General features: G+C 46.1%; 1 protein-coding gene across 2 annotated transcripts; it reads left to right on the top strand.

Moving 5' to 3' along the window:
• Positions 1-58,501: 58,501 nt before the first annotated feature.
• LOC144819635 (relaxin-3-like) lies at positions 58,502-105,072 on the top strand. 2 transcript variants are annotated; one of them, XM_078677450.1, is made up of 2 exons: positions 58,502-59,203; positions 104,492-105,072. In XM_078677450.1, the coding sequence occupies exons 1-2, from the start codon at positions 58,942-58,944 to the stop codon at positions 104,863-104,865; spliced, it is 636 nt and encodes a 211-aa protein (XP_078533576.1). In that variant the 5' UTR covers positions 58,502-58,941; the 3' UTR covers positions 104,866-105,072. The 2 variants fall into 2 exon arrangements, with proteins under 2 accessions (XP_078533576.1, XP_078533575.1); XM_078677449.1 differs by lacking the exon at positions 104,492-105,072 and adding an exon at positions 75,656-76,243.
• Positions 105,073-144,179: the final 39,107 nt, after the last annotated feature.

The raw sequence follows: 144,179 nt of genomic DNA, 5'->3' as shown, positions 1-144,179 counted from the left end.
GACATCATATCGAATGGACATAATATAGTGATTAATATTATCGAAATGCAGGTAAGTAATATCGACTGTCAAAATATCGAAGTACATAATATAGGCATTAAAATATATAGCATTTTTAATAATATCGATTTTTTTAAAGTGTTTTGTATGTTAGTATATGTGTTACAAGTGTATATTATTTTTGTAATGTATGTTTAATTTTTTTTAAGTAATGAATTTTATGTTATTTAATTTTGCGTAATTTAATTCCCTTAGCGGGTTGTGGGTTTATAGGGGAATAGGGTGGGAAGTAATTTAATTATAGTAAATTAAATATTAATTTTTAGGAATTATTAATTATTTTTAATTTAATTTTGCGTTTTAGTTCTGTAGTGCTTTGTGGGTTTATAGGGGAATAGGGTGGGAAGTAATTTAATTGTAATTAAGTAAATATTTATTTTTATTTATTGGTATTGATAATTAATTTATCGGTAATTAGTTATTAATTGGTCATTAATTTGTATTAATTGGTAATTACTTTTTATTAATTGATTAATTGATAATTATGTTAATTGTATTAATTTATTATTCATATCGGGTTGTGGGTTTATAGGGGAAAAGGGTGGGAAGTAATTTGATTGTAATTAATTATTGAAATTATTTTTGTGTGTTGATAATTTACTGTTCATTAATTATTAATTGGTAATTTTATTTTAACATTTATTAATTTTTGGTATTGAAAATTAATTGGTTGTTAATTAATTAACAGGTAATTAATTTTTTATAAATAATATGTATTTGTATGTATATTTAATTAATTAATTAATATGTTGTAATTGTTAATTAATTGTAATAAATTTTTCTTGGTTTCGATTACTTTTATTAAAATATTAAATCGTTACTTCCGTACTGTTGTGCTCACTGGAGTGGGAATGGTAATTTTTACCCTATGCTATCCAACGCTTTCCCTACTGTTGCACTCACTGGAGTGGGAATAGTAATTTTTACCCTCCCGCTATCCAACGTTTTCCCTACTGTTGCACTCTCTGGAGTGGGAAAAGTAAGTTTTACCCCTACGCTATCCAACGCTTTCCCTACTGTTGCACTCACTGGAGTGGGAATAGTAATTTTTACCCCTACGCTATCCAATGCTTTCCCTACTTTTGCACTCTCTGGAGTGGGAATAGTAATTTTTACTCCTATGCTATCCAATGCTTTCCCTACTGTTGCACTCTGTGGAGTGGGAATAGTAATTTTTACCCCTACGCTATCCAACGCTTTCCCTACTGTTGCACTCTCTAGAGTGGGAATAGTAATTTTTACACTCCCACTATCCAACGCTTTCCCTACTGTTGCACTCACTGGAGTGGTAATAGTACATTTTACCTTCCCGCCATCCTACGCTAAAAATATTGAATACTTTTTATTAATATTACATGAATATATATATGTATTAAAAAATAAAAATGTATGTTTATTTTTTTTACTTATAAAAATTATTTATTAATGTTAAGGTTATTTAAGTATTTTTAAGTATGTTTTAGTTAATTATATTTATTATTTCATTAATTTTACATTACTTTTAAGACATTTAAAAAAATTCGATATTTTGATTAACTATATTTTTTACAATGATATTTTGGATTAGATTTTTTTGTACTTACCTGTTTGGAGATAGTAATTCGATATTTTGGCATTCTATATTTTTGACTCGATATTTTGGCAGGTCGATATTTTGCTCCTTGATATTCTGTCAGTGAACCCTTTTTACAATGTGTTTTCACCTTATTTTATTTATTTATTTATTACTGCATTTGTAGAGCACCTGGTTACACCAACTGGTGTCTCCCTGCGCTATTAAGACATTATGCACCCTTCAGGAATTAGTGTCTTCCAGTTCAAGTACTACTTCTTATTCTTGTATGTACAGCCACGTGTTTAGTTTTTTCCTGAAAAGTTTCTCAGATGGTTCCCCCCTAAGGGTCAGGGGAAGGGACTTCCAACTTTTTGCTGCTAAGTAACAGAAGGAGCGTGCTCCCCTTTGTGCCTTCCTAATCATTGGGACTTTCACCAAATGTGTCACCGTGTATCTCAGTTGTCTTCCTGTCTCATAAGGAATCATAAGGTCATTGAGGTACAGTGGACACCTGCCCTGCAAGATTCGATGCCCAGTGCACAGTGCCTTAAATGTGATTAGTTTCTGGATAGGTAACCAATGTAATGACTTTAGTGCATTCTTTGAGGATGCTTTCCTTGGCAGATTTAAAACAAGACGGGCTGCTGCGTTCTGTACAGATTGCAGCTTTTGGAGTCCCTTTTTGTTGGCACCCAGGTACAGCAGTTTTCCATAATCTAACCTGGAAGTGACAAGTGCATGGGTCAGGTACTTTCTTGCCGTCAGAGGTAGGATGTCTAGAGTCTTCCTTAATATTCTTAGGATTCCAAAACATCTACCTGCAACCCTTTTGATTTGGGTCTCAAAAGATAATCTATGGTCTATCCATATCCCCAGGTTCTTCACCTCCGTCCTTGGGGTGGGGACCTGACCTAAGCTCGCTGGCCACCATGCCCATGACCAGATAGATGGTGTGTTTCCGACTATCAGTATTTCCGTCTTGTTGCTGTTAAGCCTTAGGCACTTATCTGTCATCCCGCCCACTAAATCTTTCAGGCAGTCTGCAAAGCTACTGGCTGCTAGTGCAGATTTTTGGGTTAAGGTGACCACAAGCTGTGTGTCATCTGCGTATGACACTATTGTGATACCATGTTTCTCCACTATTTCGGCCAAGGGGCGACGTATCGATTAAACAGCATTGGGCTCAATATTGAACCCCGTGGAACTCCTTGTGCTAACTTGATGTGTTTGGAGGTGTGTGTGGCTTGTGACACCTGAAAGCTGCGCCCATGCAGGTAAGAAGCCATCCAATTCAGGGCCGCCTTGTCTACACCCCCCCTTCTGAGTCGATGCACTAACAACTCATGTGACACCGTATCGAATGCTGCGCTGAGGTCTAGAAGAACCAGCGCAGTTGTCAGACCTTCGTCCACTCTCTTCCGTAATCACTCTGTGGCTTAGAGCAGTGCTGTCTTAGTTGAATAGGATGATCTAAAACCTGATTGTGTTGGATGCAGTAGGTCATGTGTCTCAATGTGAACCCCTAACTGTATATTGACCACTTTTTCAGCTATTTTTGAAAAATAAGGGATTAGTGAGACTGGTCGCAGATTTTCATTTACGTTTCCGTCAGCTTTCGGCTTTTTTTTCAGTGGGCGGACAATAGCTTGTTTCCATATAGCAGGTACCTTCCCTTCTTTGAAGGACATTTCTAACAGCTGCTGGATATAGGATAATAAAGGGGCATATTATCAAGACAGGAGATAAAATTATCGCCGCTTTATCGGCAGAAAACTGCTGATATAGCGGCGATAATGGGCTTGATAATATGCCCTATGGAATTCCAATTGAAGCCCATGTTAGATGTCTTCACATCTAACATGGGCTTCGATTGGAATTGCATAGAGCATATTATCAAGCCCATTATCGCCGCTTTATCGGCAGTTTTCTGCCGATAAAGCGGCGATAATTTTAACTCCTGTCTTGATAATATGCCCCATTGTTCCTAGTCCTGCACAAATTACCTTAGGTGTGGCTGGGTCAAGTGGTGATCCCGATTTTATGCTCAGTACTATCGTTTTCAGCTCTTCTAGGGAAGGAGTGAACTGGGAGATACTGTTTTCACCCCACTCCTTCATTTGTTCATTGTGGTTTAGGTGTCCGCTGCGTGCGCTGTCCATAAAAGTGTCATAGATCTTAGATACCTTTTCTGCAAAGAATTCGGCGATTTTCTTGCAAGATTCTTCTGAACAAGGGGCAGGTGCTACTGTTCTTTCTAATGAGGATAGTTCTTTGAAAATGCCGAACAATTCCTTTGAAGAATTATCCGCTGTTTCAATCCTCTCCGTGTAATATGCAGCTCGTATTTTCTTTATACTTGTGTGGTATTGTCTAAGCTTTAGCTTATAAACCGTTTTATCAGAGTCTAAGAAGTCCTTCCTCCAATTCCATTCTAGCTTTTTACATGCCTGTCTTGCCATCCTTAAATCCTGGTTATACCAAGGTGCACTCTTCGTGCTCCTGCACGGGTTACTGGTTGCCCATGGGGCCACCACATCCAGCGCACCTTTGATCCAGTTATTTACTCCCTGACTCTGCTGGTTAATGTCAGTGTTTAAGAGGGGGGATTTGCTAACAAAGCCTGTGTAAAGCTGTTTCCCTCAAAATTCCTGCATTTCCTATGTCTGCTGTTATATGACGGCTCCTTTTTTTGAGGTGATTTTGTTAGCGGGATTGGAAAGGCCACTAAATAGTGGTCCGACCATGGGACCGCTGTTGGGCAGCCCACTGTCAGCCCCTGGCAGTTTGAGAAAATGTGATCTAATAGATGCCCTAGTTGATGTGTTATCCGTGTGGATTTTAATTCTAGTTGGAAGCCTGCTAAGTCCTGGTTCAAGGCTTGTGCATCTCCACATGATTTGTTGTCAAGATGTAGGTTTAGGTCCCCCAGAACTTGCAGGTTGCTATAGTGTAGAACTGGCTGGATTAAGCAATCCATAAGGCTTTCTCTGAAACCTGAAGCTGAACCGGGGTCTATAGATCAAAAAACCATTTATTATCTGCCTGGCGTTAGCTTTTATTGTGAAGGAGGCAGCTGCGCAGTAGTCTAGCTCTGCCTCTTGCATCAAGCAGTCTATAGATAGTTTATAGATCATTGCAATGCCCCCTCCCTTTTTTATCGGGCAATCCACTCTAAGGATCCCATATAATGGTGGAAGTGCCTGTAGGACGTCAGGAGCTCAGAATTTGTCCAGCCAGGTTTCTGTTAAGAATAGAATGTCTACATTCTTTTCTATGATGCAGTCATGTATCTCCATTTTGTGCTTACTTAATGACCTGCAGTTAATGAGTAGGCAATTCAGCCCCATGCCTTCTTGTTTTGTAAGATCGGTTAATGTTGTGACTAGCCTGAATGGGCAATGTGCACACCTCTTCATTCCTTGGTCTACTAGTAGGGTGTGTCTGCATTGTGCTAGGCCTCTGGGCTCTAGACATGCAGCTCTTTGAATGGTCAGAAGTCTCTGTAGAAGAATAGTCTCTCCCTGAGATTCTTGGGGAAAATGTAGAGACACTTAAGGCGAGGGAGGGCACATCGACAACTACCAGACAAAGAGCCCTGGACTATTTCAAGCAGGACCCAGCAGGTCCAGAGGGGCCTCCCCTAAACCCAACAATAAATCCAAGCACCAGCCACGAGTCCATCCAGGGTGTTCTGAGCCCAATGTCTCAGCTCGAATTGCCGCCTGCTCAATCGTAGGCTAGCCCACGCGGTGCAGTTGAGCTTAAAAAGAATAGCAAGAACAATGTGGCAACAGCCAACCCAATGTCTCCAGATGCCCCTCTATCCAGGAGAGCCAAGAAAAAGATGAGGAAGCAGTATAAAAAAGCCAAAGCCAAAAGAAGGATGGCACTGCCATCCACCCTGAACAGATGCACCCCATGAAATAACCAAGAAAAACCACTATATTTAATGTTAACCTTCAAACAGGGGGCTAAGCAAGGGGCAACAAAAGAGGGACCAATTCCAGGGCATGTGTCCTCTCTTCAAATAAGTGACACACAGGAAATCCAGGATGTTGTTGTGGCAAAATCTGTCCCCAAGCTCAAAGATGCACCAGTAAGAAATCTCACAAAGATGGATGCTAGTAGACAGGACTTTTCAGCTAATGCCTTAAGTACAGTGGAGTCTTTGAGCCTGGTAGGCACTCCGATACGTTCGCAGCCAAAGTCCACAATGCCAAAGAGGCATTCCTCAGTTTCAGGAAGGCCGGCCAGCTGTCAAATGAAAAAAGGTCTGGAGGACCCATTTGGTCCTGGCTCCCCAACCACCAAGAAAGGAAGTGGCTTAGGAACAGCAGAATCATCATCCTCCAATGTAACCCCCTGCAACTATGAGGATGTGTCCACCCCAGATATCATATCAAGGGCCCACAAGACATCTTGAATAGGAGCAACATCCTTCATCTATTTAAACACGTAACATCTCTGGCTGAAATTCATTCAGATGACTTGGAGCGGAAAAGATTCTTGAACCTCCCCAAGGACACCCATTGTGACTCAACTCTGGTGAGACTTCACCAACAGCGATTTCAGCTCACCGTTCTTGAGGAACTGCCACAGATGGCCAACTGGGGCATAGATGTCCAATCCCCTCAGCCAGAGAAATGTCCGCATTTCCTCGACCCCACTAATGGGGCAAATGGGGTTCCCTCAGTTCTGCGGGGTACGAATGGCAATATCAAGGGTGGCAAAATCACTCAAATATGATCTTGTGCCCCCACTGACAGGCAGAGCACTTTTGGTCACCTCTGGCTGCCCCCACAGAGGTTCAAAGAATACAAATGCAACACTCCTAACAACAAGTTCAGTCAGACATTTAGGGACGGGGAATGGGAGATACCCCCGGCCAACAACACCTGCCAATTATCTCCTGGAACATAGCAGAAATCACAAAAATTCTCGAGGATAAGTCATAAATATGACTACCTATCCAACTGTGACTTTGTGTGTTTGCAGGAGACTTGGGCCGGGAAAACCGCACTGCGTGCAGGCTATTAAGAATTTCACGTTACAGCCACAAAAAGGAACATATTCGTACGATCATCTGGAGGTCTGTAATTCAAGCTTTACTTATAAAAGGCATGAGGCTTAACTCCCAATCCCTTTGTCTACTGTTAATCAACTGCTTTACTAATCCCGTACAGCATCAGAAGAAAGATACATTGGACTCCTTAACAAGAATGATAGATGATTTGCTGATTGAATATGACGCTCACCAGGCAATTATAGTCTGGGACTTCAATACGAGGGACCTGGAGAAGACTCCTAACCCCCTCAGGGGAGCGGACGGGACAGCTCCCCTCATGCTTTACCCTATAATCAGAAGCTCAGCTCGAACCACATATTAAAAAAAAAGCTTGCCTACCTTCCTGGCATCCGAAACCCAGTTTCAGGAACATATCCACAATAGACTATATCCTAGTTAGTGATTGGATTGCTCCTATGCTTTAAGAATTTAAATTGAAGACAGGGGAAAACGCGACCCCAGGCCCCTGCATGCTATACTACAACTAGCTGTCCCTTCAGCATTAACATTTCCAGAGATCAACAGCAGGAGATGAGAGACACATGGGGCCTCATTTATGAAAAGTGACGCATCGCTGCGTGAAAACAACGATGCGTCACTTTTCACTGCGCCCTCCTTGCACCACCAATGATACGTCATATTTACAGTATGACGCATCATTGCGCAAGGAGTTACAGATACGTCAGTATTTCTGACGTATCTGTATGGCGCAAAAGTGACGCATTGCTGGAGTGTGTCACAAAAGTGACGCAACTCCAGCAATGTATCCTTTCACATGGGGCAAGCCCCATGTGAAAGGGCGTGCGTCAGTCTTACGCCTGCTGTGAGGCAGGTGTAAGAAATTGACGCATTTGTGTCCTAGAAGTGGCGCAGTGAAATCACATAGATTTCACTGCGTCACTTCTACGACCCTTTCTTGCATCAATACGCCCCCTTGCATACATTATACCTGGCGCAGGTATGATGTGGCGCAGGGGTTTACAAAGTGACGCATCTACCTAGATGCGTCACTTTGTAAATATGGCGCAACAACGTGCATTTTTTATGCCACTAGTGCGTCACAAAAAATGAAGCACCAGCAGCGTAAAAGTGACGCATAGCCTCATAAATGAGGCCCATGGTTCTTCAAAGAATCAAATGGTCTGCTAAAATTGCCAGCCTGGATGCAGAAGAGAAACCCTGGCTTCAAGACATCCACCCCAGCCTCAGTAATAGGAGATTGGGAAGCTCTTGTCCCAGACCACGAACAAGCGCCCGGGAATGGCCAACGCAAACATTTGAGTAATAGAACTGCAATTATATCACACATTCCCCGTCGTCCTAAAGATCAAATCAACTGTCAACATGCTCTTCGCAGAGCCTTGGATGCCAGGAAAAGAGGGGGCATGTCATCAAACTGCCATTCCATCACAGCTCTTAAAGCAGCCCACAAAAAGAAAGCATGGTAGCTCAAAAGGGAGAATATCAAATCGGAGTGGCTCAAAGTCTTCACTCTTCTGAAAGAAAAGAACCACTCACATCTATGGAGGCACATAAAACAGCTTGGCAACCCAGGCATGACAAAGGAGAACAATGTTGCTGAATGAGTCTGGATGTGGTACACCGAGCAGCTATACTTAAAAGACTTGTTGGCTGTTGTAGCTGCTTCAGTGCATCACCGGAACTAGCCCCCTACGTCCCCAATGCATTTTAATAACTGGAAGAGCTGTAATAACAACCATTAAAAAAAAAGAGAAATAATAGGGACCCTGGGCCGAACGGGATTACTGCCCCTGTTTCTAAATTGGCACAAGACAGTTGGGTGACAAGTTTAACATCCCTTTTTAGGTTTCGCCTGTCGAAAGCCGCGCAGCAGCGTTTCGCGCAGGCGAAATCTTATGTTAAAACAGTGTGGCCTTAGTTCCGCCTCTCTCTTCCATTGGCTAGCTTCATAAATGGAGGCTAGCCATTGGAAGAGAGATCTGTCCGTCATTTCCCGAGGCGATTGGTGGGGTTCCGGCGATTTTTTCCCTTTCTGCCCCTTTGAAAACGTCATGCGGCGGTGAACGGATGTCATTTTTTTTTTTTGGTGCTTGCGGTTTTCGTCATTGTTGCCTCGTTCTCCTTGAGCACGGTGAGCAGTCCGAGCCTTCCCCGGGAGAGACAGAGCAGGGGGCGAGCTGCAGGGGAGAACTTTCTATACTTTGTTTAGCCTCCATCGTCTCCCTTGTTTTGTGTGCTTATGTGCTTTCACGGCCGCGCAGCTTTACTGACGCGCGGCCAATGCTTGTTGCATCTTGTGCTGCTCGGTGAAATCAGCGCCCGCCATATTGTGCTCTTCTGAGTCACAGCCGGAGCCACCCCCTCGGTCGAGTTCCTGACGGCGAATATTTCAGTGGCAGCTATAAAGCGCCCAGTGAACGTGGCTGTTTACCGAGGCCTCCGGGTCAGGGGCAGGGCAGGTAGAGGGTGGATTACACACAGGGCCTCCGAGCCGCGAGGATAGGTTGACGCGCTAGAGGCTGCAAGTGGCCGCCAACAAAAAGCTGCTCACTTATTCAAGCGTCGCCTCTGCCATTTTCCTGGTCTGAGTCCAGAGATTAGAACGTTGTATTCTTTACTTCCCCCGATGGACAGACCCACATATTTGTAGCCCCTGGCAGTACAGAGGGATGACAGGGCATGCTGCTTCTACCGTGGACTGGACAGAGAGATACAGACTGACCGGGGAGGCTCGCATTCACCTCCCCCAAAGTACAATCTCCAACTGGAGTTAAGTTGCCCGTAAATCGCTTTTGCGAGGAGCGGCGGCTGCCGAGAGAGGCGCTGGGCCGCGCGCGCAGCCTGGCCTTGTGGGGGCTTTGATGGATTGTGAGCGCATCTGAGCGGGCAACCTTTTCCTTTCAGACAGCCTAGCTCCCGAGGCTCTTTCCTATAATGGCCTTATGGCTTCAAATGCTCTGTATGGGCACGTTAATTAAACTGTAATTAATCATACTGTACGGAGCAAACTTGAACAATTACCCTAATCAAACAGAAGTTAATAACGGCCCGCGATAGCCCCGGGCTATCACTTTTGTTAAGAAGGCTCCCGTTCAACCAGAACAGCTTTTGCCCCGGCCCAACATATGTGTTACATATTAAAACAAGTATTGTTATTAAAATGATACTGCCCTCTGGGACATAATGTATCATTAAGTGTATTTGTCCTTGAAAGCAAATTTACCGTCATAAATCTTTTTTTCCTTTTCCGGAATATGCAAACGTTTTCCTTCTCAAATGGATGGGCTGAAATTAAAGCGAATTTCTGAGGCTATTCGGCTTTCCGGGGCAGCGCCTTCTGCACACATTGTTAATCTACAAATTTGTATAAACATTTCTGTGGTCGTCGGTACTCATAACAGCTCCCTACATTAAGACTCACACCTTAGTCCAACATTTTTAGAAATATTTAAATTGTCTATGTGCGCGCTCACATCTAAACACATATCGACTTCCTAGTATAATATCCTAATAATATGCACCTAAAATATAAAATGGCACTTCTGGACACTTGAGTTATTTAAACACACGTGTAAAGAAAGCGTATCAGTAATGCTTCAGAAAAATCGCGGATTTTTTCTTCATTTTGAATTATACCATTTTTACCGTTCGTGTCTGGTATTTCATGTTTGTACTTTTCGAATGTGTAATACAGCTAGGTGGGTTTGTAATTTTACTACCTCTCTTTTACTCTCGTTATATTATCACACGTGACATCATTGCGGTGAACACGTGCCCTTCAAGTTCCCGATTATGGGATGCTCCTGTTTGCTCGTATTTTACCTGTTCTTATGTGGACGCCGATTGCATTGTTATTACCAATAGTGTCCGTCAGTGATAATCAACCAGTTACCTAGGGAAAGCTGTCTTTGTACCGGGGCCGGCAAGGCTCCTTGTCCCCATCGCAGTGTCCCCAGCATGGTGTGAGCAGACACAGGGCCCGCTGGGGCTGCCACAGGCCCGCCCACTGCTGGAGCACATGCCCTCTGGACCCGGACGATGCAACATTTATGGGGTCTGGAAAAAGCCGAACAGAGGCGAACCCGATCCAGCAGCTAGCCAGGCGACGCCTGTCCGCTCAGCCATAATTAATAGCTTATTCTTTAATTATTCCCCACTTTTTAATTATTCAAGGCCAGGGCAGGACTCATTGTGACTGGCTCTTGCAGGGGCCGCATGGTCACATGAACTGTGTGGGTGTGTGGGGGGCTCTGTGTGGGTGTGTGGGGGGCTCTGTGTGTGTGTGGGGGGGGCTCTGTGTGTGTGTGGGGGGCTCTGTGTGTGTGGGGGGCTCTGTGTGTGTGTGGGGGGCTCTGTGTGGGGGGCTCTGTGTGTGTGTGGGGAGGGCTCTGTGTGGGGGGCTCTCTGTGGGTGTGTGGGTGGCATTTGCGAGAGATTAAGCTATTGGCATTGTAAATGACAATGTCATTTATTTATCTGTTTACAAAACCAACACATAAATAAAAATGTTGTCATTTACAATGCCAATAGCTCTAACTTTTGCAAAGGCGAAACCGTTGCATTGTAAATGCTTGTTAATTATGCCTGTTACTGCAACAACATTGTGTTCTTGGAGAGGTTCAATACTTTTGTCTATCCGTAAAAAAGGAGACTGCACCAATCTGACAAACTATAGGCTTGTGTGCCCTGCTCAATCTGGAAGCCAATGCTTTTGCACTGTTCTCTTGAAGGAGTTGGAGACATGGGCAATGGATAAAGAAATCCTTCAGTTTTTTGAGTCAGGATTCAGGCCCGACTGCTCAACCATGGAGAATATTATAGCGCTGGCATACTTATCTATACAAGCTGTTAGGAGGAAGCAACCACCTTTGTTCTGTTGCTTCATCGATTACAGCACCGCCTTTGATAGGGTGGATCGTGGAAGATTATGGGGGAAACTGTCCACATGGGGATTCCGCCCATGCTCCTTAAGGCGATTATATCATTATACAAGGGGACATGAGTTCCGGTTAAAACCAGCCTTACCACAGTAACTGCTAGAGTTACCACAAATAACAGGCTCAAACAGGGCTGTGTATTGCCCCGCTCTCTTTTTAACCTTTATACTGCAGATCTGGGGGAAGCCCTGAAAGGTGCAAGCATAGTTACTCCAAGGCAGGGCAGGGTGCGAGTTCCCATTCTGCAATACGCAGATGTTACGACAATTATGGATCATACCAGAGCTGGCCTACAGAGAGCGCTGAACGCACTCCATCCTTACAATCAGGAGAACAATCTGTTGGTTAACCAGAGCAAAACCAAGGGAGCAGTGTTTGGTAAATATCCACATAAAAAGCAAACCCGCTGGCAATTTGCAGACATGCCAATAGTAGCAGCGCCAGCTTACAACAACCTTGGGGTCTAGCTCTCTAATGGGGCTAAACTGGCCGCTCATTTAAGGCACCTAAGCCTAAAGTCCAATTGTGTCATCCACACACTGAAGCGCCTATGCAATCATTGGCAAAGTTCAACTGCAGAACCCATGCTGACAGTTTTAAAAGCAAATATAATACTGGCCCTCAATTATGGGTATTCGGCCTTTCTAGGTGTCCTGGACAGGATTTTACCAGACTCTCAGATTAAGGCATATAATCCCAGTGCTGTTAGCCCGACAGGAAGCCAGAAGACCGAGGCTGTTGCTGAGGCTGGAGCTTGGCCTTGGCAGACCAGACCTGGTAAGCAAGGGAGCCTCATAAAGTTTTTCATCAGAGTCCTGCGAGCCCCAGAAGACTCACTTAAACACAACCTGAGGACGATCTTTGAGGAGGAGGGTTCACCCTGGCACACTGGGTCTGGTTGGGCACTCAGCAGCTTGAAGATCAAGGCATAAAGTTTGCACTCCCCTGACATCCCAGTGTCTGCCTGGAAAAAAATCGGTGAACAGGCAGGTGTTAGTACCCTCATCTGGAAAGGATTATGCAAAACTTCACGCTAGCTCCATCACAGCGGCTTTGGATGCATAATATATCCTGGGGCAATCACAACCTTACTTTGTCATGCTTTGAGAGTCCAGGCCCACAGGAAAATACTACATATGAGGTTCAACACTCTACCAATCCCGGACTTTAATCCCGCCTGGGTTTGCAAAAAGGAGTTGGTCACATGCAAGTTATGCACGTATCGCAAGGAATCATTGCTGCATCTGTTGTGCTGTTGCTCCAGACTGGCCAATGAGCGACTTTGTCTGTGATGCCCCATCTTTAGGGCAAGTAGGTCAGGAACTGCAGGGAGGCCTCGTACTTGTGCTTTACTGAAAACACGTTACCAGAAAGGGTAAACCCAATTTATGTCACTGGGACCTGGGTATGAGACAGTACAATATGGGATTGGTCTCAGTAAAACGTTATTCAACATAAATAAACCATAAAGAAATGAAAAAAATATTTAAAAAACACGTTTTAGATTCAGAAGTCCAATGTTATTTAATCACACTGAACATAAGATTATATCAAAGCATTAGCATAAATATGTGCCCCAAATAGAACAGAAAGGGTCGGTTTTAAAAATAAAAGAGGATGTGGTGATTGAAGTGAAGGTAAGAGGGTATATAGAGAAAGTTTGGTGCAAACCTCATAATTCTTGACATGAAACAAATAACGGCTCAACCTTAAGCCACATGTATGCAAACAATATCCATATAATGCGTAGCCATGCTTTGAAATAGTATCACAGTGCAGAAACGCTGTTGATTAAGCTGGCGAGCAGTAAAGATGTCGACCTTTCGACCCCAAACACACTGTAGGTTTCTAAATTCCCTACTGGGGGTCTTCCTCAGGACTGAAGTGAAAGGGAAGGAAGGGCACTATAAATTATCCCAGAACGGGGATTGGTCAAGGATTTGATGGGCGCGTAGGCTCCAGAAGGTAGAGAACAGAAAGCGGCACTCCGGCAGGGTGAAACACTTACTTGTCCCGCCCAAATTCCTCTGTGTGAAGCAGGGCCAGACTGGGAACGAAAACTGGCTCTGGCAAAGTGCTTGGCCGGCCCACCTCCCCCCCCACACCGGGGGACTTTGGGGGTGCGACCGAGCTCTTTGCCGGGGCCAGTTTTCGGGCAATTTTTTTCACAGGGCCGATTTTGCCGGCCCTGTAACAAAAACTGCCCACAGGGGCCCAAAATCGGCCCCCACCCGTGCGGCGCACCGGGGGATTGCCCGGTGCCCGCAACGGCCAGTCCGGGCCTGGTGTGAAGCCACCTTAATTGGCCGAACCTTGAAAGAAACACTCACCAACTTTACAATGTGACTCTTCATATGTCCCGCACCTCGCCGCAAGGACTCCCGCTGCTGGGGAGGGAAGAAAGTTAACACGGACAATGGGAAGGGGAGGAAAGAAAGTGAATATGGAGAATGGGAGGGGGCGGGAACAAAGTTAACACAGATAACGGGAGGTGGGTGCGAAGAAAGTGAATATGGAGAACGGGAGGGGGTGGGAACAAAGTTAACACAGACAACGGGAGGGGGTGGGAAGATAGTGAATATGGAGAATGGGAGGGGGCGGGAACAAAGTTAACACAGACAACAATAGGGGATGGGAAGAAAGTGAATATGGAGAATGAGATTGTGTGCGTTGTAGTTTGCATATCTATTTGGAGAACATGGACAACGGGAGGGGGCTGGAGGATAGAGAACGCGGACAATAGGAGTCGGGCGGGAACACGGACAATGGCAGGGAGGCAGGACGATGGAGAACACGGACAATGGGAGGGGGCGGGAACAAGTAAAGCAAAACAGGAAACTAAAAAAAAGTACACGTACCGTGTAACAACCAAGTAAAGGGGCCAGTAGGTATGGGAGGATACAAATGACGACATGGCCGTACTAAGGAGGGACTGACAAGCCTATTAAGGAATCAGACACCAGCATGTATGAAGAGCAAAGACACAAGCCAATGAAAAATGTGGGAGGGCTTCTCCTACGTACTCTACCTACAACAGATCACCAGGGCAGCGCTTGCGCACTGGCTCAGACTCGACCTAAAAATGCAGCATGCAGCCAGGGCATCTATACTTTTTAATAATGATGGGAGAATTGCGTGCGTGGGACATCGTCCCTAAGGTGACTTTCAGGCCCGGGCATCCAATTCCATGAGGCCAGCTGCACTGCTGTGCAGAGCTCTATCCAGAGGGACAGACAGAGAGAGTATTAGGATTCCTGGACGCAGGGATGAGGATTCCTGGTTGCAAGGCAGGCAGGGAAACAGAGCTTTGGTCCCGGGAGTTAAGAAAAAAGGCTGCTCCTACTTGGCATGTGCTGGCTCCTGTGTAGCCCCACAGAACAAGTTCTGCATGTGGGGAGATGGCAGGGCCACTGGGGCGGTCCCTCAACCCACAACAATCGAATAGTGGATGTTCCAAGTGAGATTGGGCACCCAAAAATTAACATTTAAAGAAGGAAAAAAAAGAAAAATTAATGGGTGGCTTGAGCTGCTCATTTATTATTCACTGCTTCCGGCCAGGACTGCCCCATAATGCCTTTCAAGGGCTAATTTGCACATGTATTCCTGCTTTTGGTGCAGGGGCACAACCAACATGTTGTAAAAGTATAGTGGGTGTCTGCAGGGAGTGAAGCTGCTACCCAGAAATCATTTAAGAGTAAACCTATGTTTCCTAGGGCCTATTGAACATGACTCCAAGAAAAGGTAATAATGCTCTTAAGCTTTTTTTCAGTTAGAGCATTTGCTCTTTAGTTGAAGGATTGAATGGTCTTTTGTTGTTGGTTTTATGACTGCATAGTAGATAGAGCTTTTGCTCTTTAGTTGAAGGATTGAATGGTCTTTTGTTGTTGGTTTTATGACTGCATAGTGTAGCTTGAGTAGTATAAATTAAATATTTGGCCAATGTTTATTAATGCAGACAACGCCAATAAGTGTACCTTCATAAGCTAATGAGATGACATTTTGATAAAATCAGTGGGATTGTTATGTATAATGATTTCGCAACAGCTTGACAAAGCTAATAGGTTTGCCTTGTGTATTGATGTGTCAATAGGTTTGTTTTTTATAATGTTGAATACGTTTTCTTTTCGTGTGCGAGCTCCAAGTGGGGAATCCAGTTGAAATAGATCCTGCTGGGGTCCCATCAATATTCTGATGGGGCCCCTCTGCTGATAGTGTGATGAGGTATTCTTTAAGTAGATATGCTAATCCACTTAACACCTTTACACGCCCTTTTGCTTTATCCGTTTTCTTGGAAGGACTTGACGAGGTGGTAAGTGCATTAACATGTCAACAGCCTACAGGGGAGACACACAGGTTCACTTGTCAATAGGGTCATTAGGTTGGTCTCATAGGCATTCTTTGGGGGGCTGTTTGTGGACTGTTTTATGGGCTGGGGGCGTTTTTTACTGTTGATTTCCCTGATATTATCACAAACACTGCCTGCAGTAAACACAAATGCATGGAGTGCCACATACCTTGCAAAAACACTTCAACAGCATGCCTTTACAAATGCTTTTCAAAACTGCCCTAATTTGCAAATGTGGACCACTTTTTAGCAGTCTCAGTCACTAATGGAGGCCACTTGCTGCCCAGTCCAAACCTGAAGACACACGGATAGCTACAGTAACAAGCATTGGCAAAGCCATCAGGTTTCGCCTATGCAAGATCTATTGGCTTTATCAATGTTTAATTAGATATGCTGCACAGCAGCAGATGCTTAAAGTAAAGGAAAGAAAAGTGCTATGATGCAGCCAGCGTTGACCGCGTCATAGCACTTTTTTCTCTTTAAGCCATGTTGCATAGCAGCCCATGCTGCTATGCAGAATATCTAAAAATAATTGACAAAGCCAAATTGCTCTCGGGTATGTGAGTGCTATTTGGCTTTGTTTAATGCTTCTGTGGCACACCGGAGGTTGGAGTGGGCCATACCAAAGGTAAACAGCTTTTACCATGCATCATTTACAATGCATGCCATTACCACTTATATGTTTTTACCACACAAGGTAGGAGTAGTTATGGTAAGGGTATCTTTAGGGTGTAGGGGTGGGTTGGGGCATAAAATGGTAGGGTATTTTTAGGGTTGAGGGGTGGCTAGTGGTATAGGGTGGTAAGGGTATTTTTAGGCCAAAGGGTTGAACAGGGGCATAGGATGGTAAGGATATTTGTAGGGTTTAGTGGTGGGTATGTGGTATAGTGTGGTAAGGGTATTTTTATGGTTTAGAGTGTGGGTATGGGTGATATTGGTATTTTTAGAGATATGGGGATTTAGAGCTTAGGGATGGGTAAGGTTATGGGGTGGTAAAGGTGATTAAAAAAGAGGAGATGTGGGTTTTCCCTCCCAAAAAAGCATAAAAAAAATAATTACTTAGAAAAGTGGAGGATGTCTTCCTCAATAAAAAAAATTACCTAATTTAATAGGTTCCTGTTTTGGTTCAGCTGCTGTGTTGACATTTATTTTCTGGGTGATGTGTCAAGCTGAGGCAGAGACAAAAGGGGGCTCCCAAAATGCCTTTTCCTCATATTAAGTCTAAATCTGTTCAGTAGTTTTTGTGATATCTATCTTTAAAAAATATTGATATCTGGGGACGCGAGTCCTTGCAGTGGACTTGTGAATCCCACGAAACTTTGATTGGCTGTCAACACTTCAACCAGGAAGTGTTGGCAGACATCTTGGGACGTGGCTTGAAGGGAGTCCCAAAAATGTATTTATTTTTTTTAATGAAAAGGGGGCAGGATAGGAATACCCTAACCCCTAGATATGGTGGGGGGTCCCTAAAGGACCCTGCTAGAGGTAAAAAAGTATTTTTTTAAAATTTTACTGCTGACTCAAGGGTAGATCTGCAAATCTAAGGGAATAAAATTTCGAAAGAGCACGCGCAGGCTCCTGTGCTTGGGTTGCAATAAACCCCAGGTGGATCAGGTCCCAGGGGCATAAAGTCAATGCAGGAGGGGGGCTCATGGGGCCCCCCTATTAGGCTTTCATTAAGCCCCGGGTACCGCCACCTCCCTGGGCACATATATTGTTTGATTTATAAAACAATGAGGGGGGCCGTAGGCCCGACTGTTGTGTATCGATTTAGATTCTGTATGAATTTCCCGATTCAGGCCCTTATATAGGTACAATTCACATTGCCCTTATTTAGGCATAGAACTCCGCCCTTATTGAGGCATAGTCCATGCTACCCAAATACAGGCATGGCTACTTACATCTGTTCATCTCCGTCACAACGAGTTCCTGGAAAACCAGACTCTTAAGCCTTTAGGACTTCCCCTTGTTTGAATATTGATTTCTCCAAGAACTCATTTATTATGCATGAACATCTATTCCTTAGGGGTTCATTCATGACGTTCTTATGCCTGACTTTCATGTCAATACTGGCATTCCTAAACACCTTCAAGGTATAAATATACATTCACTTGCTATGGCAAGGCACGGTGCGGTTCTGCTACCCACTTGCACGACGCGGCTCACCACAGCAAGTCCTGAAGGAAGTCAAGTCCCCAACTGAGGAAATGACCAGACGCTGTCATCCTCCTCGCCGAGAATCCAGCTCCAGTGTTTCTGACTCCCCTTGCGGGTTGTTGGAGATCGAGCCCCGGGAAAGAGATACCAACCTCTCTCATTCTAAGGGTATGGAGCTGATTAGAACCTAGAGAAACCTTTGGCAATTCTTGGCACAACTAGATGAAACTAAACTATAGCTAAAACAGCACCTACTTCTTCCCTTTACTACACTTAGGTTAGGTACACTGGGGTAGGATTATTTTAGAGGCACCAGTTGAGTATTTTAGCCTGTGTTATTTATGTATGTATTTTTATATATGTCATAGCTACAGACCATGCTATTACAGTATTATTTTATATTACTGTTAACGTTGTACGCATTATACTTCGCATTCTGTCTTAAGATTGTAGCAGTTCATATCTCTTGCATGAGAAATAAGACTGTTCAATAAACCCTTTTTATTGAAACGCCCGTCTCCCTATTTCTGTGCAACAACTCTGTAGAAACGAAGCATGCACGATTGACTGAGTGAAACGGTTATCTATTGTTTCCACGACTCTAAGATTATTCCGACTCTAAGGGAAACAAAGTTGTCATAAACGAATCCCTTCTTGTTCATTTGAGAAAGTTTCTAGTAACCTCTGAGTTAGCTGGCACCCACAAGTAATTAAGTTTAATATACTTGATAGAGACATACTGACCTCAGTCCTATGTCAAAACTATAGTGTATATTATTCCAATGCGCAGAGCCTATCAGGGATATAGGAACTACACTACATGGCACCCAATGGTTTGGTAATGCGCTAATTTAACTCTAGATACTGAAGTAACTCAGTCGTGCTTTTCTCAGAGACCCCTACTCATAAATACTCCAATAGACGTCTGGAGTGGGTAGGAATAATATCCGCCGTAGCTGAGTAGGATGAAAATCCTACGTATTAGCTTTTTGGTTTGTTCAACGTTAAAGGATACAGTGTTCCAAAATATTGTGCACCTAATCTTTGTTCCCTTGAATCTTGTTCTGCAACTTTCATTAAACAATGTCCGAAAACGTCGACCACGCCGGAACCGGTGGAAATACAGGCAACCGCGCCGTACCAGGTTTTAACTTAACAGGTTTCAAAGAAACCGATGAGAATGCTGATATGATTCCTCCAAATTTAAGGAGAGCCATCACTCTAAAACTTATAAAACATGGCCTAACATCAAGAGGTGGTAGAGCAGTTTTTGTGATAGAGGCACATGAATATCACCAGACAGAGGTGTTCTACTCATGGATAGTATTCCCAGAATCAAATCCAGTACCACATTTGTTTTACTTCTACAAAGAAGATGATCCACCAGAGGAATATATTTCTTTCGAGTATATTGAAATTCCACTCACATACCAGGAGCATGAGCTTTGGTTTAAAGGCGCCCTGAAACATTTAAATCACATTACCAGGCTCGGTCCACTAGGTAGACCAGGAGCAACATGGCCAGTTTTAGCGGGTTACACACCTCATTCTGAAATCAAAGACATGACAGATGTAGAATTACTTACTCAACTCATAAAGCTAATCATGATCTACAGACAATTGGTCCAATATGTCATGCGGACTTTCACAGTCCAACCACCAATAGTTATTCCACAACAAACCTCTCACCAGGGGAATACACTAAAAATTACACCACAGACTTGACACGCAGTCATGGGTAAATTACCCACAAAACGTGAACAAATTCCGTTCTGGATAGCTCAAAAAATTACTCAAATCAAGCAGTATTTCCTAATACTAGTCCTCATGAGAAACACAGAATTTTAACAATCAGTTTACCAATAGGGATCACACCACATCTGGAGGACTGCACCACTTGAGGTACAGTCTTCGCTGCTATCTACACTAAAACACATGGTGTTCCGTCTATGACGGTAATACCTGACACAGATTCAAAACGAATACGGGTCGGAGCCTGCTCTAAATTTAGGTATGAAATTATTGAAAAATTTTAGCCAGGTCTCATCAATAATATTATCTAATATTAAAGGAGAAGCAGCATCAGTGGAGATCCGACAAAAATTAAGGGGATTTGATGTAACAGAATTACCACAAGAACTAGCCAGAATAATTGAAAAATCGTATGAAGAATTAGGCAGAGACAGTTTGGGTGGGAAACCAGCTAAACCACAACTGTCCAAAAGTCCTGAAAAGGTCTTTTCTAAAAACACTCCTACCTCTTCTAAAAAGAAGTGGGAGAATAGCAAACAAACTTCAAAAGAGAAGCGTTCTCCTTCCAGAGGTAGGTCTCCTCAAAAGGAGCCCTCTGAAAGGAGGTATAACCTCAGGAATAGGGATAATTTGAGAAAACCTGACAGGTATCAAGATACTGATACACGTTCCTCTCATACCTTTCAGATATCGTCACAGACATCCGAAAGAAGAGGACGGTCAGAAAACAAAGAAGAAAGTGTGAAGTTCAAAGACGATCCACACGTTCAGAAAAGTAAACCAAAACCTCAATTCACCAAAAAGAAGGTAGCAGGTCTAAAAATCAGACATGCTGAGGATCTTGAGGACACAACTCAAGAACGGAGAATGGGTACAGACAGTGTTTGGCAGTGAAGCAGAAGTAACAATAGCTCGTCAGAACCTGAAGGGACTTCTGGAGACAGTGGACTTGAATGAAGACATTGAAGTTGAAACTGCAGATACCAGGGTTAGCTCTCCACATAGGTTATATGAAATAACACTCCAGATGGAGGGAGACATACCAAGAAACGGAGCTACTTTCCAAGGGCTATGATATACTTCTAGCAGAACGAGACTGGCCACCAGAATTTGTCAGGGAGTGCCTACATGATGAAGACATCATTATGCCAGCCTTCTCTAATCATATTCCTATACATTTAAAATATACTTATGCCAGGACATGGGCAGTTGCCCAAGCCCCAGCTTTATATAAAAATCATGACTGATTGGATGAGGACTCATCTCACCACAAAATCCAGTTAAAAAATCAACCAACTGCACAAAGGCAGTACCCAGTTGAGCAAGAAGCTAACAAACAGGTCAGGGAGATCTTAGATCAACTTGAATACCAAGGGGTGATTGAAACATGCACCTCATCAATGAACAATCCTTTGTTTTCTGTTTCCAAACCAGACAGTACGTATTGTCTAGTTTTGAATTACAGACACTTAAACTCTTGTTGCAAAACATTTGCAGTGCAAAATGCACACAGTACAGCATTAATGAATAACATTGTGAGTAAAAAATATAAAACCACATTAGATATTTCCAATGGTTTCTTTTGTCAAAACATTGCACCTGAAAGTAGGTATTTGACCGCTTTCTTAATAATGGGGACACTGCAGCATTTCTGTCGTCTCCCTCAAGGATTTAAGAATAGTCCTGGGTTATTCTCAGCAAGGGTTACAGAGTTACTACAAACTTATGATGATGAGGCATTGTCATATGTCGATGATATCTATCTAACAGACGATGACCTGAACAAGCACTTGAACAGGGTGAACACCATTATACTGGGCTTCGCCTCTGAAGGGTATCAATTCAATTAAAAAAAATCAAGAATTGCCCATCTCAACATCCTTTTTCTAATATATTTACTATCAAGTGAAGGCAAAAGCCTGGCAGCCAACTTTTTAGAAAAGTGTGTGCTGCTCCAACCTCCAAAATCACAAAAAAACTTACAATCGATTCTAGGTTTCCCGAATTTTGAAAGAACTTACATTATAAACTACGCAGAAAGGGTTAAACCTCTCTACGAATTAATCAAACCTGATTTTAAAACAGAACATTGGACACAGAAACACACAGAAATGTTGCGTTCACTACAAACAGACATGTTAGCAACAAAACATTTACAAACACACGTAAAAGTACGCAATTTAGTGATCCGAATCATTCCTGGTCAATGCAGATTCACCTACTTACCTTTTAATGAAGGTGAAAAAATACCAATTGCATACAAATCACATTTGTACACACAAGCAGAAATGAAATTCACTTCTACAGAAAAAATTCTGACAGCAGTTTAAACTGCTGTAGCAAAAGAAAGAGCCCTAGCACAGGGAAAACGCATAATGGCCGAAACTCCTGTACCTTCCTTATAGGCAGTGACAAAAGTGAGCATTCCAAATGCTAACGCTTTACATCTGAGATGGATACAATGGGTTAATTCTCTTGTTGCAACTGATGTTGAATAAGTTTTTGATTCTTGCTTGAAAACACAAGCATTCCTGCAATACGAACAAGAATGTCCTCTGCCTACTGAAATTCTGCCTCTACACCAGTATGAATGTATAATTTATACTGATGGATCTGCACAACCCACTACGGGGGGTAAACATGCTTATAGCGCAGCATAAGCGATCGTTAAAGTTTGTATGCGTGATGGCAAATTCAGACCTATAGTCACAAAAACGCAATCTCTAGGAGATTGTACAGCTCAGCGAGCTGAACTACAAGCATTCATAATGGCACTTGAAAATACAGATTGCGAATTCCCCACACTCATATTGTGCGATTCTTTCTACTGTGTACATTCATATAATGAATATTTGCAGAATTGGCTTCAAAATGGTTTCAAAGTTGCAAAAAGTGGTACAATCAAGCCTAAAAAGCGTTGGGAACAAGTAGTTCAGTTGTGAAAAGGACTACAAAACACTCATGTAATACACACGCTGAGTCATCAACGTGATGGTGTTCACGTTGAATGGAATTCATTGGCTGATAAAGCCGCGAAGGGGGCTTTGCAATCGGCTTCTGTAGCTGCAATCACTCGTTTAAAAACTAAAATAGACGGTGAAATAATACTGGCTGTCAATGCTACAAGCAAAGGCAGCAGTGCAGCGTTACCTAAAGGGTTTCCACTCAAATACTCATATATAACTCATACAAACAGCGTTCCGTTAGCTTGAATCCCTGGAGTGGGGGATAGGATAATTCCAAACATGGAACATACATTAGGACTAATCCTAGCAGCACATAAAGGGCTCGACTCCGCTCATGCAGGTGTTTCCGCCACAGTGTCATTATTAAAACAACGATACTGGTGGCACGGCATTAGAAAACAGACCAGAAACTATGTTGTGGACTGTGAAATATGCCAGAAGATGAAAGTATCTACTGTGAAACATCCTGCGCAGACGCCCCTGTTAATTTCAGATAAACCATTAGCTTGTGTTTACCTGGACCAGTGCGGTCCCTTACAAAGGGATGGTAACTATAAGTATATCATGGTCACAGTGAATTCGTGTTCAAGGTTCCTTTAGATGTGGCCTCAGCGCTCGGCTGACGCGCGAACTGTTATAAAAGATTTGCAAGTCTTTATCGGCACATATGCAATAGGCACACTATATTCTGACCAGGGCCCTGCGTTTAGCTCTCGAGCTTACAAAGAAGCCATGGCCAGTTTGGGCGTTGAATTGCAGTACTCTTCTCCATTCCATCCTGAGGGAAATTCTGTTGTGGAAAGAAAAAACCGGGACATAAAGCAGTCTATAACAGCTAGGGTATTAGTTTCGGGTGACGGGTGGGTCAAACATCTAATTGGGGTTCAACGTGCTCTTAACAACTTGCCATGAAGTTCTCTAGGGGGCAACACTCCATATGAGGTCCTATTTGGGACAAGAATGCTGATTCTGGACCTTGATTGTCATACAGCAGTGGTGGAAACTAACAAATTTGATATCAAAGATCGTTTGGCTGTTTTACAGGATTTAAATGAACTAAGAACGAAACAAAGCAACGTGTTCCTGAAGTAAACCACCACTGGGGAAAAACCAACGGTCCCAGCAAGGCCTGTCTGGATCCCAAAGCTTGGTGATCTGGTCAGAGAAAACATTGCGGACAAGAGGGAATTTGGGCCTTCTTACAGACAACCAGTACCTGTCCTAGCAATCCACGGAACAAGAACAGTGATACTGCTGCCCCTTGCTGGTAAAAAGGAGAACAGGTTCATGTCTATCGACCTGATCAAACCACACTATGTGGCCGATACTAAGCAGTAGGCCAAGTGGACTTCGACAATGTAGCAGACGCACTCCTCTAGCTACAATCCAAGAGGTTCAAACTGAGAGACTCATAACCATTGAAGAATCTGCAGTGAGATAAAAGGCCTAAGCAACAAAGCTATGGAACTCGTTCCTCTTGAGACCCAAATAACAGTTCGTCCTGAAGTACCTGTCTACAATGAAGTAACAAGCGATCAAGTGGATCCAGCGATTTCAACAAATCCGGATGCAATTCCAACCATTGACAGAACTACCTCTAGCTATTTCATTAACTTTGATACGTTTTCTGAGGATCCAAGCAAACCTGAAACAACGCCAGCAAAAATAACTTTCAAAGAACAAGCAACTAACTTTTTTCATCACCTGGAAAAAACATATCTGGTTCTACCATGTAATGAAATATGGATATTTTTTCTTTTACTTTGGTTAGTGTAGGAGGGTGGATACCTGACTATGGTTACCCCAGATTTTTTGCCTTGTGTTTAGCTGGTTTTCGACTTAGTTGGCCTGGGACCCTACTAATCAGGGCCCCAGGCTATCTGCTCTCTCTGTAAAATGGACTCCGTGTACCTTAGGTACATACCTAATTGGATATTGGGTCACCTTACGAGCCCCCATACAGTGTACTTAGGTACCCAGGGCATAGGTGCATCCAAGGCCTACCAGGGGCTGCAGCATATCTTTTGCCACCTTTGGCTGGCCATCCAAACTGACACAACTGGCTGATCACTCAGCTGGGGCAAGGTCGTGTAATCACCCCTTGCTTAGATATAGTATACCTATGTCTAAACCTATATCTGGGCACATATACACCTATAAGTCACTCCTATGGCAGGCCTTAACAATCCTGGAGGCAGAGTGCTTGGTTTTATGTGAGATGGTGCTCTAGCATGAGCTGAACCTGTCTGCAGCTTTCGGAACCATGTCCTTATAGCTGTTCTGGGATATTGCCATACCATATACTCTTACGTGCATTATAATCCACGCGGTTATTGCTAACTTTGGTTCGGCTTTATCAAAACATGTCGTGTAAGGTGTCATACGCTTTGGAATACTACCCCCTCGCCAGTTCTGGTGACGGGGGAAGCATTCCACCCTTCTAGAGGGATAAGACACATGGGTAACAGTAAATGCGGTTAAAACTAACAAGAGCCTCAGCATCACAAAATGGATGCTGCTGCCACAGACACGGGTCTGGCCACCTGCTGCTGACCGAAACTCCAGCAGGGGAGGCCTGGACAAAAGGTTTCCTGTCACAGGGAGATGTTACACCACCCCAGACAGGAGATAGTGGATTGAGGCAGGCAGGGCGAGTGAAACTAGACACTGCCTGGGGCACACAAGGTGTCCTATGCATAGCCCAGTTCAAACCGGTCCTGGGGCACTCCAGCCCCAGCTCTGGCACGAAACTGGACAAAGGGAAAGGGGTGTAACGACCCCATTCCTGGGTCCCCCCCATAGGAGGGACCTAGCAGGTAATCCAGCCCCTTGATTTGGAATAAAGGTAGGAGCTGTGTCCATAGACTTTAGATAATCCTGACTGAAACTTTGATACATAACTCTGGACCCTTCGACATCCTACTCGACGTAGAAGACTGAAGAATCTCCCTTGTGGACAAGGAGTGACCACCCTGTGCAAACAGGCACCATTAAGCGCCTAATGGTTTGCTTTGTTGCAGCTCCCGCCGGAGCTCGAGCGACAGAGATCAACAGGAACTAGATTCTCAGACATCCAACAGCCCGATCCACAGCCCCAGCAAAGCTGAGACCCGTGGAGGCGACGTGAGAAGTGGGACCGGCCATCTTGGAAAATCTGCAAAGTGCTTCTCGTGCAGCTCCCAAGGTACCCTCGAAGCAGTGCATTGGAGACTGAGAAGCCCCAGCCCCGAGCAGCTTTTGCACTGAAGTTCACCTCTCCACACTCATCGAGTCCTGCGTGAGGCCCTTTGGCATTTTCCTGCTTGACACATCTGTCCAGTCACTTGCCCGTTGGTTAGTGACCTCTGTGACGATGAACTTTCAAATTTACACATCTGGTCTGGTTGCTCCAGACTGGCCCTTGCTCCCCTGAAAAGGAGCAGCCCATCAGATCTTGCTGATCTGATCCAGAAGCCATCTTCAATTCCTGCGTGGGTTGCATTTGCCAAGGTCTGTTGACTCCAATCGGGAAACTGACACCGCCAACAGCGAGAGCCTTTATGGGACAGTCCGTGTTCTACTCCTGGTCATCGTCGATGCCCCCGGGTCCACGTGGCAACGGAGACAAGCTTCTCGACAACTACCTGATTGCGCCCGACATCGCCTGGTTCCTTCCTGGTTCCTTCCTGGTCACTGGCTAGTGACCCAGACTCTGTCCCCTCTGCTTTCAGGTACTCTACACCTTTGATCCACCCTTGGATCCAACCGGACTCTTCTCTCCTGGCCGCCTGCAGCATCTTCATCTCCAGGCTCCATAGAACTCCACGACGAAACCCGACACACTTTGGCACCTATGCACCCGCTTCCTGTGGGTGAGGTAACGATAAAACACTGGTGCTCCTGTAGTGGTTTACACCTCTAGTGTCCTAGTTTAAAGTGGCTAAGTTCTAGTCCAGTCTGAAGACTTCCAAAACTGCAACTTTGTAACTTTTACGCACCATTGACTTTGCATTGGTGCACGCGTGCACTTTAGACACTGCACCCGTATCCTGTGGGCCGCCTGAGTCCTAACTACTGTTAGTCCAGTGTAGTCCCAGCGATTCTCAAGGCCCTAGGCCTTACCATTGTTCGTGACGTGGTTCTTATACCACTATTTTAATATATGGTTTGAGTGGCCACCGGGCCTATCCATAATTGTGCAACTTTTGTATGTTTAACTGTGCTTTTGTTTAAACGCTTGTACCTCTGTCCTCATAAAGAGTACAGAGGATTATTCTAGTAATAAATACCTATATTTTATAATATATAACTTGTGTGGTGTCCTTTCGTTTGGTATTAAAAGGATTGCATATGGTAAAACAGCTGGCTTCACATGCTAGACTCTAGTAACTTAAAGACAGGAATTATGTGGCCCAGTGGCTGTAGGGCATGTATCTCATGGCTCACTGGTCGATGGGAATGCTTTGTATTGGCCAGTAACAGATGACTAGACATTTTAAAACATGTGACTGATGGGAAGGCTTTATCTTGCCAATAACTGCAAAGCACGCTCTTCCAATGTTATATATGTTATGCTACAGTAACTAAAGATTCTCGCATTGCATCCGAGGACCATATTCTTTCTGCTACTGCCAGTGTGTACTCTGATAGGGCTGGTATCACTTAAGCTAACGTGTATAGACGGACATAGTAAACCTGATTGCAACATTCTGATACAGGAATTTTGACAGACCTAGTTTGAGAGTGTCCGCATGTTTTGTCTATATGTACTGGGTTTTTTTCTTTCTCGTGGTTATAAATTCTGGCGGCATATGTTGGGTTGTGGCTTGTTTTTCAGTTTGACATGATGTCTGCCTTTCAAAAGTATTATTTTTTTCACTTTGATAGAGCTATCTGCCATTAAGTGGCACAAAAATATTTTGTGTCTGAAAGTGGTGTGTAGCTCTATACTGATGTATAAGAAATAAAGCCTCTGAAGAGTTCATTAAGAATTATTTTTGTATACCTGACATTGAAGCATGGACGTCATTTAGGGGGCACACGTGGGTCGCAGCTGGGATCCCTGGCTTACCCCTTGTGACCCCTGCCACTGCTTTTGAAACCCCTGGCTTTAGAGGAAGCAATATCAATGCCGGGAAGACAGACACAGTCTGCTCTTATGGGCACTGTGCTCCACCTTCATTTTCTGACAATTTGTTATAACACTAATAGTGAATAATAACATAATATTCACTATTATTTTAATAAAAAAGGGTGCACCAGGAGCTACAACAAGACTTTCAGTGGGCGACATTGTAAGTAAAAAAAAAATGCAATACATGTAGTGTGTGTGAGTGTGTTTGTGTGTGTGTGTATGTGTAAGCACAAATGTGTATGAGTGAAAGTGAGTGTCAGCGACAGGTGGTAAATGAGAGTCAGTGGCAGGTAGTGAGTGAGAATAAGTGAGATTGAGTGACAGTATGAGTGAGTTAGAATGAGTGACAATAAGCATGAGTGCACGACTGAGAAAGTATGAGTGAGCGGGAGTTAGAGTGAATGTAAGCGAGTAAGTTTGGATGAACAAGCGAGAATGACGGGGTGTTTGTGAGAATGACAGAGTTAGTGCAAGTGAGTATGAGTATGACTGAGTCAGAGCAAGAATGAGTGACAGTGAGTTAGAGTGAGTGCCAGATAGTGAGAATGAATGAGCGCAGATGAGAATGAATGAGTGCAGATGAGAATGAATGAGGTAGTGTGAGTGAGAATGAGTGAGTGACTGAACATGAGTATGAGAAATAATGTGATGATATACTTGCAAGTCTGCCACTGGCCCTGACATATTAAGGGTAATTCTTGGGTTATAGAGGCATCCATGGAAAAACTGTACCACATGCATACTGAAGGCAATTGTTAACATGACAAGCACATGTGAAAAAATACTGGTACTGTATTGTTGGAGGTCATTCTTGGCACAATGGGCACCCATGAAAAACTACTGAGACACTTGAGGAAATTTCTGGCGTCCATGTCAAAATTCGGGCACTAGCTCATTAGAGATACTTCTTGGCTTAAGGGGGGAAACCCATGGAATATGGGAGGGGGCAACCATGACAAAATCCTGGCCCTGATATACTAGAGGGAATTTGAAATAGGGTAGCCTAAGGTATATAATGGCAATTATTGCAAAATGTGGATACTGGTATATCGTAGGTAATTTTTGGCAAAAGGGGACATGCTATCCATATGAGGGGTAACGCAGAAAAAATGCTGGCCCTGGCACAATGGAGGCGATCTGTGACCTAGGGAGTTATCTATAGCACATTCAGAAAACAATGGTATGAACTCAAGTACTTGAATAGGAACGAGTGCCATTTTAGAAACTTTGGATTTTTAGCAAATGTATGTCATAATTTTGCTTTTTAATACACTGTTTGCACCCATTTTTTTAAAGAATATTTCTCGGTGGGCGAATTCCCCCTCCCCCCCACCTCCCTTGAACCCCACTGAGCAAAGGTCTGGCTCGTACAATTCAGGGTAGGTATTACATCCCACCACTTTCAGAGATCATGTCACCACATTAATATAAATAGTCATTTGTATGTGTTGTATTATAATAATAATGCAGTTATTACAGTTCGTCAGTGATGTCAATTATTGCAATGTCTTCAGTGTTAAGGTCATGTGACACAAATTCCCAGGGACATTTAAGGATCAAGGGTCATATGATATAACTTCTTGTGATATCATTAAGGTCAAAGAGTGTGTGAGGTCACTTCCGCCACCCCTGGTATTTTGGTGAATGTACGTCCATGCATTAAAGTCCTAAAAATATGCAATGTGCAATTAATCTCTCTTGAATTTAACAATTATTATTGAAAACCAATGCAACTGGAAAATGTAGTTTAAATAAACAACATGGCTTATTAAACAAAAATAAATTTGGGTTGATGAGAGGAACACCCTCACCTCTATCCCTTTGTATGATTAGTAGTTAGTCTGCTTGCATGTTGGTATCCCGTCTCACTCATGGGCACACAGCAGAAAAATAAATGCACACAAACATTCTATTGCCGCACATGGGGAAAAATAATGAGAGCGAACCTTGGAAATAGGTATTCTGAATATTTAACGAGCAGGATCAAATAGTACGTGGTACATGGGGGCTGCTGGACTTACTGGGGAGCATGTCTGTGGTTTTAGGAAATTTACAAATGCGTCCAGTGTCAGGGTAGATGGTAATTTCTGGTGCATGCAATGATGGAACTGTGGTGTAAACTAAAATGAGCTGGGAGGTTAGGGGGACTTAAGAAACACTGAAGAGAACAATAGAGAAGAGAAATGGTGCTACAATCATGACCTAGAGTAGAAACTGGGAACGTCATCTTTAATCTTATTGCTCTATAAAACCTTCAGTACTTTACGCTCTTTCCTCCTCTGCCCCAGCTGTGCCATCAGTAGCTTACTTTGTCTGATCGATGCGGTCCAAGTGGGAGTCGGCTATTGCTTAGTTTTCAACATTTATCATTTAGAGAAGTACCTGATGCAAAACGACCACTCTGGGTACATGCAATTCTGTAACAACATAACACTGTGCTATAAAGAAATGTCTTAAGTTAACTATGCAAAATAAAAATTTCTTATATTGGCCATGGCACTTGGATTTCTCTTCAGGGAAGAATGAGAAAACGTAACATCGTTAACACTAACCACCAACAATGTCCATTGACTATATGAAGTACAACTACTCTCTCTAGCCAGTAGTCTATGAAACTATTGTTTGTACTATGTAACTGCCTAGCTTGTTGAATCAGATGGCTAAACTGCTCAAGATTTATAGCAGATGCTACTGCAGACAGTTGAGTATTCGGTGTAGTTTTATCTGCGGTGTATTTTCCAAGACATGATAACATTGTAAACAGAAAATCTCCATTCTCCAAACTGCTGGAGCACATTGTAATGGAGAGGGTATAACTCCCCACACATAAAACAGAAATTGGCAAAGCCAACACATGGTCAGCGACTAGCTGCCGCCTCCCCCCCAATCCGGCACCCAATACCCAGGAACGTGGACACGAGACGTCTTTACTTTTTGGAAGGCGGGCGCTAGTCGCCCGGCCGTATTTATTAAAGTATGAAATTAAAAAAGGTTTTAATTGCATAATCAACAATTTATACAAAAATTCAGCAGGACATTTAGTTACATACTCTTAGCAACAAGTTTGAGAGCCTGACTTTAACAAAACTCTAATACATGTTATTCCTAACTTATACTAAACATCCTCATCTAGAATTTTTGTACATTTCTGGCCATATGGCAGGGTCACTACCGGTGTCAGGTCTTACAAGCTGCGCCTCCCCTCTGGATGTGCGCATGCGCAGTGTTACCCCGGGAATTGCCCGGTCTACGCCCTGAACTCCATTTACCCACTAAAGGAGGGCCCTTACTCTGCGCCGGTGGCGTCATGAGTCCACGCGCGCGGGGTGGCTACCAGCCTAAGGAAAGCGTGAACTACTCCTACCCGCGCTCCTTTGCTTTGCAGCATCTATTACCTTGCCCCTGGAGTTGTGGGAGTGGCCCGCAGGCTCCTCCCCCTGGGCGGGAACCTCCATAGGATGATGCCCGCCCCCTCAGACCTCAAAATATGTGCTCACCGATAATGACCTTACCGCATGCCCCATACCTAATAAATACGACGACCTATGGGAAAAATTCTAAAGGACAGCTACACTGGCTAATAAAACAGTATCAACGTATAGCTACAAAGGGAAAAAAGGCCTAAAGACATCTAGCAATAAATACCGTACACTTCAAACAGTATCAACGTATAGCTACAAAGGGAAAAAAGGCCTAAAGACACATAGCATTAAATACAGTTCACTTCAAGCAGTATCAACGTATAGCTACAAAGGGAAAAAAGGCCTAAAGACACATAGCATTAAATACAGTTCACTTCAAACAGTATCAACGTATAGCTACAAAGGGAAAAAGGGCCTAAAGACACATAGCATTAAATACAGTTCACTTCACACATGACTTGCTAAAAGGGGGAAAAATTCCTAGACAAAAGCATCAACAAAATACACCAACCGTTCATCTCTATTACCCTGTGAGACCCGTGGACCGTACATCCAGAACTTACCCTCCAACCAGAGATAAGAACTGCTACCAAACTTTTTGTTCCAAGGGATGGTGGGTGGGAAAACAAAGCAGCCCCGAGCGCGGGGCACACCGTTTCGGCGAGGGAGCGTCCAGGGACAAGGGGGTCTCCTGGGCGCTCCCTATCTCTTTATTCCTGAGGGGCCAGGTGGCCCCTCCTCTAGCCCGCCCCCCCTGACCCGGACCCATTTCCCAGGATCCGGGTCAAGGGGGCCGCCAGCCAATCGGCGGTGGGCCGCGCCCCCCAGGGCACGCCCCCACCGCCGAGTGGCAACCAAGGAGACAGTGGGGGCGACGGTCGCCGCGCCGCCATGCGTGCGGGGGGGCCGAGGGCCCCCCCTTTTCACATGGTCAGCGACTAGCTGCCGCCTCCCCCCCAATCCGGCACCCAATACCCAGGAACGTGGACACGAGACGTCTTTACTTTTTGGAAGGCGGGCGCTAGTCGCCCGGCCGTATTTATTAAAGTATGAAATTAAAAAAGGTTTTAATTGCATAATCAACAATTTATACAAAAATTCAGCAGGACATTTAGTTACATACTCTTAGCAACAAGTTTGAGAGCCTGACTTTAACAAAACTCTAATACATGTTATTCCTAACTTATACTAAACATCCTCATCTAGAATTTTTGTACATTTCTGGCCATATGGCAGGGTCACTACCGGTGTCAGGTCTTACAAGCTGCGCCTCCCCTCTGGATGTGCGCATGCGCAGTGTTACCCCGGGAATTGCCCGGTCTACGCCCTGAACTCCATTTACCCACTAAAGGAGGGCCCTTACTCTGCGCCGGTGGCGTCATGAGTCCACGCGCGCGGGGTGGCTACCAGCCTAAGGAAAGCGTGAACTACTCCTACCCGCGCTCCTTTGCTTTGCAGCATCTATTACCTTGCCCCTGGAGTTGTGGGAGTGGCCCGCAGGCTCCTCCCCCTGGGCGGGAACCTCCATAGGATGATGCCCGCCCCCTCAGACCTCAAAATATGTGCTCACCGATAATGACCTTACCGCCACAGGCCAGCATTGTTAACCGACGATCTGGCCTCCCCCTGCCTAGGTCTACCCGACAAAGTTCTCCCTCTAGTAACCCCTTCCAGCCAGGCCCCGGCATCATCAGACCACAGGACCCTCCCTTCCTCCGTCACATGGACTCCCGTTACCAGGCAGAGCCAATACACCCATTACCAGGTAGAACCAATACACCCATGTTGGATCATCTGCAGGCCGAGTGGGGGCTTGAAATAGTTTGTCCCACTGTGTGTTGATCCCCTTTATCGAGTGATTCAACACCCTGACCGAGTCCCTGCCACCCCGGGATAAGTTGAGATCCTACCACCGTGCCACCCAAGTCCTGAAGACCCACCCACAGTGGAGAAGAACCCATCAATGAGTATTCGCCTCCCTAGTTTGGCCAATTCAGCCCCCCCTAGGTGAAGTATCACCGCTGACAGGAGGTCGGGCTGCTGAGCTATAAGTCCCTGAAAGAAGCTCCTGAACTGACCATGGCACAGACCCTCCAACCAACTCTTCCCTGTCCAGCGTCCAGCTTGTTGTTTGTGCTGGCCCATTGCAGCTCCACCACCTCTGGTGATGAGTCCCTCCCCTGCGTGACAGGTTTGAGAAAAACTGCAGCAACCAAGAAAAGACCAAGAAAACATGGGTGACAATTCCCACTTCCACCGTAGGGAATGGGTAGCACTTACACCTGCCAGGAATACCTGGGCCCTTGGTGTCCTCTTTCTCGACGTTTGCTTCCCATTTTTTGTCCCCCAGCTGTTGCTGTTGCGGTGTGGAGCACTCCTCCGATATCCGCCATGGACCCAGCCGTGACTGACGTAAGCATCCCTTGGGCTGTCCACCTGTTGCAGCCATTGTAATGTGGGGCACTCCAGGTATTCACCATGGACCCGGCCATACATAAACTGGAAAGATAGACACACACCATTAGTGTTCCGGCAATAACTGCTGTACACGCATTAACTTACATTACCATCAGTCGCTAAGTTTTAGATAATCTTAGTGCCAGGTCACCACACATTAACACGTCGACGGAAAATGTTAACCCTGGTAGGCTGTAAAATTGGCCTCCCATTTTCACAATCATTGTTACACGAGAAAGTTGTGCTGCGGGCGAGGACATCGCCTCTTAATTCTGGTTTTCTACCCACGTCTTTATGCATAGGATCTTATGTGCACAACAAGACAGCCTACTTAACAGTGCAGCATCCCAGTCTTTGGCTAAAAGAATTAGCACAGCCCCATCTCCGCCAGGCCATACGCTGGCCCAAGGACCGTTTCCGCTCGCCACTTTGGCTTCTGGGAGATATCATCCCAGCCAACCGGACATGATCACGTGGATCCCCAGAACTATCTGATGCCGCAACCAGGCTCTTGGGCCCCTTTTAGGTGCGACATCAGGGTGTGTATCACTATCAGGACCCCAATTAGTCTGTCCAAAGGCTCTAGGCCCTGTCTCCCTGCCATTCGTGGTTCCCCCACCATGTTATTAATACGTGGCTTTGGTACCCCCGTAGAGCTCAACGTATATGGTGCTAAATGACAGTGTGCTAAATAAGTTTCCACACTGTACATATTCGCCTCAAATCTCATCATAGGCTCAACGTATCTTGTGCCAATGTACTTGTGTGTGAAAATAAGTTTACTGACTGAACTAAAGGGGTGTGTTTAGTACAACTACTCCTATTTATTGGCATACCCCTGTTCTTTTCCATTTACTCATTCATGAGATTAAAGACTGGTAAAACAAGCTGCTCTATATTCCCTCATGACTTGGCTGAAGGCTGCACGCAATACAGCTAACCCTAGGATAGCTCACTAATAATGTTGACTTTAACCTATCATCCATGAAGGGTCCAACGGACAGGTGCAATGTTTGGACTGGTGCAAAGCCCCCCCTAGAATAGTCAACAGCACCTCATATGGTGCTTACCTCCACAGTGCAATAAATCATTAGTTATACCTTATCCGTGACTGTTTCCATGATTGTTCTAACTATCACCTCAGCAGACACCAATGATAGTCATTCTAGAGCGTCAAAATTTGACTTAGGTCAATGGCCGTTCTTTGGGTAGGCTAAGTAAGCAGCCACCATGGCTTGGATAACATATTGCAAGTGCCTGGAGCACATCAATAAAGGGGCCCAGGGATGAACACAACAACGGCATATGTAACCCGGGCATCACGGCTATTAAGGAATGTATTTAACGCCCGCACCCGGGTGCTCCAAGGAAACTTGTAATCACCGTGCCCACGTTTTACAAACATGGTGCACATGAAACAGCCCATGCCATAATACAACACGTTCAACCACTGCAGAAAAGCGGTAATACGGAGCAAGGTAAAGTACAGGCCTCGCTCACTGTTTTGCACTGAAACTCCTGGCCGGTGCGCGCAGCGGCTCGGCCCACAAAGGTAAGACTACCCCCATTCCGTGCACTATTCCCAACTCTGAACTGTCACAGGCCGAGTGTGTGTAATTTGAGCGTGTGTAAGGCGCCCGGAAGGCGCTGCGGAGTGCGGACCCCCTTGATTTTTGTAATACTCCCTGGAACAGCAGTCGGAGAATACTTATAGCAGTACAGTGTAGTGATTGTTTTAAATTAATCGCGTACAAGATTGAATATCAGTACAGCCACACTGCACACGTCTCTGAACACAAAGCTGCCATTGTTGACAAAGTGCTTCCTGGAACCATACATGTTAATGATAGGGAAGCTCCTACTGTAGTTGCATCAATTAAGCAGTGCAAATCCCTCTAACCAGCTCGCCCACATTTACAATTGGCAATTACAAGCAAACCAAACTCGTTTGTGCCTCTCACCTTTATGAAACACAAGCAGAGAAAGTAACTGTCATAATATTGACTGTACACGTTATTTAAGAAAGAGAAAGCGGTAATTCATATGTCAGTGTAAATGTGAATAGAAATGGTAAACACAGATGAAGCATACATAAGAAGGGCGTGAATTGGTCTGTAGAGAATGTGTTAGCTGATCAGAACATGTAGGGTAACATTGTCAGTGTTGTCGCCCGAAGTTAATTATATCTCAGAAAAACATCCATTTAACGAGATGTAAACCATCCGCCTTGGAAGCCTGTGGAATGCCCGAAAAAACCACGGGGTGTCGAGAGAAATATGCACAGCAGGAGCAGCATTCTGTTATCTACTGGTGTTTAACCCACTTTAGCGCGTAATCCCATAACACGTCACTCACGCCCCACCTAGGCTCATTGTAATGCTGAAGGGAAAATCACAAAGGAGAGACTCAAACTACCTATTTCTCTGACCTGCATCGCACTAAAGAAGCAATTCTAAAATAACCGGCTTCTCAACCGTACACTTGCAACAGCTGTGTTCTCCACTTAAATGGAAGGTGGTATACCCTATCCGTGAATGGTTCCATGATTGTTCCAACTACCACCTAGCAGGCCGCTGATAGTCGTTCTATAATTTGAACCCAGGAAGGCAGGTCTACTGCTGCATACCATAAGCCGCTCCGCTCAGTCGGTCATTGCCAGTAACTTATCCTCACCACTCCTCGGCCCTATGTGACATATGGAGTAGATTACCATGCAAACCACCATATGGAATTAACTCTGGCTGTTAGCATACCAGTGATACCAAACACGTGCCCCCTGTGAAGATCGAACTCACGACCTTCGGGTTACGAGAGAGACGCGCAGCCTATTGCGCTAAGACGGCTCTGCATATTTGTTAAGTTGACGGGAGCAGAGAAGGGACATAAGGGTGAAAGGCACGAACCCAAGAGAGGGCCAAGAGAAGGGTGTTCTTCGTTTTAGCCACCAAAATTACGTCTCGCTGACCAAGTCCCACCCTTTGGGCCCCGTCTGTTTGTATCTCACCCCCCTCCTTCCGGGTCCCTGTCTGTCGGCTGCTCCCACCAATGCGAACCCGAAGCACAAGCTGCACGGAATGTTCGAACCCCCCTCCCGTCGTGGAATGACAACCCCGGAGTATCACAGCATCTGGCATCCCCATTGCAGACGCTCAGTTCGATGGACCTTATCTAGAGTCTATGAATTACCCATTAAGGAGGGGATAAAGACTGCCACAACCTCTGCTAATAAAGGAATACCTAAAATATATGCCACCATTCCTTTGCCATTGAAAGCTCACCATCGAAAAAGTTGCCTCCTGCTCACTGTGCAGTTTGGGTAGTTACATTTTTTAAGTTTCTTGAAAACCCTTTATTTGACATACTTTCGCTTTACTTGGTGGGAAATGCATTGCCTTTTTATTTTAAACCTACACGCATTTTTTGGCGTCGTCATCGAGACTCGAACCCAGATCCCCAGGTCCGAGGTCGAGCGCCCTAACCGTTAGGCCAACTCCTCTCCTGGGGTCATGCAGTTAAAAGATAGCGAGAGGAGTCAAGGGGCTGGTGGAGGGGGAAACCCGAGCTCGAAGCTGTGCCCCCCGAGATTACACTCTAAGAAAGCCATCACTGGGCGGGATGCAGCCGCCAGTCTCCTCCAGCACAAGACCTCCTAGACGCAGCTCACTGTGCCAGAAGCGCTCAGCAGCGAGTCCAGGAAACCCCGTCCCTGAGCCGTCCCACGATGGCAGTGGACAATCATCTGTCGTATGACCAGCACATCTCAGGGTGCCTTTATCATACCGTGGGAGAATTCCAGCTGTCCCACGCACTCGAGAACACCAGCACTTCCAACCAATGGCTACATGCATTTCAGGCTCCCTGTTTTCGTCCCTCCTGCGCCCGTGCCCATCCGCCAATCGTGCGTTTGGTGAAACTGCAAAGTCCACAGCCAATTCTACAAGCGGCGCCAGGAATACATCACTTCAAAAGCTCCAGTTGACCAAACTGCGACCCGAAAATCTGTGGCGAATTTCAGAGCCAAACCCAGATGAAAAACGATCCGTCAAATTGCAATTCCCTCACTGTCCCCCATTGAAACACCGAAACACTATGCGTATCGAGTGTTCCGGCCAGAATTGGCCGCGATTGCAACAACATCACGTAAAGGGTCACAAAAAGAGCGCCAAACCTATACACTCGTCACAAAGATACTAACACCCCCACCTACTCCAGACAAGATCGAGATCGCTTGCCAACCACCCTGGACCGTTTGACAAACCTTCACACATATAGCGCGCACCAGACTCGGAGAGAACAGACACACAGCCAACGTCCTCCCCGCTCCTCAACATTCACAACCAAGAGCCGTCCCGCTACGCAAGGGAAAACCCGCACTAACATCGCATGCCGAGCCCATACTTAACTTGCGCCAAAGTACACTCCGCCACGACCCATCCTCAATCCGGATCCTTCCTTGGGCGGAAAACTGGTCTCCCGGTCCCTCTGTTCCTCGTGGAGCGTCCCATTCCTCGTGGAGCGTCCCCTTGTCCCATTGTCCCGTCCCACGCAGGAGCACCGCAGCCCTTCGCCAAACTGCTCCTGTTAACGGATTATTCTCTTCTCAGCGCTGGTCCCACACCGGAAAAAGGTGACCTGTAAGAAAAATGAAAGAAATTACCAAAACAAAGCAGCCCCGAGCGCGGGGCACACCGTTTCGGCGAGGGAGCGTCCAGGGACAAGGGGGTCTCCTGGGCGCTCCCTATCTCTTTATTCCTGAGGGGCCAGGTGGCCCCTCCTCTAGCCCGCCCCCCCTGACCCGGACCCATTTCCCAGGATCCGGGTCAAGGGGGCCGCCAGCCAATCGGCGGTGGGCCGCGCCCCCCAGGGCACGCCCCCACCGCCGAGTGGCAACCAAGGAGACAGTGGGGGCGACGGTCGCCGCGCCGCCATGCGTGCGGGGGGGCCGAGGGCCCCCCCTTTTCATTTTTGACCTTTGATATATGTAGAAAGATAACTGCACTTGGTTTCAAGTTAAAGACATCATGAGTTTGAATAGTGTAATTGCTTTGGAAAAGGCTTAACAAGATTGTTTGACCAAGAAATACTTGAATTTGCTGCAAGATGAAGTAATTAGATGACGTGTATGAATGTGCTGTACTCTTTATTATAGGAGTTTACAATATATCCAACATTGCTGATAATACAGGTACTGTGAGGTCCGTAAAAAAATTGAAAATAGCTCCAGTTGTCATTATATCTTCAGGATGCTATTAAAAATTGTCACATGGTTTGCACCAATATATAGCCCTGAATGTCCAAAACATATATTTAGGGCCTTTATTTTGAAAACGGTTGCATCGCTGCGTGAAAACAGCGATGCAACAGTTTTCGCTGCGTCCTCCTTGGACATGATGGATGCGTCATATTTACTGTATGATGCATCATGTCCCAAGGAGTTACAAATATGTCAGTATTTCTGACATATTTGTAGGCGCAGTAATAACGCATTGCTGGAGTGCGTCACAAAAGTGACGCAACTTCAGCAATGTGGCCTTTCACATAGGGCAAGCCTCATGTGAATGGGCCTGCGTCAGTCTTACGGCAGCTGTGAGGCAGCAAAAGATTTGACGCAGTAGAATTCTAGAAGTGACGCAGTGAAATCTGATAGATTTCACTGCGCCACTTCTACAAGGCTTTTTTGCGTGGGAATGCCCACCCTACATACATTATACCTGATTGATGCAGGTATAATGCAGCGCAGGGCTTTACAAAGTGACGCATCTGCTTAGATGCGTCACTTTGTAAATAGGGACCAACATCGAGCATTTTATAGGCTGCCTGTGCGTCACAAAAAGTGATGCAACGGCGGCGCAAAAGTGTCGCAAGGCCTCATAAATAAGGCCCATAGATTGTATGGGTGCACAAAAAGACCAAAAGAGGCACATGTGCCTGAACAACCTAAAGCTGAATTATTTAAAATCCCCAGCACAGAGGTATGCACACACACTGGCAGTAAAGGGATTAAAAATGTATATAGGGTCACTCTACTATGATATCACATATGAACCATGAATAAAATCATGTACATGAAATGTAGGTGATTAGCCAGAATGTTGTCAGGGCGACCCTATGCTAGACTGGTACAGATTGGAAAATCAACGTGTTCCCTTTAAGGCCATGAGCATGCTGGTGTAGTGGCATCACTTTTTATAATATTATTTTGATATATAATTATCTATGCTGATGAATCCTCCCATTTATTTTTAGGACTTAAGTCCACAAAGTCACAACTGCCTTCTTCTCAAGTGAAAAGATAAATGATAAGAGGAACTAAATGAATTATGAGTGCATGAAAATCTCAAGCTACAGAGCTCTTACTAACACCATATAGAGGCAGCAGAATAGCGAAAAGGACATTCACTCCTACGTAAGTGCATGGTGCAGAGATAGATATTGCACAATAAGGTATATAGAGAACTGCTCTAATCCGCCTCCCAATAGCAAACCAACACCTTCCTCTGTGGTTCCTCTCACTGTGGGATCATTCTACCCCATCACTACTATTTTAAAGCAAACCCAGATGCAAGCCGACCCAATGCAACCCATGTCATCACATCAAGTATTGCTCAAACATCACTCCTCACTCCACCTCTTGCAATACCTCAGCCATCCCTGGCAACCCCAGCCTGGCCTTTATACTCTGAAAGATTGAGGCACGAGCAAAGATAAGAAGACAGTCAAGACAAAGATGAGATACTGTAGCTGTTTTATTGTAGTTACCACAGACATCTGCATTGTAAGTAAAGTAAAGTCCACATTTGTAAAGCGCACAATCACCCGTAAGGGTCTCTAGGCGCTGGGGGCCGTCGGGAAGATTAAGCGAGCTATTGCCCAGAGTCACATGGTGCTGGGCTAATCTGCCGCCGGAGCCGGGGATCAAACCGTGGTCCCCAGATTGCAGCGTCAGTCGCCCTGGCCGCTGCGCCACACCTCTGCAGTAGGAAAACTAGGTTTGCCTATCCATTTGGTAGCCCAGTTTACTCTGAACAAGTCATGAAAATTCTAAAGTAAAGTTGCATACAAATATAAAATCATTTCGCGTTTCTCCAAATCATGCCAAATTAGTTACACCAGTGTAAGTACTAGTTTACAAGGCCGGACTGGGAACTAAAACTGGCCTGGAAAGAGCTCGGCCGCCCTCCCTGGGAGTGGCCGAGCTGTTTGCCAGGGACGGTTTCGGACGATTTTGTTACAGTGGCCGATTTTGCAGCTATGTTGCAAAAAAAGGGCCTTGTAACAAAAGCAGCCTCCAGGGGCCCAAAATCGGCCCCCAACCTAGCGGCCCACCGGGGAAACTCCCGGTGCCCACCACGGCCAATCCGGCCCTGCTAGTTTATGAAAAGCAGTCAACTGTGGCTCTTGAATACTGAAAATTATTAAACTCTGCAATTGTATTCTTCACAAATTGGGTTATCACCATCGGTGTGGATGACAATTACCATTTAATGCTGTTCTCAATTTTTTTTAGAAAAGTAAACTATTGTTTATCACTGATAACACTTAGGGGTATATGCACTACGATTTTGCACCACGTTTGTGTCACAAAAGTGATGCAAATCGACACAAAATCTTTTATTTGCAATTTATTTTCCAGTGCAAAACCTGTTTTGAGCTGGAATTGTACTTGAAAGTAGCGCAAAGCAGCGCCTAGTGCTGCTTTGCATTACTTAGCACCAAGGGGGAGTTCCCAGGGATGGTGCATGGGCATGCCCATGCAATTTCAATGTTTTTTTAGGCAAAACCCTATGTACTAAAAACAGTAGACAAGGTTGTGCATCAAAAAATAATGCCCTTTGGAAATAGCACTTTCAAGGAGAAATGCTTTGATGACCATTTTCTTTTCCTCTTTTGCTTGTGTGCTGCATTGTACAGCACACATACAAAGTAGGAAAAGTTTTAAAGTTACCATAATTATAGTATTTTTTACTTGAGGGGGACCATTCCAGTACAGAACCTTTACTAGACTCACACAGACATCTGTGTGCGTAGCTCTCAGCAGCCTAATTGTGCGCAGGCACAAGGGAGAGAGGAGGCGAGTGCCATATCTCTGTAGATCTGACGTGGTTCTGCTCTCTCCTCATACAATGCTGCTGGGCATTTTTGCTTGCTGTGCTGAGTGGAAATTTGGATGAATACTCCTCAGTGTTGTAATGTATGCTATTGGAATTTATATAGCACTTTCCTACCCCTTACGATGCCCAACCACGTTTGGATGGTTGAAGGCTACTCTGTTTGTTCAGTATGTTTGCCATAGATTCTATGTTGCTTTTTCAAAGCGGCCTGTGTGGGAAGAATTTAGAGGTTGGAGATTGTGCAGTTGCAGCAAACTTGAAGCTGTGTTTAAGCATGGTGAATAACAAAGGGCGAGGGAGGTGTCACATTGCATATATTTATTATAATTACCTTTGCAAGTAAAAGGTAGTATGTGCCATACTCCCAGGAGAAGTGAATACAAAAAGGATTACCACGGAAACCACAGTAGAGAACTAATGAAAAATGTGGCCTCTGTGTTTCTACCGTTCAGCAGCAAATTCTAACCTGTTGATATAATTTTCTTTTTCTGTTACAATGTAACCAGTGGACGCATTAGCGATTCCAGTTATCAGTAGTGATGTAACATTTAACTGTGGTCAGAGATTGTGATTTATTTCTAATCGTAATCCGTGATTAATAATAAAAACATCGTTTCCTCCTGAGTGGAGCCTAAAATTCCTGGTTAGTGGGCCAGGCTGTCCGTCACTATTTGAATGCATGTGGAAGTGTGCTTTCTAGCCGTGCGGCTGCAAATCTTGTTTAACCCCTTCGGGGCTAATGACGAGCTGGGCTCGTCATCGCGCTTACCTGTCCTGCGCGGATGACAAGGCCAGCTCGTCATCAGCCCCACCCTCGGGGGAAGCGCTGGCGCTCCCCCCGAGGCTCTCTGATCGTCGTTGTTTTCCTGGGGGCGGCAGTGGAAGAGCTTCCGCTGCCGCCCCCGCCCCCCCCCATGGTAATCCCTGATGACGTCAGCGCGCACAGCGCGCGCTGACATCATCAGGGATTCCCAGCGCTCGGGAAGCCATTTGCTTCCTGCGCGCTTCAGAAGAAGGTAGGTTTTGGGACTCCGGCGGGGGTTTGGGGCAGCGAAGAGGCATCAGGGGAGAGGAAAGAGATTTTCCTTTCCCCTGATGTCTCTTTGCAGGGCATTTCTGCCTCACGATCGCGCACAGCGTCGCGATTGTGCGGCGGAAATGCCCCCACTAGACACCAGGGATATACTTTTAGTTTTTAGGAAGTGACCCCTTGGGCAAGGGTCACTTCCAGGCTGGCTGGCAATATGTTTTCGTTTTTCTGCCCCCCCTGGGGGGAAATCGGCCCGTTTTTTCGGCCGTTTTGCCCCCAGGGGGGGCAGAAATTCCCCACTAGCACCAGGGATATAGATTTGTACAAAGATGGCGGCCATTTATTTTGTTTACGTTTTTCTGTCCCCCCTGGGGGCAAATCGGCCCGTTTTTTTTTGCCGTTTTGCCCCCAGGGGGGACAGAAAATGCCCACTAGACACCAGGGATGTAATTTTAGTTTTTAGGAAGCGACCCCTTGGGCAAGGGTCGCTTCCAGGTGGGGTCTGAGTATGTTTTCGTTTTTCTGCCCCCCCTGGGGGGAAATCGGCCCGTTTTTCGGCCGTTTTGCCCCCAGGGGGGGCAGAAATTACCCACTAGAACCAGGGATTTTTGTTGGGGCAATGTGTTTGTTTTGGGAAGCGACCCCTTGGGTAAGGGTCGCTTCCAGGTGGACATGATTGTGTTTTTGTTTTTCTGTCCACCCTGGGGGCAAATCGGCCTGTTTTTTTTGCCGTTTTGCCCCCAGGGGGGGCGGAAAATGCCCACTAACACAAAGTTTTTAGGAAGCGACCCCTTGGGCATGTTTGCTGGTGGTGTGTGTGGGGAGTGGTACTTGGCTGGATGGTGTGCGTGGAGCGGTGCTTGGCTGGCGGTGTGTGTGGAGTGGTACTTGGCTGTCGGTGTGCGCTGAGTGGTGTTTGGCTGGCGGTGTGCGTGGAGGGGTACTTGGCTATCTATGCACAGAGTGGTGCTTGGCTGGCGGTGTGTGTGGAGTGGCGCTTGGCTGGTGGTGTGTGTAGAGTGGTACTTGGCTGTCTGTGCACGGAGTGGTGCTTGGCTGGCGGTGTGTGTGGAGTGGCGCTTGGCTGGTGGTGTGCGTGGAGTGCTACTTTGCTGTCTGTGCACGGAGTGCTGCTTGGCTGGTGGTGTGTGTGGAGTGGCGCTTGGCTGGTGGTGTGCGTGGAGTGCTACTTTGCTGTCTGTGCACGGAGTGCTGCTTGGCTGGTGGTGTGTGTGGAGTGGTGCTTGGCTGGTGTTGTGCGTGGAGTGCTACTTTGCTGTCTGTGCACGGAGTGCTGCTTGGCTGGCGGTGTGTGTGGAGTGGCGCTTGGCTGGTGGTGTGCGTGGAGTGCTACTTTGCTGTCTGTGCACGGAGTGCTGCTTGGCTGGCGGTGTGTGTGGAGTGGCGCTTGGCTGGTGGTGTGCGTGGAGTGCTACTTTGCTGTCTGTGCACGGAGTGCTGCTTGGCTGGCGGTGTGTGTGGAGTGGCGCTTGGCTGGCGGTGTGTGTGGAGTGGCGCTTGGCTGGATGGTGCTTGGCTGGCGGTGAGTGGTGCTTGGCTGGTGGTGCTTGTGGAGTGGCGCTTGGCAGGTGGTGTGCGTGGAGTGCTACTTTGCTGTCTGTGCACGGAGTGGTGCTTTGCTGGCGGTGTGTGTGGAGTGGCGCTTGGCTGTTAGTGTGCGTGGAGTGCTACTTTGCTGTCTGTGCACGGAGTGCTGCTTGGCTGGCGGTGTGTGTGGAGTGGCGCTTGGCTGGTGGTGTGCGTGGAGTGCTACTTTGCTGTCTGTGCACGGAGTGCTGCTTGGCTGGCGGTGTGTGTGGAGTGGCGCTTGGCTGGATGGTGCTTGGCTGGCGGTGAGTGGTGCTTGGCTGGTGGTGCTTGTGGAGTGGCGCCTGGCAGGTGGTGTGCGTGGAGTGCTACTTTGCTGTCTGTGCACGGAGTGGTGCTTGGCTGGCGGTGTGTGTGGAGTGGCGCTTGGCTGTTAGTGTGCGTGGAGTGCTACTTTGCTGTCTGTGCACGGAGTGCTGCTTGGCTGGCGGTGTGTGTGGAGTGGCGCTTGGCTGGTGGTGTGCGTGGAGTGCTACTTTGCTGTCTGTGCACGGAGTGCTGCTTGGCTGGCGGTGTGTGTGGAGTGGCGCTTGGCTGGTGGTGTGCGTGGAGTGCTACTTTGCTGTCTGTGCACGGAGTGCTGCTTGGCTGGAGGTGTGTGTTGAGTGGCGCTTGGCTGGTGGTGTGCGTGGAGTGCTGCTTGGCTGGAGGTGTGTGTTGAGTGGCGCTTGGCTGGTGGCGTGCGTGGAGTGCTACTTTGCTGTCTGTGCACGGAGTGCTGCTTGGCTGGCGGTGTGTGTGGAGTGGCGCTTGGCTGGTGGTGTGCGTGGAGTGCTACTTTGCTGTCTGTGCACGGAGTGCTGCTTGGCTGGCGGTGTGTGTGGAGTGGCGCTTGGCTGGTGGTGTGCTGGAGTGCTACTTTGCTGTCTGTGCACGGAGTGCTGCTTGGCTGGCGGTGTGTGTGGAGTGGTGTTTGGCTGGCGGTGTGTGGGGAGTGGTGTTTGGCTGGCGGTGTGTGGGGAGTGGTACTTGGCTGGATGGTGTGCGTGGAGTGGTACTTGGCTGTCGGTGTGCGCTGAGTGGGGTTTGGCTGGCGGTGTGCATGGTCTGGTGCTTGGATGGTGGTGTGGGTGGACTGGAACTCTGCTGGCGGTGTGTGAGTAGTTACTTTCTGTTGGTCACTACACACACTGCTAGTTGAGTGACACTCTACGCAGTCCATCATTTTCTGTAGTTGCTATGTCAGATATGTGGGCGTGTGAAAGTGATGGGCGGCTGGCGGTGTGAATGTTTTGTATGTGTCACACGTACAAAAGGTGTATGAATGTCCTTACTGCCCCTGTGTGATATGGGTACTGGTAGTAGCAAAAGACTGACTGGCACCAAAGTGGTCAGGCACTTTACAAAAATTCAAAAAATTATCCAGTGTCTTGATGTTAAAACTCATCTAATCTCATTTGGTCTAAGCCCTAATTGATGGCCCATCTGGCCGAATTTTAATTTGGGGGGCAAATTTGTGTGTTGTTTTTTTAATTGTTATATTGTTTGTGAAATGTGGTAGTAATTTTTTTTTCTTCTCTATTTTTGTCTTGTTCCAGGCTTTTGCTGTTTGGATTGTTGTAGGTTGCGTGTCTGTTTGCAGCTTGTGTAGTTGCTTGTGCTTGGTAAGTGAATGTATTTTGTACTACTTCTCCTTGATGTTTGTCTTTTTGAAAAAGGTTGTACCTCTAGCAGTTTGTGTGGCTCTGTGTTTTTTTTTTCAGGATTAGTGTTTGATGTGCACTTTGTTTTCTAATGTCATTTCTTTTTTTCTTTCTAGTGGGATTTCATTTCTTTTCGCTGTGTCTCAACAGAGTAGGTGCTGGTGAGTGTAGCTATATTTTGTAAGAGTGAAATTGTTTTGGATTGTATTTATCTTTTAGTGAAAGCCTTACCTTGTTTACTTCTTACTTTGCACAGTGTAGGTTGTTGTTCACTTGTGTGTGCAGTCTTCTTGCTTTGTAAGGATAATGGCTAGTCGCAGGATTACTGCTCAGCAGGTTCTTGGTTTGCTTTTTGAGTCTTCCTCGGACCATGGTTCAGAGTCTGAGTCCGATTCGGACTCCCAGGAAGTGGCAGAAGATTCAGGCAGTGAGTTTTCTCTTCGCATGGAATCATCATCATCGGATGATGACTCTTCTTCTAGTGCTGATGAAGGGCCTATGGTACAGGAGGACATTGTGTTGCCGGTAGTGGGCCAAGAGGCACCTGTGCTGCTGCCTAGGGCCGCAAGGTTTCCTTTCTTTTTACGTCGGCAAGAGGCATGTGGGCTGGAGCCTGCACCCAAAAGGCTTCACATTGCTGTGGTGCGCAAAGGGGCATCTGGTGCTTTTCGTCTTCCTGCTCGTGTAGTGCAGCAAGAGGCATCTGGGGCTGTTAGGCTTCCCATTGGTGTAGAGCGGCAAGAGGCATCTGGGCCTGCTGGGTTTCCCGGTGGTGTAGTGCAGCAAGAAGCATCTCAGGCTGCTGGGCTTCCCGTTGGTGTAGTGCAGGAAGAGCCCTCTGGGGATGCTACGTCTTCTGTTGGTGTTGTGCAGCCAGAAGTATCTGTGGCTGTTAGGCTTCCCGTTGGAGAACAGCAGCAAGATGTTTCGGTGCTGCAGGCTGGGGTGGCTGCTCCCCCCGTTGATAGGGATGGCCTCTGGGTTCCCCCTGGCTTGGTGCAGCCGGCATTGCCAGAGTTCACTGGTGTTCCTGGGTGTAGAGTGAATACAGAGAATTTTCTGCCAATTAATTTTTTTCAGTTGTTTTTTGACGATGTGTTTTTGCAAAAGATTGTTGAGCAAACCAATTTATATGCAGAACAATATTTGAGGGCCAACAGTGCCAGCCTTAAGCCCTATTGTAGAGCAATCCGGTGGACTCCCACCAATGTTGAAGAGATGAAGAAGTTTCTGGGATTAACTTTTTTGATGGGCTTGATAAGGAAGTCATCAATTACTTCATATTGGTCCACTAGTCCCTTGATGGTAACAGCTGTATTTCCAGCAGTCATAAGTCGTGATCGGTATACGCTTCTTCTTCGGATGATGCATTTTGCTGATAATAGTTTAGCGTTGTCACGCGATCACCCTGATTGTGACCGTTTGTTTAAAATTCGGCCTGTCCTTGATCACTTTGTTGATCGTTTTTCTGAGATTTTTGTCCCTGGTAAAGAAATTGCAGTGGATGAGTCTTTGGTGTTGTTCAAGGGCCGCTTGGTTTTTAGGCAATACATTCCTAGTAAGAGGTCACGCTATGGAATCAAACTGTATATGCTGTGTGACAGTGAGACTGGATATGTCTACAATTTCAGGGTGTACACTGGTAAGGAGTCCCGCATTAACCCTCCCGGTTGTCCTTCTACTTTTGGAGTAACTGAGAAAATTGTGTGGGAACTAGGTAGAGGATTATTTAACAAAGGCCATCATTTATATGTAGATAACTTCTACACTGGTGTGCAGTTGTTCAAGGAGTTGGCCAAAGTGGGCACTGTTGCTTGTGGCACAATGCGCAGTAACCGTAAAGGTTTCCCAAAGGAACTTGTTTGCAAAAGGCTTGTGCGGGGACAGTCTACGGCATTGCGATGTGGGGAGCTTTTAGCTGTGAAGTATTCAGACAAGAGAGATGTGTACATGCTGACTACTATCCACGATGAAAGTACTGTACCTGTGCCTGTTTGGGGTCAGGGTGCTGAAGTGCGCAAACCTGTGTGCATTGTAGCTTACAATAAGTTCATGGGTGGTGTTGACAGAGTAGATCAGAGGTTGGAACCTTATGCTGCTCTTCGAAAGGCTTACGTTTGGTACAAGAAGTTGGCTATCCATCTGTTCCACTTGGCATCATTTAATGCTTTCGTTGTGTACCAGAAGTCTTGTCCTGGGACGAAGATGACTTTTCTTAAGTTTCAGGAGTCTATAATAGGCAGCCTTGTACTTGTGCAGCAGGCAAGTGTTCCTAGATTTGGAGTGGTGGAGGAAGTGGCTAGATTGCAAGATCGCCACTTTCCTGAATCTATTCCTTCCACTACTGCTAGAGACTTTCCGACTAGAAGATGCAGAGTCTGTTGGCGAAGAGGCGTGCGGAAGGAGTCTCGTATATACTGTCCTGACTGTCCTTCTAAGCCTGCATTGTGTATGTCAGCTTGTTTTAAATCGTACCACACGCAAAAGAACTATTGGGAGTTTGATTGAGCTGTAAAGTGAATTGCTTGGTCTGCATTCTGTAAAACATTTTTAGTTTGTTTCAAGGATTGGCATTAGTGCAAAGTTTTTATTTTAAGAATTTGTGTTACCTGATTTGTAGGTATTTCCATTTGTTTAGTGTCATTTTCAAAAAAAGAATTCTAAATGTGTTTGTGGTGTGTGCCGGCTGGTGCTTGGCTGGCGGTGTGTGTGGAGTTGCGCTTGGCTGGCGGTGTGTGTGGAGTGGTGCTTGGCTGGCGGTGTGTGTGGAGTGGTGCTTGGCTGGCGGTGTGTGTGGAGTGGTGCTTGGCTGTCTGTGCACGGAGTGGTGCTTTGCTGGCGGTGTGTGTGGAGTGGCGCTTGGCTGGTGGTGTTCGTGGAGTGGTACTTGGCTGTCTGTGCATGGAGTGGTGTTTGGCTGATGGTGTGTGTGGAGTGGTGCTTGGCTGGCGGTGTGTGTGGACTGGTGCTTGGCTGGCGGTGTGTGTGGAGTGGTGCTTTGCTGGCGGTGTGTGTGGAGTGGTGCTTGGCTGGCGGTGTGTGTGGAGTGGTGCTTGGCTGGCGGTGTGTGTGGAGTGGTGCTTGGCTGGCGGTGTGTGTGGAGTGGTGCTTGGCTGGCGGTGTGTGTGGAGTGCTGCTTGGCTGGCGGTGTGTGTGGAGTGGTGCTTGGCTGGCAGTGTGTGTGGAATGGTGCTTTGCTGGCAGTGTGTGTGGAATGGTGCTTGGCTGGCAGTGTGTGTGGAGTGGCGCTTGGCTGGTGGTGTTTGCGGAGTGGTACTTGGCTGGAGGGTGTGCGTGGAGCGGTGTTTAGCTGTCTGTGCACGGAGTGGTGCTTGGCTGGCGGTGTGCGTGGAGAGGCGCTTGGCTGGTGGTGTGCGCTGAGTGTTTGGCTGGCGGTGTGCATGGTCTGGTGCTTGGATGGTGGTGTGGGTGGACTGGAACTCTGCTGGCGGTGTGTGAGTAGTTACTTTCTGTTGGTCACTGCACACACTGCTTGTTGAGTGACACTCCACGCAGTCCATCAATTTGTGTAGTTCCAGTGTCAGAAATGTGGGCGTGTGAAAGTGATGGGCCCTTGAATGGCGCTGTTTGCTGGTGTGAGTGTTGAAATGTGATGGGTCCGCGGCTGGCGGTGTGAATGTTTTGAATGTGTCACACGTACGAAAGGTGTATGAATGGCCTGTAAAGAGGTTGGTGCCTTGACGTGGCTTTACAGCTCACGAGCTGTGAGTCAGTGGTTCAGTTTATCATACTTGCAATTATACACAGTGTATTTCATTTTTGTGAAATTACTTGCGTATACAATTGTGTGTACTGAATCATCACTCACCCTCGTGCCAAATCCAACCAGTATGTGTGTGTCTTTGAGGAATAGATAGCCGTGCTTGAATGTTTGTCTTTTGAGTAACTCTGTTAAGGTGAGGTACCCTTTTACTCGGGAGAACAAGGGGAACGCTGGGTGGTAGGACATTTTTGCCGGCACGGCGATCCCACGGCAAAATTTTTGTAAAAGTGCTATTTTTACCTAATTAAGGTTTGCAAGGAGTTCTGGGTAGGAAAACATTGGGGGACCCACGCATGCCATACCTCCCTGGACTCCCCCGGGTGTCTACTTTTCAGAAATGTGTGGGTTTGGTAGGTTTCCCTAGATGGCTGTCTCGCACGGGGCCAGAAACCCAGGTAACCCCTCTTGCAAAAGCTGGAGAATTCATGTCCACCAGCTTTTGCAAGAGGGGTTACCCGGGTTTTTGGCCCCGTGCGAGACAGCCATCTAGGGAAACCTACCAAACCCACACATTTCTGAAAAGTAGACACCCGGGGGCTTCCAAGGAGGTATGGCTTGCGTGGATCCTCCAACGTTCCTTTACCCAGAATCCCTTGCAAACCTCATTTTTTGCTTGGAAAAAATCTTTTTTTTTCACACGTTTTAGTGTGGGAAAGCGTGGCATCACTGGGCTCACACAAATTACCTCCCACCCAGCGTTCCCCAAGGTCTCCCGATAAAAATGGTACCTCACTTGCGTGGGTAGGCATAGCGGCTGCTTTAGGAAAAGGCCCAATTCATACTGTGGAGACGAAAACATTACCTTTAGCCAAATAATCTTATTTTTTGAGGGGGTCACCTGAGCTTTTGGCCCGGGGCTTGGCAGGCATCTTTGGAAACTACCAAACCCAAACAGTTCTGAGAACTAGACACCCGGGGGAGTCCAGGGTGGTATGGCATGCGTGGGTCCCCCAATGTTTTCCTACCCAGAAACCCCTGCAAACCTGAAATTTTGGTCCAAAAACCAACTTTTCCATACTTTTTTGGGTGGGATCTCGCTGCCGGAACAAATGTCCTACCACCCAGCGTTTCCCTTGTTCTCCCGAGTAAAATGATACCTCACTTGTGTGGGTGGGCCAAAGGCAAGTGACTTAGGCTGGGGTGCTTAATTTGTAAAACGTAAATGTGAGTAAAAACTACCATTTTCAAAATTCATTTTTGGGGTGTTCTACTTTGGGGCACCCACACAAGTGAGGTATCCTTTTACTCGGGAGAACAAGGGGAACGCAGGGTGGTACGACTTTTTTGCCGGCACGGCGATCCCACGCCAAAAAGTTTGGAAAAGTGCAATTTTTACCTAATTTTAAGGTTTGCAGAGAGTTCTGGGTAGGAAAACATTGGGGGACCCATGCATGCCATACCTCCCTGGACTCCCCCGGGTGTCTAGTTTTCAGAACTGTTTAGGTTTGCTACTTTGCAAAGAATACCACCGAGCCCCGGGCCACAAATTCAGATCCCCCCCCCCAAAATCAAGGTAGTTTTGCAATAAGGTAATGTTAATTCACCACCGTACGATTTGAACCGTTTCCTGTTTCAGCCACTATGTCTACCCACGCAAGTGAGGTACCGTTTTTTTCGGGAGACCTGGGGGCACGCTGGGTGGGTGGAAATTTGTTGATCCACGCAGATTCCAGAACTTTCCACCACAGAAATGTGAGGAAAATGTGTTTTTTTGGTCACATTTTTATGTTTGTAAGGGATTCTGGGTAACAAAACCTGGGGGTAGGCAGACGAGTCACCCCATCCTGAATTGCCCTGGGTGTCTAGTTTTCAGAAATGTATAGGTTTGCTAGTTTTCCCTAGGTGGTGGCAGAGCTACGGCGCAAAAACAAAAGGTAGTCTTTTTGTCAGAATCGTGCAAAATTTCACTGGGAAATTGAGGTGCGACCATGCTGCGTTTTGCGCTGTTTCATGTCGCAGCCACTATGCCTACCCACGCAAGTGAGGTACCATTTTTTTCGGGAGACCTGGGGGCACGCTGGGTGGGTGGAAATTTGTTGATCCACGCAGATTCCAGAACTTTCCACCACAGAAATGTGAGGAAAATGTGTTTTTTTGGTCAAATATTTATGTTTTCAAGGGATTCTGGGTAACAAAACCTGGGGGTAGGCAGACGAGTCACCCCATCCTGAATTCCCCTGGGTGTCTAGTTTTCAAAAATGTATAGGTTTGCTAGGTTTCCTTAGGTGCTGGCAGAGCTACGGCGCAAAAACAAAAGGTAGTCTTTTTGTCCGAATCGTGCAAAATTTCACTGGGAAATTGAGGTGCGACCATGCTGCGTTTTGCGCTGTTTCATGTCGCAGCCACTATGCCTACCCACGCAAGTGAGGTACCATTTTTTTCGGGAGACCTGGGGGCACGCTGGGTGGGTGGAAATTTGTTGATCCACGCAGATTCAAGAACTTTCCACCACAGAAATGTGAGGAAAATGTGTTTTTTTGGTCACATTTTTATGTTTGTAAGGGATTCTGGGTAACAAAACCTGGGGGTAGGCAGACGAGTCACCCCATCCTGAATTTCCCTGGGTGTCTAGTTTTCAGAAATGTATAGGTTTGCTAGTTTTCCCTAGGTGCTGGCAGAGCTACGGCGCAAAAACAAAAGGTAGTCTTTTTGTCCGAATCGTGCAAAATTTCACTGGGAAATTGAGGTGCGACCATGCTGCGTTTTGCGCTGTTTCATGTCGCAGCCACTATGCCTACCCACGCAAGTGAGGTACCATTTTTTTCGGGAGACCTGGGGGCACGCTGGGTGGGTGGAAATTTGTTGATCCACGCAGATTCCAGAACTTTCCACCACAGAAATGTGAGGAAAATGTGTTTTTTTGGTCACATTTTTATGTTTGTAAGGGATTCTGGGTAACAAAACCTGGGGGTAGGCAGACGAGTCACCCCATCCTGAATTGCCCTGGGTGTCTAGTTTTCAGAAATGTATAGGTTTGCTACTTTTCCCTAGGTGCTGGCAGAGCTACGGCGCAAAAACAAAAGGTAGTCTTTTTGTCCGAATCGTGCAAAATTTCACTGGGAAATTGAGGTGCGACCATGCTGCGTTTTGCGCTGTTTCATGTCGCAGCCACTATGCCTACCCACGCAAGTGAGGTACCATTTTTTTCGGGAGACCTGGGGGCACGCTGGGTGGGTGGAAATTTGTTGATCCACGCAGATTCCAGAACTTTCCACCACAGAAATGTGAGGAAAATGTGTTTTTTTGGTCACATTTTTATGTTTGTAAGGGATTCTGGGTAACAAAACCTGGGGGTAGGCAGACGAGTCACCCCATCCTGAATTGCCCTGGGTGTCTAGTTTTCAGAAATGTATAGGTTTGCTAGTTTTCCCTAGGTGCTGGCAGAGCTACGGCGCAAAAACAAAAGGTAGTCTTTTTGTCAGAATCGTGCAAAATTTCACTGGGAAATTGAGGTGCGACCATGCTGCGTTTTGCGCTGTTTCATGTCGCAGCCACTATGCCTACCCACGCAAGTGAGGTATCATTTTTTTCGGGAGACCTGGGGGCACGCTGGGTGGGTGGAAATTTGTTGATCCACGCAGATTCCAGAACTTTCCACCACAGAAATGTGAGGAAAATGTGTTTTTTTGGTCAAATTTTTATGTTTGTAAGGGATTCTGTGTAACAAAACCTGGGGGTAGGCAGACGAGTCACCCCATCCTGAATTGCCCTGGGTGTCTAGTTTTCAGAAATGTATAGGTTTGCTAGTTTTCCCTAGGTGCTGGCAGAGCTATGGCGTAAAAACAAAAGGTAGTCTTTTTGTCCGAATCGTGCTAAATTTCACTGGGAAATTGAGGTGCGACCATGCTGCGTTTTGCGCGGTTTCATGTCGCAGCCACTATGCCTACCCACGCAAGTGAGGTACCATTTTTTTCGGGAGACCTGGGGGCACGCTGGGTGGGTGGAAATTTGTTGATCCACGCAGATTCCAGAACTTTCCACCACAGAAATGTGAGGAAAATGTGTTTTTTTGGTCAAATTTTTATGTTTGTAAGGGATTCTGGGTAACAAAACCTAGGGGTAGGCAGACGAGTCACCCCATCCTGAATTGCCCTGGGTGTCTAGTTTTCAGAAATGTATAGGTTTGCTAGTTTTCCCTAGGTGCTGGCAGAGCTACGGCGCAAAAACAAAAGGTAGTCTTTTTGTCTGAATCGTGCTAAATTTCACTGGGAAATTGAGGTGCGATCATGCTGCGTTTTGCGCTGTGTCATGTCGCAGCCACTATGCCTACCCACGCAAGTGAGGTACCATTTTTTTCGGGAGACCTGGGGGCACACTGGATGGATGGAAATTTGTTGATCCACGCAGATTCCAGAACTTTCCACCACAGAAATGTGAGGAAAATGTGTTTTTTTGGTCAAATGTTTTTGTTTGAAAGGGATTCTGGGTAACAAAACCTGGGGGTAGGCAGACGAGTCACCCCATCCTGAATTGCCCTGGGTGTCTAGTTTTCAGAAATGTATAGGTTTGCTAGGTTTCCCTAGGTGCTGGCAGAGCTACGGCGTAAAAACAAAAGGTAGTCTTTTTGTCCGAATCGTGCTAAATTTCACTGGGAAATTGAGGTGCGACCATGCTGCGTTTTGCGCTGTTTCATGTCGCAGCCACTATGCCTACCCACGCAAGTGAGGTACCATTTTTTTCGGGAGACCTGGGGGCACACTGGGTGCATGGAAATTTGATGATCCACGCAGATTCCAGAACTTTCCACCACAGAAATGTGAGGAAAATGTGTTTTTTTGGTCAAATTTTTTTGTTTGAAAGGGATTCTGGGTAACAAAACCTGGGGGTAGGCAGACGAGTCACCCCATCCTGAATTGCCCTGGGTGTCTAGTTTTCAGAAATGTATAGGTTTGCTAGGTTTCCCTAGGTGCTGGCAGAGCTACGGCGCAAAAACAAAAGGTAGTCTTTTTGTCCGAATCGTGCAAAATTTCACTGGGAAATTGAGGTGCGACCATGCTGCGTTTTGCGCTGTTTCATGTCGCAGCCACTATGCCTACCCACGCAAGTGAGGTACCATTTTTTTCGGGAGACCTGGGGGCACACTGGGTGGATGGAAATTTGTTGATCCACGCAGATTCCAGAACTTTCCCCCACAGAAATGTGAGGAAAATGTGTTTTTTTGGTCAAATTTTTTTGTTTGAAAGGGATTCTGGGTAACAAAACCTGGGGGTAGGCAGACGAGTCACCCCATCCTGAATTGCCCTGGGTGTCTAGTTTTCAGAAATGTATAGGTTTGCTAGGTTTCCCTAGGTGCTGGCAGAGCTACGGCGCAAAAACAAAAGGTAGTCTTTTTGTCCGAATCGTGCAAAATTTCACTGGGAAATTGAGGTGCGACCATGCTGCGTTTTGCGCTGTTTCATGTCGCAGCCACTATGCCTACCCACGCAAGTGAGGTACCATTTTTTTCGGGAGACCTGGGGGCACACTGGGTGGATGGAAATTTGTTGATCCACGCAGATTCCAGAACTTTCCACCACAGAAATGTGAGGAAAATGTGTTTTTTTGGTTAAATTGTTTTGTTTGAAAGGGATTCTGGGTAACAAAACCTGGGGGTAGGCAGACGAGTCACCCCATCCTGAATTGCCCTGGGTGTCTAGTTTTCAGAAATGTATAGGTTTGCTAGGTTTCCCTAGGTGCTGGCAGAGCTACGGCGCAAAAACAAAAGGTAGTCTTTTTGTCTGAATCATGCTAAATTTCACTGGGAAATTGAGGTGCGACCATGCTGCGTTTTGCGCTGTTTCATGTCGCAGCCACTATGCCTACCCACGCAAGTGGGGTACCATTTTTTTCGGGAGACCTGGGGGCACGCTGGGTGGGTAGAAATTTGTTGATCCACGCAGATTCCAGAACTTTCCCCCACAGAAATGTGAGGAAAATGTGTTTTTTTGGTCAAATTTTTTTGTTTGAAAGGGATTCTGGGTAACAAAACCTGGGGGTAGGCAGACGAGTCACCCCATCCTGAATTGCCCTGGTTGTCTAGTTTTCAAAAATGTATAGGGTTGCTAGGTTTCCCTAGGTGCTGGCAGAGCTACGGCGCAAAAACAAAAGGTAGTCTTTTTGTCCGAATCGTGCTAAATTTCACTGGGAAATTGAGATGCGACCATGCTGCGTTTTGCGCGGTTTCATGTCGCAGCCACTATGCCTACCCACGCAAGTGAGGTACCATTTTTTTCGGGAGACCTAGGGGCACGCTGGGTGGGTGCAAAATTGTTGATCCACGCAGATTCCAGAACTTTCCACCACAGAAATGTGAGGAAAATGTGTTTTTTTGGTCAAATATTTATGTTTGCAAGGGATTCTGGGTAACAAAACCTGGGGGTAGGCAGACGAGTAACCCCATCCTGAATTGCCCTGGGTGTCTAGTTTTCAAAAATGTATAGGTTTGCTAGGTTTCCCTAGGTGCTGGTTGAGCTACGGCTCAAAAACAAAAGGTAGTCTCTTTGTCCAAAGAGCTTAAGATTTCACTGGGAAATTGAGGAGCGACCACGTTGCATTTTGTGCCGTTTCCCGTGGTAGGCACAAGGCCGACCCACACAAGTGAGGTACCATTTTTTTCGGGAGACCTGGGGGCACGCTGGGTGGGTGGAAATTTGTTGATCCACGCAGATTCCAGAACTTTCCACCACAGAAATGTGAGGAAAATGTGTTTTTTTTTTCAAAATCTGAGCTTTGCAAGGGATTCTGGGTAACAAAACCTGGTGGTAGGCAGTCGAGTCATCCCATCCTGAATTCCCCTGGGTGTCTACTTTTCAAAAATGTATAGGTTTGCTAGGTTTCCCTAGGTGCCGGAAGAACTAGGGTGCAAAAACTACAGGTAGGCACTTTGCCAAAAAAGGGTCAATTTGTAACTGCAAAATTTAGGTGTGACCACGTTGCATTTTGCGCCGTTTCCTGTCGCAGGCACAAGGCCGACCCACACAAGTGAGGTACCGTTTTTATCGGGACACTTGGGGTAATTCAGATTTGTAAATCAACTGTTATTACCAATTGAGCTTTCTTGCATTTCTCCCTTTGAATGAAAGATATTGTGTAGAAAAAAAAACTTTATGAAAAATGACCAATAATTCTCATGCTAGTATGAGTATTCCCAACTTTGAAAATGTGCAATTATATACTGTTTCTGAACTCTATAATTTGTACCCAATTCATACATACATAGGTGTCTTTCATGCAGATTATTCCATGTGTACATTTTCCAAGACAAAGTGCACTATACCCAGTAAATGAAAAAATACCATTGCAAGTTGCTGCTCAGTTTTTGGATCTGGGTTCTTCGGGTTCTTGGTGAAACTACAAGTCCCATATATCCCCACAACCAGGAAGGTCTAACGGATGTAACGGTATATTGCTTTCCAAGAGCTGTCAAAATTAGAGAAAGTTATAGGTGAAAACGTTGAGACAAAAGGCCGTTGTTTTCAACAAATTTTCAAATATTCCAATATCTAACTGTTAGTTTCTATAACGAACCCTTCATGGATTTAGACAAATGACCCCTTTCTGAATTCAGAATTTTGTCTATTTTTCGGAAATGTAAAGCTTTCCAGGATCCATTATTGCTTTCAAACTCATTTCTACCATTAACTGGAAGGAGGTGGAAAGCTCTAAAAATAGCAAAAATAGGCTATGTCCCAGAAAAATGCCAAAACTGAGTGAAAAATTTCGGTTCTCTGACAAAACACTGTCATTCCCTAAAAGCTGAGAAAATGGAGAATTCAGCCCCACAAACCCTTTTTTGATACCATATTCAGGGAAAAAGCCAGAGGCTTTCATTTGCAGCCCGTTTTTCCCATTTTTCTGAAAAAAACAAAAAAAACACTATATTTTGGTTAATTTCTGGGACCCCTCCAAGGGAATCCACAAACCCTGGGCGCCTTTAGAATCCCCATGATGTTGGAAGAAAAGGACGCAAATTTGGCGCGGATCCCTTATGTGGTCAAAAAGTTACAAGGGCCTAAGCGCGCACTACCCCAAAACACCAAAAAAAGCCTTAGCACAGGAGGGGGAAAAGGCCTAGCAGCGAAGGGGTTAAAAACATACACTGCTTGTAGCTGACATTGAGTTGTCCGTCTCTCAGAACATATTAATTGAATGGGCATTGCGCCTATTTACTAACGAAAATTATCAAATTCAAAACAGACTTGATATATATGAAAGGCATAAAATATCATGTAAGGACACCAAAGGATTGTGCGGTGGAAGCTAGTGCGTCACTGGCACCCTCGTGACGAAGGAACTCTAATGATGAGCAGGTCTTTTGAAAGAGCTTCAGAAAAATCTTCTTTGCTGCAAACAGAACAGGTAAAACAAGCGGGCAGCAGAGGGAGGGGGGCGACCGGGGGGGGTAAACTAGTGACAGAGCTCTTCATAAGCGGAAAGAAGGGGGGGTAATGGTTGCATGGGGGCGATGAGTCAGAGTAGGGGGCGCTGGAATACATAAAGGATTCCGCCAGATGACCGAGAGCCAGACAAGGAAGGTGGGCAGCAGGTGACAGGGGTCCAGCGCAGGTTCAGGCACAGCCGCAGCCACTTCTGTAACTGCCAAAGTTGCGCGAGCGCCTTCCAGCTGCGTCAGGTGCAGGAGCTGACAGACCGCGGGGAACGCTGCGCGCGCGAGCTATTCCACAGCACTACCGCGCGCGGACAGGAGCGAACGTCAGCGCGCAACTTCGGCACCTGCTGCCTGAGCAACAGGCGGGAACGGTTAAAAGATTAGCCAATCGGAGGAGGGGGCGTGGCGGCTGCGCTGCCAATGAGAAGTTGTCTCGTGCGTTTGGAGGGATAGATAAACCCGTCTCCAGGTCGGGGCAGGAAGGTGTGAGGAGGGAAAGGGTGCTAGTGAGGTGTGAGGAGGGAAGGGTGTCAGAAGGGAAAGGGTGCTGGTAAGGTAGCTGCAAAGGCCCTCTCAAAGTTGTACTATGCTGAAGCTAAAGGCGCTGTGGCACCTGGTGTGTGTTGGGCTTCTCGTGGCTGACTTCCCCGGGCATCTCAATGCCCAGGGTGCCGGTGGACGGCCCGGGGCAGGCGCCAGCGACTTTGCGGTGAGGCTGTGTGGCCGCGAGTTCATCCGAGCTGTGATCTTCACCTGTGGAGGGTCCCGCTGGAAGAGGCTGACCCTGGACGTGGACTCCTCGCAGGGCGCCAGGGACCAGCTGCAGCAGAGTGCTCGCAGGAGCCTAGGTGAGTCTCAGTATTCCCTGACACCTACCTCCATGTGCGTGACAGCCAGGACATATGACTCTGGGTATCCGGTCCAGACCTTTTGTGTTACTATCGGCCACTGTATGCTGCATGCACAGCCTAAATTGCATCTGGGTGCTTAACAACAGTATTATTAAATACCTCCATATAGCTCAGCATACTAACCATGCAAATATGAATTATTGAATTGGTACCTTCAGAACATCAATTTAGAGAGTGCATTATTGTAATTTTGTTTTTACAAAGGGGTTGCTACAGCACGTTTTGTCATTTCATACTGCATAAAAAACAGGTGATAATCACAAACCTCTCTAAAGACAGCCTATATCTCTCTAATTCTCTCCTTCATTTGATGTCCATCACACTCTAGGACTCTTATTCGGTTCATCTCTTTTATGTTCTATATCAGCTGCTTTTTCCCTTTCTCTCTCATGCTCACCGTCATTCAGCCATCCTCACATTTGGCACATGATTTACGCTACTAAATTATACATGAATAAGCAAACACTGGTGTGGGGTAAAAACAGATTAGGATAGAAACATACACTAGATGCTTATGGACGGAACCCCAAAAGTACAAAAAGAAGAGTTGCTGTTCTGCTGGGAAGTGACAGACTCTTTGTTGGCTGTAGTACTGCAGTGCCTTGAAAAGAAAAGTGGCTGTCACAGGGAGGGGGGGGGGGGGGTCACATCAGGCACTGTGAGTGTGTGTGTGTGTGTGTGTGTGTGTGTACGGTGCTATTGCATATATTGTGGCTATGTCCTAGTAAATGTAACATAGTTATGTTTTGAAGTATCTGTTCCCACTGAGAGTAATGTGCTTCTGCTGAAAAGTGCTTGATATATTGAAAATCGGTTTATTAAAAGTATTGCTGGCTTTTGAACAGGGCATGCACTGCCCACCTAAATATATAAGAAGCTTTTTTATAGAGAATTACCAGTTCTGTCCCATTTAAAGTATTGCAGTCAGTCTTTATTTCGAGCAAGTGGTTGCCGGTAGGAACCACCAATACTTATTTTAGGTACTGGCATTTATTTTTTCTTAACATACTTTGATTCAAAGTAAGAGAGAGAAAACACAAAAAGCTAAAAGATGGAGGAAGAGAAAACAGGAAATACAGTGACAAGGGGAGAAAAAGAATGTGAATGGATGAGGTAAAGGGGCAGGGTGTTTCTGATGGTGAATGAGAGAGGCAAGAGGTGGAATCAAGACAATCCAGCCTTAGTATTCACCATCTCGACCTTTGATAGCACTGACCACGTTCTTCTGAGAAATCTTTGGCACAGGAACTTATTAGTTTACAAATTAAGCCCTCCAGTTATACTAAGAAGCACCAGTACTGCCTGCTGCAAGTATTGTAGCTCTGCAGAAAAGTTTGAGTTCTGTTCCAATAACCAGTCTTGTTGAACTGACAGTATAGTCCACACAAAAAAGTTTTGCTGAGCCGAGGTGAGTACTGCCCCACTGGAAAGTTTGTAGCTCTGAGACAGTGCTCATCTGACCATGTTGAAGTATTACAGTTGTGCAGGACAAGGCAGGTCCTGCTGCCATGCATATGTTGTTGCTTAGCAAATAAGTGCTGGTATTGAGCCAGTGAACGTATGAACAATGGTGGAGTTCGGTTTAGAAGTGCGAGTACCACCCATTACTATCTCTCCATCATTAGCATTACAGTTCTTTGAGAAGTGGTCCATTGCATATATTGCAGCTCTGCTCTACTGTGAAGAGCGTGCACTGCCCCAATGCAATTGTAACAGTTTGTATGGAAACACGCCCTTTGAATGCACTGGAGTTATTTTGCAAATACTGTAGTACATTCAATGGGATTGTATTGACAGTGAGAGGCCTGTTTGGTATGGAAATAACAGATCTTCGGACGGCCTCACATTTGGCGACCCAGAATTACGACAGACTAAGGCCCACATGCATCAACCTATTTAGGAAGTGCAAACGGTGCGAATCGGTAAATTCGGCCGTTTGCACTTCCTAAATACGTTTTTGGAATGCATCAAACTCTATTTCAAAATTCGCATTTTTTTGCATTTCTTAAAAATGCAAATGCATTTAAGGAATCGCATTTGTGCGATTCCTTAAATGCAATGCATCAATTTAAAAAAAAATGCGAATTTTGAAATTGGAAGTGCAAATTAACACGAGGTTGACCCTCGTGTTAATTTGCGAAAATCTTTCAAAATGCAAAAAAATGCATTTTTTACACTGTCATGTTACAGACACACATGTCCTTAGGACATGTGTGTTTGAAACATGCACTTTCAAATACATTTCAGGGGTGCAGGGGGGGGGGTCCTTTGGACCCCCTCCCTGCACCCTTGGAATGCATCAACAAATTGCGAATTCGTAAATGCCTTCCCATTGATTCCTATGGGCCTTTCGGCCCATAGGAATCAATGGGATTTGCGAAAAAGCAGTTAGGAATTCGGTTTTTATTTGCAATTCGGTAAAAATTGCGATTTTTACCGAATTACAAATAAATACCGAAAAAATTGATGCATAGCATTTTGCAATTCTTAATTTGCGAATCGGTAATTTTCGCAAATTAAGAAATGCAAAATGTAAGAATGATGCATGTGCCCCTAAATGTGTTTCGAAACCCCAGACTGCTCTAATATTTTGATAAATCTAGGAGGCGAATGACTGCTGTACAGTATCAGAGGATTCTTAGGGCGCTTGCAGTGGGCATGCAATGTGTTCTATACGGCGACCCCTGTAAGAATAACAGAACATTGTTTTGCTTGGCTTACACCACACCCTAATTTCAATTAACATAATGGATCCAGAAAATCTGGTGCATTGTACCAAGCAGTGGCATTACGGTAAAAGCTGTGGCCACCGGCAGAATGTGATGAGGGGGCGCTGAGTCTCCCACATCTGACAGATTATCTCTGTCCTTGGACTAAATGGGCTTCCCCAGAAGGGTGTCCCCCCACACACACCCCATTTGGCTCGTGGGTGAATATGTTCTGATCTTCAGTCCTCTGGGGAACATATCCTTAATCAATGATGCAGGCGCCGGCCTTATAACTATTGCGCACAAGGATATAATTCTTCTAGGAGTCTCCGAGGGAGAGTTGGAGATTCCTAGACCTGGTGCGAGGAACAGGCATGTAGCTGGAGGCTTAATGTGCAGAGTGCCACATGTGCCCAGGGGTGAAAGCACCAAAGAAGGCAATGCCGCTACTACTGAACCATGTGCAGCGCACACAGAGAAATACATCTAGAGGTGAACGACCCTAAATGACAGAGTGGAAGATACAGGTGCTTGAGTGCACCACATATAAAGTGCAGGACAAATACAGCACATCCTACATTCTGATATTTGTAATATTACGGTGTAATTACAAATGTTTTCGATTTCTTTATGAATTTCCTTTCTTTGCTTACTGTGCTTTGTGCTACTTTTAGTTTTTATTCCACACTTTTTACAATTGATATTTGTAAGTGGGCCTGTCATTTTAATCTGTGGCTCAGTGTGTCCCCATATCCACCTAGCGTTTACTTCTAGAGTCGCCATTAATTGGCTCAGATTTGTAGTCCACTTCCAATATCCCCATGTCAAGACACTGTTCATTCTTTTAAATCTCAAGCAATGTCATGGCTTGACGTTTAACATATTATTCCCTCAAATCTCCATACTTTCAGAGGAGGTCTCGCTCTAAGAGACTTAGCTAATACACTGTGAAATTTCCCCCGTCACAAATCACACTTTTATCTCCTTTAGTCATAACCTCCCTTGCCTGACAGTCTAGCCTCACCCAGCCCCTTCCGATTCAGTGCCAAGAGGTGGCTCTCACGAAATTGAGTTTCATAAATGATCATGTTCTCCCGTTTCCAAACAATTCTGAACACAATGCTTGTCTAAAGATTTGCATTGTTATATGAAAAAAATGTGAATTTACCTAAACCCACACATCAAATTTGTTCTCTCTTTTGCAGGAAAAGGCCAATAAGTTATATTCACTCGAGTGTCCCCTTTACAAAATTACATGGGCCTCAGCACTTCGAGGGCCATTCTGCTACTGTGAAATGCAACAGCCTCTGCTGTTAAATTGTTTAACATGCAGATAGTGTGATTGGATTCTGTATGTTGCAGGGAAATGTGCATTTTTAGGTCTCGCTCTTCTGCAAGAACTCATGTCGGAGATGCAGTTTTGGAAAGACATAAAGAGGCTGAGGATTTGTCCCTAGAAAGCAGTAAAAGATTCCTGTATAATGTTTCTACTTTACCAACAAGCTGCAAGACAGCCATTTTGAAATTCTAGGACACAATGTCCTGATCTCCTAATACTTTTTACTGTGTTGGGGTGGGAATTGAAGGTGGGGTTTTCTATATATTGAACCATTTAAGATAGTCATTGCAACTGTTTACTAAGATAACTGTAGCATATTCTCCGTTTTTGCTAAAATCTATCTTATCAGCGAAACTGTTGCAAACTTAATAACTTTAGTTTACAACATTCTATTCCTTCAGCATTAGACTGTACTCCCCAACTTCTGCGTACAGCTCTAAAACTACTCCTTTCCAGTATTTTGCCGAAACACAAGACTTATCAACATTGTTAACGTCCGAACTTTAAACATTCATACCGAAGATGTTTTGAATTAAAACAATTTAGAAAGTAACAGTTTGCAAAATATACTCTCTCTCTTGGTTTACCCTTGAACGACTGCAAGAGGAGCGTCCTTCCTTGTGTGCATGTTTAAAGAGCGGCAAAATGTAAGTCAAAATATTCTGGAGGCCGAGATATCTTTCTCCATGAGTGGAATGATCAAGAGACAATGTTCTCCTCTGTTAATAACACATATTTGAACTTGGTTGAAATATGGGGACAGTGAATAAGTTCCAGGATACTACGTATCAGGGCTTTAAATGGGAAGAAAAAACTGTGGGGGGGGTCTCTCAAAGGGGGTGACCAAGGCAATTAAGGGCGTGTCTTAAAATTACATAAGCTGAAAATCTGGGCTTCGCTTAGTGTGCCACCCAACTTGTATTTTGCTGTTTCTGTCATTGCATCCAGCTATATGATACACGTAACATCAGACCTACAACAAGTCAGGACTATTGGGTTTGTCAATGGTTGTTAGTTGCATAAGATAAATAAGCAGCAACTATGGCTTGTATATAATATTGAAAAAGCTTCCACTTAAAGCCCTGGTGACACCAGGACAATGTTGCTGCTCCTGAAGAGAAGGGAAATCCAGAGAGAAAATTACTCTCTTTAAAGGATTTCCCTCCCCCGACGATACTCACCTGGCATGAAGTCATGCCGTAACTTCTCCACTAGTGAGAAGTGATCAGTGTGAGCTGTGTGAGCACGCCACATCCATGTGCCTGCTGTCACTGAAGTCTGGAGAAAAATGGACCGCCTGTGCCAGGGCACAAAACAGAGCCCAATAGAGACCAGTTTCGAGGCCTCCTGTAAAAAACTGCCGGTGCTCAGCACCGGTGAGACCCGGTCCACTTACCCTCCTGCTACGTATGACTTTCTATACAGCACGGGGATCATCAGCACCCAGGATATGGTGTGTGTGATCAAGCCGTTTACTGTTGCACTGGATGGCTTTTAGCTTGGTGGAAAACTTAGATTTCATTTTTCGTCCATATTTTTTGTTTCTTCTCCATGCGCCCAGTGGTAAAAGTGGGCGGGGACAGAAGGGCACGGCGTGCCCCTACTTCTAAAAATTATTTCAGTCCGTTCCCCTACTTCTTACTTTCAAAAAAGTATCCCGGGACGGCAAGAATAGTCCTACTTAAAACGATAACTTTTTTCATTTGATTCCAGGGGCTGCTCGCACTTCTCTGTTGAACTCCAGAGGCTGCAGCAGCCCCTCCCTGAGCTCTCACAGACTGAGGGCAGGCCCATTGTCATTCCGGTTGAGGCTGATTATCCCCTTTCGAAATACAATGCGCCCACCCTCTGCCTTTAGCATATCAGGAGTTGGTGGTTACAGAGGACCTTCCCCCAAACAGAGTACTGTGGGGAACTTGACACCTTGTGTAATTTGTCAATGTTGTACACAGAGTGAACTGGGCAGGTGCAGTGACTGGACAGAAGAGACGACAGGAAAGGAGAGGCACTAGGGCAGGAGAGGTGACCGGGAAGGAGAAGTAACTGGCAGGATAAGTGACAGGCAGGATAAGTGACGGGCACGAGAATTAACGGGTAGGAGTAGTAACGGGGCAGGAGAGTTGACGTGTCAGGAGCAGTGACAGGAAAGGAGAGGTGACAGGAAAGGAGAGGTGACGGGACAGGAGAAGTGACGGGACAGGAGAAGTGACGGGGCAGGAGAAGTGACGGGGCAGGAGAAGTGAAGGGGCAGGAGCGGTGAATAGGCATGGGCAGGAGCGGTAACCGGCAGGAGCAGTGAACGGATAGGGGCAGTGAACAGATAAGAGCAGTGAACGGGGCAGGAGAAGTGATGGGGCAGGAGAAGTGATGGGACAGGAGACGTGATGGGGCTGGAGCGGTGATCGGGCAGGAGTGCAGACCGGACAGGAGCTGTGAACGGGAAGGAGCAATGAACGGGCAGGAGCGGTGACAGGGCAGGAAAATTGACGGGGTAGGAAATGTGACGAGGCAGGAAAAGTGACGGGCCAGGAGCAGTGACGGGGCAGGAGAGGCAAAAGGAAAGGAGAGGTGACTGGGCAGGAGAGGTGACTGGGCAGGAGAGGTAACTGGGCAGGAGAGGTAACTGGGCAGGAGAGGTGACGGGGCAGGAGAAGTGACGGGGCAGGAGAAGTGACGGGGCAGGAGAAGTGACGGGGCAGGAGAAGTGACGGGGCAGGAGAAGTGATGGGGCAGGAGAGGTGATGGGGCAGGGGAGTTGGCGGGCAGGAGAGGTGACGGGGCAGGAGAGGTGACGGGCAGGAGAGGTGACGGGGCATGAGCTAGAGCGGTAACCGTGCAGGAGCGGTGAAAGGACAGGAGCGGTGAAAGGACAGGAGCGGTGAATGGGGCAGGAGCGGTGAATGGGGCAGGAGCGGTGAATGGGGCAGGAGCGGTGAATGGGGCAGGAGCAGTGAACGGGGCAGGAGCAGTGAACGGGGCAGGAGCAGTGAACGGGGCAGGAGCAGTGAACGGGGCAGGAGCAGTGAACGGGGCAGGAGCAGTGACGGGGCAGGAGCAGTGACGGGGCAGGAGCAGTGACGGGGCAGGAGAGGCGACGGGGCAGGAGAGGCGACAGGGCAGGAGAGGTGACGTGGAAGGAGAGGCAACAGGGCAGGAGAGGTGACCGGGCACAAGAAGTGACAGGCAGGTGACGGGCAGGAGTGCAGACCGGACAGGAGCTGTGAACGGGCAGGAGCAATGAACGGGCAGGAGCGGTGACAGGGCAGGAAAATTGACGGGGTAGGAAATGTGACGAGGCAGGAAAAGTGACGGGCCAGGAGCAGTGACGGGGCAGGAGAGGCAAAAGGAAAGGAGAGGTGACTGGGCAGGAGAGGTGACTGGGCAGGAGAGGTAACTGGGCAGGAGAGGTAACTGGGCAGGAGAGGTGACGGGGCAGGAGAAGTGACGGGGCAGGAGAAGTGACGGGGCAGGAGAAGTGACGGGGCAGGAGCAGTGACGGGGCAGGAGAGGCGACGGGGCAGGAGAGGCGACAGGGCAGGAGAGGTGACGTGGAAGGAGAGGCAACAGGGCAGGAGAGGTGACCGGGCACAAGAAGTGACAGGCAGGTGACGGGCAGGAGTGCAGACCGGGCAGGAGCTGTGAACGGGCAGGAGCAATGAACGGGCAGGAGCGGTGACAGGGCAGGAAAATTGACGGGGTAGGAAATGTGACGAGGCAGGAAAAGTGACGGGCCAGGAGCAGTGACGGGGCAGGAGAGGCAAAAGGAAAGGAGAGGTGACTGGGCAGGAGAGGTGACTGGGCAGGAGAGGTAACTGGGCAGGAGAGGTAACTGGGCAGGAGAGGTGACGGGGCAGGAGAAGTGACGGGGCAGGAGAAGTGACGGGGCAGGAGAAGTGACGGGGCAGGAGAAGTGATGGGGCAGGAGAAGTGATGGGGCAGGAGAGGTGATGGGGCAGGGGAGTTGGCGGGCAGGAGAGGTGACGGGGCAGGAGAGGTGACGGGCAGGAGAGGTGACGGGGCATGAGCTAGAGCGGTAACCGTGCAGGAGCGGTGAAAGGACAGGAGCGGTGAAAGGACAGGAGCGGTGAATGGGGCAGGAGCGGTGAATGGGGCAGGAGCGGTGAATGGGGCAGGAGCGGTGAATGGGGCAGGAGCGGTGAATGGGGCAGGAGCAGTGAACGGGGCAGGAGCAGTGAACGGGGCAGGAGCAGTGATTGGGGCAGGAGCAGTGAACGGGGCAGGAGCAGTGAACGGGGCAGGAGCAGTGAACGGGGCAGGAGCAGTGAACGGGGCAGGAGCAGTGAACGGGGCAGGAGCAGTGAACGGGGCAGGAGCAGTGACGGGGCAGGAGCAGTGACGGGGCAGGAGCAGTGACTGGGCAGGAGAGGCGACGGGGCAGGAGAGGCGACAGGGCAGGAGAGGTGACGTGGAAGGAGAGGCAACAGGGCAGGAGAGGTGACCGGGCACAAGAAGTGACAGGCAGGTGACATGACAGGCAGGTGATGTGATGGGCAGGAGAGGCGATGGGCAGGAGAGGCGATGGGCAGGAGAGGCGAAGGGCAGGAGAGGCGATGGGGCAGGAGAGGTGACGGGGCAGGAGAAGTAATGGGGCAGGAGCGGTGATTAGGCATGAGCAGGAGCGGTGAACGGACACGAGCAGTGAACGGGGTAGGAGCAGTGAACGGGGCAGGAGCAGTGAACGGGGCAGGAGCAGTGAACGGGGCAGGAGCAGTGAACGGGGCAGGAGCAGTGAACGGGGCAGGAGCAGTGAACGGGGCAGGAGCAGTGACGGGGCAGGAGCAGTGACGGGGCAGGAGAGGCGACAGGGCAGGAGAGGCGACAGGGCAGGAGAGGTGACGTGGAAGGAGAGGCAACAGGGCAGGAGAGGTGACCGGGCACAAGAAGTGACAGACAGGTGACATGACAGGCAGGTGATGTGATGGGCAGGAGAGGCGATGGGGCAGGAGAGGCGACGGGGCAGGAGAGGTGACTGGGCAGGAGAGGTGATGGGGCAGGAGAAGTAATGGGGCAAGAGCGGTGATTAGGCATGAGCAGTAGTGGTGACCGGGCAGGAGCGGTGAACGGACACGAGCGGTGAACGGGGTAGGAGCAGTGAACGGGGCAGGAGCAGTGAACGGGGCAGGAGCAGTGAACGGGGCAGGAGCAGTGAACGGGGCAGGAGCAGTGAACGGGGCAGGAGCAGTGAACGGGGCAGGAGCAGTGAACGGGGCAGGAGCAGTGAACGGGGCAGGAGCAGTGAACAGGGCAGGAGCAGTGAACAGGGCAGGAGAAGTGACGGGCCAGGAGAAGGGAGGGGGCAGGGGAATTGATGAAGCAGGAGTGTTGATTGAGCATGAGCAGGAGTACTGACTGGACAGGAGCAGTGATTGGGGAGGAGCAGGCGTTTCCCAGGACGACTGGAAGGGTAGGGGGCCAGTTTAGTTTGGGGGGACCGGTTTTGTACAAGTGCAGGAGTTTTAAAAACACTACAAAGTTCTTTGTATATTCAGCAGGTTTCGGTCAACAATACAAGTGCCAAGATAACTTTTGTGATCAATGTAACTGCTGGAGAGAGATGGGAGCAGGTTTTGTCTAGTGGCTGTTTTACTCATCTAAGGTAGCGCAGAGGGGTAATATGCCTGCTGCAAAGAACATGTACCATGCATATCAAACAGCAATATGTTATGTGCATAGTTGATTGGGTACTGATTTGTGTTCACTTCCCGAATGAAAGGACACTTGAATACATATGGCCTGGCAGTTTGGGCTGGACTGTTCACATTGGGCGCAGGATCAAGACTGATTTGCATATGGCTGGGTCCAAACTGGAATGGCATGGTGAGCAAAAAAACAATGGATTTAGGCCTAGATCTCTGTACTGGAGTTAATGTATGACATTGTTCTGCATTCTGTCCATCAATTGTTCTTTTTGCATTTGTCACCCCGGGTGGGACAGGTATGCTCAGACATGAGTCCCGTGCTCTCCATGCCACTGGAGTCAAGCTATCCTGGCTGATGAGGGCTGAAAGCCCGAAATCTGTCCTAGGATACTTGTTTCCAGTCCAGGGAGGACCTGGCCTGGCAGTTCGGGCTGGACTTTTCCCATTGGGTGCAGGATCAAGACATTTGCATATGGTTGGCTGCAAACTGGAATGGCATGGTGAGCAAAGAAACAATGGATTTAAGCCCAGATCTCTGTCCTGGGGTGAGTGTATGATATTGTTCTGCATTCTGTCCACCAGTTGTTCTTTTTTTGCTATATTATGATTGGGCAGCTAGCTGGCTGACAGTGAAATGCTAAACGTACTAAAAATTGGTATGTTTTACTATTTCTAGCCACACCCCTGACTCCGCCCACTGATTCAATCTTCGGTTATTCCCACCCCCTGATTCTCCACCCACAGTTCCCCTACTTTTTTTTTCCCACTTCGACCACTGCATGCGCCTGATGTTTCAGGCTCTGAAGAACATAGCCTAAAACCATCAGGCCCTTGGAGAAAAGACAGAAAATACGGACAAAAAATGAAATCTACGTTTTCCAGAGAGAAGAGTTAAAAAGAGTCCATTCTTGGAAATTCCTTGATAAACAATACGCTTCTAGCAGGAGCTAAGGCTAGCATGAATCAGAAGTTGTATTCCAAAACACTGAAAGTTTACCAACTCTTTTTGTCAGTTGGCAAACATTTGCAAAATCTGCAAGTGGCAGCCTCCACTGTGTGCGAGAAAGTGGTCGGCATTGTCGGGAGCAGACTGTAATGTAGCTTCGCTCATGACCCTTTCGTGACATGCTAATGCTGTTTCTTGGTGTTGGTATTTAAAGTACATAAATTCCAATAGGGGCACCTCGGGAATGTATATGTACGCAGCTGGAGGTCTGCCTTTCATGTCAAAGTTTCACAGAAAGACACCTGTCTCAGGAATGGCAAGGAAGACTATCCACGAATCCTTTTCTACCAGCCTCTTTGTCTAAGGCCCACCGCACCACATAAAAATATATATTCGCTATGACAACCATCTTCTTTTGTGAGGCAGTGCCCTTCAATGCCAAAGTGAGTAGCATGCCTCACATTGAACACAGACCTCAGCCACAACACCCAGGGGGATGGGTATTGAAAGCCACTCCAAAGTAGCTAGCACACTGAACTACTTTTGCCACGTCTGCAACAATTGCATACCAGTGTCCTAAATTACAAGTTTCCAGAAGGCTCGAAAAACAGTATTTTGGGTAAAAAAAAGACATTTTATCAATGCCCATCGAAAAAGTCACCCATGAGAATCTGCGCTTTCCATATTATTCTCCAAGATTAAAAACCTAACCTACAAAAGCAGTGCATGGCTAAAAACCCGTCTCAATAATATGCAACAAAAGCAGCCCCAGTCCTTGCCCAGCTCATGTACCTCCTAATTATAACCCGCATTGAGTGCAAGAGAATGTGGGATATATATACTGTACTTTAACTGCCTCTACATCTGGATTAGATCCATCAACAACTACAAGGCCTACAGGCTCATGCTAGTAAGGGCAAATCTGAAAAACAATTTACTCCTATCATGTGTGCTCATACCACATTGCATTCCCCCCACAAGCCCCTCCGCCCCGAATTGTTACCTCGATGCTATGTATTGGAGCAGTCTTGGTTCAGTGAGAGTCGTGTCTTGCCACCACCCTTCGAAATATTGACGTTAGATACTCCATTGGTCATGGTTAAATAGACTATGACATAGCAGTCATTGTAAATACATGTTTTTCTCATTTCGCAACGAAGGGGGAGCCCCAATGTAAACACGATAAGTGGATACGTTCTGCATTGCATGTTATGCAAGCAGAAACATAAACACGTGTAGGTGTGTTCTCTGCATTTCTCTGACTGTTAACGTAAAGAAAATGGCCTCCCCATAGACCCCCATTTGGGCGCCGTCACCACCAATCACAACGCTGCCATTGCAGCGTTGTGATTGGCTTTGGGGAGAGAGGCTGCCTGTGGCTGCTTCTTGTTCAGGAGAGCAGGACCCCACCAGGAGCTGAGGTGGTGCAGGACCCAGGAAGGTAACTTTCAAAAAAATATATTAAAACCGTCCTGCCTCCCCCCTCTGCAAACCCACATGACCCTTCCCTCCCCTCGCGCCACTTTTGCATCACTTTTAACATGGGAAAAATGAAGCAAAAGTGGCACAAGGGGCTTGTAAATCTGCCCCCAAGTTCGTCCCTCTGAAAGCTCCAGAGCTCAAGACTTCCAGTATTTCACTGAGGCCTCACGCTGAACCAAGCTGACGAGGAGCTTTGCTCGATGTCAAGGGAAAAAAGCTAAAAAAAAGACTTTGGGCCCGATGTAGGTGGCCATTACCGGTCGGTAACGGCCGAATTCGGCCATTACCGACCGGTAAATGGGTCATTGAGATGTAGGGGACCTTTTTTTACAGAATTGGTAAATTTACAGAATCGGTAAATTTACCGATTCTGTAAATAAAATCTCACATGTAGGTGGCACTGCAAACAGTGCCACAGGCCTTTAGGAGTCGGTATTTTACCACCCAATCCAATTGGGTGGTAAAATACCGAATCCAGGTGTGCATGCACATCTGTGCATGCACACCTGTGCCATGTGACACACAGACATGCCCTTAGGGCATGTATGTGTGCCACATGGCACACATGCCTGTAATTGGGGTGCCAGAGGGTGTCAAAGTGACACCCCCTGCACCCTTGCAAAATTCGGTATTTACCGATTTGGTAAATACCGATTCGGTAATGCCCATTGATTCCTATGGGCTTCAATGCCAATAGGAATCAATGGGCATTACCGATTCGGTATTTACCGAATCGGTAAATACCGATTCCTTCCGATTCGGTAATTATAAAAATAAAATTACCTACATCTGCCCTCCTCTTTTTTACCACTTCTTAAATACCGATTCGGTATGAATCGGTATTTAAGAAGTGGTAAAAAAGATTTACCTACATCGGGCCCTAAGTGCGAAGGTAAAAAGTTGATCGGGGCCTACCGCTTAGTGTATATGACCAGGGCTCCATCGCGGTTGGCCTCAAACTTTGACTTTGTCCCCGTCAAGCATGACCAGATATCCCATAGCGGCACTTTGGGCTTACAGGCACTCAAAAGTGTTTATTATTTAAAAAATCATATCTCCTGTTCCCTACATTGGATTTCTGTGGTGTTAGTGTCTATTTGTACATACAAATATTACCTATTTGAATAAATTGGTGTGGTGTTGTATTTTTATTGTGTATTGTGTTTTACTTATTTAATGTATTGGTATTTTTAAATGCTTTGCACACCTGTCACCTAAGTTAAGCCAGCCTGCTAATTGCCAACTACCAAGGGCTGAGCAAGGAAATAATTTATTGAGACCTTGGCAGAACCTTAGATTTTGTTTGTTGCCTTAATACTAGGTCGCTTCTTATTACTACTAATAAACCACTTTTCAACAGCCACCAATCCTAGGGTGGTTTCTCCAAACTGTCCATCCTTCCACTACTGCCTTACATAATTCTGTCTGAACATACACCATTTTCTGATCCCCATAAAAAACACATTGATATACCCTAATAACAATGCACTCAGTATATAACACGTCCCCTCTTATAGAATATTATAAATGGATTAATAGAAGAATGCACATGGTGCTTGTTGAATCAACAGTGATAACAATAACAATATGAACATCTATACAATCGTAAGAATGGAAAAACATTGACCACATCACTACATTTTTTGAACAAAGAGAAATCCTAAAAATACACACCACAACTTCTAATACAATCACTTCCTTAAAGTCATTTCTTTGGCCTCCTGGTCCGCCGCCTGCTGCTCCTTTGCACACCTTCGGTCTTTCAGCCATTTCTGCATTTCTGGTTTTATCACGTTGCCCTTTTTGTTCCAGGTTATTGAATATTGTCACTCTTCTCACATTCCATAACTTTACCATTCAACAATCACAATATTCCCATGCATCCTATTTACCCTTATTAGTCAATCTACAGTGGTGGCCCAGTTTCGTTTTTATGTTCATTCCAAGCTGTACTTTCTCCTTTCTACGCTTATTCCAATATGTCCTTTCATCCATCGAAAGTGATGTCTTCACTCAATCTAATTGTTCCTATGTACACACCTATGTTTCCAGGAAGCACCATTCCTCCTGGGTCTAGTGCTGGAAACAATGCAAGTAGAAAAGTTGTTGTTACCGCCCCTTCTCCACAGGCCCACGTGGCACAGAGCACACTGTTGGTATTTAGCAAGTGGTGGTGGAGCAAGTTCTTTGCAGCTCGGCACAGGTTCTTTGCAGCTTCCGGTCATTTCCATTGAAACAAACAATAGTGGGGCATATTATCAAGGGGGTTTATCTCCGCTTTTTTGGCTTTAAAAGCCAAGAAAGAGGAGATAAAATTATCTCCCTATTACCTAGCTGTCGCTAACACCAGTTAGCGACAGCTAGTAGGAGATAGCGACCATCTTGGGCCCCGCTTTGCATGTCAGTGATATTTATCACTAATGACATGCAAAGTGGGCGTGCCAAGATGTTAGCGACTGGAAACAGTCGCTAACATCGGTATCTCCTATTACCAACTTTTGGAGATATTCGCGCTAAGCGCAAATATCTCCAAAAGCTAACACCTGCCCCTGAGCAGTTCTTAGCCATGTTATCCAATGGTAGGTGGATAACATGGCTAAGAGCATTAGCTCGGTAATGCATGAATATCGCTGACTTTTCAGCGATATTCATGCAATTCGGCCGATTTTTATCACTTAGGAGATAAATCTTGATAATAGCAAGTTTCCTAAGCGATAAAAATCGCCGCAGCTCGGCGATAACAATATCGCCGCTAAACCAACATAGCGATAATTATCGCTAGTTGTTGGTAATATACCAGAGTGTTTCTTAAATTGCAAAGAAGATTTATTCCAGTACAAGTTAGCCTGGCAGGGGATTCTTCCAGCTGGTCTTCCTTTCACCATTGCCTCACTACATTCTGCGATGACATGCACAATTGTCAGGTCTTAAAGCTACATGTTGGATAACAGTTATAACGAATGCAATCAGAATATAACACAGACTATGCAATACATCTTTGTAACTGAACCTAATCGAACTAAGGGGCATATCAACAACGATTAGAGATAAGCATCGCTAAGCGCGTTTAGCGATGTTTATCCTATCACTGGATTTCATCGCCTTGATAGCGCTGTATCAACAACGTTTTTCACAACGGCGCTAAGAAATCCAGCGATAGCAGGGAAATCGCCGTTTTGCAGGGAACATAGCTGGTTTTCCAGCGATGTTCCCTGCAAAACGGCGATGACCTTGCTGATACTACCCTGTGGCCGTATCAGCATAACCCACCCCCTATGTTAAGCATAGGTAAGTCAGGATTTTAGCAGACCTTCGTTTATGGCGAAATAACGTGTGCTAAAATCCTGTGGGCTGTCTTGTAAATATCACGATGTGCACATCAGCGATATTTTACAAGGTAGTCCATCAGGGGTACTCCCAGTGATGCCCACTTTGCATCTCATTAGAGATGCAAAGAGAGGCGTCGGAAAAAAGGGTGCTAGCATGCAATTATGCATGTTAGCATCCTCTTGTAAATAGGGCGATAGTTCTATCTCTGCTTTTTTGGCTTTTAAAGCCAAAAAAAGCGGAGATAAAGCCCTTGTTAATATACCCCTAAATATTTTCTCGGTTCTGCTCTGTTTTATCTCTAGGTCATTGTAGATCCTTCATACATCATCCCATTTAGTCATAACCTTTCTGACTCTGTAAATGTCTTTTGAGTGGAGAGCAATTGGCTCAGTCAAAACGTCTGTGTCTGAGCTCGTACTCAATGGGTTCTTGCATGAAAGCCAACGACTTCCATCTTAATGTAGAACAATGATTATTTATTAGTTTAGTAGTCTTTCTTTGACGTCAAACTCTTAAATTGAATCGAATGGTTATGTAACTTCAGTGAAATATAATTTCACCTGTGGTCTTACCGCTAGACTGCCGAGCTTGGAGCTGGGAATTCAAGGTTCGAGCTGGGAATTCAAGGTTCGAGGTGCTGCTAAAACAGCGATAATGGGCTTGATAATATGCTCTATGGAATTCCAAATGAAGCCCATGTTAGATGTGAAGGACATCTAACATGTGCTTCAATTGGAATTTCATAGAGCATATTATCAAGCCCATTATCGCAGTTTTAGCGGCAAACGGAGATAAGGGCCTTGTTTATATGCCCCCAAGTCTGTTCCTTAAAGAGAACCTAATATGTCACAACCTAATTCTGCATCCTGTAGCACGCACCCTGCCTCCTTTTGACTCGCATGTTTCTCTCTCTCCATCCTATAGTTCCTGTGCAGGGGACTTCCACCAAAGACCTGGACACCTTGAAGCTGCAGACCTTCCTGGGTCCTGACATGGAGCAGCATCAGCTGCCAAGCGCAAACATGCCTTTTGAGCGACAGCCTATCAAGGATTTATTTGATGCATACGTTGATTACAGCGAGAACGTACCCGTGTCAGAGGACTTCAACGAGTACATCCGGCAGGCGGAAGAAGCTGCCCAGAAACCAAGAGGTGGGGTGGGATCTAGCCTCCCAGGGGCGTCAGACAGACTTCCTTGGATCAATTACCCCAGGAGGAAGCGGGACTATTCCATGGGAGTGGCCGGCATGTGCTGCAAATGGGGCTGTACCAAAGCGGAGATCAGTACACTGTGCTGAAAATATCACAGTAATGACCCCGCTGCATTTTACTCATTCCACAGCAAACCGTGGACTTACTCTCATTGCCAATGAAGACCCGGCCAAGTGCTAATGGTAGCCTGAAGATGTAGTATACATTTTAATAATCCGTATTTGTATTTTTAATGCAGGCCCACAAAGGGCCAGCAGTTCATCAATGTGTTACTGTCAATAAATATGTTTTTTTCGTGGCTGTAAACCTGTTTGAAATTGTGTAGGTCAGGGCACAACTATTTTTCGATCCCATACGTTTGTCTGTGTTATCAAATTGTAGGTTCTCTGTACCTTTTTTGTAATGTCAAGCTTTCATGAACTGAACACGTGTACTTGTGAGTAACTTAAAGTGGGGCACTGTTAAAAGTGTTAGCCCAGACTGAAGCCTGTCTGAGTATCCTTAAAAGAGAATACATTTGGTAAGGCACCCTGGCATACGAGTGGTAATGAAGGCGCTCACACTGAGTCATAGCTTAAGGTTAATAGCCATTTTCCTCTATGCACTTCGGTAAACAGCCCTGTAAATTAGGGCTCACTACTTTACATGGATGTTTACGGAAGTGTATAGTTCCATTATAGGCACAAGACCCCACCCACACCACAACAGAGTAGGCATGCATGAATAAATCCAAGGGCAGGCAGCTGTAACAACCTATGCTGCCCTGCCCATCTGATGAGCCAAGCACTGTGGAAGCCCAATCAGCGCTACCCTTATAGGGGTGATCCCCTTACTGGATCATGTAACACATTGGTCCCTTATTACTCACGCCCCTTTCAGGGCGGAGCGTAGTAAGGCAAGCCCCCTTTTGTTCAGGCCCACAACCGCCTGAAGGACTAACAGGGCGCTGACGTCATTGTTCCAGGACCCTCCCATGAGGCTGCTGGGATTTGGCTCAGGCACCCCTATTGTGCTCTTGCAGAGGTATCCTTCTGTAACCAAGGTTCTTCCAGATCGCCCTGTAACTCCGCCAAAGCTCTGGAGGCGGCCCCCGTCGCCTAAAGAGCCCCCCACCAACACAGCTGTATTCTCGCTTGCCACCTGCAATTTCCCGGGCCTCATTCATGCCCAGTAAGAACAGATTCATGTCCACCTGTTCCAGGTGCACCACAAACTTTGTCAAAATAACCTTTGGTGTTTTCGCCCGGCATAGCCCATGCCTACTGAAGCCAAAGCTCATTGCTCAGCGAACTTGCGCATGGAGGGGGTTATCCTTATCTGGGAATGTACCAGTGCCTCACATGACCTGCAAGACGGTGATGGCTTCCTAGGAGGGATCTCTCTCTTAGACACCACTGTATTACCCTGCAAGCTGATGTGGCTCCCACCTCCTGCAACCTGTAGTTGCAGCCCTTCTAGCATTTTGTGTTCCCTAACGCCTGTTTCCCCAATTTATGGATCAGCAGCACATTTGCTAAGAAGACCGCTTCCACAGCCAGCCTATATACACTGGACGAGGCATGTCATGCATCACTGAAGAAGCCCGTAACCTGCCCTGGGAGCAGAGTGCACCTACTTTGTTGGGGTTGACCAGACATGTGCACAGACCTCTGCGATTAACCCGTTTGCTGCTGCCGCGTAGGCACTTCCGAAAAACGGGCAGGGCTGCGTCGGCCATTGGCCGACGGCAGCACTGGGGAGGTAGTGCTGCTGTCGGCCAATGACCGACGGCAGCAGGAAGGGGTTAATAAACCATGGCGACCAAGACTGTTCGCCTAGCGCACACTATTGAAGTCACTGTAACCATATGAAGTGACAACGTACGCCAACTACCACGCTTGCTTTACTAAAGCTCGATCACAGATACCCACATACCTGCTAACCAGCTGTGACCCTTGATGCCCTATAGGTCTTGCCCCCACTCTATTTATGCAGATTCCTGCAATGTACCCTTCTGCCCCTGTATGGGTGGGAAAATACCTGTAACATTGCAAATCCCACTGCACTCACATTCTCAGGCAGTCCAGTAGGGGACAAGGGGTCCTTAGCATTGGTTCTGCTACATTGCCTGGCCTCCTATACCGCAAGCACCCTCGTCTGACAGCAGACTATCTGCTGTGCCGCCCATGTAAGACCGCACCCTGGCGCAAGACATCCTATTCTATACCTCTGCTAACAGCTACCTTCAGTGAGGCTGGAGTGAACGGTTGTATATTGTGCATCTGACCCTAAGAACCTTGGTTTGCTTTGGCAGGGATCAAATTGTTGCATTTGTCACACTCAAAATAGTGGCAATGTGCAGTTCTTTTGCATTCTACACTTCATTGTTGGACTACATACCCCAAGAGACCACAGAGTTGTGTGTATATTACCAAAGATACTATTAGAATCCAAGGTTCCCAGTGTCAATTGGTGACTATCCCGCCATGGAATATGTGACATTAAGCAAGGGAGTCTTAGTGTACTTGCCATTATCCCTCTTGTTGTACAGTAATTTTGCCTTTACAGTTTGATCTGTGGTATTCGCCCCTAGGCTTGCCAGGCTGCATATTGCTGGCTTAATAAGGAAATCTCCCGTTGCAACTTGCAATAAAACAACGCCCGCTTGAATGTGCTACGCTGTAAGCGCTTAGTGCCTAACATATGTCTTCCCCTTGAAAAGATACCACAAACCGCACTGGTCATTAGAACCTTAAGCAGCACACAATTTTCACCTGGGCATACCTCTAACTGAAATGGCTCTACACCGCCGTAAGGCCAGAAACACCCATATCTTTAACATATTTTCTGGGTTTGCCACTTGGCACCATTCTGGTTGGTGATACAGAACCTCCTACCCAGCATAAGATGACAGTCTTGCATTGCCGTCACACCACCTGTGTCCCTTGAATCACCCTCCATCCTCCTGTGCAATAGTCATGCTGCTAAGTGGGCAATCGATTCAGCATCCCTCCTTTCCTGCCAAGCTGTTGCCTGTTTAGTTTAATCTGCGGTGACTGCACCCAGACCTCCCAGGCAGCTTCGTTGCTGACAATGTGAGCGGTTGCTGAAATTGAGGTAATCTCACGCTTACAACTTGCAACTAAAGTGATTATTTAAATTAATATGATACAGTGTATCTGCGAGAACTATATACAGGTAACTGACACTCTGCCACGTGCAGTTAATCATTTTTTTTCACAGTGATTCATGGCACAGACCCCCAAGGCCTAATACTGGGCTGTGTAAACGCGGCCCCGCGTGACCTTAAACAACCAGCTTGGTGTGGATGGGTGCTAACATTACCTGGCTGAAGTGAATCCCTTTGACAATCACTCCTGACAAGATGTGCCAAAGCAGGTAGCAGGAAGTTGTCCAGCCTCCTTACTTCCTGCCCCAGTTATCTGAATAAATTAGCAAAAGATGCATGTTTGAACTGGTAGCTGATACTGTTACTTATGCCTGCAAGTGCCTGCTAGACAATGGCTTCCATTGAAAGGGATGTGCCAACAGACCTCCATGCACTTAAGACAGTACCTCTGAGTAGGGCTCTTAATCTAACCGATGCCCCTTGCATCAGATACTGCATCTGGCTGTAAGCCGCCAGTGCTCCTGACGCCTTGGCGCTTCCTGACCCGCAGCCAGCTCACCCTGTTACAATCTGTGCGTGACTGGGACTCAACAGTGTGGCGAGAGCATAAGACATCCTAGCCTGTCCTTTGCTCTTCACCAGGCTCCCACACAAGAGCCCTCAACAAACCTTGTGGCCTAAAACATTCGCCCTGTGGGGCGGTTACGAATGGACTGCACACAACTCCTGGCATTCTCTACCAATGTTGTAAATGGATTATCTGGTTGGTTAGGGTATGCACCTAAGCCTGGCCGAACCCACCTCTCTATTCAGAAGGGAGTACACACTTAAGCTGGCATCTGCCCACCCCCTAGGTGGCTAGGCAGCGATTTGGCTTATCCCAGAGGCAGTGTAAATTGAATGTGCCTACCGCACTCCCACCGTGGCACACTACAGAAGAGACTCCATACCAGGTTATTTTCATTACCCTTCGTATCGTCCATACAAGAGAAACTTAGGGCCATATGTAGGTAAATTGCATTTACCGAATCGTAAATACCGAATTTTACCGATTCGGTATTTACAATTCGGTAAATGCAATGTAGGTAATTATTCCTTAACAATTACCGAATCGGTAAGAATCGGTAATTACCGAATCGGTACCGATTCGGTAAAATTACCGATTTTACAAGGGGGACAGGGTGTCACTTTGACACCCTGTTGCACCCCTGTTTCTGGCTTTTATGCCATGTGACACACATACATGCCCTTAGGGCATGTCTGTGTGCCACATGGCACAGGTGTACATGCACAGATGTGCATGTACACAGGAATTCGTTATTTACCATGCCATAATATTTAATGGTAAATACCGAATTCCTAACGGCCTGTGGCACTGTTTCCAGTGCCACCTACATCCCATATTACCGATTCTGTACATTTACTGAATCGGTAATTTACAGATTCGGTAAATTTACCGATTCGGTAAATATACAGAATCGGTAATATTTTGGCCACCTACATCAGAAAATCAAAATACCGGTCGGTAACGGCCGAAATCGGCCGTTACCGACCGGTATTTGGTCACCTACATATGGCCCATAGTTCCATCTGCCCCATTACCCTGTGCTACCAAACCTCATCATGACATCACAGGGATTACATAACTCACATGGTCAATCGGGCCACCGTCCTACAGCTCAGTCAGCACAACCCCGTAGCTGCTGGGAGGAACTGTACTTAGCATAACCCAGCACAGAGGAAATGTAAAGTAGTACTTTCCCACTGCTGGGCTGGTAATCGACAGCCAAGAACGACAAAACCTGGGCATGAGATCCCAGTTTCCTAGGGTAAAACAGTTATTACCCTGTACCATTAACAAATGTGCCACATGCACTCCTGCCCTAGCCACCTGTTGCTATGTAGATGTTGTCCAATTCAATGACATAGGCAACATGTCAACCAGTTCTCTCCTTTGTGGTCAACCAAATCCCATATGCCGGGATCTCTCCACTGGTACCTATGCTGCTGTTCCTGGATTTTTGAGGCGCACATGAGGTTCAGCGATCGTGCTAATGCTAGTCTCCATGTTTCTATATTCTCAATAGCGTCTGGCTTAGTGGGAGCACTATTGGGACTCGTGGGACGCAATAGAGGTCTAAAGCATTAGTGCCACTTAAGTGCACTGTCAGTAAACTTCCTTACAGTGGACATGAAAGAATTGAGCTGTGTCAATTAAGGCTGTTCCAAACAGGTGCCCCCAATGATTTGTCCCCAGAGCAGCTGGTAGTACTACATCATGTGCTGTTACCAGTATATGCCCTCCTGACCTCAAACCTCTAGGATGTTGTGTATTAAACGTGTCAGAGCCCCCCACGCGTGTTGAGGAAGGCCGTGCCTTTCCTGGTATTTAGCCGCTATGTCATTTAATCCCTGTATTTGTTACAAAAGGCGCACTACACGGACAACAAGCCCATCCATTGGCTCAGTCATTGCTTCTACCTGCATCAAATAAAAAGCCACAAGTCTAGCTCAGTTGCATAGCCAACCGGGAGCTAGCCGCCCCCCTCCATAGCTGCCAAGGTTTCAGATTGCATGTGTGACATTTCCATCATTTCAGTGCAACTATGCGTGACCTTTAAAGGACTATGACTGACACTTCATTGACAGCAAAATCAAACAATGAAGATGAGGGAGACATATCGATATCAGTACTCACACCCATTAGACAACGAGAAACTTTAAGACCACCAAGGTTTTAAGGCTGCTTTTGTGCTAATTTCTGGGCATAACCTTTGGTGGCACAAGGACCTCGTTGGCCAAGCAGCAAAGTATTCATGCAAGGCAATAAAGCAAAACCGATTGCTCACAACGCACGCCAACCCCCCCCCATACACCAACGGGACAAGCTGAGGTTTGTACCGAGCATCCCAACTCTTAGGAAAGGCACCACAACCAACTAATCCGCTGCACAGGTCACTCACCAAGGCACCACTGTAAAGAACCCACCTTAACAACGACCCCTAAATGAACCTTGAGTGCACCCTGTGAATAATGTAGGCTGAAACGACTGCCCATCGCTCATCCACTGTCATTTCATGCAGAACGAACAACGGTAGACCGGGAGCAATACCCCGGAGTTTACAGCTGCCGGTCCGTGGTGACATCAAACACCTAACCTGTGTGCTCTTAAAATTTAATCGTTTGCCCAAGCAAAGTGATATAGGGCCAGATGTAGGAAGCCTAATACCGGTCGGTAACGGCCGAAATGACCGAATTTCGGCCGTTACCAACCTGTATTAGGCTTTTGGGATGTAAGGGCCTAATTTAAGGATTCGGTAATTTACCGAATCGGTAATTTAAGGAATCGGAAATTACCGAATTCTTAAATACCGATTCGGTAAATTACCGAATCCTTAATGTAGGAAGCACTCAAGTGAGTGCTTTTCACTTGTAAGGATTCGTTATTTACTATCAACTACAAGTTGGTGGTAAATAACGAAAACTGTTAAAAAAGCAATTTTGTACTTTTTTAACAGTGCCATGTGGCAGACATACATGCCCTTAGGGCATGTATGTGTGCCACATGTGCACCAATGCACTATACAGGGGTGCAACAGGGTGTCAATGTGACACCCTGCCACCCTTGTAGGTCTACCACCTATTACCGATTCGGTATTTACCGAATCGGTAATTCTCATTCATTCCTACGGGCCTCCAGGCCCATAGGAATGAATGGGGAATACCGATTGGGTAAATACCAAATCGGTATTTACCGAATTTTACCGATTCGGTAAATTTACCGAATTTCACCGATTCGGTAAAATTTACCGAATCATTATCTACATATCATTTACCGAGTCTAAAATACCGAATCGGTAAAATTCGGTATTTTAGAATCGGTAAATGATATTTACCTACATCTGGCCCATTGTCCTTTGACAACAAACTGGCTATGAACTGAACGCTTTATCGCCCTTATGCAGAAACTAGGTCTGGTCCACCTAGCAAGGACCCTGCTGTCATATAATCTGGCAGCCAAAGCGTAACTGTGACCCGCTGAACATATACTGTGACGCTACATGCTCTGCACTATCCCGTGCCTGGGAACCACAGTTAAATTACATCCGCATGAGGGGAAGCATACAAATGACACATGAATAGCAGTTGGCAAGTGAGCACATGTTCGTAAGCAAAATGCTCCCAGTACATCCAAATGACGTTGCCTGTTCCGCGCCACCCTGTGCCTGAGAAACGCAAGTACCCTGACAATTAAACCAATTGCCGAGGCACACCGGGGGAATTGGGTGTCCTTTGTTACTTCTTCAGCTATTGCACAAGTGCACACTACCTCTGCCGGAATTCCTCTAAATAGTGCCGCTGCACTCAGTGGCTAATCAGATCCCGCCTGACTCCGTAGTTTCCTGCTGCGGTTTGCCCCACTATGATCACTGTAGGCTCCAGCATGGCAAGCGGTTGACACACATTCGACCGAACGTAAAACACAACCATGGGACAGTGCCACCTGGTGATGAAGCACCCCCTTGAGGATAGGTGATTACCCCTCTCAGTCTCAGTGCATCAAAGACAACCCCGTAAATTATAAGGAATTGGTAGAAATGGGAGTGCAAGCAGCTACGTTTTCAAGGCCTTCATCGTGGGGCTACAAATGCCCCTGTAAAAAAACACTTGTGATAATTATTAAAATGATTACCACCACTCTTTTAGCGCCACACTGTAACCACTTGCGCTACCTCCTGCGTGAAACAAACACAAATTCAAGCCAAATAGTCACTAGCCTACGAGACATTCGAGGCCATGCATTATCCCTTTATACACCGAACAAAATAACTAAATTGCTTTGACTACCAGATGAGATACGTGTATAAATACTTTAACTTTAAGTGCAGGCCAAAGTCCCCCCCCCCCCCCCTTTTCCTTCACGGATTACGTTGGAGCCGTGCTTGTGAGGACTTGCGTCCCTGTTTAACATGTGATACTGCTTTGTCGGTGATAATGGTAAATACGTAAATAGCTGGCATGCGGAGGGCTCCGTGCTTTCAATGAAAACATTTCAAAGTATTTATCATAAGACATTAACACCAAGCGCTGCAAAAGCATTGAGACAGCCTTGGAAGGACTGACATTACGGCAGTATGTGACTGCGTCACCGTCAATGACTGACCCGACAGGGGGTTGAACCTGCAACCTTGTTGTTTTTATCACTCGATTGTAACCCCAGAGCCAACCAGCCCGTTAAGTGTGAGCACAAACACTGCTTACTTACATTTTAATTTATTGGAGTGGGCATAAATGAGTGCAAAACTAAGGCCCTGAAAATAATTTTGCACACTGTCAACGAAGTTACCCCTCATAATACCTTGGTATTTCATACGTAAGGACTGCCCGGAATGGCCCGACACACAGCGCTATCCCCACATGTGGCAGCAGGTGCCCATTTTGTTCCCCAAACGTGACGAGCGCGCAGAATAGAAGAGGTCCCCATGGCGCACCCACCCGCGACATCCTAATGCAATTAAGATATGGCAGCAGCTACATGGGGTTAGCCTATAGTATAACCAATTGAAATATAGGACTACGGCTATGTACCAAACCCCTTGTCGCTCGCGCTCGTCGCCGACACCGATTGTAAAGTCGAGGTCCCCTGCCGCGGGGACCCCCGGCAAGGCTGACCGCAGCTCCTCCTACACCACCCCAGGCGTCGTCAAAGAAAGTCTTGCACGGTCAATCACTCCCTGTTTGCCCCGCAGATTCACCGGGAGCGTCCCGGCGCCATGAGCTGTCTGGCACCAGCCAGAGTGCTGCAGGCGCTCGCGCATGCACCCACCCAGCGCTCGTCTATGAACTGGCAATGCGAAGCTGGCTGCGGCCCCCTGCACCTTGCAGCCCCCTTGCCCCTCACAGGCCAGAAAAACAGACAGGCACTCCGGTGCCACAGCCGCCAGCCTCAACATCCGCACACCACAGACCCGGGAACCCAGGCTGCCTCAAACCCCCAGACGGTCAACACTAATGAGACTGCAGCCAGAGTGAGCTACACCCCCCCACAACCCTATATTGAGAGCGAAATAAACTCCCCGTCCCCAATGCCCAAACCCAGCCCAGCTTTCAAATCCCAGGCCGGGCTAACCGGGAGGTCACGGGGCATGGGGCACCCAATGCTGAGGGAAGTTCCAGAAGAATGAGGCTCAGCGGTGCTACCCTCAAGACAACCTCACACCCAAATATCAAGCTCCGGTTCAGGCAAACTTTTGTATACCAAGCTGTAATACTCGTAGGGGAATACACCTACACCTAATTGTATTAAGCATGATGGAATGCTCTGACAACCATCATTTTGGTGGCAATGGACAAAGGAGCAGCGCGGCGCCCACTAGCCCCCTCCCGTCCTCCCTGCAACGTCCGGCTCACGTGGACCGGGGCTCAAAGTCGGCTCCGCCGTGCACTAAACCATGGAAGGAGCAACGCAACCTTGCTGCCCTCAGCATGAATGCAAGCTCACCCAAATGCCACATCCTCTAGCTCCAAGAGCCGATCTGGAGCAGGGCACTATACGAGGCAGAGCAGAGGGGGAGCCTTGCGCCGCACACGTGGGCAACTTTAACTGGGAAGTCACAGAGGGAGCCACGCGACACGCAGCCACAAGTCCCTGAGGCTGGGCCGGCAGTAAAGATGTTGGGTAAAAGTCGAATGCACTTGCCCAGAAGCAAGGTGGATAAATGCACAGCACTCGGGCAGGGGGATCGTCCTCTCGCAACAGTTGAGCGTCTGAATGGGCCCTGCTGGGCTTTCAAATCATGACAAGCCACAGTTGCGCGGTTCACTGAACGAGGGCGCTACATCGTGCACACCCGTTCCAAAGCCGCCCGAGGGGTTGAAGCTGGGCAGAGGCAACTGGTCTGTGGAGCCGGGGAGGGCCCAAGTGCCCTCAGGCACCCTCTCTGCAACTGCTGGCTCGCTAAACGGGGCCAGCAGCATCACGCACACCTGCCTTTACCAGGCTCCCAAGACTCCGACGCGCTGTGGAGGCCCCGGGTGCTCGCGTGAGCCCCTCGCTGCAAAGCAGTATGACTCCCCACCCAACCATGACAGTGTAGGAGGGTTGGGGAGGGATTGGCAGGCGACCGTTCTGTCTGGAGGTCCTGGCCTCCGCTATGGACCAGGAGCACGCCTGAGCCTAATGCGCCTCCCGACCGGCAGTTCACTCTGCACCGATCGGAGAGAGGACAGGACCAAACACCAGACCGGGAGAGCTGCGCCTAACTCCCCACCCCTGGTGGATTCCAGGACAAGCAATGCCTGGGCGGCGGCCGTGCTCCGCTTGAGGGAGGAGAGGGAGAGCATAGCTACGACTCGCCGTGGGGCACAGCTTCTTGACTCGACGGCTTGAAATTAAGTACTATAGAAATAACATAAAGGGTTATACCTACCAATAGCCCCAATCCCATTTACCAAATAATCAGTCAGTTGGCAGTGAAGAAAGTTCAATCATTTATTAAGCAAAATACTCTTTAGAGGAGCCTCTCCAACCCTCACCCATCAGGTGCGCGCAGCAGACTTGGCTTGTATTCAAACATGAGGTTATATACTTTTCGGTCCCACACATATAATCACTGTAAAAGGAAAAACACCAGTTGGCCCTCGAGCTCCAGGGAAGGACCATATATGGCACACATGATTAGTTCAAAGCTTAAATATTTATTACTAGGAAGGTCAGGAGGGGTGACTCCCTTTCGTCTTGGTGCCCGGGAATGTAGGCACGGCGCCTCCATGAATGCGCTTATCGCACCCAAAGCCAGATGCGACCTTGAGTCTCAGGACAATCGAGTAAACAGCCTACGTTCAGCTGTTCCCAGTAATTCAGATGAACTGGGGCCTGACAACTGCCGGAGATTAACACGTGATCACAGCCCCTGTTTGAGCATAAGTCCGAAAATGGCGTCTGTATGGTTCTTGGCCTACTCTGTTAGCAGGGTTAACGCAAGGAGTGAATAAATGCTGCCCTCACTGCAAAAGCAACATATATATATATATATCAAGCAAAGAGGGTACATATAGATGCATCATGCTAACATAATATGGTCCGATACTCCTTATGTATGGGAAATCTATTTTTTTTATCCCTCAGAACGGCCCTTTTAGCATAATGTAGTTAACTAAAACAGCTCAATCTTCAAATATTCCTTCATCAATCTGCGTAACATTTTTGAGCTCCTGCTGAACTAACAGGAGCCTTTAATCCTGCTGGGGATGGACCGGCCAAGGAGGAGGTGAGTTTAGTTGTGCAATAAGAGCAACATGCAGGTCCACATTGTACACAAAGACAACACATGAATATGATACCGGCTATACCTGCCAGCACTATCAACATTTTCCATCCCCAAGTAGACAACAGATCCCAGAACCAACCAGAGCAGGACCACATACCAGTCTCTACATGTATTTCGGAAGCCAAATGATGTAGCTTCTGGATAGCCAAATGAACGGAGGGGGCGGAGTCAGGGATATAAACACAGCAAGAACTTCCGATCACACGGCTTGCTCCTCCTCGATCTGCCAAGATAATGTCTAAAACCATACGATTTTGAAGCGAAACGAGTCTGGTCGCTTGTAGCTCTACGGTCAGATTAGTCAATATTCCTGCAGTGGTGTTAATTACCCCTTCAACTACTCTGGACAAACGGCGTACTTCTTTGCTGGTGATTATAGGCCCCCAGATGGGAAACACTCCTTTTACAATGTCGGTAAAATGCTGGTCAGGAGTATCTGTCTGATCTATATCGGTAGTATCTATCATTCTTTTATTTCTCTTAACAGGCATACTTCGTTTATCTAAGCGGTGATCCTTGTGATAATTAGAAAGGGCAATATAGACTGGAGGGTACAGGAAGGACAGGTAGCAACGTCCAGCCCAACCTTGTGGAAGCCAAGAATAGGCATTTTCTCCACAGACAAAATATACATTAGGAGGGGTTAACAATGGAGTGCTGCTAAAAGTAAGTAACTGATAAGTGTAATTACATCAGCTTTCTCCTACTGATAGGTACCCTACTCCCTGAACACAGAAAGCAGAGGTACTATTTAGTATAGGCACTGGAATAGCCTTATCTTCAGTAACATTAAGGTCTTGAAAATGTCGAAAATACTGAGTGAAATTGAACTCAACAAAATCCAAAATGTCATTTTTCAACCAAGTGGTATTTTCATGCGTTGTATACATATTCATACATGCATTCGGATCTAAGGTTACCTCTCCATTATTCCCGTCGAATCCTTGATGAACCTCAATATATGCTAAAATCATTTCATAATCTTTTTCCGAAAACCTTTGAGTGTCCACAGTATAATGCATATACAGATTGAAAGTAATTTAAACCAAGCCTCACAACTCCCCAGATGAGACAAGGGTACGGATATGAATAAATCGTGCTTGTGCATAACAGATGGTAAAAGACCACAAACCCAACAATGTGTAGTATTGGTGGCACTGTGTGTTTGATGAAGCATTTCACCAAATACATTTTTCACATAAGTCTGACGATGCCTTTTCTTATGTGGGGCTAAAGTATAAAACACATGATCCGGAGGTGGGGCAGTTGTTCCTAAAACAGTATGCATAGGGTGACGAAATTCCAAATAGATAAATACTCCCATTAATGTGATTAGCAATATCACTATAATAACTATAAATGCAATTTTAACAAGTTGAGTCCAACTAGAAAAGACAGGCATATATGCAGGGTAATAACGCGGTACAAAAGGACGTTCCTCTTCATGAACGAAACGAGCAAAGAGATACAAACTAACTAAAAGTCCAAAAATAAACTCTGGCGATGCAGTCCAACCTGCCAGGGGGTGCTTCTTTCCTGTGTCCGTTTAGAGCCTCACAGGCAGGCTCCTATCATTCATCACAAATAAGACCAAAGCAAACTTCTCACGTTGGAGTTATGTTCTCACACAACCCTTGAAGAAAACACAACCTGGGCCTCTTTAAACAAGAAATTCAGTCTTTCTTTCTGAACAGAGCAAGCAAATATTCAAGGCTCTCAGCGCGTTCAGTCCAGAGTCTCGCTCAGTACCCCAGAAGCGCATCTAACAGACATTCGTAGAACAAGTCTGTACCCTATCACTCAAGTCTCTCCCTACCTCCTACCATATTCACCTGGGGTACCGTGTTATCTTCAGGGCCACAGGTTGTATCGAGCATGGCCAGGCACTTCCTGATCAGAGAACAAAACAGAAGATGATGAATCCGGTGCAACAGGGGTACTGCGAGCCTCTTGTTCGACTGTAGGGGCAACAGAATCTGGGGCAATCACTTGTGCTGATGACGGAGCCTCTTCCGACCCTGAGACACCTTCTCTTTGCCCTTCTCCAATTACCTTGGCGTCAGAAAAAGGGACTAAACGTGGAACTCACTCACTTTCCTGGGTCAGAACCCCTTCCTGGATTCACTGATCATGTGGAAGCGGGAGTGGTAGTTTTTTAGATGTGATACATGGATCCAGTGTCGCTTGCCGTTCGCCTTACCGCCGTCAGCGTGGCCAACAAGATTTGAAACGATTCAGACCAACGGGGATCCAAGCTGGATTTTCACTGGTAATTACGGACCAGAACCCACTGTCCTGGCTCCAAGCGATGTCCGGGACCCTCCGGCAGGGGCTGCAAAACTGCTGAGACCTGTTTATGAATGGAACGGAGATCTATAGTCAAAGCATACAGATAGTCTGTCAACATAGGATACTCTATATCACAAAACGTTCTGGGTCTCGGGACACCCCAAATATTAGCAGGGCGCCCAAAATGACCTCATACGGAGATAAGCCAGAACGAGAATGTGGGTTAACCCATATTGACATTAATGCCAGTGGCAGAGCATCTGGCCACTTTAATCCGGTACTTTCTTGAATTTTTGCTAATTGGAGCTTCAGTATTCCATCATACTTCTCAACCTACCCAGCGGACTGGAGGTGTCGAGCCGCATGGAATTTCTGTTTAATCTGTAGTCCATTACAAATGTGACTGATGAATTCTGCATTAAAGTGTCCCCCGTTATCACTTCTGATCACCCGAGGCAATCCATAGCGTGGGAAGTATTCCTTTACCAACGCCTTTGCCGTTGCCAAAGCAGTATTTTCTTTGGTTAGGTAGGCTTCCACCCATTTACTGAAAACGCGCACCACGACCAGGACATACTTCAAATTATTTACACGCTCCAGCTGGATATAATCCATTTGGAGCACCTCAAAAGGCAAAGATGGTGGTGCAAAGTTTCCACTCAGAACAGGCTCCCTGCCCCCAGGATTATGTCGTAAGCAAACCATGCAATATTGCACCAAATGAGCAGCGGTCTTTGGAATATTGGGATTGTACCATACAGGATCTAATAATGCACAAACACCATTTGCTCCAATATGAGCTGAACCATGTGCCATTGTTACCACCGCATTCACTAATGCATTGGGCAACAACCACCGTTGTTCTGTCAAATCAATCCAACAATCATCTGCATCTAATGTCCCCACTTTCTCTTTCCAGTGAGCCAGCTCAATAGGGGTAGCTTCTTTCTGTATTTCTCGGACACTCTCCATGGTGTTATTAAACATCTCTGTTTCTGCCACCCACCTAGCAGAGCTAGGCACAAACATTGAGGTCAATTTGGACTCCGCAGTTTCCTTAGCTACTTGATCAGCAAAGGCATTACCTTCTCCCACTGCATCAACCACTGCCTTGTGTGCACTGTATTTAACTACAGCCACCATCTCTAGTAACGTCAATGCTGTCAGCAATCGCAAAATCAAGGGGCCATGCTGTATGCGCTGACCATGGGAAGTAGGAAAACCTCTTTCGGCCCAAAGTTGGCCAAAACTATGAGCCACACCGAAGGCGTACTGACTGTCGGTGTAAATATTGACTCTCAATCCTTCACTTAGCTCACAGGCCTGAAGCAATGACACTAACTCAGCTGCCTGTGCTGATTGTTAGGGCACTCGAGAAGCCTCCACTACAGTGTGAAGAGTAGTTATCGCATATGCAGCAGTTGCCGTGCCATCTGGTAATTTGAAACAAGAGCCATCGACATACAACTCCCCTTGAGGGTCAGATAGAGGATTGTCTGTCAGGTCTACCCGTCCCTTTGTCTCTTCCTCCATCCGAAATATACAATCATGAACATCATTGTTCTTTTCGTTCGAAGGGAGGGGTAGTAACGTAGCAGGGTTCAGAGTGGCACATCGTTTAATCATAATGTGGGGAGCAAACAGTCAATTCGCAACTTGTATGACGCGCACTCATAAGGTGCTGGGTCTTCGTTTTGTTCAATAATGTATACACAGCGTGCGGTAACATCACTGTGAGATCAGTGTTCAGAACGAGCCCTTCCGACTGTCGAATAGCCACTGCGACCGCAGCAGTAGCCCTTAAACAGCTAGGTTGTGCTCTGTCGACGTTATCCAACACCGCCGAGAAATAAGCACACGGTCTCTGATAACCACCAAATCCTTGTGTTCACACAGAAAGTGAGCAACCGTCCACCTCGTGTACATGAAGCACAAAAGGTTTTTGGTAGTCAGGGGTACCAAGAACGGGTGCAGAGCAAAGCGCAGATTTTAAAGAGTCAAAAGCATCTTGGCAAGCATCAGTCCAGGATAAAGGTTCATGCACATCTTTAGTGGTTAAATACAGGAGAGGTTTAGTGAGAAGGGAAAAATTAGGGATCCATTGGCGACAGTAAGAAGTTATGCTGAGAAATGCACGAACATCACGCTGAGTACGAGGTACAGGCATATTAAAAATGGTAGTCACACGCTCAGGGGTTAGTCTCCTACCCTCTTTCGACAGTAGATGACCCAGGTAGGTCACCTCCTGTCGACAATATTGGAATTTAGAAAGAGATACTTTATTGCCATTAGCCGCCAAATGAGACAATAATTGTACAGTGGCTTCCTTACAACCTTCCTCAGTGTCAGAGGCCACTAACAGATCATCGACATATTGCAAAAGCACATTACCAGCGGGCAGGACCAAATCATCCAACAATGTCTTCAAAGCTTGACTATAAATACTAGGACTCTCTGTGTACCCCTGGGGAGCGCGACAAAACCGGAAGCTGCGACCTGATAATGAGAAGTCGAAAATATGACGGCTATCAGGATGTATTGGAATGCTAAAGAAAGCATTATTCAAATCGATCACAGATAAATATTTGGCAGTGGGAGGAATCATAGTGAGAATAGTTGAGTTGTCAGAAACCACAGGGTATTGAGGCACCACTATTTTATTAATTTCACGCAAATCAATCACAAAACGATAAGTATCAAGATAGTCAGGATCATTTCCAACAGGGGCCTTTTTTAAAATCGGTAAAATGGGGCTGTTGCATATATAAGCAGCTGTCTCCTCTACCACACCCCTTTTGATCAAATCTTGTATGATGGGGAGCAAAGCTTTCTCACCTGCCAGAGAAAATTTGTACTGAGGTATACGTGGAAGCCGAGCATTTTGCTTCAAGGTAATAGAAACGGGTGGAATCCTTAATAATCCTACATCTGTGTCTCCAGTGGCCCACAGCGTCTCTGGGATAGCAGCAAACTCAGGAGGGAGGGGTTAATTTTTGGTGAAACACTGCAAAATATGCCTGCCCAGGGGATTCATAGTCAAATAAACACCATCAGGTGAACAATTAATTTTTGCATGTAATTTATTCAACAAATCCAAGCTCAATAAATTCTCACCACAATGGAAAGTCAAGACAAAACGGGGAGTCTACCGTAACGGAACCAATTGTGAACGGAATTGGTTTGGAAATGGGGCTTACCACCGGAATTCCCGAGAATCCCACTGACACATTATTGTGCCCGGACAGAGCAGCCCGTGGGACCAGAGAACGAGAAATAGAACTATTAATCGCACCCGTATCAACTAAAAACTTTTCAGATGTCCCCATCAAATGCGCTTTTATATAAGGACCTTGCTGATCAACGGGTACTGACACCTGGCCCCCACTCTGTCCTTGGCTGTCCTATATATAGGCATACCCTTTGGTTGCGTCCATCGCACAGTCCTCATTATAGTACTGTCTACCTCCCGGATTATCGAAATAATTATTTTCTGATTTGACGTGCGTCGCCTCCTCTCGTCACATATCACTGCGATCCACACCACCTCGACCTCTTCCTCTCATAGCCCCATTCTAAGCCAGCAACAATGGACACTGAAATCGCCAATGTCCTTCCTCCTTACAGTAAGTGCACTGGTTGGGTCCCAAAACAACAGCCGGCCCTCTGCCTCGTCCGATTCCCGCCCCCCTCGGGACGAACCCTCTACCGCCTCTCTCTCTGCCTCATCCTCGAACGACTTGTTGCAACAACACTCGCGTCTTAAGATCTCTCGTTTTCTTTTCCGTCTTATCCTTACTCTCATTTTCTCTATGTGCGTAATATTGGCCCATACTCAATATTACCGAGGGCGTAGACGTAGTCCAGGTACTTTCAGAGGCTTGTAGCCGCAAAGAAACTTCCGGTAACTAATTGGTCACAAAACGATTAACAAATAATCGTAGACCGCCTTCCAATGATAAACCCTGTCCACTAAAGTCAATGAATACACCTTCAAATCTAGTGAAGAAATTAATAACGCTTTTGTCTTTCTCCTGCTTACATGCTGTCAATTTATCCCAATCCACCTTACGTGGCGGAATTAAGGAATGCATGTAAGTAATAATACGGCCAGGTAACGCCAATAGTTCGGGTTTTGGTTTATCACCAGGCTTACGTTCCTTATCCCAATCTTTTTCTGTTCCCATGTTCCGCCTAACTCCTGAACATGGTCCTGATCATGCACCTGACGCCATACATCAACAGGGACTAGCAATGCAAAAAATAGCTCTATGTCAGCTAGGGTCATAACGGCTGAGGAAGCCGCTTCTGTGAGTTCTTGATAATAAGCCGTGGGATTCTTATGGGGGTCAGGTAGTTGTGATTTTAGTGAGAGGACTTCACTCCTCTTCCAGGGGGTGTAAACCCATTGTTCCTGCACTCGTGCCTCTACACAAGGTCTAGTCACTACATCCTAATCTTTTTTTAATTCGGGTATTTCAGCGTGAAAGATAGGATGGACTTCTCGCATAGGGTGCTGAGAGTCCCATGAGGAACATTTTTGGTGCATCCGCCCTCGATAACTTAATAAAACCTCAACATTTTTGTACACTTCCTCTGGTCTAAGTTCAGACTTATGAGCCCTGTCCAGAATATCATACATCACTTGGGGGGCCTCCCTCCTGCAAAACACTGTTCCCATAAAGTAATAAGACATGTGGCCATGTGTTTAAGGGCATGTTGCTGCATGACAGGCTCAAAGTCTCGGAGCGTGCTCCATTTATCAGTTATAGTATAAATAGGATGTCGCATCCACTGGGATGACTGATTTTCAACCATCTGTTTCTCATTTAGTCCTACAGTCGAACGAGTAAACAACTTCCCCGGAGCACGAGCTGGAGTTGAAACAGCTAGGGATGGGGTTGTGCTCGCGGACTGGGAGGCCCACGCAAGGGTAGGGGAAGACAAAACAGCTGTGGACATAACAGAAGACGGCAACGTAACAGGCCATAAAGTAGCCATCTAAGACACAGAGGGAAATAAAACAGAGGAAGTTCCCGGAAAGACAGGGGAGGAGAAAACAACAGGGGCAGAGGCTGAAGGGACCTGTACTGGAGTTGGGGGAACAATGGGATATATATGTTGTGGAGCATAAGGGGGAGGTGGACGAGTATCCAATAAATCCTCCATCTCATCCTCCGCTTCAGTCCTAGCCACATAGGTCTTATCCACTTGCAATCTACATTGCCTGTGTGCACAATCAATTCCCTGTTCGGTTTGAGCTTTATCATAAGCAATGGCTTTCTGCGTAATCGTCTGACCACCCTTCATTCTGCATACTTTCTCCTCCCGTATAAGTCTACGCTTTGCTTCCTTCTGCCATAGGTTTAAGGAATCAAACACTGACTGTCGACTACGTTTAGAAAACAATCGATCCTGCAGAAAATGTATCTTTTTCTCATCAAAAGACCCGGTCAAGGACCATTGCAACTGTACATTATCCTTAGTACATTTATGCCATAGTGTATTAAACAGGATAGGTGTAATACCATGCTTTACATACATATCATAACTCGGGCTACCCTCAGGCGGGGCAGGTTGACTTTCAGCCAAGCGCGTATCATTAGGGCGGCGACAACATCCAAAACAACTCAATTTGCTAATACACGGCATAGTGATTGTTGTCATGTATTCCTCATTCAATCATAAAAACGTACTTTCAAACATGGCCATGTTCAAACATTTACAACATATTCAACCTCACTCTTATTCAAACATACACAGAGCAAAAATATATGTACATACAAAGATATTCAAAACAACATGTCTCTTTTTTTTCTTTCCAAACAAAGAACAGAGCCCGTCGACTCCTGTTCATGGAGAATCAATCAATTCAGATTCCAGACCAACAGATACCAAAATCGAGCAGTGCAAAGACTACCAAGAGACCGTCGGACAGGTATAACCACAGACTGTCCTACAGACCATCCTGCAGTCTTCCTGGTTCACCCTTGGGACTATTCTGACTAAGCCCGCTTCCTTAGCACTGCTACAGATATGTCCCCAAGGCTACCCAGGTTCAACTACAGGCTTTTCCGAGACCAGTCCGGTCGGGTGTGCACCACATGAGCCACACCAGGACGTCCGATCGGCATCTCTATTGTTCACACAAAACAAGCCCGTGGAGCATCTACCCGTGCAGCCACAATGCTGCCCCGTCAGACCCCCTAGATTCTCCATGGTACACCAACCACCAAATCCTACACAGTTAATTGATTCAAACGACTGCTCAACAGCGCGTTCCAAAAGACACCAAAAACAATCCACTCTCCTGGTGCACGCAGGGACAATTGCGTATTCTCCACTGCCAACTACTGAAGACCAACACGGTCAGCTCCTGGGTTACGCCCGTAGGACTCCGACGAAGGGTCACTAGCAGCTGGGGCACTCTGATCGCGAGAGCGGAGTAAGTCAAAACATTTCGGCCCGTCCACCCGCTCGACCTGAACTCCCCTTTCTTTGTCCTTTCTACCCGGTTATGGCGAGGACAATCCTATCATGGAGTCCCACCAGAGTCGCCAACTGAAGTACTATAAAAGAGGTGACGGGGCAGGAGAGGTGACGGGCAGGAGAGGTGACGGGGCATGAGCTAGAGCGGTAACCGTGCAGGAGCGGTGAAAGGACAGGAGCGGTGAAAGGACAGGAGCGGTGAATGGGGCAGGAGCGGTGAATGGGGCAGGAGCGGTGAATGGGGCAGGAGCGGTGAATGGGGCAGGAGCGGTGAATGGGGCAGGAGCGGTGAATGGGGCAGGAGCAGTGAACGGGGCAGGAGCAGTGAACGGGGCAGGAGCAGTGAACGGGGCAGGAGCAGTGAACGGGGCAGGAGCAGTGACGGGGCAGGAGCAGTGACGGGGCAGGAGAGGCGACGGGGCAGGAGAGGCGACAGGGCAGGAGAGGTGACGTGGAAGGAGAGGCAACAGGGCAGGAGAGGTGACCGGGCACAAGAAGTGACAGGCAGGTGACATGACAGGCAGGTGATGTGATGGGCAGGAGAGGCGATGGGCAGGAGAGGCGATGGGCAGGAGAGGCGAAGGGCAGGAGAGGCGATGGGGCAGGAGAGGTGACGGGGCAGGAGAAGTAATGGGGCAGGAGCGGTGATTAGGCATGAGCAGGAGTGGTAACCGGGCAGGAGCGGTGAACGGACACGAGCAGTGAACGGGGTAGGAGCAGTGAACGGGGCAGGAGCAGTGAACGGGGCAGGATCAGTGAACGGGGCAGGAGCAGTGACGGGGCAGGAGCAGTGACGGGGCAGGAGAGGCGACAGGGCAGGAGAGGCGACAGGGCAGGAGAGGTGACGTGGAAGGAGAGGCAACAGGGCAGGAGAGGTGACCGGGCACAAGAAGTGACAGACAGGTGACATGACAGGCAGGTGATGTGATGGGCAGGAGAGGCGATGGGGCAGGAGAGGCGACGGGGCAGGAGAGGTGACGGGGCAGGAGAGGTGATGGGGCAGGAGAAGTAATGGGGCAAGAGCGGTGATTAGGCATGAGCAGTAGTGGTGACCGGGCAGGAGCGGTGAACGGACACGAGCGGTGAACGGGGTAGGAGCAGTGAACGGGGCAGGAGCAGTGAACGGGGCAGGAGCAGTGAACGGGGCAGGAGCAGTGAACGGGGCAGGAGCAGTGAACGGGGCAGGAGCAGTGAACGGGGCAGGAGCAGTGAACGGGGCAGGAGCAGTGAACGGGGCAGGAGCAGTGAACGGGGCAGGAGCAGTGAACAGGGCAGGAGCAGTGAACAGGGCAGGAGAAGTGACGGGCCAGGAGAAGGGAGGGGGCAGGGGAATTGATGAAGCAGGAGTGTTGATTGAGCATGAGCAGGAGTACTGACTGGACAGGAGCAGTGATTGGGGAGGAGCAGGCGTTTCCCAGGACGACTGGAAGGGTAGGGGGCCAGTTTAGTTTGGGGTGACCGGTTTTGTACAAGTGCAGGAGTTTTAAAAACACTACAAAGTTCTTTGTATATTCAGCAGGTTTCGGTCAACAATACAAGTGCCAAGATAACTTTTGTGATCAATGTAACTGCTGGAGAGAGATGGGAGCAGGTTTTGTCTAGTGGCTGTTTTACTCATCTAAGGTAGCGCAGAGGGGTAATATGCCTGCTGCAAAGAACATGTACCATGCATATCAAAGAGCAATATGTTATGTGCATAGTTGATTGGGTACTGATTTATGTTCACTTCCCGAATGAAAGGACACTTGAATACATATGGCCTGGCAGTTTGGGCTGGACTGTTCACATTGGGCGCAGGATCAAGACTGATTTGCATATGGCTGGGTCCAAACTGGAATGGCATGGTGAGCAAAAAAACAATGGATTTAGGCCTAGATCTCTGTACTGGAGTTAATGTATGACATTGTTCTGCATTCTGTCCATCAATTGTTCTTTTTGCATTTGTCACCCCGGGTGGGACAGGTATGCTCAGACATGAGTCCCGTGCTCTCCATGCCACTGGAGTCAAGCTATCCTGGCTGATGAGGGCTGAAAGCCCGAAATCTGTCCTAGGATGCTTGTTTCCAGTCCAGGGAGGACCTGGCCTGGCAGTTCGGGCTGGACTTTTCCCATTGGGTGCAGGATCAAGACATTTGCATATGGTTGGCTGCAAACTGGAATGGCATGGTGAGCAAAGAAACAATGGATTTAGGCCCAGATCTCTGTCCTGGGGTGAGTGTATGATATTGTTCTGCATTCTGTCCACCAGTTGTTCTTTTTTTGCTATATTATGATTGGGCAGCTAGCTGGCTGACAGTGAAATGCTAAACGTACTAAAAATTGGTATGTTTTACTATTTCTAGCCACACCTCTGACTCCGCCCACTGATTCAATCTTCGGTTATTCCCACCCCCTGATTCTCCACCCACAGTTCCCCTACTTTTTTTTTCCCACTTCGACCACTGCATGCGCCTGATGTTTCAGGCTCTGAAGAACATAGCCTAAAACCATCAGGCCCTTGGAGAAAAGACAGAAAATACGGACAAAAAATGAAATCTACGTTTTCCAGAGAGAAGAGTTAAAAAGAGTCCATTCTTGGAAATTCCTTGATAAACAATACGCTTCTAGCAAGAGCTAAGGCTAGCATGAATCAGAAGTTGTATTCCAAAACACTGAAAGTTTACCAACTCTTTTTGTCAGTTGGCAAACATTTGCAAAATCTGCAAGTGGCAGCCTCCACTGTGTGCGAGAAAGTGGTCGGCATTGTCGGGAGCAGACTGTAATGTAGCTTCGCTCATGACCCTTTCGTGACATGCTAATGCTGTTTCTTGGTGTTGGTATTTAAAGTACATAAATTCCAATAGGGGCACCTCGGGAATGTATATGTACGCAGCTGGAGGTCTGCCTTTCATGTCAAAGTTTCACAGAAAGACACCTGTCTCAGGAATGGCAAGGAAGACTATCCACGAATCCTTTTCTACCAGCCTCTTTGTCTAAGGCCCACCGCACCACATAAAAATATATATTCGCTATGACAACCATCTTCTTTTGTGAGGCAGTGCCCTTCAATGCCAAAGTGAGTAGCATGCCTCACATTGAACACAGACCTCAGCCACAACACCCAGGGGGATGGGTATTGAAAGCCACTCCAAAGTAGCTAGCACACTGAACTACTTTTGCCACGTCTGCAACAATTGCATACCAGTGTCCTAAATTACAAGTTTCCAGAAGGCTCGAAAAACAGTATTTTGGGTAAAAAAAAGACATTTTATCAATGCCCATCGAAAAAGTCACCCATGAGAATCTGCGCTTTCCATATTATTCTCCAAGATCAAAAACCTAACCTACAAAAGCAGTGCATGGCTAAAAACCCGTCTCAATAATATGCAACAAAAGCAGCCCCAGTCCTTGCCCAGCTCATGTACCTCCTAATTATAACCCGCATTGAGTGCAAGAGAATGTGGGATATATATACTGTACTTTAACTGCCTCTACATCTGGATTAGATCCATCAACAACTACAAGGCCTACAGGCTCATGCTAGTAAGGGCAAATCTGAAAAACAATTTACTCCTATCATGTGTGCTCATACCACATTGCATTCCCCCCACAAGCCCATCCGCCCCGAATTGTTACCTCGATGCTATGTATTGGAGCAGTCTTGGTTCAGTGAGAGTCGTGTCTTGCCACCACCCTTCGAAATATTGATGTTAGATACTCCATTGGTCATGGTTAAATAGACTATGACATAGCAGTCATTGTAAATACATGTTTTTTCTCCTTTCGCAACGAAGGGGGAGCCCCAATGTAAACACGATAAGTGGATACGTTCTGCATTGCATGTTATGCAAGCAGAAACATAAACACGTGTAGGTGTGTTCTCTGCATTTCTCGGACTGTTAACGTAAAGAAAATGGCCTCCCCATAGACCCCCATTTGGGCGCCGTCCCCACCAATCACAACGCTGCCATTGCAGCGTTGTGATTGGCTTTGGGGAGAGAGGCTGCCTGTGGCTGCTTCTTGTTCAGGAGAGCAGGACCCCACCAGGAGCTGAGGTGGTGCAGGACCCAGGAAGGTAACTTAAAAACAAATTATATTAAAACCGTCCTGCCTCCCCCCTCTGCAAACCCACATGACCCTTCCCTCCCCTCGCGCCACTTTTGCATCACTTTTAACATGGGAAAAATGAAGCAAAAGTGGCACAAGGGGCTTGTAAATCTGCCCCCAAGTTCGTCCCTCTGAAAGCTCCAGAGCTCAAGACTTCCAGTATTTCACTGAGGCCTCACGCTGAACCAAGCTGACGAGGAGCTTTGCTCGATGTCAAGGGAAAAAAGCTAAAAAAAAAAGACTTTGGGCCCGATGTAGGTGGCCATTACGAATTCGGCCGTTACCGACCGGTAAATGGGTCATTGAGATGTAGGGGACCTTTTTTTACAGAATTGGTAAATTTACAGAATCGGTAAATTTACCGATTCTGTAAATAAAATCTCACATGTAGGTGGCACTGCAAACAGTGCCACAGGCCTTTAGGAGTCGGTATTTTACCACCCAATCCAATTGGGTGGTAAAATACCGAATCCAGGTGTGCATGCACATCTGTGCATGCACACCTGTGCCATGTGACACACAGACATGCCCTTAGGGCATGTATGTGTGCCACATGGCACACATGCCTGTAATTGGGGTGCCAGAGGGTGTCAAAGTGACACCCCCTGCACCCTTGCAAAATTCGGTATTTACCGATTTGGTAAATACCGATTCGGTAATGCCCATTGATTCCTATGGGCTTCAATGCCAATAGGAATCAATGGGCATTACCGATTCTGTATTTACCGAATCGGTAAATACCGATTCCTTCCGATTCGGTAATTATAAAAATAAAATTACCTACATCTGCCCTCCTCTTTTTTACCACTTCTTAAATACCGATTCGGTATGAATCGGTATTTAAGAAGTGGTAAAAAAGATTTACCTACATCGGGCCCTAAGTGCGAAGGTAAAAAGTTGATCGGGGCCTACCGCTTAGTGTATATGACCAGGGCTCCATCGCGGTTGGCCTCAAACTTTGACTTTGTCCCCGTCAAGCATGACCAGATATCCCATAGCGGCACTTTGGGCTTACAGGCACTCAAAAGTGTTTATTATTTAAAAAATCATATCTCCTGTTCCCTACATTGGATTTCTGTGGTGTTAGTGTCTATTTGTACATACAAATATTACCTATTTGAATAAATTGGTGTGGTGTTGTATTTTTATTGTGTATTGTGTTTTACTTATTTAATGTATTGGTATTTTTAAATGCTTTGCACACCTGTCACCTAAGTTAAGCCAGCCTGCTAATTGCCAACTACCAAGGGCTGAGCAAGGAAATAATTTATTGAGACCTTGGCAGAACCTTAGATTGTGTTTGTTGCCTTAGTACTAGGTCCCTTCTTATTACTACTAATAAACCACTTTTCAACAGCCACCAATCCTAGGGTGGTTTCTCCAAACTGTCCATCCTTCCACTACTGCCTTACATAATTCTGTCTGAATATACACCATTTTCTGATCCCCATAAAAAACACATTGATATACCCTAATAACAATGCACTCAGTATATAACACGTCCCCTCTTATAGAATATTATAAATGGATTAATAGAAGAATGCACATGGTGCTTGTTGAATCAACAGTGATAACAATAACAATATGAACATCTATACAATCGTAAGAATGGAAAAACATTGACCACATCACTACATTTTTTGAACAAAGAGAAATCCTAAAAATACACACCACAACTTCTAATACAATCACTTCCTTAAAGTCATTTCTTTGGCCTCCTGGTCCGCCGCCTGCTGCTCCTTTGCACACCTTCGGTGTTTCAGCCATTTCTGCATTTCTGGTTTTATCACGTTGCCCTTTTTGTTCCAGGTTATTGCATATTGTCACTCTTCTCACATTCCATAACTTTACCATTCAACAATCACAATATTCCCATGCATCCTATTTACCCTTATTAGTCAATCTACAGTGGTGGCCCAGTTTCGTTTTTATGTTCATTCCAAGCTGTACTTTCTCCTTTCTACGCTTATTCCAATATGTCCTTTCATCCATCGAAAGTGATGTCTTCACTCAATCTAATTGTTCCTATGTACACACCTATGTTTCCAGGAAGCACCATTCCTCCTGGGTCTAGTGCTGGAAACAATGCAAGTAGAAAAGTTGTTGTTACCGCCCCTTCTCCACAGGCCCACGTGGCACAGAGCACACTGTTGGTATTTAGCAAGTGGTGGTGGAGCAAGTTCTTTGCAGCTCGGCACAGGTTCTTTGCAGCTTCCGGTCATTTCCATTGAAACAAACAATAGTGGGGCATATTATCAAGGGGGTTTATCTCCGCTTTTTTGGCTTTAAAAGCCAAGAAAGAGGAGATAAAATTATCTCCCTATTACCTAGCTGTCGCTAACACCAGTTAGCGACAGCTAGTAGGAGATAGCGACCATCTTGGGCCCCGCTTTGCATGTCAGTGATATTTATCGCTAATGACATGCAAAGTGGGCGTGCCAAGATGTCAGCGACTGGAAACAGTCGCTAACATCGGTATCTCCTATTACCAACTTTTGGAGATATTCGCGCTAAGCGCAAATATCTCCAAAAGCTAACACCTGCCCCTGAGCAGTTCTTAGCCATGTTATCCAATGGTAGGTGGATAACATGGCTAAGAGCATTAGCTCGGTAATGCATGAATATCGCTGACTTTTCTGCGATATTCATGCAATTCGGCTGATTTTTATCACTTAGGAGATAAATCTTGATAATAGCAAGTTTCCTAAGCGATAAAAATCGCCGCAGCTCGGCGATAACAATATCACCGCTAAACCAACATAGCGATAATTATCGCTAGTTGTTGGTAATATACCAGAGTGTTTCTTAAATTGCAAAGATTTATTCCAGTACAAGTTAGCCTGGCAGGGGATTCTTCCAGCTGGTCTTCCTTTCACCATTGCCTCACTACATTCTGCGATGACATGCACAATTGTCAGGTCTTAAAGCTACATGTTGGATAACAGTTATAACGAATGCAATCAGAATATAACACAGACTATGCAATACATCTTTGTAACTGAACCTAATCGAACTAAGGGGCATATCAACAACGATTAGAGATAAGCATCGCTAAGCGCGTTTAGCGATGTTTATCCTATCACTGGATTTCATCGCCTTGATAGCGCTGTATCAACAACGTTTTTCACAACGGCGCTAAGAAATCCAGCGATAGCAGGGAAATCGCCGTTTTGCAGGGAACATAGCTGGTTTTCCAGCGATGTTCCCTGCAAAAAGGCGATGACCTTGCTGATACTACCCTGTGGCCGTATCAGCATAACCCACCCCCTACGTTAAGCATAGGTAAGTCAGGATTTTAGCAGACCTTCGTTTATGGCGAAATAACGTGTGCTAAAATCCTGTGGGCTGCCTTGTAAATATCGCGATGTGCACATCAGCGATATTTTACAAGGTAGTCCATCAGGGGTACTCCCAGTGATGCCCACTTTGCATCTCATTAGAGATGCAAAGAGAGGCGTCGGAAAAAAGGGTGCTAGCATGCAATTATGCATGTTAGCATCCTCTTGTAAATAGGGCGATAGTTCTATCTCTGCTTTTTTGGCTTTTAAAGCCAAAAAAAGCGGAGATAAAGCCCTTGTTAATATACCCCTAAATATTTTCTCGGTTCTGCTCTGTTTTATCTCTAGGTCATTGTAGATCCTTCATACATCATCCCATTTAGTCATAACCTTTCTGACTCTGTAAATGTCTTTTGAGTGGAGAGCAATTGGCTCAGTCAAAACGTCTGTGTCTGAGCTCGTACTCAATGGGTTCTTGCATGAAAGCCAACGACTTCCATCTTAATGTAGAACAATGATTATTTATTAGTTTAGTAGTCTTTCTTTGACGTCAAACTCTTAAATTGAATCGAATGGTTATGTAACTTCAGTGAAATATAATTTCACCTGTGGTCTTACTGCTAGACTGCCGAGCTTGGAGCTGGGAATTCAAGGTTCGAGCTGGGAATTCAAGGTTCGAGGTGCCGCTAAAACAGCGATAATGGGCTTGATAATATGCTCTATGGAATTCCAATTGAAGCCCATGTTAGATGTGAAGGACATCTAACATGTGCTTCAATTGGAATTTCATAGAGCATATTATCAAGCCCATTATCGCAGTTTTAGCGGCAAACGGAGATAAGGGCCTTGTAAATATGCCCCCAAGTCTGTTCCTTAAAGAGAACCTAATATGTCACAACCTAATTCTGCATCCTGTAGCACGCACCCTGCCTCCTTTTGACTCGCATGTTTCTCTCTCTCCATCCTATAGATCCTGTGCAGGGGACTTCCACCAAAGACCTGGACACCTTGAAGCTGCAGACCTTCCTGGGTCCTGACATGGAGCAGCATCAGCTGCCAAGCGCAAACATGCCTTTTGAGCGACAGCCTATCAAGGATTTATTTGATGCATACGTTGATTACAGCGAGAACGTACCCGTGTCAGAGGACTTCAACGAGTACATCCGGCAGGCGGAAGAAGCTGCCCAGAAACCAAGAGGTGGGGTGGGATCTAGCCTCCCAGGGGCGTCAGACAGACTTCCTTGGATCAATTACCCCAGGAGGAAGCGGGACTATTCCATGGGAGTGGCCGGCATGTGCTGCAAATGGGGCTGTACCAAAGCGGAGATCAGTACACTGTGCTGAAAATATCACAGTAATGACCCCGCTGCATTTTACTCATTCCACAGCAAACCGTGGACTTACTCTCATTGCCAATGAAGACCCGGCCAAGTGCTAATGGTAGCCTGAAGATGTAGTATACATTTTAATAATCCGTATTTGTATTTTTAATGCAGGCCCACAAAGGGCCAGCAGTTCGTCAATGTGTTACTGTCAATAAATATGTTTTTTTCGTGGCTGTAAACCTGTTTGAAATTGTGTAGGTCAGGGCACAACTATTTTTCGATCCCATACGTTTGTCTGTGTTATCAAATTGTAGGTTCTCTGTACCTTTTTTGTAATGTCAAGCTTTCATGAACTGAACATGTGTACTTGTGAGTAACTTAAAGTGGGGCACTGTTAAAAGTGTTAGCCCAGACTGAAGCCTGTCTGAGTATCCTTAAAAGAGAATACATTTGGTGAGGCACCCTGGCATACGAGTGGTAATGAAGGCGCTCACACTGAGTCATAGCTTAAGGTTAATAGCCATTTTCCTCTATGCACTTCGGTAAACAGCCCTGTAAATTAGGGCTCACTACTTTACATGGATGTTTACGGAAGTGTATAGTTCCATTATAGGCACAAGACCCCACCCACACCACAACAGAGTAGGCATGCATGAATAAATCCAAGGGCAGGCAGCTGTAACAACCTATGCTGCCCTGCCCATCTGATGAGCCAAGCACTGTGGAAGCCCAATCAGCGCTACCCTTATAGGGGTGATCCCCTTACTGGATCATGTAACACATTGGTCCCTTATTACTCACGCCCCTTTCAGGGCGGAGCGTAGTAAGGCAAGCCCCCTTTTGTTCAGGCCCACAACCGCCTGAAGGACTAACAGGGCGCTGACGTCATTGTTCCAGGACCCTCCCATGAGGCTGCTGGGATTTGGCTCAGGCACCCCTATTGTGCTCTTGCAGAGGTATCCTTCTGTAACCAAGCTTCTTCCAGATCGCCCTGTAACTCCGCCAAAGCTCTGGAGGCGGCCCCCGTCGCCTAAAGAGCCCCCCCACCAACACAGCTGTATTCTCGCTTGCCACCTGCAATTTCCCGGGCCTCATTCATGCCCAGTAAGAACAGATTCATGTCCACCTGTGCCAGGTGCACCACAAACTTTGTCAAAATAACCTTTGGTGTTCGCCCGGCATAGCCCATGCCTACTGAAGCCAAAGCCCATTGCTCAGCGAACTTGCGCATGGAGGGGGTTATCCTTCTCTGGGAATGTACCAGTGCCTCACATGACTTGCAAGACGGTGATGGCTTCCCAGGAGGGATCTCTCTCTCCTAGACACCACTGTATTACCCTGCAAGCTGATGTGGCTCCCACCTCCTGCAACCTGTAGTTGCAGCCCTTCTAGCATTTTGTGTTCCCTAACGCCTGTTTCCCCAATTTATGGATCAGCAGCACATTTGCTAAGAAGACCGCTTCCACAGCCAGCCTATATACACTAGACGAGGCATGTCATGCATCACTGAAGCAGCCCGTAACCTGCCCTGGGAGCAGAGTGCACCTACTTTGTTGGGGTTGACCAGACATGTGCACAGGCCTCTGCGATTAACCCGTTTGCTGCTGCCGCGTAGGCACTTCCGAAAAACGGGCAGGGCCGCGTCGGCCATTGGCCGACGGCAGCACTGGGGAGGTAGTGCTGCTGTCGGCCAATGACCGACGGCAGCACGGAAGGGGTTAATAAACCATGGCGAACAAGACTGTTCGCCTAGCGCACACTATTGAAGTCACTGTAATCATATGAAGTGACAACGTACGCCAACTACCACGCTTGCTTTACTAAAGCTTGATCACAGATACCCACATACCTGCTAACCAGCTGTGACCCTTGATGCCCTATAGGTCTTGCCCCCACTCTATTTATGCAGATTCCTGCAATGTACCCTTCTGCCCCTGTATGGGTGGGAAAATACCTGTAACATTGCAAATCCCACTGCCCTCACATTCTCAGGCAGTCCAGTAGGGGACAAGGGGTCCTTAGCATTGGTTCTGCTACATTGCCTGGCCTCCTATACCGCAAGCACCCTCGTCTGACAGCAGACTATCTGCTGTGCCGCCCATGTAAGACCGCACCCTGGCGCAAGACATCCTATTCTATACCTCTGCTAACAGCTACCTTCAGTGAGGCTGGAGTGAACGGTTGTATATTGTGCATCTGACCCTAAGAACCTTGGTTTGCTTTGGCAGGGATCAAATTGTTGCATTTGTCACACTCAAAATAGTGGCAATGTGCAGTTCTTTTGCATTCTACACTTCATGGTTGGACTACATACCCCAAGAGACCACAGAGTTGTGTGTATATTACCAAAGATACTATTAGAATACAAGGTTCCCAGTGTCAATTGGTGACTATCCCGCCATGGAATATGTGACATTAAGCAAGGGAGTCTTAGTGTACTTGCCATTATCCCTCTTGTTGTACAGTAATTTTGCCTTTACAGTTTGATCTGTGGTATTCGCCCCTAGGCTTCCCAGGCTGCTTATTGCTGGCTTAATAAGAAAATCTCCCGTTGCAACTTGCAATAAAACAACGCCCGCTTGAATGTGCTACGCTGTAAGCGCTTAGTGCCTAACATATCGCTTCCCCTTGAAAAGATACCACAAACCGCACTGGTCATTAGAACCTTAAGCAGCACACAATTTTCACCTTGGCATACCTCTAACTGAAATGGCTCTACACCGCCGTAAGGCCAGAAACACCCATATCTTTAACATATTTTCTGGGTTTGCCACTTGGCACCATTCTGGTTGGTGATACAGAACCTCCTACCCAGCATAAGGTGACAGTCTTGCATTGCCGTCACACCACCTGTGTCCCTTGAATCACCCTCCATCCTCCTGTGCAATAGTCATGCTGCTAAGTGGGCAATCGATTCAGCATCCCTCCTTTCCTGCCAAGCTGTTGCCTGTTTAGTTTAATCTGTGGTGACTGCACCCAGACCTCCCAGGCAGCTTCGTTGCTGACAATGTGAGCGGTTGCTGAAATTGAGGTAATCTCACGCTTACAACTTGCAACTAAAGTGATTATTTAAATTAATATGATACAGTGTATCTGCGAGAACTATATACAGGTAACTGACACTCTGCCACGTGCAGTTAATAATTTTTTTTCACAGTGATTCATGACACAGACCCCCAAGGCCTCATACTGGGCTGTGTAAACGCGGCCCCGCGTGACCTTAAACAATCAGCTTGGTGTGGATGGGTGCTAACATTACCTGGCTGAAGTGAATCCCTTTGACAATCACTCCTGACAAGATGTGCCATAGCAGGAAGTTGTCCAGCCTCCTTACTTCCTGCCCCAGTTATCTGAATAAATTAGCGAAAGATGCATGTTTGAACTGGTAGCTGATACTGTTACTTATGCCTGCAAGTGCCTGCTAGACAATGGCTTCCATTGAAAGGGATGTGCCAACAGACCTCCATGCACTTAAGACAGTACCTCTGCAGGGGTGTAACACAGGCCCCCGCAGCCCACGCATTGCGGGGAGGGCCCTTGCGCTCCAGGGGCCCCGCGCTCCAGGGCCCCCCTCACTTGCCTTCATCATGAATTTTAATGGTGCGCCCGGCCTCTTAATAAATTAAAAGGTGCACGCACGTCACACGCCTGGGCCCCGGCCGGGCCTCAGAGGCTCGCCTTTAATGAAATGGTGTGCAGGCCCCGTCGCCTGGCTGGCCCGCCCAGTGCTTCAGAACAGCCCGCTCTTCATTATTTGAGTGGTGCACAACTGCGCATGTGCGGGCCCCGGGCCTCTGAGCGTCTTCTTTCATTATTACTCTTAGGCATTGTCTGGGGGCACTGGCTGCCCAGAGTTTATGCACCCCTCTCCCAAGTGAAGCAGGATCGAGCCTCAATCAGCGCTGCTGCTGCGGAGGCAGTTGGCAGGTAAGGAGGGACGAGGGAGAATGAAAGGGAGCAGTGACAGTCATGGTGACTGTAAAGTGCCAATAAAAGTGAGGTCTGCGACCCGCTTGCCCGGAACACTCTTGATTTCACCTGCTTACAGCACTTTATAATACTTTAGCCTGTCATCCTGTGACCTGACAAGTCGGGAAAGGGAGAAATATTTTTGTCTTCTATCCTGTCTTAATAAATGTGGACACAAGCGTCTCCTTCCCTGGCAGGACGGTTACATGTGTTCCCTGGTGTCTTCTTTCACTACAGGGCTGTTAAATGCAGAAACCGGCGCCCTTTTGTATGATAAGAATAATAAATGATCTCGGACCTAAGAGGGGTGTTCCGTTTGACACAGTTTCCTGTGCCTTCAAGACCGTATTAAATGTAACACCCACTTTGGAAGACAATAACTGTGCTAATGCAATTCACCTAGAGGGTTCAATACAGTATGCTGAAGGCTGGGGGGTGAAGAGGCGATGACGCTCTTTTGAAATATTTCCGTTAACACTCTTGTAGAAATATGGATGTTAACATAGTAATCCCTAATTAGGTATTGTGTGGGTTTGTTGCAGGCACGGGCAGGGTAGAAGGTGTGCCATGTAAAGCAGTGTGTGTTAAACATGTCACTGTCACCACACGTGTTACGTGGTATAGGAGAGTTTTAACTCACTCTTTCTTGCTGCCCCGGGCCACGAGCACAGTGTACCCGCAAGGCGGGGTGTGTTCACCAGGCGTCCATTGTGACTTTACATTGGATTTCTATTTCCTAGGCCTTATAGGGCGCACTGCCTCTGCCCCGGTTCAACAAACAGTTCCTGTGTTCAGCTTTGCCTGTTGATGGGCTTGGAGGCACACTCGGCCCACTTTCCTTGAGGACCGGGCCTCTTGGACTCAGTGCGGTGGAAGTCGTTCACTGTTGCTACTGATGAGAAATTAAAATTTCTTCTGATATACATATTTATTTTATCCATTATCTTATGGCCCTTATATTTCTTCACCCACATTCGGAATCATATTTTGGCGCACCAATTGAGCTAAGACAAATGCAAATCTGTCAGACATGGGTGACTCAGGCGTCCCTTGTCACATTCGGCAGGGGTCCCCATCATTTTGTTTAACGCCACTGGACTTGGAACGTGGCATACACAACTACAGTGAGCTACCCGTATCTCGGCGCTGTGGATTGGCAACAGCTCCAGTTGCGGCATTTGAATGCCTTTCACATTTGCACTGCTTTGGTGGTTGCTGGACGGAAAGAGTTCCTAGATTGTGTGTGGACCCTTAATAAAACCTCCTCAAATGCTCTCAAATGAAACAGAGATCCAGTCACCCTGCACTTTGTCATTGCCCTGTTTGCTGGCACTATCATTAACGTTGTAGAATCTGGGGAACCGGGTTCGAGTCTCGGCAAAATGACGCTGAACATCCTGTGATTCTGGGCAAATCACTTAATTTCCCTGTGCATAACAAAAATTAATGTGTCCTTATGTAACGCAACTGGTGCTATGTAAAGAGCTCTGATACCCTATACTAGGTCAAGTTCGCGCTATATAAAAACTCTGTTAAACACCCATTGCTTTGAACACTACTAGCCGTCTAAACTTGACATCTGAAATGTCTGTACTGGCAGAGGGTTAATTGTGTGAGTATCATACGTCCTGACTAGGGTTGCGTGACTGTGCCTATTGTCACACGTTTCTCAAACATTGTGTATGCGCAGCTCCACGCCAGTGGCCACCAATGTTCCCTCTAATATTTTTCCTCTGTGTGCGGCAGTGTAAGGTCTATGTGTGCTGCAACCAAGGCTATGTGCGCCAGTAACCAGACCGCGCATGTAGGTGCAGCGCCAAATATCACTCCAAACTTGCTTAAAAAAGTGAAAAGACGGTGCATTTTCTCACCAACAGATCCAAGTGAATGTTGTTAAGGCAGGTTTGAAACCGTCCCACATGTCAATTTGAAACCTTGGCAACTATGTTGCTGCATTTCGTTTCTTAATAGAGCTGGGCTGTGGGTTGATAGTGTGCATTTGTTCAAGTTTTCAGCTCGCAATGGGCGCTGCAATTAACTTGAAAACTTTAACAAATGCAGTTTCAGGGCTGGGTTAGGGTAGGGCCGCATCAGGCTTTCGGCTAACGCATGTTAATGCTAGTGTCCACATCACAGCATTAAAATGCATTTGTCCTGTATTCTAGCGCCCCTCTGACAATACTGAAATTGTACACTTCCAATGGGGCAGCACCAGTACGCTAAAATTGTCTAACATATATGAGCATGCAACTGCGCCTTCAAATTCAAAATGCTATGCGTCAGAGATAGAATATTCATAAACAGCGCTGAGCAGGCCTGGCCGCTAGCAGGTTTAGGCAACAATAAAAATGTCATGATAACTCCGGTGATTAATGTTCTTCCTAGAGATAGATGGAGTTTTGTCAAGTGGAGGTTTTGACTCATGGAAAGGTAGCACAGAGGGCTAATGTGCCTGCTGCAATTAACATGTACCATCCAGATCACAAAGTGCACATAATATAAATGGGTCAGTGGGTTACTGCTTTGGTCAGTGAGATCCTTTTGATACTTGCAGTTTATAAGTCAAAATCCTAAAATAGAACAGTGAGCTATTAACGTTCATGTTTTCACCAGACTGATTACCCTATGTTTGCAAAAAGGGTTCATTTGAATAGAAATCAATTCTGTTTATTGAAGAGAACCCCCAATCATGATATTACATTCTAATTTCAGTGTGTTTCTCCAAACCAATTACTATTAAACTATACTGCGTACTAGTATGGATGTCATGTCACTCAAACACCTTGTAGTCATTTGTTGTATGTAACATTTCCTATACAAAGATTTACACACATATGAGTAACTGTCTAAGTGTAAGGAGTGTGATGTAAAGTGCTCTGCCACCCTACACTGGTAGGAGCGGCGCTGTAAATAAAGTTAAATTCATCTGAGTCAGAGTTCCTTTTTGAAAGCAGTAAAGGAGGTGATTCCACGCACTAGTGGAGGTAATAGTCTGACGAAAACAAAAGGTAGTGTTTGCTAAATACCTTTGAAGCGCTTAGTCACCTGAAAAGCTTGAGTGGTTACTGCTGATAATACTCCTTAAACTGATCGCTAGATTAACGTAAAAAGATGCTACTTTTACAGCCATTAAATTTTCTATTCACGCTAAAGGATTTTTCTTGAGCAGTAGCAGCTCGCACTATAGAAAAGGCTGGAGACCCACTGGCTATATAAACCACAGATGCACATAGTTGGCTATAGCAAAATTATTGTATGAGTCCATCTTCCATCAACTTTAGTGCTGGAACCGGCTGTACTAGTGCTTCCTTCGAAATTTGATTTTAACTACTGTACTTTTGAGTGTGTGGAAGCAGTCACATTTTTTAACTGTTTGCTAAAAAAGCAGGAGAAAAGTGAGCAAAAGCGGACTGGCCCCCTTAAAGGATATGGTTGAGAGGCTTGGTAATCAGTAGTAATAAATTACATCAAAAGCGTTGCCTTTCATTTAGGTTGGTAGTGGGAGACTAGGCCTGAAATTTAAAAGGACCAACAGATCCCTAAATTTATCAGCCCATGGTGAGCAAGAAGAATCTAAATTAATATTAAGGTCTCCAAGTAATACTAAGTGTGTCAGAACTACTAGCTGTTGTCAACATTACAGAAAGATTACTGGATTCACTGGTGGCTGAGGTGGATCTATAAACTAAAATTATTTAATAAAGACCCTGCAGATTTTCTATTTTGTTGGAGGAGTCTCAAGGTCAGATGTTTAACACGATCTCATAGTCATAAACGCCACATCTATGTATTTTGTAAGCTGCCAGAGACTAATAAAAAGGTGAACCCCCTCAAATAGGATTTTCAGTAGTATGCTGGAATATTTTTTACACAGGAGCCACACAAAGTTGCCTTCGTGTCCCAAATGAGAAAGGGTGCAAGGAAGTGTTTAGAAGGCTTAACTATAATGTTTATATTTGATTTTATGTTAACAGATTAGACAACAAGGGTCGAGCGAATCAAATAAGGAAAAATTTTACGTGATTACTACTTTAAACAATATGCATGAATGCTAGCGAAATTATTCTATAATGTACTTCAAATGCGAAAAAAAAGGCAATGCAAGCTCACTTTGAGGCGGTATGTGAACCCTCAAGGCGCACTAAACGAATATGCATTTTAAAACATGATTCATATCACAAAGTTATCTAAGGATGCAAATACATGCTTGTGAGTCAAACAGCAGCCTCGTTTTTACATCATGGGAACAATAACGGTCACGTTCTTACTTCGCACATCTGGTAAAATACTAGATTAAAAAGTAATCATAGGCAGATGATGCTCCTGAACTAAGTAACAAACACTAATGTGCACGTGAGACTGTCATTTAGAAGTTATCCCTTTGCACACCATTAAGAGACGGAATACCAATACAGACAGGCCTCAGTAAGAACAACAGAGTTAAGTCCTTGATAAATTGACGGATTCGTATTCCCTGACGGAAAAAAAACTTTAAGATGCAGTACAGGAGGCCTGGGCATTTCCAATGAGCCATGCGCATGTGGGTTTTGCAGATCACTGGAACCATCAAAGAGTTCATGTAGCATCACCTAAAACTCGCAATTTCATCTGATGGTCATCTGTTCGGAGATTTCCACCGCATACCTTGAGTAAAGCAACTTGCTGACTGGACAAATATTGAATACGATTATTGCCTTTCCAAAACCGAGGCACGTCCGTTGAATTCAAAGTGAACGTATGAACACATTTCTTTTGCTCTCCAGACTGTGGCTGAAGGGCATATCGTGAGCTTTTGTTTAAAGCATTCATGTTAATCGCTGCTCGTGATGGGCTCTGCAATTACCACGAATGCTTTAAACAAAAGCACACGATGAGCCCCACAGCCACACTCTAGAAAACAAAAGGAATTTAGCAAGTGCTCCTGGAGCGATCACTTGCTAAATGCCTCTAGAAATGCCGGTTTTTCGCGCTGCTTCAGTGGCGCGAATGCTTTCAGAGATGTGTGTGCGCGCCACACACATGGCAGTGCGCGCTCAGGGGCACTGATGTGCGCTGGCGCCCAGCCGCGCGGCTTCCAGGGAACACTGGTGGCCACACAGGTTGAGTTTTCTTTGCCATGCACACATGTGGCAAAAACACCACACAAGCCACAGCCTGCGCGCATAGGCTCTCTTACTCACTAACTGTCCCCATCAATAGTCCTGTTCAAATACATATCCCTACCATCACACCTCTTTTGCAGCTTCTCTCCTAGGTGCAGCAACAAACACTGAGTTCACAACTCTGGTCATCAAGCATCACATTAAACAGTAGCCACGTAGATATGTGACAGCCAGTAAGTATCCTTTTCTCTGACATAGACGCTTCTTTAAACACGATACCCAGTATAGATTGTCCTTGCCAAGTTTCAAACGTGAAGTGTCCTTTGCAGTGACACATTGTTAAATATGACAGACACTCCACTGCCTTAGCAATGGTCTCTGTAAACCCATATTCTATAGGCAAACAGGTGTGTTCCTTGAATATGACACCCAATGTCTTTTACCCTGACATGGGTGGATTTTTACATCGGTACTCTGCAGCATGTGTCCTGAAACTCGGCAGTGTTTGTAAAATGGACTCAGTCTGACCTGAATACCTCTATTCTCCTCCCGCTGTGTTGCCTTTCCATTTTGGGCCCTAGAGGAATCGATACAATTATTTTGTTCTCTTTATCTGCTATCCTTGCTTGAATTGATTAGCTCTGGCACATTGTTGTACATTTACACTAAAAGGATGTAAATAGTTTTTAAGATGAAGCTACAGTCACTGAAGTGAAGACAAAGTGTCCCAAACTGGAATAAAGGAATTGCCCAAAGGAAGGCAGCAAAGAAGCTCAAGCTCACTGGAACAAAACTGGTGATCATGTCTATGGGAACAGTGTGGGGAACAACGTGTCTTGGTATACAGAGGGACTTTTATTATGTTCAAGCCTTTTACTTTTAGTAGAGCATATAGTAGTTTAAGTAGATCCCCAAGTTTTTGATGCCACTTGAATCAATAATACAGCTGAAGTTGGCTTCTATTTAAAATTGTGTTTTAAATGAGTTGCTTCCCTTCCATAAAGTTTTTGCATTTCATGATCTCATGGCTAGATTATGTAGTGTTTACCTGGATATCATAGACCTTCTTCTGGACACTTGACAGTCACCTACCCAGCCAGACATTGGGCACAGTTCTTCCTCGTCTCCCCGCTATGACTCCTTCCTCCCCTCCCTCCTACGAATTCTTGCAACATTGTTTTTGTGTACTGTACCTTCCTATGGTCTTGTAACTGATATAACTTTTAACGCAACGGTCCTAAATGTAAAGCGCTCTGATACCCTCTTGGGTCAAGTTTGCGCTATATAAAGCCTCAGAGGCTCTGCTCTTTATATTAAATGGTGCAGGGGCTTCAAATAAAAATATTCTAGATTTCTGGGTGGTAGGGCAAAGTAGTAGGTGGTGGACCAGGCCACCGGGGGCGTGGGGGGCCCCCTCCATGTGCTTTGCAGGGGGCCCCCCTCAAGTTTCGTTACGCCACTGTACCTCTGAGTAGGGCTCTTACTCTAACCGATGCCCCTTGCATCAGATACTGCATCTGGCTGTAAGCCGCCAGTGCTCCTGACGCCTTGGCGCTTCCTGACCCGCAGCCAGCTCACCCTGTTACAATCTGTGCGTGACTGGGACTCAACAGTGTGGCGAGAGCATAAGACATCCTAGCCTGTCCTTAGCTCTTCGCCAGGCTCCCACACAAGAGCCCTCAACAAACCTTGTGGCCTAAAACATTCGCCCTGTGGGGCGGTTACGAATGGACTGCACACAACTCCTGGCATTCTCTACCAATGTTGTAAATGGATTTTCTGGTTGGTTAGGGTATGCACCTAAGCCTGGCCGAACCCACCTCTCTATTCAGAAGGGAGTACACACTTAAGCAGGCATCTGCCCACCCCCTAGGTGGCTAGGCAGCGATTTGGCTTATCCCAGAGGCAGTGTAAATTGAATGTGCCTACCGCACTCCCACCGTGGCACACTACAGAATAGACTCCATACCAGGTTATTTTCATTACCCTTCGTATCGTCCATACAAGAGAAATTTAGTTCCATCTGCCCCATTACCCTGTGCTACCAAACCTCATCATGACATCACAGGGATTAAATAACTCACATGGTCAATCGGGCCACCGTCCTACAGCTCAGTCAGCACAACCCCGTAGCTGCTGGGAGGAACTGTACTTAGCATAACCCAGCACAGAGGAAATGTAAAGTAGTACTTTCCCACTGCTGGGCTGGTAATCGACAGCCAAGAACGACAAAACCTGGGCATGAGATCCCAGTTTCCTAGGGTAAAACAGTTATTACCCTGTACCATTAACAAATGTGCCACATGCACTCCTGCCCTAGCCATCTGTTGCTATGTAGATGTTGTCCAATTCAATGACATAGGCAACATGTCAACCAGTTCTCTCCTTTGTGGTCAACCAAATCCCATATGCCGGGATCTCTCCACTAGTACCTATGCTGCTGTTCCTGGATTTTTGAGGCGCACATGAGGTTCAGCGATCGTGCTAATGCTAGTCTCCATGTTTCTAAATTCTCAATAGCGTCTGGCTTAGTGGGAGCACTATTGGGACTCGTGGGATGCAATAGAGGTCTAAAGCATTAGTGCCACTTAAGTGCACTGTCAGTAAACTTCCTTACAGTGGACATGAAAGAACTGAGCTGTGTCAATTAAGGCTGTTCCAAACAGGTGCCCCCAATGATTTGTCCCCAGAGCAGCTGGTAGTACTACATCATGTGCTGTTACCAGTATATGCCCTCCTGACATCAAACCTCTAGGATGTTGTGTATTTAACGTGTCAGAGCCCCCCACGCGTGTTGAGGAAGGCCGTGCCTTGCCTGGTATTTAGCCGCTATGTCATTTAATCCCTGTATTTGTTACAAAAGGCGCACTACACGGACAACAAGCCCATCCATTGGCTCAGTCAGTGCTTCTACCTGCATCAAATAAAAAGCCACAAGTCTAGCTCAGTTGCATAGCCAACCGGGAGCTAGCCGCCCCCCTCCATAGCTGCCAAGGTTTCAGATTGCATGTGTGACATTTCCATCATTTCAGTGCAACTATGCGTGACCTTTAAAGGACTATGACTGACACTTCATTGACAGCAAACTCAAGCAATGAAGATGAGGGAGACATATCGATATCAGTACTCACACCCATTAGACAACGAGAAACTCTAAGACCACCAAGGTTTTAAGGCTGCTTTTGTGCTAATTTCTGGGCATAACCTTTGGTGGCACAAGGACCTCGTTGGCCAAGCAGCAAAGTATTCATGCAAGGCAATAAAGCAAAACCGATTGCTCACAACGCACGCCACCCCCCCCCCCATACACCAACGGGACAAGCTGAGGTTTGTACCGAGCATCCCAACTCTTAGGAAACGCACCACAACCAACTAATCCGCTGCACAGGTCACTCACCAAGGCACCACTGTAAAGAACCCACCTTAACAACGACCCCTAAATGAACCTTGAGTGCACCCTGTGAATAATGTAGGCTGAAACGACTGCCCATCGCTCATCCACTGTCATTTCATGCAGAACGAACAACGGTAGACCGGGAGCAATACCCCGGAGTTTACAGCTGCCGGTCCGTGGTGACATCAAACACCTAACCTGTGTGCTCTTAAAATGTAATTGTTTGCCCAAGCAAAGTGATATAGGGCCAGATGTAGGAAGCCTAATACCGGTCGGTAACGGCCGAAATGACCGAATTTCGGCCGTTACCAACCGGTATTAGGCTTTTGGGATGTAAGGGCCTAATTTAAGGATTCGGTAATTTACCGAATCGGTAATTTAAGGAATCGGAAATTACCGAATTCTTAAATACCGATTCGGTAAATTACCGAATCCTTAATGTAGGAAGCACTCAAGTGAGTGCTTTTCACTTGTAAGGATTCGTTATTTACTATCAACTACAAGTTGGTGGTAAATAACGAAAACTGTTAATAAAGCAATTTTGTGCTTTTTTAACAGTGCCATGTGGCAGACATACATGCCCTTAGGGCATGTATGTGTGCCACATGTGCACCAATGCACTATACAGGGGTGCAACAGGGTGTCAATGTGACACCCTGCCACCCTTGTAGGTCTACCACCTATTACCGATTCGGTATTTACCGAATAGGTGTGGCGCCGCGGCCAGGGCGACTGACGCTGGAATCTGGGGACCACGGTTCGATCCCCGGCTCCGGCGGCAGGTTAGCCCAGCACCATGTGACTCTGGGCAATAGCTTGCTTAATCTTCCCGACGGCCCCCAGCGCCTAGAGACCCTAATGGGTGGTTGTGCGCTATACAAATGTAGATTATTATTCCCACGGGCCTCCAGGCCCATAGGAATGAATGGGGAATACCGATTCGGTAAATAACAAATCGGTATTTACCGAATTTTACCAATTCGGTAAAATGTACCGAATCATTATCTACATATCATTTACCGAGTCTAAAATACCGAATCGGTAAAATTCGGTATTTTAGAATCGGTAAATGATATTTACCTACATCTGACCCATTGTCCTGTGACAACAAACTGGCTATGAACTGAACGCTTTATCGCCCTTATGCAGAAACTAGGTCTGGTCCACCTAGCAAGGACCCTGGTGTCATATAATCTGGCAGCCAAAGCGTAACTGTGACCCGCTGAACATATACTGTGACGCTACATGCTCTGCGCTATCCCGTGCCTGGGAACCACAGTTAAATTACATCCGCATGAGGGGAAGCATACAAATGACACATGAATAGCAGTTGGCAAGTGAGCACATGTCCGTAAGCAAAATGCTCCCAGTACATCCAAATGACGTTGCCTGTTCCGCGCCACCCTGTGCCTGAGAAATGCAAGTACCCTGACAATTAAACCAATTGCCGAGGCACACCGGGGGAATTGGGTGTCCTTTGTTACTTCTTCAGCTATTGCACAAGTGCACACTACCTCTGCCGGAATTCCTCTAAATAGTGCCGCTGCACTCAGTGGCTAATCAGATCCCGCCTGACTCCGTAGTTTCCTGCTGCGGTTTGCCCCACTATGATCACTGTAGGCTCCAGCATGGCAAGCGGTTGACACACATTCGACCGAACGTAAAACACAACCATGGGACAGTGCCACCTGGTGATGAAGCACCCCCTTGAGGATAGGTGATTACCCCTCTCAGTCTCAGTGCATCAAAGACAACCCCGTAAATTATAAGGAATTGTTAGAAATGGGAGTGCAAGCAGCTACGTTTTCAAGGCCTTCATCGTGGGGCTACAAATGCCCCTGTAAAAAAACACTTGTGATAATTATTAAAATGATTACCACCACTCTTTTAGCGCCACACTGTAACCACTTGCGCTACCGCCTGCGTGAAACAATACACAAATTCAAGCCAAATAGTCACTAGCCTACGAGACATTCGAGGCCATGCATTATCCCTTTATACACCGAACAAAACAACTAAATTGCTTTGACTACCAGATGAGATACGTGTATAAATACTTTAACTTTAAGTGCAGGCCAAAGTCCCCCCCCCCCCTTTTCCTTCACGGATTACGTTGGAGCCGTGCTTGTGAGGACTTGCGTCCCTGTTTAACACGTGATACTGCTTTGTCGGTGATAATGGTAAATACGTAAATAGCTGGCATGCGGAGGGCTCCGTGCTTTCAATGAAAACATTTCAAAGTATTTATCATAAGACATTAACACCAAGCGCTGCAAAAGCATTGATACAGCCTTGGAAGGACTGACATTACGGCAGTATGTGACTGCGTCACCGTCAATGACTGACCCGACAGGGGGTTGAACCTGCAACCTTGTTGTTTTTATCACTCCATTGTAACCCCAGAGCCAACCAGCCCGTTACGTGTGAGCACAAACACTGTTTACTTACATTTTAATTTATTGGAGTGGGCATAAATGAGTGCAAAACTAAGGCCCTGAAAATAATTTTGCACACTGTCAACGAAGTTACCCCTTATCTTATCTTATCTAATGCGGAATTTGTTAAGCGCGCGGTCACCCAGGGGTTTCATGGCGCTGAAGAAACAGATGGTAGATGGTAAATGAAGAGACAGATGGAACAGTGCTCTAACCGTGCGCTTGTTTGAATAGCCAGGTCTTCAACGCTCTCCTGAACTCTGTCAGCTTGGTGCAATTCCGGATAGACAAGGGCAATGAGTTCCAGGTTTTAGGGGCGAGGTATGTGAAACAGGATCCGCCAAGTCTTTTCTTTTTAAATGTCGGCACCGTGAGGAGGGACAGGTGGGCAGAACGAAGGTCTCGGGTCGGTTCATATTTGTTAATGAGTTGATTAACGAACCTGGGGCTTTTTCCGTGGAGGGCCTTGAAAATTATGCAGCCAGTCTTCAATTCAAAAACTTTATTCGATCATTGATTAATGATCATAAAAGTACATACATACATAAGTGATAAAACATGAGGATATAGGAAATTTTAAGTTAATCACATATCAAAAAGGGTGCTTTTCCTCAAACAAATCGATTTTAAAATAAATACAGCAGTAAAAAAACAGATGTCCTGTGAATCAAGTCCAAATAAAAGCCCCATGGCCGATACAATAGTGGATACATTATATTTTTTGAAAAGCGGTTTCAGATATATTTTTCGGAGGTGAAGATAGAGAGGGCATAACAATAAAAAGTGCTCCGTACTTTGTTTTGTGGTCCCATCACACGGACAGGGGGCAGTAGTATAGGTCTTCATTACAGGATAAGCGACAAGCAAATGAACAATCCCCATCCGTAATCTTGTCAATACATATTGGTGGGATCGGATAGTGACCAATTTAAAATATCCTGAAAGCCCCATTTCTTCCTTAGTGTATCTGTCGTAAAAAACATGTGTAGAGAACCGGGCAATAGCTGCGTTACGCTTCCCCATGCTAACCCTCAAAAATTCATGTTTAAGCTCACTCTTCGGTATATCTAAAACACAAAAAGGGTTATCACGCACAGTAAGATTAAAAACATCACTAAATGTTCGAATAATATAGTTAAGCCAAGGGATGCGGGAACATTTGTCCATATGAAGACAGTCTAAAATAATTTTTCTTGTGAAACCAGTCTGTTCCTTAATCCATATAGATCTCCATACTAACAGGGGTCTTAATCTGATCAAGTCAGATAGATGTTCTAGACCAACCTCCTGATGGATCAGCTTTGTTGAGGCAGAAGATGGTAAACACAGGAGTTTTTTTACAAATTTGTTTTCCTCAACCTGGAGCATGTTGTTATTACAATGGCCCCACACTCCTGAGCCATATAGGGCCAGAGCAACACATTTATGGCGGTATAAGTACAACATGTCTGGTATCCGTCTTGAGCCTAACTTGGATGCGAACTTAAATATGCCAAAAGAACACTTGGCCATTTTGGCTCTTACATTAATCATTTCAGGTGTCCACATCCCCCCTCTGTTAAAGGTGATACCTAAATAACAAAATTTGTCCACCACTTTTATAGTTTGGTCCATAACTGTAAAGGGCCTTAAGTTTTTAATTTTCTTCCCACAGGGCATTATAAAAGTTTTTGAATTATTAATTTTTAATTTTCTCCCATTAATAAAATCTGCAAATTTATTCATAAGTTTTTGCAACCCAAGAGGTGTTTGTGAGAGCAGAACCGCGTCATCCGCGTAAAGCAATATTGGGATGGAAAGGCCATCAGCAGTCGGTGCATCTGCACTGATGGTCCGTAGTTCCGACTCAATTGCGTTTATAAAAAGGGAGAAAAGAAGAGGTGCAAGGACACATCCCTGCCTAATTCCAGAACCTACTTTGATACTGGGTGTACACTCCCCCGATTGCCCGTAGCGTATCTTAGCCGTCAGATTCCTATAAAGTTGGGCCAAAAAATAGATCATATCCTTTGGAGCACCCATGTCCAACAAGGTTGACCACAGAAGACCATGATCAACCAGGTCGAAGGCACTGGTCAGGTCGGCAAAACAAAGAAACAACGAGCCTTGTTTAGCCCTTGTATATTTGCATATAATAAGATCTAAATTAATGCATTGTTCTATGGTGCCTAACCCCTTGCGGAATCCATACTGAGAATCCGCAAGGATCCCTTTATCTTCTACCCATTCCTCCAGACGACTCAGTAATACCCTACTCATAATTTTTAGGGAAGCAGTGAGGAGAGAAATCGGGCGGTAGTTTTTTGCCTCACCCCTCTCCCCTTTTTTATACACCGGGATAATGATTGATTCCCCCCAGATCTGTGGGGCCGCAATCGTTGCAGCTGCAATAAAAACCTTTGTTAACAATGGACTCCAGATAGAAACCTCGGCTTTATAAAGGTCAACGGGTACCCCATCAGGGCCCGGCGCCTTTCCCCCCTTACTGGCCCGGATGGCGGCATCCACCTCAGAGACTGTGATATTAAGAGGTAGGGGGATAAAAGCCACGGTCTCCCTATCACCCTCTACAACTAGTCCTTCAGGGTTAAAAATGCTAGTAAAATGAGCCACCCATTGTTCCTCAGACACCTGAGCAGACATTACCGGGGCTTCTTCATTTTGGAGGAAGGGACTATTGACAGTGGACCAGAAAAGCTTTGCATCCTTAAGATCCACTGCCTTAGTCAAGTTGTTCCAGGCCTCTTCCCTTAGTTCCTGTTTTCTATCCCTCAGATGAATAGAGTATTCCCTTCTAAGGGTTTTAACTGCTTCCTTATCCCTGGGTTTACCCTTAAGAGCAGCTTTGAGTTTTTGTAAGGAGTTAGTACATTCCCTGTTAAACCATCCCCCGTTAATCCTAGGGCCCTTTGGTTTTCTTCCAGTTAAAATTCGTGCAATGTTTTTATTAATGATATCGAAGCTAGCTAGAATATCAGCATTATCCCTTTCGGGTTCAAGGCAGCATTCCACCTCGTCTATACAGGCAGACACAATGGTACATAGTAAACGTTCCTCATTTTGCCTACCCCATTTAATTCTAGGGCCATTAGGTCTATGTGGAACTACATCTGTCACTGCACCATGTGACGCCTTTACTTTATCCCCCCATAAGGAGAGATACATAGTTAGACAGTTATGATCGCTTAAGGCTGGGTCTACTATTATGCAGCCAGTCTTAAAGGTAATCCGATGGGCTATGGGGAGCCAGTGGAGGGAGGCCAACAAAGGTTTGGCTGACTTCCTGCGATTGCTCTTGAATATTAATCTGGCCGCTTGATTTTGAACAATCTGCAGGCGTTTGGCGATGACGAGGGGGAGGCCCAGATAGATGGAGTTGGAAAAATCTAATCGCGAGAGAACCAATGCGAGTACCACCTGGATGAGAGCGGAGTGGGTTAGCAAATGGGCGATTTTCTTAATCTTTCTGAGCTGAAAGAAACAGGAGGAGATCACTGTTCCGGCCTGGGTTTTCAGCGAGAGGTCGGCGCAGAGAGTGACCCCAAGGCTTTTTACTGACTGGGAAGGGGATGGGGGAGTGCCCATTGAGGAAGGCCAAAAGTGGGGGCCCCAACTGAGTGCACTGTTGCTAGGGAGTACCAGCTCAGTCTTTCCTGGATTCAGCTTAAGATGGTTCTGATCCATCCAGCTCTGAATGTGCAGCATGGTCTTTTGAAATTCCTTGATGGAATCCGGAGAGTTGAGAGGAAATACCCCTCATAATACCTTGGTATTTCATACGTAAGGACTGCCCGCAAAGGCCCGACACGCAGCGCTATCCCCACATGTGGCAGCAGGTGCCCATTTTGTTCCCCAAACGTGACGAGCGCGCAGAATAGAAGATGGCGCACCCACCCGCGACATCCTAATGCAATTAAGATATGGCGGCAGCTACATGGGGCTAGCCTATAGTATAACCAATTGAAATATAGGACTACGGCTATGTAACAAACCCCTTGTCGCTCGCGCTCGTCGCCGACACCGATTGTAAAGTCGAGGTCCCCTGCCGCGGGGATCCCCGGCAAGGCTGACCGCAGCTCTTGTGCTATAGCACTCCGAGTGCCTGAGTCCAAGAAGAGGAGGATCTGGCTTGACATTCAGGAAAAGGTCAATGCAGTTGGTGTGACCCAGCGCTATCCCCACATGTGGCAGCAGGTGCCCATTTTGTTCCCCAAACGTGACGAGCGCGCAGAATAGAAGATGGCGCACCCACCCGCGACATCCTAATGCAATTAAGATATGGCGGCAGCTACATGGGGCTAGCCTATAGTATAACCAATTGAAATATAGGACTACGGCTATGTAACAAACCCCTTGTCGCTCGCGCTCGTCGCCGACACCGATTGTAAAGTCGAGGTCCCCTGCCGCGGGGATCCCCGGCAAGGCTGACCGCAGCCGCCAGCCTCAACATCCGCACACCACAGACCCGGGAACCCAGGCTGCCTCAAACCCCCAGACGGTCAACACTAATGAGACTGCAGCCAGAGTGAGCTACACCCCCCCCCCCCCCCCACAACCCTATATTGAGAGCGAAATAAACTCCCCGTCCCCAATGCCCAAACCCAGCCCAGCTTTCAAATCCCAGGCCGGGCTAACCGGGAGGTCACGGGGCATGGGGCACCCAATGCTGAGGGAAGTTCCAGAAGAATGAGGCTCAGCGGCGCTACCTTCAAGACAACCTCACACCCAAATACCAAGCTCCGGTTCAGGCAAACTTTTGTATACCAAGCTACCAAGTGTACCAAGTGTATTCCCCTACTCGTAGGGGAAAACACCTACACCCAATTGTATTAAGCATGATGGAATGCTCTGACAACCATCATTTTGGAGGCAAGGGACAAAGGAGCAGTGCGGTGCCCACTGCCCCCTCCCGTCTTCCCTGCAACATCCGGCCCACGCGGACCGGGTCTCAAAGTCGGCTACACCGTGCACTAAACCGTGGAAGGAGCAACGTGACCTATCTGCCCCCAGCATGAATGCAGGCTCACCCAAATGCCAGATACTCTAGCTCCGAGAGCCGATCTGGAGCAGGGCACTATACGAGGCAGAGCAGAGGGGGAGCCTTGCGCCACACACGTGGGCAACTTTAACTGGGAAGTCACAGAGGGAGCCACGCGACGCGCAGCCACAAGTCCCTGAGGCTGGGCCGGCAGTAAAGATGTTGGGGAAAAGTCGAATGCACTCGCCCAGAAGCAAGGTGGATGAATGCACAGCACTCGGGCAGGGGGATCTCCCTCTCGCAACAGTTGAGCGTCTGAATGGGCCCTGCTGGGATCTCAAATCATGACAAGCCACAGTTGCACGGTTCACTGAACGAGGGTGCTACATCGTGCACAACCGCACTTTCCAAAGCCGCCCGAGCGGTTGAAGCTGGGCAGAGGCAACTGGTCTGTGGAGCCGGGGAGGGCCCAAGTGCCCTCAGACACCCACTCGGCAACTGCTGGCTCGCTAAGCGGGGCCCGCAGCATCACGCACACCTGCCTTTACCAGGCTCCCAAGACTCCGACGTGCTGTGGAGCAGTGGCGTCACTGGGGTTGGCGTTGGTGTCACCTGGTGGGGGTAACTCATGGCGTCACCCCCTCATGACTTACCGCATGGAACACCTCTGTCGGAAATGTACGGTGCTAGGTACTGTCTTACTCCCTCTAGCTCCCTCTCTCTGTCTAGCTCCCTCTAGCTCCCTCTCTCTGTCTTACTCACTCTAGCTCCCTCTGTCTCCCTCTCTCTCTGTCTTACTCCCTCTAGCTCCCTCTCTCTCTGCCTTATTCCCTCTAGCTCCCTCTCTCTCTGTCTTACTCCCTCTAGCTCCCTCTCTCTGTCTTGCTCCCTCTAGCTCCCTCTCTTACTCCTTCTAGCTCCCTCTCTCTCTGTCTTACTCCATCTTGCTCCCTCTCTCTCTGTCTTACTCCCTCTAGCTCCCTCTCTCTGTCTTACTCTCTCTAGCTCCCACTCTCTCTCTTACTCCCTCTAGCTCCCTCTCTCTCTCTTACTCCCTCTAGCTCCCTCTCTCTCTGTCTTGCTCCCTCTAGCTCCCTCTCTCTGTCTTACTTCCTCTAGCTTCCTCTCTCTCTGTCTTACTCCCTCTAGCCCCCTCTCTCTTACTCCCTCTAGCTCCCTCTCTCTCTCTTACTCCCTCTAGCCCCCTCTCTCTCTGTCTTGCTCCCTCTAGCTCTCTCTGTCTTACTCCCTCTAGCTCCCTCTCACTCTGTCTTGCTCCCTCTAGCTCCCTCTCTCTCTTACTCCCTCTAGCTCCCTCTCTCTGTCAAGAGCCCTCTAGCTCACTCTCTGTCTTATTCCCTCTCTCTGTCTAGCTCCCTCTCTCTCTGTCTTGCTCCCTCTGGCTCCCTCTGTCTCCCTCTCTCTGTCTTACTCCCTCTAGCTCCCTCTCTCTCTGTCTTACTCCCTCTAGCGCCCTCTCTCTGTCTAGCTCCCTCTCTCTCTCTTACTCCCTCTAGCTCCCTCTCCCTCTGTCTTGCTCACTCTCTCTCTATCTTAATCCCTCTAGCTCCCTCTCTCTGTCTAGCTCCCTCTCTCTGTCTTGCTCCCTCTAGCTCCTTCTCTCTCTCTTACTCCCTCTAGCTCCCTCTCTCTCTGTCTTGCTCGCTCTAGCTCCCTGTAGCTCCCTCTCTCTCTATCTTACTCCCTCTAGCTCCCTCTCTCTGTCTAGCTCCCTCTCTCGCTGTCTTACTCTCTCTAGCTCCCTCTCTCTCTGTCTTACTCCCTCTAGCTCCCTCTCTCTGTCTAGCTCCCTCTAGCTCCCTCTCTCTTGCTCCCTCTAGCTCCCTCTGTCTCCCTCTCTCTCGGTCTTACTCCCTCTAGCTCCCTCTCTCTCTGTCTTACTCCCTCTAGCTCCCTCTCTCTCTGTCGTACTCCCTCTAGCTCCTCTCTCTGTCTTCCTCCCTCTAGCCCCCTCTCTCTCTCTCTTACTCCCTCTAGCTCCCTCTCTCTCTGTCTTACTCCCTTTAGCTCACTCTCTCTCTATCTTACTCCCTCTTGCTCCCTCTCTCTGTCTAGCTCCCTCTCTCTCTGTCTTGCTCCCTCTAGCTCCCTCTGACTCCCTCTCTCTCTGTCTTACTCCCTCTAGCTCCCTCTCTCTGTCTAGCTCCCTCTAGCTCCCTCTCTCTCTGTCTTACTCCCTCTAGCTCCCTCTCTGTCTAGCTCCCTCGAGCTCCCTCTCTCTCTGTCTTACTCCCTCTAGCACCCTCTGTCTCTGTCTAGCTCCCTCTCTCTCTCTGTCTTACTCCCTCTAGCTCCCTCTGTCTCCCTCTCTCTCTGTCTTACTCCCTCTGTCTCCCTCTCTCTCTGTCTTACTCCCTCTAGCTCCCTCTCTCTCTGTCTTACTCCCTCTAGCTCCCTCTCTCTCTGTCTTACTCCCTCTAGCTCCCTCTCTGTCTAGCTCCCTCGAGCTCCCTCTCCCTCTCTCTTATTCCCTCTAGCTCCCTCTCTCTCTGTCTTGCTCTCTCTAGCTCCCTCTCTCTCTCTGTCTTACTCCCTCTAGCTCCCTCTGTCTCCCTCTCTCTCTGTCTTACTCCCTCTGTCTCCCTCTCTCTCTGTCTTACTCCCTCTAGCTCCCTCTCTCTCTGTCTTACTCCCTCTAGCTCCCTCTCTCTCTGTCTTACTCCCTCTAGCTCCCTCTCTGTCTAGCTCCCTCGAGCTCCCTCTCCCTCTCTCTTATTCCCTCTAGCTCCCTCTCTCTCTGTCTTGCTCTCTCTAGCTCCCTCTTTCTCTATCGTACTCCCTCTAGCTCCCTCTCTCTGTCTAGCTCCCTCTCTCTCTCTCTGTCCTACTTCCTCTAGCTACCTCTGTCTCCCTCTCTCTGTCTTACTCCCTCTAGCTCCCTCTCTCTCTCTGTCTTTCTCACTCTAGCTCCCTCTCTCTCTGTCTTTCTCACTCTAACTCTCTCTCTCTCTCTGTCTTCTTACTCCCTCTTGCTCCCTCTCTCTGTCTAGCTCCCTCTCTCTCTGTCTTGCTCCCTCTAGCTCCCTCTGACTCCCTCTCTCTCTGTCTTACTCCCTCTAGCTCCCTCTCTCTGTCTAGCTCCCTCTAGCTCCCTCTCTCTCTGTCTTACTCCCTCTAGCTCCCTCTCTGTCTAGCTCCCTCGAGCTCCCTCTCTCTCTGTCTTACTCCCTCTAGCTCCCTCTGTCTCTGTCTAGCTCCCTCTCTCTCTCTGTCTTACTCCCTCTAGCTCCCTCTGTCTCCCTCTCTCTCTGTCTTACTCCCTCTGTCTCCCTCTCTCTCTGTCTTACTCCCTCTAGCTCCCTCTCTCTCTGTCTTACTCCCTCTAGCTCCCTCTCTCTCTGTCTTACTCCCTCTAGCTCCCTCTCTATCTAGCTCCCTCGAGCTCCCTCTCCCTCTCTCTTATTCCCTCTAGCTCCCCCTCTCTCTGTCTTGCTCCCTCTCTCTCTGTCTTGCTCTCTCTAGCTCCCTCTTTCTCTATCGTACTCCCTCTAGCTCCCTCTCTCTGTCTAGCTCCCTCTCTCTCTCTCTGTCCTACTTCCTCTAGCTACCTCTGTCTCCCTCTCTCTGTCTTACTCCCTCTAGCTCCCTCTCTCTCTGTCTTTCTCACTCTAGCTCCCTCTCTCTCTGTCTTTCTCACTCTAACTCTCTCTCTCTGTCTTCTTACTCCCTCTAGCTCCCTCTCTCTCGCACATTAAACAAACCCCGGGGGGGGGGCAGGACCCCCCCCCCTTTTACACTCTCTGCCGCTTTCATGTGGTTTCTCTTTTAAAGCTTTTCAAGATGCAAAAAGAAATCTGTGTACAAGGCACCAGCGAGTTTGTAGACGTGAGAATTTTACTATATGAAACAGCTAAAGTAAAAGCTAATTTCCAAGCGGTTAATACCCCCCCTCCCCGGCCCCCCTCTTTAGCACCGTGTCTTTTTCCATATAAATGGCGGGGGGCCCTCATTACCACACTGTTCAAACTTTAACTAATGAGAACATATTAATTCGAATAGGTGAGAGAATATCTCGGTTCGCTGTTGTTTTTAAAGCGGATCGAGTCTCTCCGAGGCCTTCGGGTGCGGTGCACGGGGTGCCATGTACAGAGGCCTGCTGGGGGGAGGGGGGGGGGGGCGCAACCAGATGGTGTCACCCCCATGTGAGGGTGTCACCAGGTGCGGTCCGCACCCCCCGCACCCCCTAGTGACGCCACTGCTGTGGAGGCCCGGGTGCTCGCGTGAGCCCCTCGCTGCAACGCAGTATGACTCCCCACCCAACCTTGAAAGTGTAGGAGAGTTGGGGAGGATTGGCAGGCAACCGTTCTGTCTGGAGGCCCCGGCCTCCGCTATGGACCAGGAGCATGCCTGAGCCTAATGCGCCTCCCGGCCGGCAGTTCACTCTGCACCGATCGGAGAGAGGACAGGACCAAACACCAGACCGGGGGAGCTGCGCCTAACTCCCCACCCCTGGTGGATTCCAGGACAAGCAATGCCTGGGCGGCGGCCGTGCTCCGCTTGAGGGAGGAGAGGGAGAGCATAGCTACGACTCGCAGTGGAGCACAGCTTCTTGACTCGATGGCGTGAAATTAAGTACTATAGAAATAACATAAAGGGCTATACCTACCAATAGCCCCAATCCCATTTACCAAATAATCAGTCAGTTGGCAGTGAAGAAAGTTCAATAATTTATTAAGCAAAATACTCTATAGAGGAGCCTCTCCAACCCTCACCCATCAGGTGCGTGGAGCAGACTTGGCTTGTATTCAAACATGAGGTTATATACTTTTCGGTCCCACACATATAATCACTGTAAAAGGAAAAACACCAGTTGGCCCTCGAGCTCCAGGGAAGGACCATATATGGCACACATGATTAGTTCAAAGTTTAACCATTTATTACTAGGAAGGTCAGGAGGGGTGACTTCCTTTCGTCTTGGTGCCCGGGAATGTAGGCACGGCGCCTCCATGAATGCGCTTATCGCACCCAAAGCCAGATGCGACCTTGAGTCTCAGGACAATCGAGTAAACAGCTTACGTTGAGCTGTTCCCAGTAATTCAGATGAACTGGGGCCTGACAACTGCCGGAGATTAACTCGTGATCACAGCCCCTGTTTGAGCATAAGTCCGAAAATGGCGTCTGTATGGTTCTCGGCCTACTCTGTTAGCAGGGTTAACGCAAGGAGTGAATAAATGCTTCCCTCACTGCAAAAGCAACATATATATATATATCAAGCAAAGAGGGTACATATAGATGCATCATGCTAACATAATATGGTCCGATACTCCTTATGTATGGGAAATCTATTTTTTTATCCCTCAGAACGGCCCTTTTAGCATAATGAAGTTAACTAAAACAGCTCAATCTTCAAATATTCCTTCATCAATCTGCATAAAATTTTTGAGCACCTGCTGAACTAACAGGAGCCTTTAATCCTGCTAGGGATGGACCGGCCAAGGAGGAGGTGAGTTTAGTTGTGCAATAAGAGCAACATGCAGGTCCACATTGTACACAAAGACAACACGTGAATATGATACCGGCTATACCTGCCAGCACTATCAAAATTTTCCATCCCCAAGTAGACAACAGACCCCAGAACCAACCAGAGCAGGACCACATACCAGTCTCTACATGTATTTCGGAAGCCAAACGATGTAGCTTCTGGATAGCCAAATGAACGGAGGGGGCGGAATCAGGGATATAAACACAGCAAGAACTGCCGATCACACGGCTTGCTCCTCCTCGATCTGCCAAGATAATGTCTAAAACCATACGATTTTGAAGCGAAACGAGTCAGGTCGCTTGTAGCTCTACGGTCAGATTAGTCAATATTCCTGCAGTGGTGTTAATTACCCCTTCAACTACTCTGGACAAACGGCGTACTTCTTTGCTGGTGATTATAGGCCCCCAGATGGGAAACACTCCTTTTACAATGTCGGTAAAATGCTGTTCAGGAGTATCTGTCTGATCTATATCGGTAGTATCTATCATTCTTTTATTTCTCTTAACAGGCATACTTCGTTTATCTAAGAGGTGATCCTTGTGATAATTAGAAGGGGCAATATAGACTGGAGGGTACAGGAAGGACAGGTAGCAACGTCCAGCCCAACCTTGTGGAAGCCAAGTATAGGCATTTTCTCCACAGACAAAATATACATTAGGAGGGGTTAACAATGGAGGGCTGCTAAAAGTAAGTACATGATAAGTGTAATTACATCAGCTTTCTCCTACTGATAGGTACCCTACTCCCTGAACACAGAAAGCAGAGGTACTATTTAGTATAGGCACTGGAATAGCCCTATCTTCAGTAACATTAAGGTCTTGAAAATGTCGAAAATACTGAGTGAAATTGAACTCAACAAAATCCAAAATGTCATTTTTCAACCAAGTGGTATTTTCATGCGTTGTATACATATTCATACATGCATTCGGATCTAAGGTTCCCTCTCCATTATTCCCGTCGGGGTCGAATCCTTGATGAACCTCAATATATGCTAAAATCATTTCATAATCTTTTCCCGAAAACCTTGGAGTGTCCACAGTATAATGCATATACATCATTGAAAGTAATTTAAACCAAGCCTCACAACTCCCCAGATGAGACAAGGGTAGGGATATGAATAAATCGGGCTTGTGCATAACAGATGGTAAAAGACCACAAACCCAACCATTTGTAGTATTGGTGGCACTGTGTGTTTGATGAAGCATTTCAACAAATACATTTTTCACATAAGTCTGACGATGCCTTTCCTTATGTGGGGCTAAAGTATAAAACACATGTTCCGGAGGTGGGGCAGTTGTTCCTAAAACAGTATGCATAGGGTGACGAAATTCCAAATAGATAAATACTCCCATTAATGTGATTAGCAATATCACTATAATAACTATAAATGCAATTTTAAAAGTTGAGTTCAACTAGAAAAGACAGGCATATATGCAGGGTAATAACGCGGTACAAAAGGACGTTCCTCTTCAGGAACGAAACAAGCAAAGAGATACAAACTAACTAAAAGTCCAAAAATAAACTCTGGCGATGCAGTCCAACCTGCCAGGGGGTGCTTCTTTCCTGTGTCCGTTTAGAGCCTCACAGGCAGGCTCCTATCATTCATCACAAATAAGACCAAAGCAAACTTCTCACGTTGGAGTTATGTTCTCACTCAACCCTTGAAGAAAACACAACCTGGGCCTCTTTAAACAAGAAATTCAGTCTTTCTTTCTGAACAGAGCAAGCAAATATTCAAGGCTCTCAGCGCGTTCAGTCCAGAGTCTCGCTCAGTACCCCAGAAGCGCATCTAACAGACATTCGTGGAACAAGTCTGTACCCTATCACTCAAGTCTCTCCCTACCTCCTACCATATTCACCTGGGGTACCGTGTTATCTTCAGGGCAACAGGTTGTATTGAGCATGGCCAGGCACTTCCTGATCAGAGAACAAAACAGAAGATGATGAATCCGGTGCAACAGGGGTACTGCGAGCCTCTCGTTTGACTGTAGGGGCAACAGAATCTGGGGCAATCACTTGTGCTGATGACGGAGCCCCTTCCGACCCTGAGACACCTTCTCTTTGCCCTTCTCCAACTACCTTGGCGTCAGAAAAAGGGACTAAACGAGGAACTCACTCACTTTCCTGGGTCAGAACCCCTTCCTGGATTCACTGATCATGTGGAAGCGGGAGTGGTAGTTTTTTAGATGTACATGAGAAGTCTTACTGAGAGTAAGAAACTGTCCTGAGCACTCTTAAGGCACCAAAGCGTACGTGGTTGTAAAGGTAAATCACATGAAGCTCATAGATTTTTAGGAAATGCTTTATTCCTTTGATAAATCCAAAGAGATGTTCAAAGTAACAAAAGACTCGTTGTGACGTATTTTAAATCCATTTTTAAAGCTGATCAGTTGTAAATTCATGGAGTAACATTAACACAAGGTGAAATGGAAGACCCCAATGCATTTCGTGCTATATCAGCACTTCTTCAGGGGGATATAATTCTAAAAAAAAAAGAAAAGACAGAACACTTTGTAGGGCGCTGAAATAGCAGGAACTCTTGAGAATACACAAATGTGCCAAGTAAAAAGAAAAAGAAAAGAAAGGGAACCTCAATATCATAAACACTCCATGTGAAAACGCGGTGAAAAGTGGACCAAAATAGATGCTAATGTAAACAAGGAAAATAATAGGTAAAAGGTGTAGACAACAAGACCAGAGTTTGATCAAGATTCTTCAGTATAACCGAAAAAAATTATGTGCAAAATAGTGATGAAAAAGAACCAGAAGTGCGCAGATATGCGAGCAATAACAAGCCCCAAGAATAACACCCAGTGACATAAGTAATCCGTCACCGTTGACCAACTAGACAATATGAGTAAAGCTTACCCATCACCGAAGAAACGAGCGTGTACGAGGGAACACGTCTGGTAGCTCGGGACACAACCCGGAAGACGCCAGTAAGAACTGGCACCCGTTATCAAGAAAACAGGTAAAAATAGAAGTAGGACCAAAAGCGGATCCGACAAACAGCAAGTCACACAGGATAGCGAGAGGGAGAAAATAAACAGAGGACTGAGATGAAAAAGCGGGCCCTGGAGGTGAAAGAAAATAGACAGAGAAAAACTACCACGGCAAGCAAAGATGAAAGAAAAAAAGAAACCTACCCAAAACACGAGGAAAAAAACGAACGAAAATGAATAAGAAATAATGGAAAATGCATACAAATACATGTGTGTAAATGCGAGTAATAAAAAAATTCCAAAAAAAAGAAACTATGAATCAACAGTACACAAGGCACAACATATTAAAAAAAAATTCTGGTAAATACACAGGTCAAAGAGAGATCAAATGACAAGTAAGATAAAGATAATTATAGATGGCAACCAAGTTCAATTTTATCATTAAGCCCCTTAGGCTGAAGGGCTTGTAGAAAGTAAATCCAGTGGAGTTCACGTTGCAGCAAGTGTTTACTGTTGTCTCTGTGTGGAATTTTTTCAACCATCTCCAAGATTAGATAACGAATTTGACTGGGGTTGTGAGAATGTGACACAAAGTGAGCAGCCAAACATGATTTCAAATTCTTAGTCCTGTTATTACTACGATGCTCATTAAGTCTGATTTTAATTTTTCTTTCTGTTTTTCCCACATATGGGAGGCCACATGGGCATTTAAGCATGTAGATAACATTGGTGGAATCACAGGTAGCAGAAACTTTGAGATGGATGGGTGTACCTTTAGAAGGGTGACACAGTATATTTCCTGGTATAATACTATTACAATGGCCACAATTGTGACAAGGAATAGTACCTTTGTATGTCACCACATTTTGCTGTGGAGGATATTTGAGAAGGGATTGTACGTTTTTTGACCGTTGGTAAGCAAAGATTGGAGGTTTCTCAAAAGTTTTATTAAAATCTTTCTCCAGATTTAGCATTGGCCAGTGTTTGCGAATCACTTCTTTAATCTTTTTAGATTGGGTAGAAAATTTTGATACGAACACTGTGCGATTCTCATCATCAAGATTAGTTTGTTTGGGTTTTAGCAAATCATCCCTGTTAAGACACATAGCTCTGTTTTCTGCAGTTTTAATGATTTGAATAGGATATCCCCGTTGTTGAAATTTTGTGGTGATTTTTTTACTGTCTTGTTTGTATATTTCATCAGTAGAGGCAATTCTTTTCGCTCTTACAAGCTGAGAGTAAGGCAAATGGCGTTTCAAACTGGGTTGGTGAAAGCTGCGAAAATGTAAGTAGTTGTTACGGTCAGTATCCTTGGTGTGTATGGATGTGACAAAACGGTTGTTGACCAGTTTAATATTCACGTCAAGGAAAGATATTTCAGTTCTGCTGTGAGTGTGGGTAAACTAGATACGGTCATTGATGTTGTTGAGTGAGGATATGGCATTGATAAGTTGAGTTTCGGTACCTTTCCAAATTAAAAAAATGTCATCGATGTACCGATAGTAAGAAAGCAAAAATGGTTCCCAGTTTTTGTTTTTCAAGATGTGTTGACTTTCAAAATAGTACATAAACAAATTCGCATATGCTGGAGCAGCACAGTTGCCCATGGCGACTCCAGACAGTTGCAGATGATACTGATTGTTAGACGATTTGAAATAACTGTGATGAAGTGTAAATTGCATGAGTTCCAAAATAAAAACCTGTAAATCAAGTGGTTTGTTAGTTTGAAGAAGAATGTTTTCTAATGCCTCAAGTCCCAAGTTGTGGGGGATCGATGTGTAGAGGGAACTTACATCAATGGTTGTTAGTATAATGGATTGATCAGGAGGAATGTCAATTTGATCAAGTTTACTCAAAAAGTCTGTGGTGTCCTGCAAAAATGTAGACATTGTTCTAACACTGGGTTGCAAATGTTTATCAATGTAAAGACCAATGGGCTCGTGTATTAAACCACAGGTGCTGACAATGGGTCTGAATGGAGGTTTTGTGGGGTGTTTGTGCACTTTGGGCAGTAGATAGATGTACGGTATTTAAGGATGTTCTTTGATCAAATATTTTTTGTCTTTTTCAGTGATTGTATTCGCACTGACTGCATTGTTGACTATGGTAACCAGGATGATTTTGAACTCATTAGTGGGATCAGTGTTTATCTTCATGTATAAATCTTGATTATTCAAATGAGAATTCAAATTTTCCAAGTAGTAACTATTGTCAAGGGCAACAATCGCGCCACCTTTATCGGCTTTGGTGATTTTCAATTCAGTGTTAGAAGCTAGTTGTTTCAAAGCTTGTCGTTCATTCATAGTGACATTAGATTTTGTGGGAGTGGTAGATGAAAAAATCCCATGTAGTTCACGTTGTACCACAATTTCAAAATTGTCTAATACTTTGTGGCTGGTTGGAGGAATGAAAGTACTTTTTGGGCGCAAGCCCATCAGAGTATTTTCTTCACCGATATTAGTTGGAACACACACATTGGAGAAGAAGTGTCTTAGTCGTAATGTTCTCATGAACTTAAAGAACGATATGGTGGTGCTAAGTTCATCAGTTTGGTGAGTAGGTACGAAATTTAGGCCCTTTTGTAGGACTTGCTGTTGAGGCATTGTCAAAGGAGTCTTAGAGATATTTATAATCAGATTCTGTGGCTCCTGGTTGATTTGGCTGGAGGTAACGACGTGGCATTTCCTGCGAGACCTCCTGGGTCTCCGGACGATGAGTGGCCTACCCCTAAAAAAGGATCGGTAACGTTTGAAGTTTGAGAGTGATCTGTGGAATCTCCACTTTGTCTCGATGTTGGTGCTTGCTCGGATGATTTCGAACTTTGTTGAGGACCTTGTTGTCGGGGTTTACCCCTAAATTGACCAGTGCGTGATGGTTCCTCAGAAGAGGTAGAGTCTCCGTCCGTTGATCTATTTGTCTGAGTGCGGTTTTGTCTCCTTGCTGCATAAATCTCAGCCCAATTATACACTTCTCCCAACTTGTAGTCGACTGTGTCGCGCTTGAACTTTCTTAATTTACGTTCATTTATTTCTTTCACATATTTGTCTAATTGAATATTCACTTCTTCCAAAGATTTAGCAAGTTCCTCAGATGTTAGCTTGGTACTGAGTTCGTGTTTTAGTTGTTTAACCTCATTCTCCAATTCTTCTAGTAATTTCGACAATTCTTCTATAATCAAAAGGATTAAATCCAGGGAACATTTATTTAATATTCCATACCACTTTTCGGTGAAACGCGGATTGTTCTTGCACAAGGTAGACTTCAAAGGGATTCGCAAACCACGGGGAATGCGTTGTACTCGATGGTACCTAATTAATGTAGAGGCATGTAGCCTTTGGTTGATCTCTCTTTTTGCTGTGAACAACAGTTGTCTGATGTTAGATTGAACCGATCCAGAACTAGATTCAATATATTCAGGTTATTGTATCAGCGAGTAGATGCGATCAGTATCATCAGTATTAAACTCAAAAGTATCTGCTTTATTGCTAGTCAAACCAGCAATATCTGCATAAGACATAGTTCAGGTGGGTGCTGAAGCGATGTAGAACCAGAGGGGCAAATTGGCACAAAGAAGAGCAAACCGCTGCACTCCAATACAGGTAAGTCAATGTTCCAATATTAATCAAGGTAAAATAATTTCTAGGTGCTCAGAAAAACACCTTCCGGTTCCATAAGGTGTGAACACAAATAGTACATGAGAAGTCTTACTGAGAGTAAGAAACTGTCCTGAGCACTCTTAAGGCACCAAAGCGTACGTGGTTGTAAAGGTAAATCACATGAAGCTCATAGATTTTTAGGAAATGCTTTATTCCTTTGATAAATCCAAAGAGATGTTCAAAGTAACAAAAGACTCGTTGTGACGTATTTTAAATCCATTTTTAAAGCTGATCCATTGTAAATTCATGGAGTAACATTAACACAAGGTGAAATGGAAGACCCCAATGCATTTCGTGCTATATCAGCACTTCTTCAGGGGGATATAATTCTAAAAAGAAAAGAAAAGACAGAACACTTTGTAGGGCGCTGAAATAGCAGAAACTCTTGAGAATACACAAATGTGCCAAGTAAAAAGAAAAAGAAAAGAAAGGGAACCTCAATATCATAAACACTCCATGTGAAAACGCGGTGAAAAGTGGACCAAAATAGATGCTAATGTAAACAAGGAAAATAATAGGTAAAAGGTGTAGACAACAAGACCAGAGTTTGATCAAGATTCTTCAGTATAACCGAAAAAAATTATGTGCAAAATAGTGATGAAAAAGAACCAGAAGTGCGCAGATATGCGAGCAAAAACAAGCCCCAAGAATAACACCCAGTGACATTAGTAATCCGTCACCGTTGACCAACTAGACAATATGAGTAAAGCTTACCCATCACCGAAGAAACGAGCGTGTACGAGGGAACACGCCTGGTAGCTCTGGACACAACCCGGAAGACGCCAGTAAGAACTGGCACCCGTTATCAAGAAAACAGGTAAAAATAGAAGTAGGACCAAAAGCGGATCCGACAAACAGCAAGTCACACAGGATAGCGAGAGGGAGAAAATAAACAGAGGACTGAGATGAAAAAGCGGGCCCTGGAGGTGAAAGAAAATAGACAGAGAAAAACTACCACGGCAAGCAAAGATGAAAGAAAAAAAGAAACCTACCCAAAACACGAGGAAAAAAACGAACGAAAATGAATAAGAAATAATGGAAAATGCATACAAATACATGTGTGTAAATGCGAGTAATAAAAAAATTCCAAAAAAAAGAAACTATGAATCATCAGTACACAAGGCACAACATATTAAAAAAATGTTCTGGTAAATACACAGGTCAAAGAGAGATCAAATGACAAGTAAGATAAAGATAATTATAGATGGCAACCAAGTTCAATTTTATCATTAAGCCCCTTAGGCTGAAGGGCTTGTAGAAAGTAAATCCAGTGGAGTTCACGTTGCAGCAAGTGTTTACTGTTGTCTCTGTGTGGAATTTTTTCAACCATCTCCAAGATTAGATAACGAATTTGACTGGGGTTGTGAGAATGTGACACAAAGTGAGCAGCCAAACATGATTTCAAATTCTTAGTCCTGATATTACTACGATGCTCATTAAGTCTGATTTTAATTTTTCTTTCTGTTTTTCCCACATATGGGAGGCCACATGGGCATTTAAGCATGTAGATCACATTGGTGGAATCACAGATAGCAGAAACTTTGAGATGGATGGGTGTACCTTTAGAAGGGTGACACAGTATATTTCCTGGTATAATACTATTACAATGGCCACAATTGTGACAAGGAATAGTACCTTTGTATGTCACCACATTTTGCTGTGGAGGATATTTGAGAAGGGATTGTACGTTTTTTGACCGTTGGTAAGCAAAGATTGGAGGTTTCTCAAAAATTTTATTAAAATCTTTCTCCAGATTTAGCATTGGCCAGTGTTTGCGAATCACTTCTTTAATCTTTTTAGATTGGGTAGAAAATTTTGATACGAACACTGTGCGATTCTCATCATCAAGATTAGTTTGTTTGGGTTTTAGCAAATCATCCCTGTTAAGACACATAGCTCTGTTTTCTGCAGTTTTAATGATTTGAATAGGATATCCCCGTTGTTGAAATTTTGTGGTGATTTTTTTACTGTCTTGTTTGTATATTTCATCAGTAGAGGCAATTCTTTTCGCTCTTACAAGCTGAGAGTAAGGCAAATGGCGTTTCAAACTGGGTTGGTGAAAGCTGCGAAAATGTAAGTAGTTGTTACGGTCAGTATCCTTGGTGTGTATGGATGTGACAAAACGGTTGTTGACCAGTTTAATATTCACGTCAAGGAAAGATATTTCAGTTCTGCTGTGAGTGTGGGTAAACTGGATACGGTCATTGATGTTGTTGAGTGAGGATATGGCATTGATAAGTTGAGTTTCGGTACCTTTCCAAATTAAAAAAATGTCATCGATGTACCGATAGTAAGAAAGCAAAAATGGTTCCCAGTTTTTGTTTTTCAAGATGTGTTGACTTTCAAAATAGTACATAAACAAATTTGCATATGCTGGAGCAGCACAGTTGCCCATGGCGACTCCAGACAGTTGCAGATGATACTGATTGTTAGACGATTGTGGAAGAGGTGTGGCGCCGCGGCCAGGGCGACTGACGCTGGAATCTGGGGACCACGGTTCGATCCCCGGCTCCGGCGGCAGGTAAGCCCAGCACCATGTGACTCTGGGCAATAGCTCGCTTAATCTTCCCGACGGCCCCCCAGCGCCTAGAGACCCTTACGGGTGATTGTGCGCTTTACAAATGTGGACTTTACTTTTTTACTTTACGATTTGAAATAACTGTGATGAAGTGTAAATTGCATGAGTTCCAAAATAAAAACCTGTAAATCAAGTGGTTTGTTAGTTTGAAGAAGAATGTTTTCTAATGCCTTAAGTCCCAAGTTGTGGGGGATCGATGTGTAGAGGGAACTTACATCAATGGTTGTTAGTATAATGGATTGATCAGGAGGAATGTCAATTTGATCAAGTTTACTCAAAAAGTCTGTGGTGTCCTGCAAAAATGTAGACATTGTTCTAACACTGGGTTGCAAATGTTTATCAATGTAAAGACCAATGGGCTCGTGTATTGAACCACAGGTGCTGACAATGGGTCTGAATGGAGGTTTTGTGGGGTGTTTGTGCACTTTGGGCAGTAGATAGATGTAAAAAAATATTTGATCAAAGAACATCCTCAAATACCGTACATCTATCTACTGCCCAAAGTGCACAAACACCCCACAAAACCTCCATTCAGACCCATTGTCAGCACCTGTGGTTCAATACACGAGCCCATTGGTCTTTACATTGATAAACATTTGCAACCCAGTGTTAGAACAATGTCTACATTTTTGCAGGACACCACAGACTTTTTGAGTAAACTTGATCAAATTGACATTCCTCCTGATCAATCCATTATACTAACAACCATTGATGTAAGTTCCCTCTACACATCGATCCCCCACAACTTGGGACTTGAGGCATTAGAAAACATTCTTCTTCAAACTAACAAACCACTTGATTTACAGGTTTTTATTTTGGAACTCGTGCAATTTACACTTCATCACAGTTATTTCAAATCGTCTAACAATCAGTATCATCTGCAACTGTCTGGAGTCGCCATGGGCAACTGTGCTGCTCCAGCATATGCAAATTTGTTTATGTACTATTTTGAAAGTCAACACATCTTGAAAAACAAAAACTGGGAACCATTTTTGCTTTCTTACTATCGGTACATCGATGACATTTTTTTAATTTGGAAAGGTACCGAAACTCAACTTATCAATGCCATATCCTCACTCAACAACATCAATGACCGTATCCAGTTTACCCACACTCACAGCAGAACTGAAATATCTTTCCTTGACGTGAATATTAAACTGGTCAACAACCGTTTTGTCACATCCATACACACCAAGGATACTGACCGTAACAACTACTTACATTTTCGCAGCTTTCACCAACCCAGTTTGAAACGCCATTTGCCTTACTCTCAGCTTGTAAGAGCGAAAAGAATTGCCTCTACTGATGAAATATACAAACAAGACAATAAAAAAATCACCACAAAATTTCAACAACGGGGATATCCTATTCAAATCATTAAAACTGCAGAAAACAGAGCTATGTGTCTTAACAGGGATGATTTGCTAAAACCCAAACAAACTAATCTTGATGATGAGAATCGCACAGTGTTCGTATCAAAATTTTCTACCCAATCTAAAAAGATTAAAGAAGTGATTCGCAAACACTGGCCAATGCTAAATCTGGAGAAAGATTTTAATAACATTTTTGAGAAACCTCCAATCTTTGCTTACCAACGGTCAAAAAACGTACAATCCCTTCTCAAATATCCTCCACAGCAAAATGTGGTGACATACAAAGGTACTATTCCTTGTCACAATTGTGGCCATTGTAATAGTATTATACCAGGAAATATACCGTGTCACCCTTCTAAAGGTACACCCATCCATCTCAAAGTTTCTGCTACCTGTGATTCCACCAATGTTATCTACATGCTTAAATGCCCATGTGGCCTCCCATATGTGGGAAAAACAGAAAGAAAAATTAAAATCAGACTTAATGAGCATCGTAGTAATATCAGGACTAAGAATTTGAAATCATGTTTGGCTGCTCACTTTGTGTCACATTCTCACAACCCCAGTCAAATTCGTTATCTAATCTTGGAGATGGTTGAAAAAATTCCACACAGAGACAACAGTAAACACTTGCTGCAACGTGAACTCCACTGGATTTACTTTCTACAAGCCCTTCAGCCTAAGGGGCTTAATGATAAAATTGAACTTGGTTGCCATCTATAATTATCTTTATCTTACTTGTCATTTGATCTCTCTTTGACCTGTGTATTTACCAGAACATTTTTTTAATATGTTGTGCCTTGTGTACTGTTGATTCATAGTTTCTTTTTTTTTGGAATTTTTTTATTACTCGCATTTACACACATGTATTTGTATGCATTTTCCATTATTTCTTATTCATTTTCGTTCGTTTTTTTCCTCGTGTTTTGGGTAGGTTTCTTTTTTTCTTTCATCTTTGCTTGCCGTGGTAGGTTTTCTCTGTCTATTTTCTTTCACCTCCAGGGCCCGCTTTTTCATCTCAGTCCTCTGTTTATTTTCTCCCTCTCGCTATCCTGTGTGACTTGCTGTTTGTCGGATCCGCTTTTGGTCCTACTTCTATTTTTACCTGTTTTCTTGATAACGGGTGCCAGTTCTTACTGGCGTCTTCCGGGTTGTGTCCCGAGCTACCAGACGTGTTCCCTCGTACACGCTCGTTTCTTCAGTGATGGGTAAGCTTTACTCATATTGTCTAGTTGGTCAACGGTGACGGATTACTTATGTCACTGGGTGTTATTCTTGGGGCTTGTTTTTGCTCGCATATCTGCGCACTTCTGGTTCTTTTTCATCACTATTTTGCACATAATTTTTTTCGGTTCTACTGAAGAATCTTGATCAAACTCTGGTCTTGTTGTCTACACCTTTTACCTATTATTTTCCTTGTTTACATTAGCATCTATTTTGGTCCACTTTTCACCGCGTTTTCACATGGAGTGTTTATGATATTGAGGTTCCCTTTCTTTTATTTTTCTTTTTACTTGGCACATTTGTGTATTCTCAAGAGTTCCTGCTATTTCAGCGCCCTACAAAGTGTTCTGTCTTTTCTTTTCTTTTTAGAATTATATCCCCCTGAAGAAGTGCTGATATAGCACGAAATGCATTGGGGTCTTCCATTTCACCTTGTGTTAATGTTACTCCATGAATTTACAATGGATCAGCTTTAAAAATGGATTTAAAATACGTCACAACGAGTCTTTTGTTACTTTGAACATCTCTTTGGATTTATCAAAGGAATAAAGCATTTCCTAAAAATCTATGAGCTTCATGTGATTTACCTTTACAACCACGTACGCTTTGGTGCCTTAAGAGTGCTCAGGACAGTTTCTTACTCTCAGTAAGACTTCTCATGTACTATTTGTGTTCACACCTTATGGAACCGGAAGGTGTTTTTCTGAGCACCTAGAAATTATTTTACCTTGATTAATATTGGAACATTGACTTACCTGTATTGGAGTGCAGCGGTTTGCTCTTCTTTGTGCCAGTTTTTTAGATGTGACACATGGATCCAGTGTCGCTTGCCGTTCGCCTTACCGCCGTCAGCGTGGCCAACAAGATTTGAAACGGTTCAGACCAACGGGGATCCAAGCTGGATTTTCACTGGTAATTACGGACCAGAACCCACTGTCCTGGCTCCAAGCGATGTCCGGGACCCTCCGGCAGGGGCTGCAAAACTGCTGAGACCTGTTTATAAACGGAACGGAGACCTATAGTCAAAGCATACAGATAGTCTGTCAACATAGGATACTCTATATCACAAAACGTTCTGGGTCTCGGGACACCCCAAATATTAGCAGGGCGCCCAAAAATGACCTCATACGGAGATAAGCCAGAACGAGAATGTGGGTTAACCCATATTGACATTAATGCCAGTGGCAGAGCATCTGGCCACTTTAATCCGGTACTTTCTTGAATTTTTGCTAATTTGAGCTTCAGTATTCCATCATACTTCTCAACCTACCCAGCGGACTGGGGGTGTCGAGCCGCATGGAATTTCTGTTTAATCTGTAATCCATTACAAATGTGACTGATGAATTCTGCATTAAAGTGTCCCCCGTTATCACTTCTGATCACCGAGGCAATCCATAGCGTGGGAAGTATTCCTTTACCAACGCCTTTGCCGTTGCCAAAGCAGTATTTTCTTTGGTGAGGTAGGCTTCCACCCATTTACTGAAAACGCACACCACGACCAGGACATACTTCAAATTATTTACACTCTCCAGCTGGATATAATCCATTTGGAGCACCTCAAAAGACAAAGATGGTGGTGCAAAGTTTCCACTCAGAACAGGCTCCCTGCCCCCAGGATTATGACGTAAGCAAACGATGCAATATTGCACCAAATGAGCAGCGGTCTTTGGAATATTGGGATTGTACCATACAGGATCTAATAATGCACAAACACCATTTGCCCCAATATGAGCTGAACCATGTGCCATTGTTACCACCGCATTCACTAATGCATTGGGCAACAACCACCGTTGTTCTGTCAAATCAATCCAACAATCATCTGCATCTAATGTCCCCACTTTCTCTTTCCAGTGAGCCAGCTCAATAGGGGTAGCTTCTTTCTGTATTTCTCGGACACTCTCCATGGTGTTATTAAACATCTCTGTTTCTGCCACCCACCTAGCAGAGCTAGGCACAAACATTGAGGTCAATTTGGACTCCGCAGTTTCCTTAGCTACTTGATCAACAAAGGCATTACCTTCTCCCACTGCATCAACCACTGCCTTGTGTGCACTGTATTTAACTACAGCCACCATCTCTAGTAACGTCAATGCTGTCAGCAGTCGCAAAATCAAGGGGCCATGCTGTATGCGCTGACCATGGGAAGTAGGAAAACCTCTTTCGGCCCAAAGTTGGCCAA

This window comes from Lissotriton helveticus, chromosome 2_1 (genome assembly GCF_964261635.1).
Source record: "Lissotriton helveticus chromosome 2_1, aLisHel1.1, whole genome shotgun sequence".
In the NCBI taxonomy this organism is placed as follows: domain Eukaryota; kingdom Metazoa; phylum Chordata; class Amphibia; order Caudata; family Salamandridae; genus Lissotriton; species Lissotriton helveticus.
Note: the sequence above shows the minus strand (reverse complement) of the source record. Positions and strands in the feature narration are given on the sequence as shown.

Bases quoted from the DNA above. Each gene is read 5' to 3' on its own strand.
- LOC144819635 (XM_078677450.1), top strand. From the start codon at position 58,942: ATGCTGAAGCTAAAGGCGCTGTGGCACCTGGTGTGTGTTGGGCTTCTC. The intron at 59,204-104,491 runs GTGAGTCTCAGT...TCCATCCTATAG, and splicing joins GAGTGCTCGCAGGAGCCTAG to ATCCTGTGCAGGGGACTTCC.